At 45.2% G+C, this 144,179-nt stretch overlaps 1 protein-coding gene across 1 annotated transcript; it reads right to left on the reverse strand.

Moving 5' to 3' along the window:
• Window positions 1-29,247: 29,247 nt before the first annotated feature.
• LOC311203346 (metalloprotease TIKI1-like) lies at window positions 29,248-112,273 on the reverse strand (the record flags this gene model as incomplete). The annotated part of the gene is given in 10 exon segments (XM_084278011.1): window positions 29,248-29,428; window positions 32,913-33,164; window positions 38,338-38,428; window positions 53,482-53,656; window positions 55,575-55,721; window positions 103,808-104,368; window positions 111,783-111,959; window positions 111,962-112,011; window positions 112,014-112,203; window positions 112,205-112,273. Coding segments are annotated over 10 exon segments (1,893 nt in total).
• Window positions 112,274-144,179: the final 31,906 nt, after the last annotated feature.

Here is a 144,179-nt window from a genome sequence, read left to right on the forward strand (position 1 = left end):
ACAAGGCTCAGTGCTGGATCCTGCACTTGAGTCACAACAACCCCGTGCAACACTACAGGCTTGGTGAAGAGTGGATGGAAAACTGCCTGGTGGAAAAGGACTGGGGATTTTGGTTGGCAGCCAGCTGAAATTGAGTCAGCAGTGCCCCCAGGTGGCTAAGACCAGAATCATCCTTGACTGAATCGGAAACAATGTGGTCAGCAGGACCAGGGAAGAGATTGTCTCTCCTACTTGGCACTGTTGATGCCACACTGTGAGTACTGCGTTTAGTTTCACGCCTGTGTCATTTTTGGCTCCTCATTACAAGAAGGTGCTGGAGCATGTCCAAAGGAGGGCAACAAAGCTGGAGAAGGGTCTAGAGGTGAAGTCTTATCATGAGCACTGGAGGGAACTGAGGTTGTTCAGCCTGGAGAAAAGGAGGCTGAGAGGAGATATTCTCAGTCTCTACAACTACCTGAAAGGAGATTTTAGGTGGATGTTGGTCTCTTGTCTAAAGTGAGAAGAGATAGGATAAAAGGATTTTGCCTCAAGATATGCCAGGGGAGGTTTTGATTGGGTCTTAGGAAAAACGTCTTCATCAAAAGCATTATCAATCACTGAAACAGGCTTCTACTTTGAAAGGAATTTTATTCACCAGGAAACAATAGAAATCAATGCAACTATTCACAAAGTAATGTATGACTGACCTCAGCAAGCGTACCAAAAGTTGAAGTAAAGAGAATACAACATTTATGGTTCTAAGCTAGAACCTGTAATTCCTGTGCATTCAAATGTTTGGAGTAGTGTACCCAACAACTACGTATACAAATAAAATTGTGCATTTTTTCAGGAGCATCAGAAACAGTGCATGTTAAAGCAAATAGTTATTATATATTAAAAATTTAAAATTACATGTGGTTTAACAACACACTACAAGACTAGAAAAGGACAGACATTCCTGAACTGTCGAATTTCATAGTCAAATGAAACTTCTGTGAGATTGTAGGAAAAGCCTTTCTTTTGTGTCTTCACTCACAGTTTATGGAAGCAGCTTTTATGTCTACAAGAAACCACAGATAAGACGAGTTTTCCAAAATATCCAATTCCCAGGATGACCTTTTTCATCTATTAGGTGCATGCTTAGTCAAGAACTTCATATACCATACAGGGCAAGTCTAGTTAAAAATTAATAATTACAAGTAAATACACATTGTCCTGGTTTTGGTCAGGATGGAGTTAATTTCATTTGTAACAGCAGATGAATGCTGTGTTTGAGAGTACAATGGGAGTAGTGCTGATAACACCCTGATGTTTCTAGTTGCTGTCAGTCAGTCAAGGACTTTCTCAGCTCTTCATGAGAAAGGAGGGGCGAAGCCAGGACAGGTGGCCCAACTGACCAAAGAGTGTATTCCACGCCAATTCCGTCCTGCCCAGGATATCGGGGGGCTGACGGGAGGAAGGCCTGGGGCGGCTCCAGGACGCGTGGTTCTTGGGGGACGGTCGGGTTCTGGGACGACTCTGGGTGGCACGGCCTGAGTTGTGGGTTCGGTGAGAAACTGCATTGTGCATCAACAGCTTCATATATTTTTGCTCTAAAGTCCTGTTGGCATTGTTATATTTTATCTTTCTGCTATTCTAGTAAACAATCCTTATCCCAGCCCACGGGCTTTTGGTTTCTTTGTTTTGGCTTTGTTATTTGCCCCCTTCTTTTCCCTTCCCTTGCCTCACCGTCCGTCCCCCCACCCCCCTTTCTCCCCCTCCTCTTTTCCTTTAAAGAGCAGGAAGCTGCGTGGATCTCAGCTCTCAGCCAAGGTAAAACCATGACACCTGAGCTTTAAAAGTAACTAACATAGAGCAGCTGCTACTAAATGTTAGTTTACTAAAAAAGCATTTATCCCCAGAGGAGAAACTGTCAATGGGGAGATTAAACTCAACTTCTTCACACAGGTAAATGTGCTTTGGTGGGAGAGTAGAAGTGAAAAACCTTCTTAAAGCTTCGGCTGGCCAGTTCACAGGGCGAGAGCGGAGCGAGGCCTTTGGAGCTGGTGCCGTGCTCGGGGACTTGCACTGGGGCTGCAGCGCTTCTGGGCTGAGAACTACCAGCCAGGAAGGCCCCATGTGATATCCCTGAGCGATGGGTTCCAATCTCAGAGAGGGGTGGACCGAGACATCCCCAGTGACGGATTATGATGTCACCTAGCAACTCATTGTGACATCCATGAGCAATGGGCTGTGGCCAGGCATATAAAGCCGGGTGCCGAAGCTGACCAAGCCAGTCCGTACCCACACTCCAGCTGAGCAGTTGGCACAGTTGGATTGTTGATTGAGGACTTTGGTGCTGGTGCTGTGCTCGTGGAGTTGTTTCCTGCATCTCTCCGTGGCCGAACCCAAAACCTAAGAGGACTTTTCCCCAGCCCTGCTAGGATTTGGCGGCCAGGGAACACACAACGTCCACTGAGAGCAGCAGAGGTGAGCGGGGAAGGGGACACCTCTCCCTGGGGAGCTGGGAGAGTTTCCTTCCTGAGGGACCTGGGCATTTCTTGCAGCCCTCCATGGCCCAGCCCACCACAGAACCTGTGCTTCCAGCGGCAGGCTGAGAGCAAGATGGAGAGCCCCTCTGAAAGGCAAGCTCCAGCGCCTTGTATTTGTGTCTCAGCAGGACACAGCGTAGCGTGCTGAAGAAACCATGAGTGAGACCACTGCTGCAAATGATGGCAGCACAAGCCAGTCACCCCAGCCAGGCCCGGCAGAGGCAGAAGCAGTCTCTCAGTGCCCCATCTGCCTGAGAGTGATCAGGAAGGCTGCGTTCGTGGCCTACTGCATGCACTGCTTCTGCTTTGCATGCATCCGGCGCTGGACCAGCAGCAGTGCTACCTGCCCCGTCTGCAGGCAGGAAGTGGAGATCCTGCTGCACTCTGTGCGAGGGGAGGATGACTATGTGGAGTACCTGGTCGGCGTGCCCCCCGCCCTGCACAGGAGAAGACGCAGGCCGAGGACCCGCAGCAGGTCTCCGCACCACGGCTACGACTTGCATAGTCGGCCCAGCAGCAGCCAACCCTCGGCTGGCACAAGTGGGCCTGTGGGGACCAGCCGCCCGGAGAGGCAGAGCGCATCTCCAGGGCGCTCCAGTGCCACCAGCCAGCAGGCTCCCGCAGCCGGCCCTTCTCGGGAGCCAACACCGCCGAGGGCCTCTCGGGAGCCAACACCGCCAAGAACAGGCGAGCTCCCGGCTGACTCCACTCCTGCTCTGGACCCGCGTGACGGCACTCTGTAGCTGTGGACCCTGAGCATTCCCTTCTTCCACTTTCAATAAAACCTCATCATGATTTATTTCCCAGGCAGGTGTGTTTCATGTGCCCAAAGAAACCCCCGGGAACTTTAGGCACAACCGCAGTGGAACCCTCAGCCTGGGGTGGGAAGCTGGGAGGGTGTCCTCCTTGAGGGACCAGAGCATTGCTTCTGGCCCTCCCTTGGCCAGCCAGTGAGCATGGCCTCTATTCTTTGTTTAGCCCAACACTTCGGTTCCAGAAGTGGCTACAGGGAGCTTCCTGTCATTGCCAGCTCCCCACAACACACCACAGAATATGGAGAGCATGGCCATGGAGCTAGAGACATGCTGTCCCATCTGCCTGGACAGCATGGAGGAGGCCAGCGACATGACGCCATGCCTCCACTGCTGCTGCTACCCCTGCTTCCTGCGGTGGGCTGAGAGCAAGCCCAAGTGCCCCCTCTGCAAAATGAGGGTGATCTCCATCTTGCACACGGTGCAGAAGGACGATAACTCTGAGGAGCACATGATCCCAGCACCTGTGGAACCCTCAGTCATCATCCACCTGATGGGAGGAGCTGCCCCACACCTGGCCGCAGTACAGCAGCCTGCAGCCACAAGGCCCCCTGACGTGGTTCCAGTGGGCGGATTCCACACCATCCTGTGGGCTTTCTATGACAGTACAAAAATGCATCATCTTTCTGAGATTTGATCTCATAAAGCAGGAGGGACCAACACCAATTGGAGCCTGATGCAAGAGAACATTATTTTAGGACTTGTGTAAGGGATGAGTCAGAAAAATAATTAAATTCCTTCATTTTCATATATATATATATATCAGCTGTGTTTCTATGGGCAGAATCAAAGTCAATTACTTAAATTACTGTAAATTCTGAGGAAAAACTTGTAATAAATACCCTAAAGCAGCAGAAGTGCTGGATTTTTCAGGTGGATGTGGCTGCAGCAAGTTATGGATAACTTCTCTCTCAGTCATGAGAGAAAAAGAGGCTGGGAGCTGAAGGCCTGTGGGCTTCTCCATGCTGCAGTTATATGAGCACACCCCATATACTGGAGGATGGTGTGGTCTGTCCCAAAATTGTAATGTGAAGACAGAAGGAATATCAGCACAAAAATTAAGATTACAGCTATTGAGACTGGGTTTGTTCAGCCTGGGACTGAGAAGGCAAAGAGGCGATCTTCTCCCTTCAGCTGCCTAATGGGAAAGTGTATATTCTCATTGTAGAGGTGCACAGCAAAACGACAAGAGGCACAACTGAAAAGAAAAAAAAAGTATACTTAGATAATTTTAATGCTTTTTTAGTAAAAAAAAATCCTTCATGGCTATCATGGACAATCATTGCAGCAGTGCACCAGAGGCTGTGAATATCCATCACTCAAAATATTAAAAACTTTGAGAAATCCTGTGGGGGTTTAGCCCTGGCTGGAGGCCAGACGCCCACCAAAGTCTGTCTATCACTCCCCTTCTTAGTTGGACAGGGGAGTGTGATGGAAAGACACTGGACCACAGGTTTTTAAAATAGAATTAATAGTAATTTATTTAAAAAAAAAACAGAATGCAAATTCGTACGTCACTTGCAGGTTATTGTTGGATACAATGGGGAATTCACTATTGCAGTTTGGAAGTATGACCACACTGATTACAATCACAAAGATCCACAAAATACTCTGCTGCCAACACAACACACAATAAAATGATCCGCAGCAGAGTCACAAACCCCACGGTTACACTCCCCGTAGGCAATTCACAAAATACTCTTATTACAACTGCTGTGGCTTCCCTAAAACACACGATCACAGCTCACAAGCACACAAAATATTACCCATATGTTAGTCACTCAGAACGACACACTTAAAACATATCAAATAGTCACTTACCCCGTCTCTCAGGTAAGGGTTCCCAATACGTTACCTCAGCTCCCCATACGAGCTCGAATGCCAGGGTTTTTATTTGGTTCATTTTGCTGATGTGTGTGACAGGATGCAGGGCTGGGCCTGACATCTTTGGCTCTCTCTCTTGCATATTCCCATTGTCTTGGCCCATTGAAACCAAATGGGGACCCTTAGGGCTTGTCAAACAGTTTGAGTAGTGGTTTGATTGGGACTCAGGACATATGTTTGTGGAAGGAAGCCAAGGCTTAGCAAGGCTCCATGCAGGCTTTTTCAGGTTCTGTGAAGTGCCCGCTTCAGTCTGTTTACAACACAAGTCGGAGCCATCTACACAGCTCCCTATGAGGTGTCTCCGCAGATAAAGAGCTTAAAAGCAGCCCAAGACTGAGTTGTATATTACAACTCCCCGTAGGCCCCCTGCTCTGCCTAGGCACTATTGAAACCTGTGTGTGTAGCTCAGCCTTACAGGGAGAAAATATATATTGAGAGGCTTAGGAGTCAAGATAAGGACAGGGAGAGATCATCCTGTAATTAACAACATGGGCAAAACAAACTCAACACAGAGTGAAGAAAAGAAAATTCTCTAATGTATTACACTACCCTACACTACACACACTGTGAAACCAGAGTCAGATAATCAGAAGCACAACCAGATCTTAAAGAAATGCAACCAGATCTTAAAACACCTTCTTCCCACTGCTCCCTTAGCAGACTTTAGTCAGGACTTTTAAAACACCTCTACCTCTCCTCCGCCCCACCCTTCTTAGCAGACTTCACCCCACACTGTGGCACAGGAAGGGGCAGGACTTGGGAAAATGGGGGTTTCAGTCAGTTTCTTACAAGTTGGTTTCCTTCTTGGCTGGGGACTGGAGCATTCATTCCACACCTTCCCCTTGCTGCACCATGGGGTCCCACCCATGGGAGACAGTCCTTCATGAACTTCTGCAACATGAATCCTTTCTCATGGGGCTTCAGCTCTTCACCAGCTGCCCCAGCATCAGTCACCGCTATGGCGGGCAGTCATAAATCACAATGTCTCTCAGTCCCAGTCCTCCACGGGGTCACCAGCCTCCCCCAGCAAACCTGTTCCAGTGCAAATCTCTCTCTTGCTCATCTCTGTGTCTCTGTCTCTCTCCATGGGCTGCAAGTGCTGGCAGGGGCTTGCTCCAATGCAGGTCACAGCATCTTCTCTATGTCTCCACCTGCTCCATCCAGTGTGGGGCCTCTCCAGGGGCTGCAGGTGGGGTCTCAGCCTTTTCCATTGGCTGTGGGGGGACACCCACTCCACCATGGATTTCTCCACAGGCCGAAGGGGGATCATTCTCTCTGGTACCTGGGGTGCATCCTCCCCCTCCTATCTGGCCTTGGTGTCTGCACAGCGCCTTGTATCTTCTCACTCCCTTCTCTGATGGCAAAATGCAGCTACTTGTGGTTTTTTTTCTCCTAACTGTGATTCCCAGAGGCGCTGTGACCATCACTGATTGGATCGGCCTTGGTCAGCAGCAACTTTGGCCTTGAATTGGCCGATGTTTACTCTTTTGGGCCTGCAAAGAGCTTCTAGTTGCTTTTTGCTGTGGCCATCTTTTCAGCCCCCCTTCTCTAACAGCATCTACCTATGCAAAAATGCAACAAATCCCTAAGTACCTTTAAAGTTGTCACTCCTTAGAGTGGGCATTGGACTCCACAGAGTAACTTCCATTACTCATGCCTAAATTATTGTGTGGTACTGACTGTGCTTTAGCAATATCAGTTAACTCAGACGAAAATCTAAGCAACATTATCTTAAAAAGTAACATCTTTTTGGCTCAGTGATGTAATAGCCTTTAAGATTTTTGCGGAGAAAAGACCAAAGATCCCTGTGTTTCAATTTTATGCATATACTAGAACATAATTTAATGCTACTGATTTCATTATACATTGTTGCATAGTATTTCACTCAAGAATCAGTGTATTTAATAAACCTTTTCTATTTGAAGTACTTCCCAATCATCAGCAGAACCCAAAAACATCTGTTTCCATTTCAGCTCTGCACATGCTTTCTCTAATGCATTTCGTTATCTCTTGAATCAAGATACAGTCTTTTGAGGTATGGTCAGAAGAACTGCATGCTCCTGAAAATATCACAGAGGTAAAAAAAAAAATTATTTATTTCATTTTCTTAACTACACTTTTATTTTTATTCACAAATGAAGAAGCACACCAAACTGGAATTTAAGTAGAAATTAACAGAAACAAGTAATTAATGAGAAATCATATAGCAGGTTATTGTGTCTTACTAAAAAATGGAAAAATAGAAACACAATTTTGAAAAATGTAAGAAGTTTTGAGCTGTGACAAAATGTGAAAGGTAATCACATAAGCTAAAGCTCAGAAACATAGTTATTTCACTCTTTGTCTTAGAATATAAGCTAGTTTCTGCCCAGTAGCAACATCATACAACAGAGATGTCCAACTTCCATGTCTCTGTGAACTGTTTTCCAAAATCTTCATAGCAAACACAACAAACTGCAGCTGCAGGGCAGCTTCACTGTCAAATAACAAAATTTCTAGAAAGAACCTTTGAAGGTGATCTCATCCAATCCTTCCCCTCCTCCCCCCTCAGTGAGCAGGGACATCTTCAACTAGATAGGTTGCTCTGCCCACCCTGACCTGAATGTTGCCTGGAATGGGGCATCAACCACTTACTGGGGCAACCTGTGCCAGTGGCTCACCACTCATTGTAAAAAATTTCTTCCCACTATCTAATATAAATCTACCTTCTTTCAGTTTAAAGCCACTACCTTTTGTTCTATCAGTAAACTTCCCGAAAAAGGAGTCCCTCCCCAGCTTTCCTGTAGGGTTTCTTCAGGTACTAGAAGGTTACAATAAGGTCTCCCCAGACCATTCTCTTCTTGAGGCTGAACAAGCTCAAGTATCTCAGGCTGTCTTCAGAGGAGAGGTACTCCAGCCATCTGATCATCCTCATGGCCCTCCTCTGAGGTCCAAGTCCTTCTTGCGTTGAGGGCTCCAGAGTTGGATGCAGTACTCCAGATGGGGTGTCATGAGAGCAGAGGGGCAGAATCATCTCCCTTGACCTGCTGGCCATGATTCTTTTTATGTAGTTCAGGATATGGTTGGCTTTCTGGGCTGCAAGAGCATATTGCCGGGTCATGCCCAGCTTTTTGTCCATCAGTGCCTCCAAGTTCTCTGCTTATCTCAATCCCTTCATCACCCAGACTGTACTGAAACCAGGGACCTGCTCCATCCAGCACGGAGCCTCTCCACGGGCTGCAGGTGGGGTCTCAGCCTTTTCCATAGGCTGTGGGGGGACACCCGCTCCACCATGGGTTTCTCCACCTGCTGCAGGGGCATTCTTCTCTCTGGCACCTGGGGCACTTCCTGCCTCGTCCTCCCTGGCCTTGGTGTCTGCACAGCTCCTTACATCTTCTCAGTCCCTTCTCCAGTGGCAAAATGCAACTGCCAGCAGGTTTTTTTTCTCCTATATGTGATTCACAGAGGCGCTGTGACCAGCTCTGATTGGTCAAAAGCAACTTTGGCCTTGAGTTGCCCGAAGTTTACACTTTGAGACTGGCAGAAAACTGTAACTGCTGCTTAAGAAAACCATCTCAGCAGCACAGCCTTGCAAAAGTACAACAGACCATCAAAACAATTCCCCATTCACTAAACAGTTCACTCATCAAATCCCTGTGAGAAGGATGTTGGTGGGGATTGTGTCAAAAGTCTTACAGGACTCCAGAGAGAGGACATTTCCAGAGACAGGTCATTTCTTTATATAGGTAGGGATTTGTATTACCTCACAAGTGCCCAGCACTGGCACATGACTCATGTTAAAACTTCAGGAATTTCTTGTAGCTGGACAATATGAGCCCATATGCAGGCAAAAAGTCTGACTTACACCGTGCAGTTAGAAACAGAAACACAGTGCTATAGAAATCACACAACCCAAACATGCTCCAAGAAAATCTATGTAAAGCTGGATATCCCAAACACATATGTGTCTAATATGATATTTCTGGGTTTATTAATTACTGTTATTCTTAACAATAACATGTATCCATTATTATTATTAAAATTTGTAATTAATAGTAAAAATAACAGAAATATTAGGGGAAAGAAAATTCCACAATTTTGGTGAAATTTCATCATTTTCTCGATAAAGAAGATTTTTTTCTTAGTATTCTAGCTAGTATTTCTTTTTTGCTAATTAAGCTGATTTCTTTTTATCTTTTCCTGAAAAATGCAGAGAACAGTCTCTTAGCATTTTCTGAATGTGGGAAGGCTGTTGGAAGGAATGTCTATTAGTTTGTGTATCCTGAAGATTACATTGATATTTGCAGAAAAAAAAAAGAATATTCTTTTTTCCCTCTTCATAACAGCATTATTGCAGTAGGTCTTTTTTCTCCAGAAGAAAAAGGAATGGCAGGGTACTGCATGAATTATAATAAAAAAACCTCCTTTTGTGATAATGCATTAGGATGCTCAGAAAAGGAGAGCAAGGAGTTCAAGAGTAGCTATAAAAGCATGAGGAAAGCTGAGCTCAGTTACACTTTTTGCAGTTCTTTTTTATTACTGGAAGTTGTTTTGATTATAAATGTTGGTGAAATGTCAGGTTACACTTTATTCTTTGTTATACAACACTGGTATTCATCCTGCTAAACTTAATTTTATGTTTGTTGCAGTGCTAGTGCTTCACTTAGGCTTGTTTTTCCTTGCAGCCGGTAAACAAGAAAGATCACAAAAAATGGGAGATCATCTCAGTTCCCAAGTTCTGAGCAAGGTAAAGTCATATACAGAAAATTAATACCCATTTCCACACACGCACACCCCCAAACCCCCCCAAAAAACCTGTTATGGGATGTAATTGTTACGTTAGAGAATTTAATGAGAAAATATATCCTATTATGAACAGGTCTGCTATGGCCTTCCATGTGTGAAATCCTGTTTGGATTTCAGCCACTTGGTGACTGATGAGTAGTTACCTAGTGGATTTTTATCATACAATATAAAATGCATGAAGTAAAACCCAACTTTATTATGTAGACAGAGCTCTAAGCAGTTCTAAAGAGAGTAATTCTAGGCACAATTTGTCTTCATGCTGTTTTTGTCCTATTAGCATTAGAACATATGAGCCTGCTTTACCATTTCAGATTAGAAACTAAGTGAAATTTAGTTAATGGTTTATGAAAAATCACTTTCTATATATGTTTTTTCAGCATATTTTTAAGGTGTAAACAGAGAAATAAAAGCCTAGTGCAAGCTAAATGCTGATGACAGAATCACAGAATTGTAGGGGTTAGAAGGGACCTCAGGTATTGAGTCCAACCCCCTGCCAAAGCAGGTTCCCTAGGACAGGTCGCACAGGTAGGCGTCCAGACGGGTCTTGAATATCTCCAGAGAAGGAGACTCCACCACCTCCCTGGGCAGCCTGTCCCAGGGCTCTGTCACCCTCACTGTGAAAACGTTCTTCTGCGTGTTGGTGTGGAACTTCCTGTGCTCCAACTTGAGGCCATTGCCCCTTGTTCCGTCTCCACAGACCACTGAAAAGAGGCTGACTATTTCCCCCTGTGTCCCACACTTAATATATTTACAAATATTAATCAGATCCCCTCATAGTCTTCTTTTCTCAAGGCTGAACAGCCCCAGTTCATTCAGCCTTTCCTCACAGGGGAGATGCTCTAGACCTTATGGCACAATCCCACAGAAGTCAGCATCAAAACTTCCACTTGTTTCTAAGTACTTTCTGTGGAAGAACTTTAAGAGATGGGCATCAGATGTCAGTTAAAGAGTAAGGAAGAAATAAAGAGTAGCTCCATTGCAGACAAAAGAATTGCCTGTGTTTGCTGGTGTGCTCAATCAGATCTAAACCAGCTTCAGATTCTTCCAACACCACAGCAGCAACTTTGTTATGCTTTGCTGCCATCTAGAGACTTGTTTCTCACAAGTGAGTACAAGCGAGTCTTCTTGCTCTTTGGTAACATAACAAAGATTGTCCAGAAAAGACTGTGATGGACAGAACACAAAGAATAAATTGTAGGAATAAAATGGCAGGATGGGCATTGTCAGATTGCCATGGACGTTATCAATAAAATAGCAACTATGTCCCCACCAACCAACAAAAAGGAGACACAAGCTTTCTTAGGCACTATGGGTTTCTGGTGAATGCATAACCCGAACTACAGTCTCATTGTGAGGCCTCTCTACCACGTAACCCCAAAGAAGAAGGGTTTCTAATGGGGCCCTGAGCTGTGACAAGCCTTTGAAGAGATCAAACCGGAGGTAGTCCATGCAGTAGCCCTTGGGCCCATCCAGACAGGGCCAGATATAAAGAATGTGATCTACACTGCAGATGGGGAGAAGAGCTTTACCTGGAGTCTTTGTCAGAAAGCACCAGAGGAGACTCGAGGCCAACCGCTGTGGTTTTGGAGTTGGGGCTATAGAGGATTTGAGGCCCGTTGCACTACAACAGAAAAGGAAATAGTGGCAGCATATGAAGGGATTTGAGCTGCTTCAGAAGTGATTGGGACTGAAGCCCAGCGCCTCCTGGCACCCTGACTGCTGGTGCTGGGCTGAATGTTCAAAGAGAAGGCCCCTTCTACATACCAGGCCATATAGATAGTTACTATTGTGCAATTTATAAAGAACACTGTGTTTATATTTCAATAGTAATGATATCAAAGAGAATCACAGACTCATACAGAATCACAAGGTTGGAAAAGACCTTTAAGATCATCAAGTCCAACCATTCCCATCCTAAGCTAAACCATATCCCTAAGTACCTCATCTACCCTTTTTTTAAACAAATTCAGGGAAGGTGACTCAAACCCCTCCCTGGGCAGCCTGTTCCAAGCCCTGACAACTCTTTCAGTGAATTTTTTTTCCTAACATCTAATCTGACCCAGCCTTGGTGCAGCTTTGTGCCATTTCCCCTTGTCCTATCTCCTGTCACCTGCCTGAAGAGACCATCACCCACCACTCTACAACCTCCTTTCAGGTAGTTGTAGGTGGTGATAAGGTCTCCCCTCAGCCTCCTTTTCTCCAAGCTAAACATCCCCAGCTCCCTCAGCCACTCCTCATAGGATTTGCCCTCCAACCCCTTCACCAGCCTGGTTGCCCCTTCTCTGCACTTGCTCAAGGATCTTGATGTCCTTCTTATGGTAAGGAGCCCAGAGCTGGACACAGTACTCAACATGCAGCCTCACCAATACTGAGTACACTTGAGAAACGCACCCCAGGTGTTCTGAAAGCTCAGTATCAGAGACCCCAACAACAACTGAACTGGAAGTCAACAATTATATTTTTTAAAACATTACCCCACCACTGGAAATTTCAAGAAGTTCAGTGTTTGAAATATGCGGCGTATACATCTTAATGGACGATGTGCAGATTAATAGTTTGTGGCCAGATTAATTAAAGTACAATTTTATGGGCCCCTGTGTTTCTTGAGTCCTAAAAGAGGTATGCATTTCCTCAATTCATAACAAACTTTCTGGTGAATTACCTATGAAGATTGTCATTTTGGCTTTCACTTTATATGGTACTGTATATATTTATAAAAAAAAAAACCCCAAACAACCACACAACAAAAATCTCTCTCAATATATAGTATTTTTATAATATTACCTAAATAAAGAACCAAAATAACATATGAAGAAACTAACTGAACAGTAAAACATACATAAAAATTTATGTCTTTTTTAGCAAGGCAGTTAGATACAGGATGGATACTAGTGCTTACATTTAAGGACTACAGAAAAGAAACACAAATTGAGATGTGTAAATTAGGAATGTGTTTTGAAAAATAACTCACCTCAGATTATTGTATTACACTGTATTGATAATTCAGGGACTGGATCAATCATACAAAGAAAGACAAGGGGTTTTGTTTTCACATGTAACTCAAATAATTTTCTGATGATCAATAATACTAGTTTAAATTACACTTTCTGCATCTTCAAATCCATGAGAGGAAAGAGACTTGGATGATTTCTAAACCTTTGGCTTTAAAATGGGATGGGGTTGTTTAGGGGGTGTTGATGGTCTTATCCTATTTGTTTTTAGTGGTTGTGCATGAAAAATGAACCAAAATACAGAAACTTGTAAGGAAGCACAAGAAACAGAAATCTGGTACAACACACAGGAATGATAGGCAGTATTTTAATTCTTATTAGTAACAGACTATTACTACTCATTTACAAAAATGTATAACAAAGGAAACACTATAAATGGAGGAAACAAAAGGAACTGGAATTTTTACTGTTTAACAATTCCATTATAACCTTTTGTTTTCCGTTAACTTGTAACTTCACCGTTACCCGTGTTTGAGAAAAACCTTCCCTTGTCGAGATCTACGCCGTGGTAGCACTGTATGAGTACCTCTGTGAAAGCAGTTTACAAGTCAGACACTAGCAGCAGCACAAATGAAAAGTCGGAGATGGCACAAACACTTTGGCAGTTAACCTCTGATGTACTGGAGCTGAATTTCTCATGCCACTCCCTTAGACTGTAAGACCGAGTGCAGTACTGTTTCGAAAGTTAATACAGTAGGCTGCTGTCGGAGCATACCTTACTTACATTGTCTCCTTGCCCAAGGTGAAAGCACTTGTGGAAATTTTAATCTGAAAACAGTTCAGCTATTTCCAAGAACAAATGAAGCTAGCAAGAGCCTGGTAAAAAATGAATGAGAGCATGTGGTTCTTCACATAGGAATTGTGGTGTTTTGACCCTGGCTGGAGGTCAGATGTCCACCGAAGTCACTCTATCACTCCTCTTTTCAGCTGCACAGGGAAGAAAATATATATTAGAGAGTCTTCAGAGTCGAGATAAGGGCAGGGAGAGATCATTCAGCAAGTAACATCATGGGCAAAGCAGACTCTGCACAGACTAAAAAGGAAAAAAAAGTCTCATCTAATTTATTACACTTCACCTCACACCCAGTGAAACCAGAGTCAGATAATGAGAGATGTGACCAGATCTTAAAGCACCTTCCCACCACCCCACCCTTCTTAGCAGACTTCACTTTAGCCATGATTTTGCTCCCTTCTTCCCCCTGCCATTGTGGCACAGAGAGGGGCAGGGACTGGGGGAATGGGAGTTTTGGTCAGTTCCTCCCAAGTGATTTTCCTTCTTAGCCAGGGGAGGGCATTCCTCACACCGTTCCCCTGCTGCACTGTGGGGTCCCACTCACGGGAGACAGTCCTCCATAAACTTCTCCAACATGAGCCCTCTCCCATGGGGCTTCAGCTCCTCACCAGCTGCCCCAGTGTGGGTCACCGCTATGGGGTGCAGTCATAAAAATCATAGGATGTCGCTTACTCTCTCAGGCCCAGACTGCTCCAGTGAGGGTCCTCCAGGAGTCACAAATACCCCCAGCAAAACTGCTCCAGTGTGGGCCTCTGTCTTCATGTGCTGAAGGTCTTACCAGGAGCTTGCTCCAATGCAGGTCACAACGTCTTCCACGTTACCCTCCGCTCCGGCGTGGGGTATCTCCTCGGGCTGCAGGTGGTTTCTCTGCACCCCGTCATCTTTCATGGGCTGAGGGGGTACACCTGCTCCACCATGGTCTCTCCTGTGCCTGGAGTGCCACCTCCTTCTCCTCCCTCCTGACTTCTTCGCAGGCCTTGGTGTCTGCACAGTTTCTTACATCTCACTCCCTTCTCTGGTGGCAAAAAGCAGCCCTTCTCCACCAGAACCCAGCCAAGCAAAATCACAGCAGGGACACAGCTGGGACACCTGAACCCAACTGATGAAAGGGATGTCCCATATGACATCATGCTCAGCAATAAAAGATGTGGGAAGGGAAGAGAAAGGGGAGCATTTGGAGTTATGATATTTGTATTCCCAAGTACTCATCCCATGTGATGAAGCCCTGCTTTCCTGCTCCTGGCTAAACATCTGCCTTGGGATAGGAAGTGGTCAATGTATTCCTTGTTTCACTTTACCTGCATGCATGGCTTTTTCTTCCCTATTAAACTGTCTTTATCTCAACCCATGAGTTTTCTCACTTTTACCCTTCCAAGTTTCTTCCTCATCCTGCTGTGGAGGACTGAGCAAGTGGCAGTGTGGCTCAGCTGCCTGCCAGCCCTAACCCGTAGCAATAGTTCAAACAATTTTGCTGTTTAATTTTGCAGCAGTTAAATGTAAAGTCTCCTTTCTTTGCTGTTCAAGCAGAACAAGTCTATGACTGTAGGTTTTTCAGTTCTGCTTCTTCTGACTACAGAGAAGTCACTCACAGCCCAGTCCAGAGGAAGCAGAAGGAACTGGGAGAAACGTCTGCAAAGTCAGACAGTCTGGATTAATAAATCATTGATTTTACCTTCTTAATGACCTCTTTCTGTGGGTGAGATGAATCAAAATATTCAGTGGGTAGTGCTTGAAAGTTAGAGAAAATAGGAGTATCAAAAACTGGAGCAGTGGGAGAAGGGGATGGGGGTAGCCCAAGGGTAGCCCAAGAGTAGCCTGGTATGGCAGCAGCACTTGGAAACTTGAAGCATGGCAGAGCTGGACTGAGCCATCCTCCATGAACATCTGAAGTGAGGATCTGCGTGCAAGGGCTGCTGAAGAATTACAAGTTGGGAACTGCCACAGTAAGGAGAGCAGAATCTGCCCATGCCAGCTGACGACAGAGACTCTGAAGAGCAGAGGGGTTATGGTCATGGCCAGCTCCTCTATCCCTTGTTGACAGGCAGGCCTGCCTTCCCTTGGCAGATGAAGCACAGTGTAACTTTGAAGGCCTAGGACTATACACAGAACTAGTAACTTGCTTGTGGAGACCTACAGGTCCAGTATGTGACAGAATACCACTGTTTACCATGAGAATTAAATTAAGACATTAATCCAACAAAACATAGCTCCATAAAATTACTTGTGGAGGTTATTGTTTAAGAATAGTCTGTATTTTTAGATTTCTGAAAACAAAAAACTTTGTTTTTTCTTTCATTTTGAGAGGCTTCAGCCCAGCTAATGTGGGCCTGTCGGAGGTGTGTTGAAGATGACGCTTGTGTGGCTAAATACTGCAGCTTTGCCTTTTGCTTTGAGGTGGAGGAAAATGTTTAGCTCCATGTCTGGAAGGCAGAACTCCTCTCGGCCCCAGATCTCTGTAACTGGAAGGACCAGGAGAAGGCACACCAATAAAAACAGTATTGGACAGGAAGACAAGCATTGGATTTGTGTATTTTGCCTGTTAATTGCTATCTGTTCAAGCCTTGAGAATTTCTGACAGTCTGTGTAGATATATCACCAGGACAGATGCTGCATGACATACAGAATCAAGATGCAGTGTATGAACCCAGTAGGTGAATAACTGATATAAAAAACAAAAGTGATATAAAACCCAAGAGAAAGAACAGTAAAATCAAATAAACACAGGTTTTACTTTTTGTCAGCATATCAGGAAGAAAGCAATTTATCTTCAAGAAAGGCAGTAGGGCTGGGAGTGGAGCTGGCTTTTTCTCATGAGGGAGAGGCGGGAATAGCCTGGGGTCTCCTGAAGTAGGCTGATGAGTACACAGCCAGCCTGATGCCTCCTTTTCATCAGGATGGAATTCAGACATTGTGTGGTCTGATTTTTTTTCCCGAAAGAGTGTTGATAAAAGCACTTTGAAGGATTTACAGATGGATAGGACTTCACTTCAAGGTATGCCCAAAAGAAGAAAAGCAATGGTCTGTCCAGGATTCAGGTGAATTGGCTTCTAAGGCTACAGATGGGCTATTAATTCCCTAAAATACATGATGTTCTGGAGAGCTGAATATTCGAAGAGAGATTTTCTTTTTTTTATACAGATGATGCCTCTAATGATTTTAGTCTCTTAGTATACTTCTCTCCCACATGTTTTTATCACCCCCACCCGAGCATTTAGATATATGTTTAAGAAAGTAAACACCCCCATGTGGGAAGAAGGCACCCCTAGGTCCCTTCTTAAGAAAAGAGACAGCAAGGCACATGTAGATCAAAACTATTCATCCAAGACAGTTAAAAGATCTTGCCCAAGGAAGGATCTGAACAAAATACTTCAGATTCCCATTTCAGCATAGGAATATGAACAATTTGGGGCTATATACCAAAGTTGTAACTAAACCTTCAAAATATTCTTACAGTTTTCTGTGCCATAAGAATATCTTCAGTGTTATATCTGTTCTCTGTCATTTGTCTTCTTATTATCTCTGGGATAAGAAAATGCAAATGGTTAATGCACTGAAGCAGGAAGTTGAAGTACTGATGACAGCAGGAATTCTGGAGGAAGATGCCTATAGCTGTTCTAAAGCACACGGGCAACATCTAGTGTTAGCCAAAGGATATTGCATATTACTGCATCTTAGTGAATGGCTAAACACATCTCAATCACTCATGATTGATGAGTGTACAAAGTTTCTACGAAAACCAGGTTTTCAAACCTCAGATCAAGATGATGTATCCCAGAAATCAGGCAGGCATTATCACAAAAGGCATACATCACATATTTTCTTGCTTTTTCTCAATATCTGCATTCTGTTAGTAGCAAGTTTCATTCATATCCTATTTAGATTTAGTAATAAATAAATAGCCAGGAGCCTAGTGAAAGAAGGTTAAAGGCACATTATCAACTCAGAAGTGAAGTATTTTAAGTGTAGAAGTTTCTTATCCACATGATTAATGCTACGTTTGACTAAATAAATAAATTGTAAAGGTCCCACCATCATTTAACCAACAAATCCTAGAAAGTCTACATGGAGGCATGCAAAGTTTCTTTCTCCAATATCAGTCTGTGGTGATGGCCACAGTCCAAGGAGGCAGAAATACACTGGTCCTGCCAGACTTCTTGTCTTGCAGAGCAAGGCTGTTACTGAATGAGAATGTATGGGTGGCTTGATTAAGCAGGAGGAACATAAGAAAGAAGGATCTGTACAGAGTGTGCTCAGAGCTTCAAGCAGTAAACAGAGAGATCACAGGGATCATGTGCATGCTCCAGACATGTGCTTTAGGCTGATGAAGGAGGCTGTGTTGCAGCAGATGACGCTACAAAGTCACCTGACACTGGTATGCAGAGGTCAGCATCTAATGAGCATCCCCCTTCTTCCCCCAGCTTTATATATTGAGCATGACATCACATGGAATATGCCTTTGGTCAGTTAGGGTCAGCTGTCCCGGCTGTGTCCCCTCCTAGCTCCTTGTGCACCTACAGCCTAGTCACTGGTGTGGTGGAGTGAGAACCAAAAAAATGCCTTGGCCCTGTATAAGTACTGCTCTGCAGTAACTAGCACATCCCTGTGTTACAAACACTGTTTCCAGCACAAATCCAAACCACAGACCCACACTAGCTGCTATGAAGAAAATTAATTCCGTCCCAACCAAAAGCAGCACAGCAGGAAACTGGATTCTCACATCCTGTATGCTGCTCTTGTGGTGCCTGCAGACCAAACCAGCAATTGCTTGCATGGCAAACTATAGTTGTAGGAGTGTCCAGGTTTGGGTCAGGATGGAGTTAACTTCATTTGTAGCAGCGGATGGAATGCTGTGTTTGGGAGTTAAAATGGGAGTAGTGCTGATAACACCCTGATGTTGTTAATTGCTGTCAGACATCTCAGCTCTTCATGAGAAAGGAGGGGGGAAGCCAGGACAGGTGACCCAACTGACCAAAGAGAGTATTCCACGCCAATTCCGTCCTGCCCAGGATATCGGGGGCTGACGGGAGGAAGGCCTGGGGCGGCTCCGGGACGCGCGGTTCTTGGGGGACGGTCGGGTTCTGGGATGGCTCTGGGTGGCACGGCCTGAGTTGTGTGGTTTGGTGAGAAACTGCATTGTGTATCAACAGCTTCATATATTTTTGCTCTAAAGTCCTGTTAGCATTGTTATATTGTATCTTTCTGTTATCTTAGTAAACTATCCTTATCCCAACCCATGGGCCTCTTATTTCTCGGTTTTGGGGTTATTTGCCCCTTCCTTTTCCCTTCCCTTACCAATCACCGCCCTCCCCCCCCCCTCCCTTTTCCCTGCTCTTTTCCTTTAAGGAGCAGGCAGCTGCGTGGATCTCGGCTCTCAGCCAGGGTGAAACCACAACAAGGAGGCATTGGGGAAAATTACTCATCTTCTTTGACAGGATCAGAACTCATTCGATGTCCCTGGATAGACTTATCCTTGTATCTGCCCTGGGAGCCAGCTAGCAGCCACACTCCCAGCAAGCCATAGATGGTTCATGGGCTATTAGTAGGTACCTACAAATAGAGATCCTGAGATGCTGTCAGCAGCCTCCTGTTTCACGTCACCTTTCTGCAGCCTATTTTGTCTCACTGCAAGGTGTGGTGGCTACAGCTTCATTAGGAGGTCAGATGAACCATCTGGTCTGACTTCAGCTGGGATAAAGTTAATTTCCTATTATCTGGTATAAGTGCTGTCTTTTGGATTTTGAATGAGAATAATGGTGATAACACACTGATGTTTTCAGTTGTTGATAGGCAGTTGTTTTCTCAGTGCTAATTCAGACTTTGCAGTTTCTCATGCCCTGTGAGGTGCACAAGGAGCTGGGAGAGCACAGGCAGGACAGCTGACCCAGACTGGCCAAAGGGATATTCCCTACCATATAATATCATGCTCCAAATATAACTGGGGAAGCTATCCAGAAGGCAGGATCACTGTTTGGAAACAGACGGGCCATCATGGATTTTTTTTCCCCTCCTGCATGTGGTAATTGCATTTGTGTATCACTTGCTATATATATTTCTATTTTTAATTATTTTCCTTTGTCTTTTAAATTGTCTTTATCTCAACCCACAGTTGTTTGTTTTTTTTTTCATTCTCCCCATCTCTTTCCAAGGAGGGGGTTGAGTGAGTGGCTGTGTTGTGCTCGGTTACCCACTGTGGTTAAACCATAATACTCTCTTTACAGCATCACCTGCAGTTTTTCCTTCCATGCTGCATTTCCAAGAATAGGGGTCCTGTTTTCTTTCTTGGATTTAGCATCATGGACCTGGTTTCAACAAAGGAACCTTTAAAATGTGAGTTTGATACATTTTATGCCCTGGACTGTGTTCTTGCTGTGACACAAATACAAGTGGTCAATAAAAATAGTCACTTGTCTTTCTGTCATTTTGCTTACAGAATTTCCTATGCAATAGGTACTGTCAGGATATGTGGAAGCTAAGAGTGTCTGCATCATTAAGGTTATCTGATCAAGGACCTTTTCACTGCACAGGGGATAATAAATAAAAGGGGAAGTGATAAGCATGAACACAAACCTGGTAGACAACAGATAAAAGAGACGATGCCAAGGATTAAAAGTCCCTAGTTACTAATTGATGGATGATTGAAAGAAACTCCCAGGCACAGCATTGGAAATGGCCACCTGGACTTTGTATCTGATAAGAAAGGAGAAAAAAGAGAAATGCAAGGATGTGAGATATTGGAGGAGGATCTGTGGGACTACAGAAAAAATGACAAAGGAATGTTTAGTGGAAGGGGATTGGGGAGGAACAAAGTGGGGGAATAGACAGAAAGTGGTATAAAAGAGGCCAGTTTCATGTAAGACATTGCTGGCCAGCATGCTTGTCTGACCATGCCCTGTGCCTGACCACTGAAGTTGGTCCTATCTTCTTCTTAAACCTTTTCTTAACTACAGGGGATGGGACTCTTGGCCACTGGGATAGGAACCGTGTCTGTCCTGAAAACCAGTAACTCAGAGGAACTGGGAAGAATGAAGGCAGAGAGAGCTCAGCTCCAGCAGCTGGAGTGGCACAAGTCACAGGCGCACATGCTCGGCATCCCTAGTCGTGTGGCGGAAGAGGCTCTGTGTCTTCTGCAAACCTCCTGCACACAGGGACGGGGTGCGGCCATGCTAGTGCAAGGCACAACTGCCTGCGTGCAGGGGGAGCACACACACCCCTCTCTGTGGCAAGGCATGTGACCAGCCATGTCCCCTCTGTGTGTGCGTGTGCGCTCACGCACGCCTGCCTGTGGGATGGAGACATGCTCAGCTTTGCTACTGGCTGAACCTGCAAATGAGAAAGCAACATCAGTCCATCAGTCTGGGACAGAGATCTCCTGGTGCCTGGACCAGGCTCCAGCTGCCAGGCAGGAAGAATCCCCAGGTTCTGGAGCTGCTAGTGGTGGTGGTGGCTACTTACAATACTGCTTTAGTCCATACATTTCAAGCTAAAAAAAACCACAACAGAATTAATGCATCAAGAATTCCAGTTCCCAAATCACAAGCATGAAGATATTTCAAAACAAACCTGAGTTTTAATGAAATTCAAGTGTAGAAAATTCAAAAATTCCAAGTCAGATCTTGAACACATTGCCAGAGAAAGTTGCTAAGAGTAAACAGACAACACATTCAGTAAAGAACTGGGTATTTGAAGTATATTCCATTTGTTACTACCAGCCACCACTGAAATTTCAGAAAGGGTATTTTTGGGTTATTTTAGGCGGCAAACCAAACTCTGTACTGTAGTTCATCACTGACACCTGTCTTCTTGGGAAAAGTAGCATGTGTTTGTTCAGGGGCATGCACCTAAATGTTTCCTGGTTTATCAGTTTCCTTTCCTGCTGTCTAGGTGCTAAACTGTTGAGATGATACAGGTTGTCAGCTCTTCTGTAAACGGCTTTATTTGTCTAATTTCCTTTCTAGCGATTAAGTTCTTGGGTTAAACACAACTGACATTGTCAGAATTCTCAACACAATTGCTTTTCCTCAAATCCGAACCTTATTATGTAAAACAACTCAAGCATTATGGCTTTACCTCCCAAATAGATAACAGACAACTGTACCCACAATAATCAACAAACAATGCAGTGAATTCAGCTAGGCAGAGTACTTTTGTTTAAATTTCCACACATCGAAGCAATTCAAGCATCAAGCCTGAAAACGCCTGAACAAGCTTGAAGAAGCTCTCCTGATCTCCATGATCCTTCAGCAAAATAGGTTTTGGTGATTTCTGGTGGCAAAGATTGCATATTTTCTTCTATCATTGTGAATAGGAAGAAATTTCACCAAAGTGGCACTGGTCCAAAGTTACCTTCTAGAGAACAAGTTCCTTTGCAAAACACTATTTTCATTACTACATTCTGATGCCATAATGCCACAGGCAGCAGCAATTTGCTTGTGGGGAATGTAAACTACATAGCAAGGACACAACACTGCAGAAAAGAAATAGAGCTGTGTGGCATTTACGGAGTTACTATGTCAGCATAAGGCTAAGATGAGGAAAACAGCATGTGAACACACACGTCTCACAAGAGCCAGGGTATCAGTTGTCTACTTATTAATGTAAATGCCGCAGTTCTAGAGAAAGGGCTGGGTCTTTGAATGGTAACAAAGTGCTTGGAAACATTAAAGCTTCAAGACAGATGACTGTTTTAAGTGGCTTGCTAATTACAGATGTGTAACTGCTGTACTTGTTACACATCTTTTCTTTTTTTGTGGCAGTGTAGGAGTCTGGTGTTCAAGATTCTTGTTGCTTGTAGCATTTCTGCTGCAAGTCTTTTAATAGCCTTTGTCTGTCTGATCCACTTAGGTGTGAGTTTTTATCTTCGATGCCACATTGCCAAATATTTACCCAGTGTGTTACAAAAGTCCAGCAAAAAACTTCATGTGCCTTCCACGGGAACTAAGGCCTGGCACCCACCATCAGAAGCTCTCATAAAATTGCCTTGCCTGCTAGTAAACTCTGGGGCAGGCCAGTGAGTTCAAACTTAGTTCTTAACAACATGCTATGTTCAAATCAGACAGAATGAAATGCATTTTCTGGGGTGTTTTCAAAAACTATGTACCAGATGGACAATCACTCAAAATAAGGTGTGAGTGCATGCAGCCACGCATGCATTGCAGTGCAAATTGAGAAGACAGGGGCTACCTCCTTCTATTGCTAATGTCAACGTACCCAAAACACCTGATTTCCACCATTTTTTTAGGAGGGACCACCTCCTTCCAGTGAACTCTGTGCAAATGTTTGTAAGATTAGAGTGAATACTCACTAAATTGATGAGGGACTTAAAAAAAAATCAAAGCTTTGCTTTCTAGAAGGGGAAAGTAAGATGCACACTCTAGGGTTTGTTTAGCCTTGTAGTGTTTATCTGTAGTGTTCAGTGCATTTTGGTTAAGAGCTCTACTTCTTTATGAATCATAGGGTCAGAGCTGTTTATATGAGTACATCTATACCACCTGGTACAGCTCCACAAAGGCAGTACCAGCTCTCAGTCTTCAAGGACTCTGGCTCCACCAGTGGTTATTCCGACCAGCCTCAGCCTGGCCTGCTGTACTGCACTGAGAAGACGTACAGTAGGCAAAGCCATCCTTGGGCAGGGTTGATATCCCCAGTGTACATTTTATCATGTGAATGGTAAAGTATTATGGGTGTGCAAGGTCTGAATCTTCCAGAGGGCCAACCATCAGTGTCCTGTGCATCTTTCAAGATACTTTGCCACCATTTGATAATCTCAAACTTGTTGAGCCCAATGACTATCAAATACGCAGCACAGAAATGGCTTCAGGAAGGCACTTTTCTAGCAGCTGATCACAGTCACCCCTGGCAGAGCTCTTAAACTTTTTATTCATGCTCACCCATTGCTTAAGAAACATTTATATATTCCATGCACCCTAAACAGAGAGGAACTATCTTCCCCCAGTTAATTTCTCAGTGGGTGCTAGTCTACACCTGGAGGACCTGTGGCTTCAAATGCCCTCCAGCAGAAAGAGAACTGTAAACAGGTCTTACCCAGTATTTTAACCTCAGAGCTACTCCATAGCACTAAGGCATTAGCTCTGCTCCTTGTTTTGTGGGGACCCCAAAGGTGGTTCCCACACTGGGTGTCCACAAGTAGAAAGCTAGAGCATGGGGTGTGGAGAGGAGTAGGGAGAACTGAGACAACACACCAATAGCAACATTTGTCAGGAAACAAAGGCAAATAATGATTTCTTGTCTTCAGCTACATAGACTTCTAGTGACTTGAAGGGAGGGTGTTAAATAAACAAAATAAAAGAGATAATGCACAAAAGATCTGTAGTCATTTGTCACAAGCATTAGAAAGCTGTGACAGCAAAGTATTTGTCATCCTGACTATTCAATTATTTATGCATCAACAGACAAATGGCACTAACACATATACAAATGACATTTTAAAATGCAAAGCATTCACTTTTTGCAGTGTAGGAGAGAATAAACTTTCCCTGGTTCTGTGACGTGAATGATTAAGTGACTTGAGATACAAATTGTACTATCAGATGACCAGCTCTCTGGACCCCAACAGGAAATACCATGTTGTTGCCTGAGTGCTGGAAAACCTATCTCTTGGAGAAGAGCACTAAACACTGCTGGAAGTACCCATATGTAAGGCACACACCTCAGAAAGATTCAGGGGACCAAAGGCAAGAGCCTCGATTCTCTGCCAGACCAAAAGTATCTTCCAAGCATCTTTCAGAGTATAAATGCTGGGTGGCCGTTACTATCCTGCAGCACAGGATACACCCAGCAACACCCTGTCCTTCTAACTTTATTCAGTTTAACCCACCCATCCTAGCTGTGGCCTGCTTGCAGGTGAGAGTATTAACATATTATGATAGCAACCATTTCCAATCTTTATTGATATATACAGTCTTCTCAATGAGGACAAACCGGCACCGTAACGGGACTGTGGTCTCAAAAGGTAAATTAAAGCATACCTGACCTGAATAAACCTCATGTGCATTCAGGTGGTTACAGGATAGCAATCTGGATGAAGCAGAGTAGAAGGGTAGAAAATGCTAATCAGGTTCACCATGGATGTAGTAAAACCACCTTTTCTTTTATTAATTTTCATGGCTTAGATCTTATTTTTTGTGATAAAAGGTAATAACATGTTTTGTTCAGATTTTCCAGACAGCAAGCCACTGGAGAAATAAATCTTCTAAAGCACATTCCTTGGTTATCCAAGTTATTATCTGCAGAGTTGGTTATCTGCAGAGTTGCAGGTTTTGGTCAGATTTCTATATATGTGCTGTGTCACCGTGTTTAAAATAGCTGATCAAAAGAGGTCATAACTACCCACGGAACTGTATCCGCTTGTTATCTTATTTATGGAGTAACTACAGCTTCATGTCTACCTGGGAGGGAACAGCCATAAGACTACCCTGATGTTTGAAGAGAGGACTCTGCTCTTTCAGTGCCTTGCTCTTTTTCCCCCCAGATGAAAAGCACTGTATTTACCTCCAAGGCCTTGTTGCAGAGGGTACAAAAAGGAGCACAGAGGCAAAAAGAAAACCAACAAAATGCTTAGATTTCTTAATTTCAATTTATTTACCTCTGCAACTTCTGTATTTTTACATTCTACTCCGTTTTATAAGTATAATTTTCCAATATAAATAGTTAAAATCAGAAAGAAACCCCACCCTCTTTCCAAAGCTTCAAAGTGAAAAGAAAGAAATGTGAAACATTCAGGTTTTTTGCTTCACTCTGTTCTTTTAGGCTACTGCACCTTTAAAGTAACAAAACCATGCAAGGTCCTTAAAGTGTGTCAGAAGTTAGAATGAGGTGACCTGCACAGTTTATGTATCCCCATTTACGCATTATGTTTTAATTACAGCTTAGGAGGGATGTGTACATTTTCAGACCCTATCTACAGAACAAGAATATTTTTTTTTCTTTCAGAAATTTTATTTTTCACAGCGTAATTTGAAAGGGTTTGAAAGTAGAGTAACACTGGATTGCTCTTGCCAAGGGGCATTTACAGTTCACAGAAAAGCTGTGTCACTTATGAGCACATTGCTGTGTACGAAAGCACATCGAGTGAAGTCATACCTCCTCCTACTGTGCTTTGCAAGAAATCCCAGCTGCTAACCAAGTATCATAACCAAGAAATAAAGCTTCACTGCATTAAAAGCAAGCAGCAGCAGAAAGGAAAAGCTGTGAAATTGCAGGAGGTAGCTGTTGGAAGGTCAACAAAGTTCAAAATAAATGGTGTCTAATGCCTAGTCCATTTAATCAGCAAATAGAAATAAAGTGCAAGTGCTGACTATCTCAGGAAATAGGAATTTATGAGCAAACCCGTTTTCTAAGGAGGATGTTTGTCTGCCTTTTTCTCCTAGCTACATACATACAGTTGAAGTTTTATAGTAATTAAAAAGCATGTATCTCACAACACAGTAGTCCATTAGCCAAGCTTAGTCTAGCAACACATATTCACAAGAATTTACAATACATTGCTGAACATCAGTGATGGTTACAACCTATATTCTCCAACATTACAATTCAATCTAGGGGGTGTGTGTAACTACATTATCAAACCAGTACATTTTGAAGTGGGTGGGTTTTTCACTTCCAGAAATAACACTGCAAATATCAGCCTCCCAGCAGAGGAAAAGAAATCTTGACCACAAGGAAGCCATGGCAAGAGTCCCAATCATCTCAAAGCAGGTATGTTCACAGTGAACACTGATTGATGAAAACAATGTCATGCAGAGGAACAGCAAAGTGCACAGGATAATTAATAAGTACAAAGGAAAGAGAACGGAAAAGGGAGACTAGGATGTTTGAATATAACAAAGACTTCTTTGTTATAGCACTTAGTGCATGTGGAGGCACCTAGCTCAGGAGAGAAAAGGAGATTTCAGCCCCTACGCTGAAGAAAGAAGTACCTGCACCTTCACAGTGACTTCTGAACCAAGTCTGCTTCTTGTCACAAGCCTGACTGAATCCCAACTGTGAGGCAACAAAAGTCACCTCAGATGCTTGGGAGGGACAGACAGGGGAACAGTAAGTCTTCCAGATACTTGCTTTCTTGATGTTCTGTGGCCCACAGAAAGCTGGTACCTGAGCTGACCACGGTCATTAGCACGGCTTCTCAGGCTGTTCCAATTCCGAGAAACTTTTCGTGTTCCAAATCTAGGGAGAAACAACTGGACCCAAACCTAGCCCTTCCCTGTGGTCACTGAAAATAGCTCAGTAACGTGTGTGGCTGCACTAAGACTCTGATTTCCATGCTAATCACAGTTTCAAGACTTTGGTGTCCTATGATCAGTCAACAATGACTGGTCTGGAAGAAAAAGTGAAGGGTAGGAACCACTAGTTTAGTTCACAGGTATCAAGCCAAGCCCATGAGATCCTCAAAAATACCCTGAAAGAATCTTAGTAATTTGCTAACGGATTCCCAGGATGCAGCCTCTGTAGGCACACAATCCATCACTATTTAAAGACATCTGTACTCCCCTGACACAGGCAGACACTTGGCAACAGGTTACAAAATGAGTTACACCACTAGAACTGAATTATCCACAGTGCTAGTTCAGGTCTCTGTTATTCCTGAGTGGTTTATAATTACTCTTCCTTCATGATAAACTAAGGAAAATGTTCATGGGCTGTCTCACTCTCAGCTCACTTCAGAGGCAAAACTCAGGAGCAACCATGGAGGAGGGAACAAAGGGAAAAGTCAGCCTGGGGCTATCTTACACAACAGACTTTGTCCTGCAATGCAGAAAAGAAACAGGTGCTTCCAGAGCCCTCTGGACTTGTGCCACACCTCATCCTGCACTTCTGCAGGACAGAAGGAGCGGCAGTATTAATACATAGGCTAGCAAGTGCCAAAACACACTCAACTAACGTGTTGGGTGACCTCCTCAGATGTACTGGTAAAAACACAAGCATGTGGTCAGTTTGTTAGTCCTACAGTGCATCTTTGTAACTAGGATATCCCCCATTTCATCTGATTCTCTCAGGTCTTATTCCGGCCAAAGAAAATAGCTGCGGACTCATCAGGTCTAGGACAGATTACACTAGTGAAGGATGAACTGTCAAGAGACACAGGGGAGAGCGTAACACAAGCCTGGCTGCTGTGTAAAACTAAGGGAGCCAGAACATATTTGGAACCCTGAGGTTCTGCAGCATTTAGTCTCTGTAAGAAGGAATACCCAATGAGATGGCATCATCTTCTCCCCCAGCCCAGGTATATTTTGTTCCCCAAGGTGCTGCTGCAAACTGCAGCATTTAGCCTCTCCTTTCTCTGTTTTCCTCAGCAACTGAAGCTTTATTCAGGTTTGGTCCTTCTGAAGGGGAACTGAAATTTAAGATTGTGAGAGGAAAAGCCTGTTAGGAAAGGTGGAGCCATTTTCGCCTCTTCCCCCAGCATGTACTGGGATGAGAAAAAGAAGCACTTAGATTGGCAATGAAAATAGTAGCAAAGTGAAGGGAAACCTGGGTTTGTTGTCTCACTGGAGCAGGTGTGTGTCCAAGATACCAGGCTCAGCACGTGGGCTCCAGTGAACATGGGTGTCCATTTTAAGTAGACAGCAAAGGATTCAGATGATTCAGAAAGTCTGACAATCAGTAGGAAACTTGCAAGGATTTCCTGGAAAGAAGTCTAACTTTACAGAAAATAAAGACCTTTCTCTAAAAAAGTGAATACAAATATATAAAATCAATATAGTAATGATTTAGAAAGAGGGGAAAAAACTGTATTTTGGAAGCATCCAACAGTATTATTGTGGAAGTCCCAAGACAATTTTCTTTTTTTCTTAAACTTACATTAGTTTGTGCTTGCAAGACTTGTCTGGCCACTGAAGATTTAGGTGTACCCATCTTACAACAGCATCAAACAAATAGCAGAAACATTCTGTTCACAAGTCTTTACTGTTTTATTCTGTTGTAGAAGGTGTTATGATCCTTTATATGTAATCTGGAGCCCTAACAAGCAAGAATTAAAAGCATTACCAGTGGAGACATAAAATACCAACTTCTTTCCCAGCTGTGCTCATACAACCAAAATATTCTAATAAACAAGTTAGTGGTGTGTAAATCTTCCCGCAAGGCACTGAAGGTAAAAATAAAATGTAATTTAGTTGGGCTCATACAGCTAAACAGCTATGTTATAGCGACATTATAATCTCCCCAAAGCATTATGGGATAACATGAAATCATTCTTCTGCAAGAGAAGGATAAATAACACTTTCATTAAAGTATCTTCTCCTGTATTGGGTAGGTCAAACCAGTTAATAGTGTTAATGATCCAGATTCAGGAAAAGGAGGCAGTTTAAGAACACCCCAAAGAACAGGTGTCCCTCTCAGTCTTCTATTTTTCTGTTGGGTTTTTTTTTTTTCACATAGTAAGTTTATTTTCTGTTTTTGAAGGCAAGAGCCCTGCAGCTTGTCTCCCCTGACTTTCAATGCAGCCTTATCATATGCAAAGTCACAGTCAATAGCAGGAGGAAGAGAGGATGGGAAAGCTGATGAGTGCTGCCACTGTCCGCACAAGCGTGATGAGACCGGCCGTGGCCCCGGGGCTGAGGTTCCACTGTGATGTAGCCGTTAATGATGCGGATCCGAGGAGGAGGATCTGTAGCACTGCAAGGCAAGAGGAGAACATCAGTCCAGACCCAGCCCAGAACTGCATGATGCCAACAGAGCAGGAGATGATCGGCCTTTGTGACCCACTGCGAGTCTCCTGGGCTCCTGGGAATGGCCTCTTGTGCTGGTTCCACCAGCACCTCACGTGTCTCCACACTGCCTGGTCCCTCACTCATCGGTGGGAGCTGTTGCCACGCCAGCTCACATGGATGACGGCGCTGTCCAGCTGAACTGTGAAGCGGTCTTGGAAGAACAGGGAAGAGAATGAGGGTCAAGACAGCACTGAAATACTTGGCCTGTACTCAAATCTACCAAGCCAGCCTGCCCCCTGCTCCCATACAGTCAGTCAGCTGGGTAAGATGACCATATTCCCAGTGCCCTCTAGCCAGCCTTTCAGCTCTGCAGAAAGTCTTCAAAAGAACCCAAACAAGCATGGTTGCAGAAGAGTGTCACTGCAGCAACACTTGCTCAGCACAGCATGAGTGAGCCACCTGCCTTCAGATGGATCCATCTTCCCCAGCCATGCTTCTGTATGTGCATCTTAAGAGGGGACCAAACCTGTTTCTATACTGCATGTTCCCTTCTACAAGTCAGGAATTACAAATGGTAAATGACACACTTTAAGGAGTGGAAGAGCCACTTCCAGAACACATCCTAGTCACTGGGGAAAGATCACCATCCCACAGAACCTCCCAGTGCTAGCAAGGACTCTAAGGTGGTGATGAGCAAGAACTGAGCTTGCATAATGCTTGAACTCCAATTATGGCAACACTTGATGAAGGAGAAATTTGTATTCTCCAGACTGCTATGACCACCTGTCCCGAATTAGGGTAGCTCCTACACTGTGGTAGTCAGGTGTTGTAGGTGTTGTTCTCTTTGGCAATGGATTGAAAGCCACGTTTAAACCCACGGCTGCCAGGCTGACACACATCACAGGGCCTCATGCTGCTATGCAGCAAAAATCCGAAGACAAATTTGGGCAAAACTAAAAGCAAGTCTACCCACCAAATACAAAAGCAGAGTCATTTCTCCTGCGCCCACTCCCCAGCTGCTGCGTGCCACTCCCGCCTTATTTTGGCCAGCTAGCTGCGTTACGCAAAAACACTTTGGGGAAACTGCAGGCAATCAGTATTCTTGTTAAAAACACTTACCCTTCCGTACCCAAAGGCCCCCACAGAAGGCTGGAACCGTGACTGGAGAGAAGCCAGCCGGCAGCACAGCAAAGCCACACAGCTGATGCACACCGGAGGACAAACCACAGCCACGCCGCCGAGCCCCCAACCAACCAGCCGGTATTACATCACCTGAGCTGCGCCTCCCGCGTTCCCGGGGTGACAGGAGGAGAGCTGCGAGCGGCCCCGGGGTAGCACCCCCGGCAGCGCTACCTGCGGCCGGGCGCCCCGGGGGCGCGCACAGCCGGGGCTCGGCCTGCCCAGCGGCCTGCCAGTGGGCGCCGCGGGCTGGCGGCTCGGCCGCGCCACCGGGTGGCGCCGTCAGCCCGGGCCAGGCCGCAGGCGCCCGGGGGCGGCGGCGCACTGCGGGCCGGGGCTGCCCCTCGCAAGGGCCGAACCCGGAGCGGGCGCGGGGGCTGTGCGGGAACGGCGGCTGCCCTCCCGACACTCGCGGCCTTCCCGCTGCAGCGAGGGCGCGGCCGTCTCGCCGGTGGCGGCGGGAAGCGCCGCTTCTCTCCCCCAGTCGGCTCACCACACTGCTCCTGAGGTGTAAGCTCTCTGCTGCTAAGGGCTCAGCCCTAAACAGCACCCGGGTAGGCTTCTGGCACAAGGGATCAGTCAGTTAGTAGGGGGAGGAAGGAGACACTACCAAAGAAAAGGAAAGGAGGCATCTGCTGCTCCCACATTTATGCAGCAGTTTCCCAAACTGCCACCGTAAGCCTTGCTTTTACCTCACTACTGCCTCGCTGTGCTTAAAACCTGGTAAGCTGCCTCATGTACCTCCAGCTCAGTCACTGCTCCCTCCCTCCTCCCCTCAGGGCACTAACGCTGCAAGTGTCTGCACACCTCACACCAGGGTGCCCACTGACTTCCCTGAGCTTCTTGGCATCAACTGCATGTGAAAAACTGCACTTGTCAGTGTGCAGGCAGGGTAGAAGCTCCAGGTCATAAAGATTCCGTGTCACTCCTTAGTATTTTACTGAACAGACCGTCAACAGAAATTCCAAAACCCCATTCACAAGCAGTGGACACCAACTACGTTACTAGAAAGTGAATGATGCATTAAAAGACAGTATCAAATGCAATCAATATAAGGATTGATTTTACTGGTGAGTCTTCAACCACATGTAGGTCTATCAGTGGGCATAACAACTTCCATATGCATTTGTCTCCCTCTCCAAACTACTCACACTTGGAAGGAGGAGCAGAGAGAGGGCACAAAACTGCTCTAGAGAAGAGGAAAAGGAATCTTGTCTAAAAGGTCTGACAGTGGCTGTATGCCTGGAGCAGAACAACAGCTGCTGGACCCATTTGCAGCCAGCTTGAGCGTTGTATTACTGAAAGCAGTGGTGCAGATGGGACCCAGGAATGCTACAGGGGAGGCACAGGAAAAGCCTGATATACTCAGTATCTTCAGAGAAAGGGAAAAAAATTGTGGAAGCTTCATTTCAAGTACTGCAGGCTTTTCTCCATCATCCTGACCTGCCTGGTTAGTTACAATACCATGAAATATGAAATTCAACCTGAGTATGGCAGAGATTCAAACTACAAATAAAGTACAAAAGAGAGCAGACTCAGGCCCGTGTGCAATCTGACAGGAGAGCAGCATTAAGGTGCACATTGAGCTACAGGCGAAAGTACAGCTAGTGAGGGAGAAGTTGTCTTTTGTTTTTTTTTCAGGCTGCTGATGTTCTTGTAGGCGGTAAGCTCTTCCAGTTGGAAACTAGGGCTTATTTATGAACCTCTGCCATATAACACACTCCATTTTTTGTATCAACCCCATCATCCACTAGGCTGTCATCTCCCTTTCCAGATCTCCAGTAATGCTATGGGGCTCACATGCATTTTAAGACTGGATAGAGAAACTGGTTGTGCTGCATAAATGCTGTCTGAACACAAGGAGCACATATGCCAGATAGGAGCTCCTTCAAATGCAGTGGGTCTCGGATAAATGTCCAAGGCTCTGATCTGTACCATCCATCACTGGACCCAGTCTTCTGTGGTACAGAGGACTAACAGATGCTCACAATCTCCCAAGTCCCAATGCAAGATGGTCTAGACAAGGCTTCCACTTGTATCATGCCTATTTCTCCACAAGCCTCACCATGTGGAATAAGTTATTTTGCCACTAAAAGCACTAGAAGCAACCTAGAGTAAACGTTTCAGCAATAATCACAGTGAGGGAGAAAGTCAGATCCTGTCCTCAACATGTATCTAGCCCCAGCAGAAGTCTGGTGTACTGAATTAATCAGTCTAAGTTGAAGTCCAGTTTGTGTGACAAACCTCCTCCCTCCCCAGCCATTAGTTACCTTTCTTCAAGGCGAACCCAGAGATCATTAAACTGTCGCAGCCTTTGCTTCTTCTGCTGTTTCTTCTTCTTCTTTTTGTGCTTCCTCTCTACCTTCTCCACCACATCGATGCTATCAGAGAGCAGCAGAACTTCCTCCTCCTCTTCTTCCTCCTGGGTGTGCAATGGCAGTGGGAGCTCCTGGGATGAGATGTAGGGGCTGTGTGCTGGTGATGATGATGAAAAGGCTAACAAACTTTTGGAGGGTTTTCTGCTGGAAGAAGGAGGGAACACATAATATTTTAAAGGGCTTTGAGGCAGAATCCTGGTGCAGATACCATCAAGGCACATATAAAAACAGGTGTTTCTCCCTAACATACTGTCTGGATGCTTCTTTCTCTGCCTTCTATTTCTGTCCCCTCTTCCTTAAATCAACATTCTGACCAAAATAGTTCCCTCTAATGAAAAAAAGCTTTGGAAAAGAGGTAATTTGAAACTGAGGAAAGAAGGCAGTCTTGCTTAAAGGGGAATAACTCTTGGGAAGAACCTAGCACATCTAGAAAGAGACAAAAAAGCAATCACCCTCCAGGTCAGAGAGGGTCAAAGCACACTCCTCTAGTCTGATGTACTGCAGAACATAGACCAGATTATTTCTTTCAGCAGTTCTTGCCCAGAGCCAACTAATCTGGGGGAAGGGGCAGGGACAGGCCAACTAAAGAGGAGCCAGTCCTAAATCAACTACTCACACTGGTGGAGAAGGTAATGAGCTAGTCTACAAAGAGTGGTTGTGGTTGCAGAAATGTGTCTTGCAAATTACAAACTTTGAAGGGAATGGCTCAATATACAATTAAGCAATCCTTTGGCCCATCTAATCTGCAGCAACTGGAAGACTTGCTGTTGTCAGTGCTACGTTCACTGTCGTCTCATTTTCTCTTTCATGAAGCCAGATGGTACAGAGCAGTGATTGCACAGCCTTTATAAAACACCATGTCAGGGGATCTGTCTGACACAAAGAGAACAGAGCTCAACTCATTATTGTGGCATTGACTTCTAGGGTGAGCATTTTCTGTCTCCTTGATGATCCGCAAAAGAGAAAGCACCGCCTTGCCACTCAGATAAACACACCAAGGAGCACGGAACGGTGGTTTTAAAGGGTTGTATCAGGCAACTATGAAGGTCTACATGGAGGGGAGGAAGCAAATCGCAGCTCTCCCACGACACAGAAGTGAGGTTTGCACACATTTATAGCAAGGAATAAAGGAGTAGGAGTCAGACCTTCGGCTCTCTGGCTGTACAGATCCTATCTCAGGCTAGTAGCGTTATCTGAAATTTAGAATCAGCTAGAGCAAGTGAAGTACTGCAGTGAGACAATGTGCATGCACAAACTGTCTCACAAGGCAATCCTGGAAGCCCAAAGGATTGCTCAGTGGAAGCCCTAAGGGCTACGCTTACTCAGCTTCATAGCTCCACTCTGATTACTCAAACTCTGCTCCATTATGCTTAGAGCCAGCAACATCTCCTACTCTATACTCCAAGGCCAGCAGCCCGCAGTCTCCTATCCACTCACGGATCTGCTTGCCCACACTTGTTTGGAATAATGTGATTCCCCCTCTTTATTTGTTCATGAGAATCTTGGACAAACTCACAAACTCAATCTACTCTGTGGATACTCAGAGTGTAACACAAAGATCTGGTAGACCTTTATAGCTGCTGCATAGAGATGCAGCAGTCTTCTGTAACAAGAAAAACTGGAGACTGGCTTGGGCTAAAATTCAGAAAGGTATCAGAAGACACCAGACCACTGTGTAGAAACCTGGCTTCTCTCACTGAAACCTTCCCAGAACTATAGTGTGTTTCCTGTCTGCTTTGCATTGGCATCTAAAGGAGGAGGTCCAGAAGGGGACATGTTTCAGCATGGCTGCAGTTTTCATGATAGCTCAAGACTGTGGGCACAACTCTTCGTTGGAAGAAGAAGAAAATGGGCATCCTGGAGAAGGAGAAATTAGGTTGTGGACTGGAACAACAGGGAGAGAGTGGATGGAAAATTAAAGAGAGTCTGATTTTACTTCCTGCAAGGAAAGTTACAGGGTTATGATATGGTGAACTTCATGAGACAGGGACTGGCACAGAATAGGTCCTTCAAAAGATCTGTTTCAAAATCATCATGATTGTCACACTCTCACTTTATCACCAGTGAAGTATCATGACTCTTCAACTCTCCTCCACATTACCCACCCCTTAGCTCTGGCTTACAGAGAGAACCCTCCCAAATTCTCTCCAGTGACCTCTGTTTATGCTTCCCTTTTCCTCAATTTATCTTCACTGTGTCTGTTCCTTAATTGTGAGAGGCACATAGTGGGCACCAGCTTTCCGCTGTAGATTAAAGAGTGCCTTGCTGCCTGCACCATCCCCTATCCAGCTGATGGCCATACCACACTGGAATTCAGCACTGCTACAGGCAGAGCCAGGATGACCTCCATCCTTCATGACAAACTATTTATTCTAATACCTACAGCCCTAGAAGACCATTAACAACAGGCACTCAAACACATAACCTCCTTTGCACGCTTCCTTCAGGTATTTCTTCCAGGGACCAACTGAGCAATGACATGCCAAGACATACAGATGCAAAAGCACATCCTTCCTTCCCAAGGCCAGTTCCCTCTCCCAGCACAAGCAACTAAGGGAGGAGTCAGGAAGCACCTTAATTACAACTGTGATTACGTGATGAATATTTTACACATATATATGCATCGTAAAATCAGGAACAGCAGTTAAAGCCCAAAATTAGACACTAGGAGCTTGATTGAGCTTGTGGCGCTATTTATAAACTGTCTTTTGTGCTGCTGTGTGGTTGAAGCACCTCTTTTGCCTTTCTTGCTTTTGTGACACCACAAAGGAGAAGCTCTCCTGCCCCCTGATTCCTAAGGGCATTTATCCCCTTTCCCCTGCAGATGGGCAGGACACCTCGGGCAGCCCTGTTGGCAGGTGAAGTTGTGTGACTGCACCCAGCAGTCTGGCTGCTACAGGAAAATACACACAATGATCCCACGTTTTTCTGGGTTCCTAGGTATCTCTAAAAGATACCTCAGAAAGGTATAGGGTTTGGCCTGAGCACAGGAAACAGCAGACTGTGCTGCTACTGCACAATATCACATTGCAGGGAAGGAAGACAATTGCAGACTTCCTCATCTTCTTGTTTCAGGATCACTCAGCTAATATCCCATACCATATCTGACAGTAGAAGAGCTATTTGGATGCTCTGTGGCAGTTCTACCACATGTCAGTTTTTTCCTCTCTCAATTTTGTACTGAGAAATAGTCCACAGGTGCTGACTCAACTGTGTGCAGCACCACTATCCAGGTCACTATCTGGATATGGTTTACCATTTACATGGGCTAGACTGGGTTTGTTGACACAGGTTGCCCTGTTATTTGCTCTTAGCACAAGCCCAGGACAGCAATCAAGTGAAAATCTCCATGCAGCCTCCAGGACTCTGACATAAGTCTTGCCACAGGTCTTTCCCTCACCTCAAATGCTCTTCTCAATTCACAGTTTTCTTGAAACTCATTTCATATTTTTAAATCTGTTTCCAAGTCATCCAGAAATGTTAACACCTTTTTTCAAAGAAAACACTGAAGTGTCATCTCATTTAGCTTCTTCACTCAGCTTTAAAATCTAGACTCCAGGAAATATATCCTGCCCTGTAGTCCTAATGAAAGGTTTGAGATACAGCCAACACCAAACTGAGGGTTTCCAAAGGCACAAGGGTCACCAGGTAGACAACGAACTCCCATGATGTCAGAGAATGGGATGTCTATCTACACTGAGTATCGTTCATACCTACTTTCCTGATGGGTGAAGACCTAGCCCTCATTTCCAGAGTTATTTGCCCTTGATTTCTGTATAGCTACACCTTTACAAAGTACTATTGGATATTGTTTATTCTCAGGTATGTATTAAGCTCTCTTTCTTTAAGCTGCAAGAAGCTGCTATGGATATTTTTGGGAATAACTAAGGTAAGAATGTTTTAAGGGGGTGGGGGAAGAGGGAAGGCAAAACACAAAAATATCAATGCTGGCAGGTTTTGGTTATCTCCATAAATACTGATACACTGGATTGTCTAGCATGACTTAAGTGTGACAGGTTCATTAAGTCTGGTGCTTAAGCATAGGAGGCTTCTCCACATCAGACTAACTGCTATTAGTGGCCACAGGATTAGGGTTTGCATTCATATACTCATGGGGATGAGTCTTAGTTCAGCTGGTTTCAGTACAAGTAGAGTTAATGGTGTATGTCCATGTCAAGAATCATAGCAAAAACATGACCTGCCAAAGTTTGAATCTCATGGTCTGAAAAAAGCAGCAAAGGTAGTGCAAAGAAAAAGGTAAGGCAGCCAGAATATGCTAAAAATATGTTATTACTTTGTACCACATCTGTGGACCCCCTGTCACAGACCAAGATTCTGCACTGTGTCCTCTGTACAGAAGGCTAAGAGCCCTGTATCAGAAATATCAGGGAGGAGCTGCAGAGATATAAGCAGCCTGGGACAGTGTTCCTGGTGCAGAGAATAAAAGGAAATTGGCATCATAACTGGGATCAAGCCTTCTATTCACTGTGGACTTTTAGCTGTGAGTGTTTGGAAGAGTGGGGATATGAGAGACACAGGAGCACATGTTTGGCAAAAGTCTGGAGAAGGGGGAGACAAGTATTGCAGACCCTAAGCTGGTGACAAGAAGTCCGGGAAGAGGTGAGTCAAGAGCACATGTAATTCTCAGCAGAGTGTGGAGGAGGAGATAATTTGGCATTCTGTAGTTACTGAAACCATGGAGATGGATAAAGGCATCCAGTGACAGAGAAAAAGAGCCAGTAAGGGTTTATCCCAAAGGACACCTGCAAAATGGACCAGAACAGTGAGAACCTTGGCATAAAAAAGCAGACAAGAGCGGAGACATGAGAGCAATCAGTCGTGGGGACAGCCTGCAAAAAGAATGGGTAGACTCCGGGCAGTCATATTCCAGGCTGTGAGAGAGTAATCAGAACGAATCCAAAATAGCAGTGTAAGAGAAGGAGAGTGTTAACAGGCAGGACAGTCAGGCACTTACAAGGAAGGGAGGAGGCGCCTGAAGGCCTATGTGGTATGAGACAGCATCCAGCTCTGATGAACCAAGCATGCACACTCTGTGGCTGTTACCTTAAGAGTTAAAAGCTTACAGGAGAGAGGGAACAGCAACAACAAAACCCCCAACAAACCACCAAATAACCAAATCAAACAAATTCCTCTTTCCAAACTGGCTCATGGAACAGAAAAGTAAAAACAATTGGTGGGGGAGGAGAGAGGGAGTGCAGCTCACTGTTAGGTGTACTTCCAGCTGCTACTACCTCTTAGAGATTGTTTACAAACCACCCTCCCAATGGCTGCTCAGCTAGATAAAAGCATGCATTACTTGTTGATGGCTTGTCCAGCTGGAGTGTGTTCTACCTCATACCCTTCGTTTCTCAAAACATCAATCAGTGTGTTGTTGCCCATGAAGTGACCTGCAGTTAAGAGAAAAATGACATAAGAACTCAACAAGAACAAGGAAAAAAAGAAAAGAACAAAGTCCTTCCTCCTCACAGGAGGTGTACCACACTCTGGGCAGATGGTGCTTTATCACGTGCCACCAGCATAAACCAGAAACACAGGATCTCTAACAAATGATTGCTGAGGTTTCCCAGGGTCATTTCAATCACATCTGCATTTTAGAAAGGCAACAGGTTGTTGCATCATCAGACCCCTGGGGATTTCTTGGGGCAATGAGAGGTACCTGTTCAGGAGCAGTCGACAATGTGGTGGTGCAAACCAGGCCAGAATCTGGTTGCAACGTTTTAACATTCTCTACCACCATCAAGTCACTATCTGAGATGTTGGTCAGCATCATTAATATTTTTTCAATTATTAAAAATCATTCATTTGCAGTGAACTAATGATAGCTCTGAAAGCCAGCTAACCCCTTCTATTTCTCCACTATAGCCACTAGGGACAGAAACTCCAGTCATGCTGGCAAAAGTTATGAAAGGACTGAGCTAGATCTAATTCTGTGATTATATCTCTGCTCCATTTTCAGACAGATGTGGTGGCTGGTCAGCCCATAAAGTGGTAAATAAATGGCTACTCAAAGTGTGCAGGACTGTATGTTCTGCACACTGACTTAATCACTCATCAGATAAGGCTTCTAAGAAGCAGATGGACAATGGAAGCCTTGCAGAGTCCTTCATTATGGTAGGTTGACCCTGGTTGGAGGCCAGGTTCCCACCAAAGTCACTCTATCGCCCTCTCCCCTCCTCAGTTGGATAGGGGAGATAAAATTTAGCAAAAGACTCATGGGTCATGATAAGGACAGGGCCAGATTACTTAGATCACTCACCAGTTATGAGCCCAGACTCAACAAGGAATAAAACCGATCTAATTTATTACCATGCAAAACAAGGAAGGATAATGAGAAATAAAACCAACCTCCCCCATCCCTCCTTTCTTCCCACGATCAACCTTAGTCCCAACTTCTCTCCCTCCTCTCCCTGAGCGACATGAGGGTGGGGACAGTAACTGGGGCTAAAGTAGAGTTCATCATACATTGTCTCTGCTGCTCCATTCTCCTCAGGGGGAGGACTCCCCACACTCTTCCTCCACTCTTTCCCTGGAGTCCCTCTCAGAGGACACTGTCTTCCACCAGCTTCTCCAATATAAGTCCTTCCAGTGGGCTTCAGTTCTTCACAAACTGCTGCAGCGTGGGTCTTTTCCATGGGCTGCAGTCCTTCAGGACCTGACAGCTCCAGTGTGGGTGCCTCAGGGGGTCACAAGTCCTGACAGCAAACCTGCTCCAGCATGGGTTCCTCCCTCCGTGGGTCCACAGGACCTTCCAGAAGCTTGCTCCAGGGTGGGTTTCCCAGGGGGTCACAGCCTCCTTCAGCTGTCTCCATGTCCTCCAGTGTGGGGGTCCTCCATGGGCTTCAGGTGGAAGCCTGCTTCACCATGGTCTTCTCCACAGGCAGCAGAGAAACTTTTGCTCTGGTGCCTGGAGTGCCTCCTCCCCCTCCTTCTTCACTGACCTTGGTGTCTGCAGTTTCTTACATCTTCTCACATCTGTCTGGCAGCAAAAAGCTGCTGCAGGTTTGGGGTTTTTGTTGTTTGTTCCTTCTTAACTGTGTTATCCCAGAGGCACTGCTGCCATTGCTGATTGTCTTGGCCTTGGCCAGCAGCTGGTCTGTATTGCAGCCAGCTGGCATTGGCTCTGTTGGGCATCTGTAGCACCCCCACTACCAAAACCTTGTCATGCAAACCCAAGGCACTTCCAGATAGCCTCATTGAAACCATTTGTTCATTTAACAGCCTAAATTAATCAGAGCACTCCTTTGCCTCAGTAGATGTAACCAGTGCTAAAAACGGTAACTTCAGAAAAACATTCTCCCTAAGCACATGGGAATGAACACACCAGGATGATTCCAGGGAACACAAGGAGGTAAAAAGAAAAGTCCAACAAGACTAACACAGGACTAAGCCCAGGGGATTTACTGTTTTTTCCTCCAACAATAATTCAATGATGTGGAGCGTAAAATTCTAGCTTCTCATTCCACAAGAGCAAAGGGCTCATGAACTGCCAGCTTAAGGCATGCCACTTGGATGGTATCACTTGAGGATACACATTATCAAGATGAAGTTTTCCAAGACAAATCTGTTTTAGAAACAGATTTAGCTCAAATAAAGCACCTACCTTCCCCTAGCATATTGGTGTAATTTTTGCCTTCAGAAAGAATAAAGCTTGACCATTTATGTGGTCCTAACCTAATACTGTTGGTTTCTGTTACTTGCCAACAGTTCAGCCCTGGGTGCAGTTAACCAAGAATGTTCTCATGTCAGCAAACAGACCAGATGCAGCAGGGAACGTGAATGACTGTAGTTAAACATTGTTAATTGAGTAAAATTAGACACTGTAAGGCTTACATTAGGTATATAAGGTACCAGACTTCATTGCTGTGTCTCACCTTTAACACAGAGAAGTACATGCAAAGGGAAGGGGAAAGGGAATTCATTTCTCCAACCCTACCTCCAGACAGCAGAGAAATGGATGCTTCCAAAGGTTGACCCACTCCTTGTGACAGTGAGGTAGGACACTTAGACTTCTACAGAAGGAGCGCCTCTTGATTGCTAAGGATAGGGCAGTGTTCAGACTAGATTTTTAATCTCAGGTGGGCAATGTTGGATGAGCTGGGTGCTGTCCTCAGTAGTGAAAAGTAGTGCAGAAGCTCTGAACTTGTACTTTCCTAACCTGAGTCCTTCAGGAGGAAGGTGACAAGACACAGAGATAAGTAATATATAGGCCAATCTTACCATGTTAGAATAATTTTCCTCATGCCAATGTAAGAGCTTATAGTCTCACATATCTCAAAAGTGAGCTACTGAATCACACCATCAAATATGCTAACCCCCTAATCCATCTTCAGTTACCCTTACTCAGAGTAGTGATTTGGACTGGTATGTAGTAAATTTCTGTAGCACATGTATGAATCCCACTTCTACCAGTCATCCTGCCCAAGTGATTTCCTGGAGCTGGGCCTTAATCTTTTGAATTTGATGGAATGATAAGAGTATCTTTTATATCACAGTGACATGTACAGGCCTTCAGCAACATTTGCTTGTTGCTGCCAATGCAATGAGTTATGTCTGCATGTGAAAGGAAAACCATGTGCCAATATTGTGCAAAATACAGATGTGTAAAAGAGACACACACAAATATAGACAGACATGTGATACTAGATTGTTCACAAGATGTGATCAGTCAGGAGCACCTCAGCCTAAGTACACAAAGGAATTAGGAGATGTCAGTGTCTGCTATCCAAAAGATGAGCCACACATGCTCCATGAGACAGAGCTGGTCTCTGGTCTAGGACCCAGAGAACCTACAAGCTCAAACTGTGCTAGGTGCAAAATGAAACAAACAAACAAAACAACCCACCGCCCAGAAAAGACATAAGGGTGATGGTTTGAGGTGCAGGACCCCACCAAGAGCAGCTTCTCTGGAGTCAGCACTTTTGCCTCTTTTCTGGGAACTCCCACAGAAAGTTTGGTGGTGTAAGAGAGACCTGATCACCAAAAACAACTGTAAGAAACAGGAGCATGATTCACTCTCTGAGGTTTAAGATCAAGCGGCTGTGCCGCAAGGGAGACTTAGTCCAAAGTCACATGACAGGGAATAGGCCTCTTTCACCTGTTTTCTATTTGAGCCTAACACACTTGAATACCCCCCAAAAGAAAAGCCCTGGGGCCTGTCCCATCAGAAAGCCTGCTTTTTTCTTTCTGTACACAGCCCTGCATTATCCTCACACCACTAGGTGAAGAGATGCCTCTGAGAGGTCAATTTACTCTGGCAGGGGGTGGGGAGCCATGAATCTCTATTCTTCTGTGTTCAAGCTCAAAGAGAAACTAAGCAGCTGTTGTATGCACCAGCTCAGCCATGCACTCTACTGGAGAGTAAATAAGACCCCAGCCTTTAATCTGCACTGAAAGGAGATGGCATGCAGGGACCGCAACAAGCAATACGCTCGAACAACAACGCTGTTTGACTGCAGACCAGTCCACGCACTCAGACATGCACTGAGCACTCCTGACCTTCCCCAGGAGCAGTACCTGGTCTTGAAGAACATGGGCTACTATTGCCATGAAATCCATGTCTCCTGCTTGCAGCTTTCGCTGCCAGTGCACACAAAGGTCTTTGCATCTAGGTAAGTGTGTGAGGACTGTGGATTTCAGTAGATGTTCCTGAACCCAAATTTGAGACATGGGAAGGCTGAAAGTTTTGTTCATCAAGGAAATACTGCAGAACAGAACAGTTTCTGCTCCTGAATTTTGTTTTTCTTATAAAGCAAGATTGTCAGACTGAAGAAAAACTGTGTTCCTCTCTGAATTTCAACAAAATCCATGACTGCAAGCTGATACACAAATTTCCTTGACCTTCTCTTAAAGTCACGTAAAAGGAAACATCTAAGCCCAGACAGCTCTTTGTCTGCTGTGTTTTCCTCAGTAGAAAGATGACACTCCCTATCTGACCTAGAAACACGCCAGGACCTCACCATCTACAAATATCCCAAGACAATGAATCACTGGATGTACATGTAAAGAAACGAAGCTGTTTGTTAGGAAATTTGATCTGGACTGCTGAGCTCCAAGAAGTGGTGGGAACAGCTACAGCACATGATGAGAATAGTGCAACCACAAAATGGCACAAACTATTCCAGCCACTGGGGACATCATAAAGCAGGATGTTTATCTTTGACTGGGCTGGGAGTGCTCAGATGGATTTCTGGTGCCAGAGAACCTATGGGTCATTGGAACAAGTTTTTTCAAGAACATTTTAGAGCTACAGATCTTACAGTTCTTTACAAACTTCCTGGAAATGCCCATGGAAACAATCATCTATTATCACTCTTAAGACTGCTCACAAGAACTACATAAATAAATTCATACAACGTGGCCTAGAAGGGTGAACAGGACACCTGTCAAGAGCAGCCTGTGAGCCAATAAACCATGGAGAAGGTTTCAAAACTGCCAGTGCTCTCTGAAAAGATGCAAACAACAGCAACGGGGAATTTCTGGTGGCCCGGGGAGCAGGGACATGCATATCCCACAGGCATTTACAGTGAAGAGCTGGAAGTTCAGCATGTGGCAGATCCAGCCAGTGACCTAGAGAATGCACAGTACTGTCTTAAATCATTTAATTGGATGGAAGCCAAGCTGCAAACCGAACATCCTACTCCTCCTCATCAGCCCATGAGGTGGACAAAGTGATCCTTATTGACATCAAGTACCTGAGGAAGCTAAAATGAATTCCCAGAAGACACAGTTCGTAGGACACAATGGCTAAGAATGGAGACACAGAAAATACTTGAGTAGTACCCCCACTCACAGTGTCCCCAGAAGCAAAAACCCTTACAGAGGAATTTTCCTGATCCCACTTCATGGTCTTTTATTCCCTGAAAGGAACTGAAATGAGTTAAACAGAAGAAAACATGTAGAAATAAAAGCATGCTCCTCCCTGTCCTCAAATCTCTACTTAGTTTAACCTTTTGGCACAAGAGCAAGGAGCAGCTCATGGCAAAATCCATTTTTCACACATAAAACAAAAAATGACCTCCTCCTGCTCCCATATAGTTCTGAGCACAGAAAGAGACCCTAACCACATCTTATTAGCAGAGCTTGGCAATTCATATTGGAGGCAGTCATACCATAACAAGAGCAGAGAGAGCCCTCAGCTTAAATATTTGACCTGAGTCTCTTAAATGTACAACCTGAGTATTTTTGGTCCCATCTTTACCTTTGGGCAAAGCCAAACCTCCTGATAGCTACACAAACTGAAGCTAGAAAAAGGTTTTCCCTTGATAAGGCCAAATTGATAGCTAAGTTAACATGAGGGAAAAAGTTTACAACCTCCTATTTCTTACTTTGTAAAAACGAGAGTTAAACCAAACTGCTTCAGCTCATCCACTGGGGCTCCATCCACACTGGCATTTACTGAGAGTTTTCTACTGTTAAAGCTCCAGGCTCATTAGGAAGAGACCTTCAGGGAGGTGACTATGTTAGTACCCAGTGTATTGTTACCAGTAAGGGTTAGAAATATCAGTGCTGTGTCTGAGCTGCACTACTCCCAGCTACCTTCTGCCGTCGGACCTGCTCCCATTCTACACCACTACTTCCTTTCCAGAAAAAAAAAATCAACCCCAAACTATTAAGGACTTGAAATCCCACTACTGTAAACATACGTTACAGGATTAAACTTTTCCTACTGCAGCTGCCCATAAAGGTAGGAATGGGTAAACCTCAGCATGGGTTGATAAGAAGCTGATGGTTACCAGACTGTCAGTACCTGATCAGGAACACCCCACAGTTGTTCAACCTGGCTGATTTTGGCAGTTGTGCTAATTATGCTGGAACAGAGCTTTCTGCCTCAAATGCAGAAATGCAAAGCTTTCTTTATTTTATGTGTCAGAGACGTCAGGACTGCCCCTCATGTGAGTCCTGAGGCTTTGGATATGGGTCCTTACCTCCATGCATTATCTATCCCCTTCAGGGGTTATTCTTCTAATAAACCCTGTCATTAGCGTTCTGCAAGCTCAAAGAAGCTACTAAGAAAAACAGTCTCAAAGCTGCTGGGTTGTATCTAGCATTCTAAGATTACTGAGGTACAGGCACACTTTCAGGGACTCGGACTTTCCTCCCACCCAAAGAGACTAACATGATGCTGTATTCCAGAAGGAGAAGCAGCAAGCGGGCAATCAGCAAGCCCATTGTGCCCAGGGAGAAGTGAGGTGGGCCCACAAGAAAAATTTAATCTGTTTTATCACTGTTAACTTCATCCCTGCTCCCCCTTGTCCCCTTCCAGAAATCTGCCAAGGTTCATCTTCTTGTAGATTTTTTGTTAACTTTATGTTAACACATTTAAAATCCTTTACATAAGCATAGATAAATTTATATTCCCTGAGCACACCCACATTTCCAGTCCCAAATCTGCTGATGACAGGCTCCAAGTTTCCACGTTGGGCTCTAAACTCCAGCTCAATTTCAAGGACAAACTGACATCCCCTTTACCTTAGCAACTTTCACAGACCCATGGCAGGTATTACTTTGGTTTTCTTTTACAGGTACAAGATGGGCAGAGAGATCCTGGCCTTAGTGCTGTTAACTTACTACAAACACAGGTGACAGGTCCTTCCTCTGATCTTTTCCAGAAGACATGAGTCTTGTTCCTCTCGCCTAATTTCTCACCCAAAAATCCCAGTTGGAACAGCAAATATTAAGAAGTAAAAGCAAACAGCTCTACATGAAAACAATACCGCCTAACACACTGTTCAAGTCAGAGACTCAGCAGAATTCATAGAATCACAGAATGGTTTGGGTTGGAAGAGACCTCAAAGACCATGTAGTTCCAACCCCCCTGCCATGGGCAGGGACACCCACCACTAGACCAGGTTACCCAAAGCCCCAGCCAGCCAGCCCTTCAACACTCCCAGGGAGAGGCATCCACAGATTCTCTAGGCAACCTGTTCCAGTGTCTCACCATGCTAATACTGAAGAATTTTTTTCCTAATATGTAATACAAATCTAACACAAATCTTCCAGTTTAAACCCATTACCCCTTGTCCTATCACTACAGTCCCTCTCCAGTTTTGCTCTAGACCCCCTTTAGGTACTGGAAGGTTGTCATAAGATCTCTGGAGCCTTCTCTTCTCCTGGCTGAACAAGCCCAAGTCTCCCAACCTTGTCTTCAAAAGAGAGGTGCTCCAGAGCCTCTGACTATCTTTGTGGCCCTCCTCTGGACTCACTCCAACAGTTTGCTCAGGAAATCTGCTTGTTCTACTTTTTCTGACATAAAGGACAAGGAAAAAGCCATTAGACATCTTGATAAATCCAATCCACTTAGCGCCTAAAGCTGACACAGAATTGACTTGCTCCCCACATCCCAAGAACCGCCTCAAAACAGACAGAAGGTGGAAGAAGCCATTTGGTGGACAATGACACTGTGGGATAACCACAGGTGGTTACATATTCTTTGCTTTCCTTGTCCAGGTGGCTAAGACAACAGGTTTCACATCCATCTTCAACTCAAATGGGGTCAGTTATGTTTCTACAATGATGTCCAAATCCTTCTTCTGAGTTAATTTTAGTTAAGCAAGTATCAGTTGACTCAGAAGCTGGGAGGAAGAGAACTAAGATTAGAAGCTCTTAGGTGAATTGTTAATTCAGGTATTGGTTCATCAGTCTGCTCATAATTCTTTTTCCTGGGAGGTCTTGTGGGAAGAGTAAAAACTCAAAAAAATGCCTGCCATTCCCTAGAGGTCTGAATCCATACAGTCTGAGTAATGCCAAAGAAATGTGTTAATAATTTCCTTTAGCAATCAGAAAAAGAGAGCTGAGGAAGTTTTCACCATCATCTTTTCTTAGTGTTGATGGTGGCTTGCCAGCATCCACTATATTTTAAAGCCCCAGAATGATGCCTTTTTCAGGAGCAGCAAAGAAGAAAGAGCTCAGAGAAAAAGGAATTTGCCAGTGTTTACAGGATTAAAAGGACAAACTTCTGAAGTTGTCACGTCAGCCAGCATCTCTCAGTGAAGTCAGTCATTTCATCCACAGGGATATAAGGCATCTTAGATCCCTTTGTACTTCTTATTCATGAGCTGGCACTTCTGGAGTTTTTCAGCTGTTCAAAGAGGCAGGAGAGACTGAAGGGAATTTAAACTTGGCTTCCAGAAAGTCTGGCTTCACCTGAGGCCTTGACTGTCATAATAAAGTCAGGATCTCATGCCACTAAGTATGCATCCTCCCGCATTAAAACAGAACAAAACCAAAACCACCACTCTACTTCCCCACCCCCCCCCTCTTTTATTCTTCAGCCTTTTCAACATAAACCTTAAGTAAGCTAAAGCAAACAAGCTATGCTCATCCTGGAATAAAAGTGACCATGCAGAAGGAAAGCCCATCTAGAGTAGAATCTGGTGAGAAACATTAAGAGAAACAAGGAATGCTTCTACTGGAAACTGCACAGTAAACCATAGACTAGATAAATGTCACCCCGGTGCTGAAGAGAGCAAGAGACCTGTTGACAATAATATGGAAAAAGCCAATGTACTCAGTGCCATTATCACCTTCTTTACTGGTAAAACCACCTTCAGGAATCTTAGGTTCCTATGACTAGAGGAAAAGTCCAGGGCGAAGAAAGTTCAACCTGGGTGGAGAAAGATCAGGTTAAGGCACATTCAAATCACATAAATTCTGATAGGGTACACCCAGAGGAGCTGTGGAAATTCGCCAATGTCACTGTGAGGCCACTCTCCATCACTTTTAGAAAGTTATTGCAACTGGGAAAGGTCCCTGAGCACTGAAGGAAAACAAGTATCACTCCTGTCTTCAAGGGCAAGAAGAAGCACCTAGGGAACTACAAATTGGTCAGCCACATCTCTGTTCCCGGGGAAGGTGATGCAGCAAATTATCCTGCAAACCATTTTCTAATTAGAACATCTGTTGTACAAGGAAAGGCTGAGAGAACTGGAACTGCTCAGCCTGGAGAAGACTTGAGAGGGTGTAATTGATGTGTAAATACTTGATAGGAGGCTGTAAAATAGATGGAGCAGAACTTTTCTCAGTGGTACCCCATGAAAGGACAAGAGGCAGTGAACATGAATTGATATAAAGGAAGTCCCACTTAAACAGGGGAAAACACTTCTGTACAGTGAGAGTTTTTAAGCACTGGAATAAATTGACCATAGAGGTGCTGGAGTCTCCGTCCTTGCAGATACTCAGAACCCAACTAGCCTCAGTCCTATGAAAACTGCTCTATATGGTCCTGCTCTGAGCAGGGAGCCAGACAAGACTATATCCAGTGGTCCTTGTCAGCCTCAGCTATCCTGTGATCCTGTGAAGCTTCAGCCTGCAGGCAACACCCTTGTAAGACCTGTACAAGTGGTAAAACTCTCCACAGCACAGTAGGACAACACAGCTCTCTATATATCAATGTGCTCCTCTTAGATCTATCTGCTGTCTATGGAATTACATGTGCCATCACTTACTTTGGCTTAGCATTCAGATCCCAAAGGCTCCACTTATACAGAGAAATTAAAGATGCATATAAAAGGAAGACTGCTTGTGAAAGATTATAGCTGGCTTTGCTTTACAAGTTCTTCCACTAGACACCGGAAAGTAGGTTTGTCGTGTAGAGCGGCCACACAAAAAGGGCTATCCACAATAAAGATAAAATCCTTACTGAACCTAGAAGAATGCCACTGTCATTACCATCTCTCTCTTCCCATACTTTCCCCTAATTCCCCCAAACTGCTTTATTTTGGCTTGAAATGTTCAATATTTGAACTTTAGCCAAAAGCAAAGATTTTTGGATAGTTTCAGCAATATCTAGGGTTTTTTTCTCTCCACTTTTGTGCAAGCTTAAATTACTTTCAATAAAAATAGTTCCAGAAATGAGCTCTGAATGAGAAATGTTTTCAACAGAACATAGGGGGAGTTTGTCTCATCTGTTGAAATGTAGTAAAACCATAAAATACACCAGATATAATGATCAGATCTAGTACAGTCCAAATTGCCACGTGTAATTCCATGTAAGAAATAAACATCTACAGCCATGCATCTCTATTAAGACCTGGAAAGAGACAGGACCTGCTTTTGCACAATATATGACATACTTCTAAACCACATCAATCCACTTGGAATCATTAATCTTTTCTGATTTTTGTCCATATACAAAGAGTAATTCAAATAACAAGAGAGGATATTTGTAATGCTACAGTCACCCACAAACCATGACCTTGTTTGGATATAATTGATAATAAAAGTGGGTTTTCAGTGTTTTTTGCTTAATGGAAAAAACTTGAACTTCCTTTACAAAAATCCTAGCTATTCTAAAAATAAAAAAAGCCACAGTGGAAAATAATATGGAAAGAAACAACTAAAAGTCTTTTTCCCCTTCCAACCTGGAGACCCTTTGACATTCCACTACCATCTTAATACAATCTTGTCCTGCAGTTTGTTAGCACTGTTGGGAGAAACTCTTTTCACCAGCACCCAGAAGAAAGAAAACCACAATGCAGTGATGATTTAGTTCCATTCCTTTCAGTTCTCCTGTAGCTCGTTCCAACCTGACCTGTGTGAGCACTTTCCTAGAACCGCTTTTCAGTAAGTACAACAGTACAGTACTCAAGCCATGCTCAAAACCAAGACATCTGTTCACCTTCACTTGCATAGAAGTAAATCTTCTGTGTAATTATCTATCACATATGGCAACCTGAATAAGCAAGAGTCAAAATTAGCTTGATGGAAAACAATACAATTTTTTGCAATCATATTTGTAATGTGCTCTCAGAAAACCTTAGAAATCTTTAGAAATGCAACTGTTTTCTTGCATTACATCCTGTGATGTTACTTCTCATTTAGACAATTAATATGAAACAAAAATAAAAGGAAAAAAAAGGGAAAAAAAAGAAAGCTCCCTGCAGTCAAACAAGAGGATAATCAGGAACTGTGCTTCTAAAATCAGGATACTGGCACTGTCTAGAGCCATTTGGAACAATGCATTGCAGAGGCTGCACTGGTATTATAACTAGACAGTAATTAAAGACAATTTCAAAATCAATCTGGGGTCCCCAGAGAAGACAAAGCACCTGTCTAGATCCAAAAATATGATTGAAAAGCTTGAGAATTGCATGCCTAGTGCTTGGAGGTCAAGCTGTGTACGCATAGCCCAAAGATCAAGGGTGTTCACATAAGTCCATGTCACCAGGTAGGGCTGCACTACATCAGTTTTACAGAATCACAAGGCTGGAAAAGACCTTTGAAGATCATCAAGTCCAACCATTCCCATCCTATGCTAAACCATATCCCTAAGTACCTCATCTACCCTTTTTTTTGAACACATCCAGGGAAGGTGACTCAAACACATCCCTGGGCAGCCTGTTCCAGGCCCTGACAACTCTTTCAGTAAAATTTTTTTCTAGGTGAATCCTAACTCTGGTCTACTGGAAGATGCAATCAGGGGACAAAGGTGGCAGCAACTGGGAAAAGTAAGTAAGGGGAAGGAGAAAAGGAACAATCCAGAAAGCCTGTGAAGGGTTCTAGGACTGTCATGATGGTAGAGAACATGAGAAATTGGCAAGTCCAGGAAAATCTGTCCTTCTTCAGTGCTTCTGAGCACTGAAGGGCAGTGCTGTACACACTAGTGTCCATGATGACCATATGGGGCAGAAGTTGATGGGAAGGGAAACAAATGACATCAAAACATTTTAAAGACATGTAATTTATCCAGTGTTGCTGCTGGGATGCAGTGGGGGGTGTACAAGGAGAGGAAAAGGCTCTCTTCTCTCAAAAGATCCTGCTCCGGGGACAGGGCAGACTCACAGTGCAACTCGGATCCACACCCATCCGTTTGCATGAGCTGTTGTGGTTTAACCTGGACAAAAACAACCACACAGCAGGACAAGGGAGAGATCAAAAAGAAAAAAACCAAAAAGTATAACTTGTGGGTTGAGATAAAGACAGTTGAACAGGACAGAAAAAGAAGATGATGACAACAGAATATATATTTTAAAAAAAAGTGATGAACAATTTTTCACCGTGCAGCGCCGATGTCCAGCTAGCTCCTGAGCCACAATCCCACCCTTGGCTAGCTTCCCCAGTTATATATGGAGCATGATGTTATATGGTATGATGCAGTCAGTCAGTTGGGATCAGCTGTCCCAGCTGCGTCCCTTCCTCACTTCTCATGCACCCCTAGCTACTTGCTGGTGAGGTGGTGCTGACAGAAGCAGAAAGGGCCTTGGGGCTGTGAGTCCTGCTCAGCAGTATCAGCAACATCTGTATTATTGCAACGCTGTTTTCAGTGCATTTCAACAACACAGGTACACAGTGGCTGCTATGAAGAAAACTACCTCTATCCCAGATAAAGCCAGCACAGTAGGTCATCACTGAGTTGCAACTCGGGTACTAGCACCCCAACATCTGTGGCCAGCCTCCTGACAGAAGACTAGCTACCGGCAACTGACAGCTGGTACAGGAACATCAGTCCTGCATGATCAAAACAACATCAGCAGTGGACTACAGGAAAGCCCTGGTCCTAGCTTACAAGCAGGCATGACCAAAATTTACATAGCCTGTGCCCAGGTCACTGTCCCTCATGACAGGGAGTTGCACAGAGCAGTGCTACTGCAGGAAGATAGCACATCACAATCTTCACGCATGCCTGAACAGACATTATCAGCCTCCTCCTGCTACCTCCCTGACCTCACGTACAGGACCCTTGTTATTCTAAGTCTGTAACCACAACTCCCTGCTGCAAGGGAAAAGACTGTTAGAGACATCAAATACCAATGCTTTTACAGTGTTTAGGTAAATATTTTCTTTGTCTTGCTGTCATGGTTTAGTCCCAGCCAACAGCTGAGCACCACACGCTGATCACTCACTCCCCTCCATGGGGGGGAAGAAAAAACCAAAAGAGAATAGACAAAGGGAAACCTCATGGGTTGGGATAAGTTTACTGGGACAGCAACAAGAGGGGAAATAACGCCAGGACTTGCAGAAAAATATACAAAACTGGTGATACACAAAGCTTTTCACCAAGCCACACAACTCAGACCATACAGTTCAGAGCTGTCTCAAAAACTGATCGCAGCCAAAGCACATATCTTAGAGCACTGCGCTCCTCCCCAACCTGCCTCCTATATGTTGAGCATGATGCCATGGGTATGGACTACTCTCTTTGCCCAGTTTGGGTCACCTGTCCTGGATGTGTGTCATGTGCATGTGTGTTTCTGTCTTGTCTGTCCGTTCCTGTCCCCCATCCATGTCCACCCCCACCCCCTGCCTTCTCCTTAGCAGGGCAGTGTGAAAAGCAGAAAAGTCCCTGACTGCTTGGCAACAACTAACACCATCAGTGTGTTATCAACATTGCTCTCATCCTAAATCCCACACACAGCACTACACCAGCTGCTAGAAAGAAAATTAACGCTATCCTAGCTGAACCCAGATCTTCCTTTGTCACTAAAGCAATAGCCACTGAGACCAGAATAACATCACATGGATCCAGAAACCAGTTTCAGTTCTTCCCCCTTTCCCAAGGCTTAAATGGCTCATGGTGGAGGGGACTGGATACTTCTCTGGGAATTAGCACCTGTATTTTCAAACAGTTTTTGTAACATTTTTCCCTTCCCTGTAGCTAGAACAAAACACAGAAGTGGTAGAAAAGCAATCATGTTTGCACTCTCCACCCAGCTCTAGTCTGAAGTGCCAGTGTTAGCCTCACTGTGCTGGATATTCTGCTGGATGTGCCTAGATTCCTGCTGAGCGATAAGATTAAGAAAACTGAGTAGGTTTTCCACAGCTGAGCCCAACACTCTGATGCAAAATAGCAGCAGGCAAAATGTCTTTGTATTTGTGGAAAAGCAGTGGACGAGGTAAGGAGCTGCAGCAGGAAAAGAAAGATGAAATTGTGACTTACCTCTCCACTTGCATTTATCGAGTCCCTTAGATTCACACAATTTGGCATGCTATTCTTTTGGATGTGTTCTTGAAATGTGTATTCAAGTGCTGGTGCTATTTTTTAATTGCTACCTCAGCTCCCTATTTCTTGTACCCTTCTGCCTTGGCTGGCCAGAGCATACACACGCACGTCTAAGAGCTGCTCCTTTAGTGCGCACCCTGTAGTTGTTTCAGAATTCACAGAAGTTTTGGAGAATTTAGGGGCTGGAAGGGACCTCCAGAGATCCACTCCAACCCCCAAATCTTTGGCTATGCATATAACAAATAACTCTGTAATTAATATTGCAGTCAATGCATACACTGTGAGCTCTTTGCATACTGAAGCAAAACAGTCTCTTGTACTGAAAAATGTTTTCCAAACAGGGTAGAAATGCTGGGGCAAAGCTGTGTTTTATGTCCACCATGCTACAGTACTGACCTTTCTTTAAATTGAAGCAAGAACTTGCAACGAGGCAAGAATCTGTAAAAAGCTCGTAACAAATATGGGAAGAATGTGTTCAGGCTGAAGAACACCTCAGTCACATACCAGCTCCAAATGCAAAGAAGAAACTCTTGTCTGGATACTCTTCCAGCAGGTCCTTCACCCTCCTGCCCATTCGCTCATTTCGTTTGTAGATGAGCTCCTGACGGAAGTAGCTGTCTATCTCTTGGGCAATAATGCGTTCATGGGCTGGAAGTGTAGCATTAATGAAATTTGGGACCTAAGGTAGGGGGAAAAAACAAAAGGCTTTGTGAAAGGGGCATTTATTTCACAGACAGCCATCATGCACAGGCACTTTGCTCCACCATTGAATGCGGCAATCACCTTGTCCCTCAAGGCATATCCAGTAGGACAAAACCCAGAGTAAGCTAAAAATTACCCCTAATAATGCATAGTGCCTCATTTCTCTCAACATATCATTTCATATGCCAGCCATCTGATATAGTTGGGGGGGGGGGGGGTTATGCAAAGTCAACAAATACCCTGTTTGCCTCACCTTAGATCCCAAATCCTGACTGCTCAGCTGAATTAAGTAAATATTTGCCCTTGGCTATCTTCAGCTAAATAACCTCTTCCTTAAATCGCCATAGGTATGACATAACTATAATGATAATTACACTCTTCTAAGAGAGTTTGACTGGCATCAGAGCCCTCAGGCTGTCGAAGAATAACTAGTTCAAATTGCACAGTTAACAAAAACATCCCCAAACTTTCCAAAATAAAGAGGGCCAGATTTTGACAGGAAAGAAAGCATTACCACCTCCAGTTGCCCTGTCTTTAAGGGATCTTTTAAAATACTGGCTCCCTCCCCTGGGGCTCCCAGGACAGCTGTGGCTGCACAGTATGGTGACCTCTTGTTAGTGAAGAGAAACATGGGTCTGGAGCTGCAGCTCTCCTTGCTTCTTGACAAGTAGCTTTGGGCATTACAGCTATGAGGCCTGCTAAGGAAAGGGCCTGCAAGCTGTGGTTTTCTGGGGAGCAGGGCTGCTAAGCCAGGTGCTTTCTCTTGCAAGGCTGCAGCGCAGTGGCTGTTGTTTTCCAGGACTTCTAGGCAACACCAGCTGTCTGCAGTGGGTAACACCTTAGCAGAATAGTGATGCAGCATCTGTATCTACAGTGCTTGCCTCCTTTGAGAAGACCTTTGAAATCAATGAATAAAGTGCACTGTGTAAGAGCTATGTAGTGTTAATGACTGAAGGGTGTGCAGGACAGGAAGGGAACAACATGGGGGCAAAGCTTAGTGCCAGAGAAGCAAGGATTAGTATGGCAGTATTTCCAGCTCTGCAGCACTGCACCGTGTACATCACAAGGCCATATGAAAATGGTTATTCAGCAGGGAAAGCCCAGGTACCAACACTCACTTATTTAGAGCCTATGTTTTCATTGATGTGCATGCATTGCCAGGCAGTACCTCATGGACAAGAATAGAGAGGTCTGATGTCTCAGACTGAGGTTAGCTAATCTAAGAGCCCAAACAGGCCAAATTGGTCCCTGCTGGGCATTTTCTCGTGGTTTAAAGATCAGAGCATTGCATTCCACTGTGCTGCTTAGGAAACCGTCTCCATAAACCAAGACTGTGAGGCCTCAGAAGGTTTTCTTTTCCTTAACATTCAGTTTGAATCTATCTTTCTTTGTTTCACTCCATTTCTCTTTTTTGGGCCTTGCCCATGGTACACAATCATACTGATAGGGGACATTAAAAAGCTTGCAACTTGCCCAGCCTTACACAAGCGTCCAAATCATGAGTGCATTTCTCTGTTGCTGTTTGCACAAAAGAGCCTGCTGCTGCTCTCTGTTGGCTATAAGTTCACTCATACCTAAGCTAGCATAATTCCACAAGATCCTTAAGAAAATAAAGGATTAACTCATAGAGCTTTGACGCTAAAGCAAACACGGCACTCATCCAAAAGGGAAAGCCAGGTGTGCCTTTGCTGTTTGCAAGCAGCAAGACAAGGGTGAGGTGGTGCAGACTCCTAGGACAGGAGGCACAGGAAAGCAGACGTGGCGGGGAGCCAGCATTGTGTCCTTGGCCCTTGCCTACAAAGGACCTGTATGAGGAGAGATGAGCATGAGTGAGATAGGGGGTCAGCACTAGGGGGATACGTGTGCAGTATAAGGCCTGCGGTGGCAAGACTCACTTGAGAAGTTTCATGGTTGAAGATGATGGAGCTGAGGTCCCCACAGTTGTAATGCTTGATAAGGTCTTCAGTCGTATAGGGGATCTGGAAACTGCCTGCTCGGAGGCTCTCCTGCTGCAAGAGAGTCTGATTCAAAGCAAAGACCACCTGAGGGAGGGGGAGAGGGAGGAAAAGACAGAGTTCCTGGTGAGTTCTTGTCCAGTCCTCTTAGAAGGTCGCAGACATACAGCTGCCTGTCAAGGGGTCTCTGAAGCTGCTCCCGATCCGAGCTCAACAGTCCACACACCGCTGACCCATGCCTCCTCCAAGTCTGTGGATACTCACACCTCAGGTCCTATGGGCCTGCTCACAGTGAACTGATAAGTCACTCGAGGAGGTTTCTCCTATAGCCAGATCAAACAGAAGATACAAAGGGGGAGACTGAAATAGGGGCAATATCGCTCCCCTGGACAACAGTTTGCTTGACCACCACAGAGCCCTTGGGCCTGATGTTCTTCTACCCCCACAGCTCCTCAGCCACCTACCTAAATTAAACATGGATTCTTCTTGTTTGCCCTTTCTTCCTTGTCCACAAGGAAAATTAACGCTGCCTGTTCCTGCTTTGCCTCTCCTTCTCCCACGTACCCCATTTATTCCCAAGCAGGAATGGCTCTGTGGGGCCGGGGAGGACAGGGGGGGTGTGCGGGGCAGGGCCGGGAGGTGGTGCCAGTGAAGCAGGCTGATGACTCAGGCAGCCACCCTTCCCTGCCGAAGGCGAAACCTGAGGGCAGCAGCCCCACACTCTCTCAGGCTGAACTGGCCATGCTCCATCCTCCTAAGATTTCACCTGGGAACGCAAACACTCCCAATTCCTTTTGCTTCAAGCTGAACCATTGTGGCTGCCACGCAGCTCCTACCCCGAAGCAGCCTCTCCCTTAACAGGAAAAGGAGATCAGCAGAGGTCTTCTCCAGGTGTTGCTGCTTCCTCACCTCCAGCACAGCAGGGCAGTGGCCTCTGGGCCTGACCCAGTGAGGCCTGCCACTCCAGCTGCCTCCCACCTGGGGCAATGCACACCCCATCCACTGATGACCGCCACTTAAAAGGCACAAGAGAACAGGTAGGAGCAACACTTTGGAGCCAAAGAGATGATGCAGCACCTCTGTACCTCTCCCTCGCTGCTCCAGCCACTGCAGCAGACAGCCACTGAGCCCTGGAAATGCAGGGAGCCAGGGAAGGACTTGGGAGAGAAAGCATGAGATGCCAACGGGTACAATGGTGGGGTGCAAAACTGGTACTGCCCATGCAGACAGCAGCTCTCTGACAGCATAGGGCATGTAAAATACTGGCATGTCTCCTGATTACAACACTTACTCAAGTACCACTGGTTTGCACACCAAGACTAGACAACTGTATCAAGCCTGCTTACTACCTACTGGCTTATTTTGTTTACTTCTAAAGGAAGTAAGCTGAGATATTGCTGAGGTCTTGAAACACATTTTACAAGTTACTCTTCGGAGGGTTATTTTCCAAGCTCTGACGACTCTTTGCAGCCCGATAAGGGCTCTGTGTAATTAACTCCTCCTGGATGTTTGCCTTGAGCACCATCATAAACATTCTGGAACTGAAGCATTTGCCACCACCATGAAACTCTCCCGTAAGTATACATATTCTTAGTGTACTGAGATTATGTAAATCAAATTTTGAGATTACAGGACAGGGCAGATGTGAGAAAAAACAGATGCAATTTGCTCTCCCCAAGTATAACAGTCTGTCTCCTACAGAAAGGTGCAGGTCCTACTAAACTTGAAATCATACTGTCCCCACTGCCGCTGGAGATGCTCATCTGGATCCAGAACACTGTGTATTTAACCAAAAACGATACCACATATCTTAGTTCTGTTCATGAACAGCAACATTCACTCTTATCATGTTTTTAAAAAGAGCAAGACTTCACTTCATTAGTACAAGCTGTGCCTGATTAAAAGAATACCTGCAGACAGACACTCAGGAAAGTAACATTAAACTAACCAGTGGCCATTTTGCAAAGGATCTCTGTTTAATTTGGAAGTGAATTAAACAAAAACTAATTGAAAACTCTCTATGTCTGAACAAAAGCTTGCATGCAGGCTGGAGTTTACTGCACTCTGAAACCACCGTTTTTCATTTGTTTGGCTTCACTTCCCACAGAGAGAAGCCCTAATGGATGTTAATGACCAGTCGAGATTCACTGACACAAGCCACATTGATGCTGAAAATGCAGGGTTTCTACAGCCAGGACCTGCTAGGTCATGCCAGGAAAATCTCATACGTAACAGTCAGTCCAGCCAAAAACACTTCCATGGGAATGGCTTATTTTGTAAGTTATTTGACTAACACAGTGGCTCCCACTTGGACAATTTACCATTAAAGCAATGTGGCCTTTTCTAGACTTTGCAGCCTTTGAAACAATGACCAGACAGTCCCTGTCCGCAGAGCAGGAGTACAACCTGTGATGTTCTCCTGAGCTGGTCAGGTAGCTCTCCCTCAATACAAAGTAAGCACATCAAAGAGGCTTTGCAGTCTTTACTGTTTGATTTTCATCCAAACAGAAACCAGTGGAGGGTAACCAGCCTCTGTGGAAAAAACATCATCCTGCTGGGTGAGTCATGAGAACAAAGCAAATCTTACTCTCTCTGCTGTACTCCCACAGCTTGCACTCCTGCTGCTGCTTGCTCTGCACACACACATCTCTTCACTCCTCCCTTGCAGTGTGCTTCAGGTGAAACAGATTCAGTCTCTTCTCCAAATACACCTGTCCTGGTCAGTAGCAGCAAGGTCCTGCCACACAGGCATCTTTCTTCCTCATGCCTACTCACTTGTCATAAGAAAATAGCACACAGTAAACTGTAAACAGGTAATAATCTGTCTCAAAAGCACTGTTTAAAATCACAATGACTACCTGCATTTATGGAGGATTACTGCACATGTTTACACAGGAGTAGAGGCAACTCACCCCCATCCCCCTTCACATCTCTAATTGCTGTCATGACACAAAGCTGTTCTGGTGAGGCAGCTTTGGCAGCTCTTTGGTCTTTGCTAAGAGTACATCTTTCTGGTGTGGAGATGGGATAATTGACACTGGACACATGGAAAAATCTCAGGATGGCAACTTGCCTGCCCAGCTGAGGACAAAAGACCTTTCACAATGAGGTACTTCACGGTGCAGCTCAAAGAACAAAGAAAGTGTCTAAGCTCACTGCCAAGACTCCTACCTGACCATGGCTGCCTGTGGATGGAGCATCCAGCAGACTGCCATGGACCCCACAGCCCGGTTGGTGGCCTGCCAGACTTCCTCATAAGCACAGCTTTTCCCCATTTGGATCCAGTCTTCTATCCTATCACTGTGCATAACACCTGAGAAGTCATACAAGAACCACCTGAAGCCCACCCAGAGAGGAGACTTCCACTTTGTCTTTATGATGGACAGACATGTCTCAGCTTCTCTGATGACAGCAGCAGCACCCCAAGTCCCTCTGCACCATTCTCAACTACAGTGTAACCACCAGGAGCAAGAAAAGTCAAGGTACAACAAATGGGCAGAAATCAAAAGAACATCAATGTCTCCTTAGTAATTTACAGTTAACTCATGCCAACAGACTTGGCGCAGCTGGAAATGCTATTGCCAAAAATAGTCTCCACATCAGCTGGTCTGAACAGAATGGTGGGATGTGCTGGAGGGGGATCACAGCATCCCTACTGAACAACTACACAGGATTACAGTTTGGCATCAGTATGTGTGTAGAGCCTTTCAAAGGAATGTGATAGCTTCTCTACATTTCTGTATCACTTGTACATTCTTGGGGGAATTTTAACTGCCCAACAGAATGGGGAGGCGGGGGGTGGGAGTAAAGAAGGAAGAGCTGTTTACAGTACCAGGTGTTGCTTAAAGCTGTGGCCTGGTGAGAAGGTTATCTTCAGTAAACAGGAATAGGTAAACAGTGTCAGGATCAGTGATCCTTCACAGAGAAGGAAGATTCCTGAACCTACTGTTCATAAAGGATTTGATTTGCTGAGGTGGGTCTCGATCAGAGGTTGATAACTCCTATCTGTCATTATTTCTCTAAGAAAACATTAGATTAGGTGCAAAGTGATACTTAAGGAAGACAAAGCCATCAAACTCTGTGAATTAAATCTCAATCTTGTTTACCAGATATGAAAAACTGAAGAAAGTTGACAGAGCATGAAAAGCACGGACCAGATCTGCAGTTGATGTGCAACTGTTGTATTCTCTTAGCACAAATCCGCTTGCTTTCCTAGCTCCCCATTCAATCCTGAAGTCCTTTCATTCCTAATAAAACCAACGAGTTAAGACAACAACAGAAAAGAAAGAAAGGTTGAAGAGAAATTTTCGATTTTGTTTAGAAATCAAACCCAAGAATTTGTGCTGAGCTGAGCTTCTCCAACAGGTGGTACAGAAATTATGTTTCTGTCTTCCAGGTATATCTTGTCATTGCAGTCTTCCAAAGTCTTGGAATTCACAGAAATCACTCCACATTCATTCTCCTTGCACAACAATTCTTCCATACTTCACACCTCCCCCTCCAGCAACTCTACCCTACTCTGCTCCATTAAGTGTATTCATACTAGCATCAAAGCATCTCCTGAAAAGATGTATTCGGAGAACAAAAGTAACAAGTTTATTAGAAAGGGATTTTTTTTCCTCCCACCTCTCATTTCCACTGTGATCTCTGTCTTCCCCCAACCTTCCCCCTTTTTGTACTGTGGAAAAAATCGATTAAGCTCTCTGGTATACATATTGCTGCAAGCCTCATTCTCCTCCTGGAGATTTCTTCAGCTGTCAGGAGACACTTGTCCCCTTTGCCAGCATTGTTGGACTGGCCTGCTAGGCTAAGGGGGTGGGGAAAAGGGGGTTAGAGCCCGGCAGATGCCTTTTTTGTCAAAGACAAAAGACCCCTGCCATCCACTCCACTTTTCAGCACTTTCATCCACACTGGATCAAAGTGCTACTCTGCATATGAAAGGAACCTGGCATTATGCGCCTCAAATTAGCCTATCGCCATCCCGCTAGCCTCCAAGTCTTCCCAACAAAAGCGCTCACATCTGTTCCATCATTTGCCTCATCTTCTGGTTTTTTTTTTCCTCTGCTCTCAGTTTTTGAGGGCCATTCAGTCCCTTGAATTATAGTCTGGGGGAGCATCTTCCTTGCTCTGGGATCGCTCAGCCGGACAATTTGCTTTTAATTGTCTTAAGGAATCACGGGTTGCTTTTGGGCCCTTCCCAGAGACTAACTGCATCCATTAGGGCTTCCATTCAGGCTCTTCAACCAATTCTTATCCTCTTCCTCCTTCTCACAAGTGTGTTTCTCTCCTCGCTCTTCACCTGGAGGAGGCCATTGCTTCTCTGGACCAACAAACACTACTGCCCCAAATCAAAGCAAGCCTCAAATCAAAAGCATGGTGACTATGAAAGTCAATAATCCTCCTTTGTCATGGTAATGTCCAGCAGGCCAAGTGCTGAGAAGAAAGCAGGATTCCTCGCTCCAGTGCAATGCAGCTCCTTAGATCTGTCTGGTGCCTGCACCAAAAGTTGGGACTAGCATTCTCAGAGCCTGGAAACCCACACCCACCTGCTATGAGGGAAGTCGTACAAACACCACCCTGCATCCACAGGCAGGAGAAGTCTGAGTTTGGATGGGACTGAGGATACCAATAGGAGATTTAACCCGCCATCTGCAGCCTTCAGAGGAGTCTAAATCACTTTAAGGGGTGTTGCACCAGATTAAATGCTTCCTATAGCCCCTCCAACAAGCTTTTCTAAAGAAGAGAGAAAAATGAAGCAACCTCCCAAATGTGGACCACTTTTTAAAGATTAGATTCAGGTGACTAGCAGAGACAAATTAATCAAGGGAGTCACCCAGAGGACATGAGACAAAGAATACAAGTCACTTAAAATGAAATGGAAGCCATTCTAGGTTACCTACGAAGTACACGTTTTCCCAAGGGCTTGAATTTATTTATGGCTTTTGTTCTCAAAAGCCAGCACAGCAAGCAAAAGGAGCACCTCTTTAATACAATGATCCAAGGCACTTAGATGATAAACCATTTGCCTCAATTCAGACAGACAGATGTGGGTAGAGGTAATGGCAGTGAAGAAATTGGTCTTTGGTCTGCTGACAACAAATTCACCCTGGCACATCTGGTGCCAGATTCTTGCAGTGTGTCCAGAACTGAAAAAAAAGACACTCTGAAGTTTTTGGCTGTTATCTGAGATTTATATGGGAATATACAAGGCAACTGTTCTCCAACTAGAAGCTATAAAAACAAAGGACTTCAAATACTTTATCAGCCATTTCTGAAGCAGTGAAAGAATTTATCAGCCTCCTCTTGATGAAGGAGGATTGTATATAATGCTGAATCAGACGAACACAGCTTACAGCACTGCTAGAAGTCCAACACATTTACTTGAAACAGTCTGTATTAATACATAGCCTTTTGTCTGAGTAATTTAATTTACAAGCATGCATGTTTCCTCTGACAGCAGGAGAAATAAACACTCCACTATGCGCTTAACCGTGGAATAAGACCGGCAGTGGAATATACTGATCTTCCATTTCACAGGTCAGCTTGCAGTTCACAGCTGGACCCCTCCATGACCTTGCTGGAACTTGCTCCTGTCTCCCTGCAGGGATAAAAATGTGGCTATGAACCTGCCGCTGCACCTGGTCCCTGAGAGATCTCCATCTAAGTGCTCACTGGAGTTCTTCCTCATGCTTCTGGAATGCCTCAAGCTTTCATGAGGTTCATCCCTGTGCAGAAAATCTTTGTTCTGTGCTGGAAATAAACTAAGTAATAATGCACATCGGCACATTACTAGAAGAAGATCTTTTCTTTTTTCATTCCATCTTTGTTAAAGATTTTGCAAACATGTTAGCAAAGTTTGTTTTTAAAACTTTCACAAGATAAACCTTTATCAGATACTTTTTTACCTCATCAATCAGAATTAGCGATTAGCCCTTTGTGTAATTTTCAAGTTTCTACAGTCCTGAACCAAAGTTCAAAGCAAAGATACAGACCTTCAACACGCTACATGTAGAACTCCTGCCTATCTCCTACTCAGCATTTCTTCATTTAGCAATGTCAGCTTGGTTTGGATTAGCATTGCCACACAGTTCCTAAACTCAGGTCAAGATCAGACTTAGGAACAATTACTCAAACGAAAAAATAAATTACTAACAATCCAGATTTCTCTTAGGGTATGCCCACTTTACAATTTACAGGACTGTCTAACCGATATGCCAGTTGTAAGCATTTTTTTATTATTTAATATATTTATTAACACAGATATCTCAAATCATATTGCAAAGAACATTACTGTTGAAAAGTGAAAAATTTGAAACTAGGGCTCCTTGGGTTGAGATTGGTGATATTTTTAAAATTCAACAATCTACAATTAATGTTTTGTTTTGCTTTAAAAAAGCAAACAAAAAAACCAAACAAAACCAACCAAAAACCACAACAAAAAAAAAAAGCCCAACAAAGCTTCTACTAAAATAGGACATATTTTAGTCCACCTCCTCTTCCTTCTTTTCCACCAGATACTCTAAAATTTAGTGAAAACAAAACTAAAATACTGAGGTTAAAGCAAGTATTTAAAAAAACCCAACCAACTTTTAAACAACTTTGCAGAAAAATTCCCAAAGAAAGGAACAATTTGGCTTTTGAAACTGTGTATTTTTTTAATGTAGAAATGATGATGGTATCACTGTCTGACATTGTGAAGAGTAAGCTAATAACAGCCAAAGCCCAGCCTCTCTCCACATTTTCAAGGATAACATTTAGCAGTATTTTTTATCTTCCTAAAATGCCATCAATGAAACTAAACAAACTTCGTATTGATGGCCTGGGATTTGGCCACCTTTTCTTTCACTCAACCACAGATGCGCTTTGGAGTGCTGCTAGATGAAATAAAAGGTCTTGCAGGTCCTCTCCTAGCTGCACTGATTTTTTTTTTTTACTTGTTCTCTCTAGCACAGGCCATGCATAGTTTAGGACTAAACTTGGCAGCAGTTTAGAAAATTGCTACAAGTAGCATGTCTTAGAAATGCAGAATTCTGAAATTTGAAACAACTCTCACCAGTTCTGTGCACCTTTTGCACAAGAAAATAAAATTCACATTGGCTTGAGTACTTCCTCCTTTTTCTGTAAAACTGATGTACATTACTTGCACAATTCATGTAAGCATGAGCAAATCAATACTATAAAGTTAATAAACAATTTAGTCTTGCAATGTAGTGAACAAGCTCAGACACCTTCTGGTAACCATGCAACAAGATACTTTGGGTTTTCTTGAAGTTCTGCCAGCTGGGAAAGCATGTTCCATATAAAACACTCAGCATTGATAAAACATTTTTCCACTCAACAGATCAATTAGGCCAGGACTCTGGCTCCAGATCAAAACAGAACAACTTTGAACCGGTGTTTATGTCAAAAGAACATGGAGCTTCTAAAAGAGAAGCTTCTAGCTTCCAAATGGATCACAGGAGAGCAAGATGACCTTTTCAAGGTGCAGGGGTTAAGAGGAAAGTTTATATTAGTGGTAGCCTAGCCAAGAAAAACCTCAAACAAGAACTGCTGAAATGATCCCTAGCTAGTTTCAGGCAGATCAGAGGCTGGAAGTTCTCAGTGCAAAAGCTTTCCAAGAGGAATAGCTGACAAAATTTTCACAGTGAAACACAGTGAACACTGTGCTATTTATACCAACTGTGAGCTCAGCCATATAGTAAAATTAGTTTACCACAAGGTAGCATGGGAATTTACAAGCCACCAGCTGTGCTGTGTGACTGCTGGGAAAGGACCTTCTTGGAATGAGCCAGCTGTCTCCACTGCCAGGCAGCACCTTCCCTCAACTCCCTGGCTGTCCACATCAGTACAGGACTAGTGGTCCTACTTAACCAAAGACACCAAGATGTGGGAAAATCTAAAATATTGCTTTTCAGACCCATGAAAATGCACCTGCTGCCAGCGCAACCAGGGAACTGCTGGGCATTTTGCACTTCTGAAAACCAGCCTGTTTATTGTAAGAAAGTATCTGAGTTTTTTTTTGGTTTTCTTTCAGTTTTGTTCCTGAAAGGGATTCCTTCGGGAATTTTAAGTGACTGTCTAAGTTTAATTGATTTGCAAGAAATCTCACAGATCAGGTTGTACCTCACCAATCTGGTGACTGACCTTCTATGGTGGAGTGACAGCATTGGTGGATAAAAGGAAGGCGACCAACGTCAACTACCTGGACTTTCACAAGGCCTTTGACATGGTCTATCACCACATCCTTATCTCTAAATTGGAGAGATGTGGATTTCATGGGTGGACCATCCAGTGGATAAAAAACTGGTTGAAAGGACACAAACAAAGGGTGGTGGTCAATGGGTCTATGTCCAGGTAGAGGCCAGTGACATGCAGTGTTCCCCAGGGATCTGTCCTGGGACAGGTACTCTTTAATATCTCTATCAATGACATTGATGATGGAATTGAGTGCACCCTCAGCAAGTTTGCGGATGACCCCAAGCTGAGTGGTGTGGTTGACACAACAGAAGGAAAGGAAGCCATCCAGAGGGATCTTGACAGGCTGGAAAGATGGGCCCGGGGGAACCTAATGAGGTTCAACACTGCCAAGTGTCAGGTCTTGCACTTGGGCTGGGGGAATCCCAGACATAGATACAGACTGGGAGAAGAGCTCCTTGACAGAAGCCCTGCTGAGAACGACCTGAGGGTTCTGATGGATGAGAAACATGAACCAGCAGTGTGCTCTTGCAGCTTGGAAGGACAATGGTATCCTGGGCTCCATCAGAAGAGGGGTGGCCAACAGGGACAGGGAGGTGATTATCCCTCTCTACTCTGCCCTTGTGAGGCCCCATCTGGAGTCCTGTGTCCAGATCTGGGGCCCCCCAATACAAGAAAGATGTAGAACTGTTAGAGACGGTTCAGAGGAGGCCACAAAGATGATGACAGGGCTGGAGCACCTCCCCTACAAAGAGAGGCTGGGGGAGCTGGGCTTGTTCAGTCCAGAGAAGAGAAGGCTGTAGAGGAACCTCATTGCAGCCTTCCAGTACCTGAAGGGAGCAAACAAACAGGGGGCGGATCAACTTTTTAAAAGGGTAAACAATGGCAGGAAATAAATGGGAATGGACTAAAGCTAAAGGAGGGAAGGTTTAGATATTAGAAGTTTTTTACAGAGAGAATGGTGAGGTGCTGGAACGGGCTGCCCAGAGAGGAGGTGACGCCCCATCCCTGGAGGTGTTCAAGGCCAGGTTGGATGTGGCCCTGGTAACCTTGTATAGATCCAGGCCTGAAGGTTGGTGGCCCTGCCTGTGGCAGGGGATTGGAACTGTATGCTATTTGGGGTCCATTCCAATCCAGACCAATCTATGATTCTACGATCAGGCAAGCTATTGCTCTCAAATTATGGAAGATTTTAGCTTCTGGGTTTCTGTGCCAGTTTCACTGCACTCAGAGCCAGAAAAATGATTCTTACTTCCCCTGCTAACCCCAAGACTTATCTGCTGTACAATAGGCCTTTATTATTTTACTTCCCCTGCTGACTACGTTTTTAAAAAGATGTTAAATCACCAAAAAGTAACTGCAGTCCATCAAAGTACCAAGTCAGAAAAATGTTACCCTAAATTGGATTGCAGTAGCTTTGTAATAGGCATCTACCCACACTTGGACTTGGAAGGGATTGGAACAAAAAGCATCACAAAGAGATTTTGTGGAGATTTTGTCCGGAAAGTCAATTATGGAGCAACTCTGAACTCATACCCCTCAGACTAACAGAGACTTCTTAATCACCTCAGTGAGCAGGGCATACAGCAGTCCCAACAATGGGCTAACTCAGTCTTCTTTTGCTCATTTGAGCCCTAAATAGTCAAATAATTTTGCTAAAGGCCACGCCTGGTCACCTTCCCATCAGCAGTTCCAGCACATGGTCACACACTCACTGTCAGGGAAGCGTCCTGGATAAACGTTTGGTCAAGGACCCCTGAGAAAAGCAGATACATCTACCAAGAGCTCACCAGTTTCACAACGTCTTCAAGATTACAAAAGTCTGACTGTTAAGAATAAAATGGCCTAAGATAAGCATGAAGGCTCTGGGTCTGATGAAATGTGGTGGTAAAACACGAACAAAGCATGGCAAAATTTACCTCATGGGCATGTTATACCTCGGCCTTGGAAAGGAACACCTGGGGAGTTTTCCTGCGCCAGGTAGGGCAATGTTTCTCAGATGTTTTGTGGAAAAGCTGCAGTGTAACTGTAGCAACTCAACCAGCAAACCCTAGTATACAGAAATGCAAGAATATATTGGCTTATAGTCTGTGATTTTCAGCACCAAAGCAAAAATCTCTGGTGCACTCAGAATTGTGCAAAAGATTTTGAAGGCCTAATAGTACGTGAATCCTCATTCTCCAAATCCAGTTTTGGAAATAACATAAAAACAACAGCAGTTGCATGGTGAATACCTACTAAAACTGTGACAGAAACAAAATAAGCAGGTAATCAGAGCCACAACATTCAAGTGGCTGACATGTTTATCTTACCCAAGCTGGGTAAATTTTGGCAAGCTGCACTTTTAGAGTAACATGATTCTTCCCAGGGACTCCCAAGTAATTTTTATTTTTTTTTAAACAACAAACCCTTGAGAATGCTTGTGCAGTACAGACATGGCTTGCACTTCAAAAAGGTTCGTCTGAAAAACTTAAATTTGAATGAGAACACACCATATACAAAATCTTGGATTAAGCTTCATTACTCCTATACACCCCAAATATCTACAGAATGATGCCTCTCTTACATCATTACACATTTGTACATGTGCATCTTCTCTAAGTCAAGCAACATCTACTGAAGATCCTTACACTCATGCTCTTCAGACCACCTGAGATGCAGGTCCACAAGCCATGTGTCTATACAGTGACACTGGACTAGGGATAAAAGAGTTCAGAGATTACTTAACTCTGGATTGTGTAACAGAATAGGTAAGAAACACAAGCTGTCCATGCTTTCAAATACTGTACGCATTCCCCTCGAAAAGCTCCTACAGCTGTTTTTTTTTAAATAATCACATACATGAAAGGATTAAAATGCTACCCCCAAACTCACACACATGAAAAATGAAGTTGGCATTAAAAAAACATGTCAAAATCCAACAGACAGAAGAAACAATCTCCTAGAATTCACAAACTCCTATAAATTTTATCATTTTGGAAAAAGCTCTGCCCTGTTGGTATTTCCGATCAGTCTTCATCTTTAACCTTTCCAACTAGAAATTATTTGTGAGCCCAAGTTGCCTCCTTGGAATAGGACATCTGGCATTTGCTAACCTGCAATGTGTGGTCCCCAGATAGGGAAGCAACACTCTTTTACCACAGTCATTAACAGTGAGGGACCTCACTGGAGTAATTTGTGTCACAGCTCAATGGCAGCTTGACCCAGACCTTCTCAAAGACAACACACACAACAATACACAATGCACCCTTCCGTTGGTGTTGTTTTTCACCACACCTTATCAGGATTATGTTTCCAAACTGGTGCTCATTTGCCCTTCAAAGCAAAACCAGTTCCAATCTCTCCCTGTAGCACTTTCCAGTAGCTACAAGCTTCACAGGGGCATTAGCTTGCTTTTTCACTCAAGCTCATCATTTAGAGGTTTTTTTGCCTCCTTACACAAGCAGGACAGGGAACTTCCTGAAGACAGAAAAATGTCAATATTACCTCTTCCCTAATTTTTTCAGAAACAGCAATACTTCAGCTTAGAAGGAAAGCTCAATCTTTCCACACATTCCCCTAAGAAAGCTCATCCAAAACCACTCATCAACCAATACAAGACATGAAATGCTCTTAACAATGCTGCTTTTCCAGGCAGCTTTTTCCACCATTCATGGTTAAATACAACTAAACACAAACATACTGGGACAACAGAGATTTCCTACAGCAAACATCATACTTACTATGTTGTTAAACACATTTGGTATTGAAAAATAAATTCTCACCAAACAAACATTTTGTCATGAAACCTTACATAGAACATCTGTTTCTTACAGATAAAACAACCACCATCCCTCAGAACAGCATTTTAAACTCCCATATAAATCAAAAAAACCTGAAATGGGGTCAAACCTCTAGCACCTGATGAGCAATTTGGACTTGATACAAAAATACGAAATTTAAGTTTCCCAAAAGGTTTCAGAAGTCTCTGGAAGTTTTGCAGATCAACCCCACTGTGATTTTCTAGGCCAATATCCATCATCTTTGCTAAGTCCTGGGAAACAGGAGAGGTGCCTGAGGACTGGAGGAAAGCAAACTTTACTCCAGTCTTCAAAAAGGGCAAGAAGGACCCAGGTAACTACAGACCCATCAGCCTCACTTCCATCCCTGGAAAGGTGATGGAACGACTTCTGCCTGGTGCTGTCTAGGCACATCAACGATAAGAGTGTTAGGAGCAGTCAACATGGTTCTACCAAGGATAAGTCCGGTTTGACTAATCTAATAGCCTTTAACCAGGTGGATAGATGATGGTAGGGCAGTAGATGTGGTCTACCTTGACCTCATTAAAGCATTTGACACCATCTCCCACAGCATCCTCGGAGCTAAACTGAGGAAGCATGGTTTGGAAGATTGAGCAGTGAGGTGGACTAGTGCTGATTGAAGGGAAGAAGCCAGTGAGTTTTGATCAATGGGAGAGTCTGGCTGGAGGCCTGAATCTAGCGGAGCCCCTCAGGGGTTGGCACTGGGACCTATACTGTTCAGTGTATTTATTGATGACCTGGATGAGGGAATAGAGTGTACAGTCAGCAGGTTTGCTGCTGACACAAAACTGGGAGGGGTGGCTGACACACCAGAGGGCTGTTGTGGCGGTTTAGCCCTGGCTGAAGGCCAAATGCCCACCAAAGTCAGTCTATTACTCCCCTTCTTAGTTGGACAGGGGAGGCCTCAGGAGTCAAAATAAGGACAGGGAGAGATCATCCTGTTATCAAATGACATTGGCAAAACAGACTCAACACAGAGTGAAGGAAAGAAAACTACCTAATTTATTACACTACGCTATAAAGAACAGTGAAAACCAGAGTTGAGAGTGTGACCAGATCTTAAACCAAACTCAAGCAGATCTTCAAACATTTTCTCCCCCCCCACTCCCTTCTTAGCAGACTTTAGTCAGAATTTTGCTCCCTTCTTCCCCCAGCTTGCAGTACAGGGGGTCAGGGACTGGAGAAAATGGAGTTCTCTGTTACGTCTTCATGAGCTGTTTCCCTTTTCCAGATCTTAAAACACCTCTACCTTACCCCCCAGGCTCCCTTCTTAGCAGACTTCACTCTAGTCATGATTTCACTCCCTTCTTCCCCCTGATCACAGCACAGGGGGACAGGGACTGGGAGATGGGGGCTTTGGTCAGTCCCTTGCAAGTTTTCCTTCTCGGCTGGGGGGGGTGGGGGGAGGGGGCATTCATTCCACACCCTCCCCCTGCTGCACCGTGGGGTCTCACCCACAGGAGACAGTCCTCCATGAACTTCTCCAACGTGAGTCCTTTCCCACAGGGCTTTATCTCTTTATCACAGTGTCTCTCAGTCCCAGTCCTCCACAGGGTTATAAGTCTCCCCCAACAAACCTGTTCTGATGCAAATCTCTCTCTCGCTCATCTCTGTGTCTCTGATTCTCCTCATGGCTGCAAGTGCTGGCAGAGGCTTGTTCCAACATAGGGTCACAGCATCTTCTCTATGTCTCCACCTGCTCCATCCAGCGTGGAGCCCCTCCACGGGCTGCAGGTGGGGTCTCGGCCTTTTCCATGGGTTTCTCCACAGGCTTCAGGGGCAGCTTTCTCCCTCCTCCCCCACCCTTCTCCGGCCTTGGTGTCTGCACAGCTCGTTACATCTTCTCACTCCCTGCTCCGCTGGCAAAATGCAGCTGCTTCTAGGTTTTTTTTTCTCCTATATGTGATTCTGACAGGCGCTTGACTATCTCTTGGCCTTGAATTGTTTACACTTTGGTGCTGTGGAGGATTCCAGCAGCTCCTCACAGCAGCCATTTTCTGCACCCCTGTTCTCTCCCAGCACCCAACCATGCAAAACTGCGACAGCTGTGCTGCCATTCAGCAAGACTTAACACAGATTGGAGAGCCGGGCAGGGAGAAGTTTCATGAGATTTAACAAGGGCAAGTGTAGGGTCTTGCATCTAGGGAAGAACAACCCCAGGCAGCAGTATAGGTTGGGGACTGGCCTGTTGGGAGAGCAGCGTGAAAGGGACCTGGGGGTCCTTATGAACAGCAGAATGTCCATGAGCCAGCAATGTGCCCTTGTGGCTAAGGAGGTCAATGGCATCCTGGGGTGTATTAGCAGGGGTGTGGTTAGTAGGTCAAGAGAAGGTCCTTCTACCCCTCTACTCTGCCCTGGTGAGACCTCACCTGGAGTATTGTGTCCAGCTCTGGGCCCTTCATTTCAAGAAGGACATAGAACCCCTTGAAAGAGTCCAGTGTATGACCACCAAGATGTTTAAGGGAGTGGAGCACCTTCCTTATGGGGAGAGGCTGAGGGAGCTGGGTGTCTTTAGCCTGGAGGAGACTGAGGGGTGACTTCATTAATGTCTATAAATATGTAAAGGGTGAGAGTCAGGAGGATGGAGCCAGGGTTCTCCCAGTGATGGCCAGCAATAGAACAAGGGGCAACAGGTGCAAGCTGGAGGATAGGAAGTTCCATTTGAATGAGGAACTTTTTCACTGAGGGTGATGGAACACCGGAACAGGCTGCCCAGTTGTGGGGTTGTAGAGTATCCTTCTCTCAAGACATTCAAAACCCACCTGGATGTGTTCCTGTGTGATTTAGTCTAGGTGATCCTGCTCTGGTAAGGGGGTTGGACTAGATCTTTTGAGGTCCCTTCCAACTCCTAACATTCTGTAATTCTGTGTGATTCCAGAGTCTCTGTGAGCCCAGGGGAGAACTATAAACTACTGTAGGTACACGTGAATTCCAAGAACAGAGGATATTGAAGACTTTTGTCATGTGCACGCACACCTCTGTCCAAAAAAAAAAACATCAGTCTTAATCAGCTACAATCTTCTAGCTCAGCAGTACTGCAAGTTAAGTATAACACTTTTGCTAGTATCTCACTTCCTCATTTTTACCCTCCTTCATGCACTCAAAAGGATTTCATGCTATGAGTACATTGAGAAGGTTCTGATACACTGGCTGAAGCTCCTCTTCCTACTGCACAATCTGAGCTCTATATAAATTCCTTTACAGTTCCAAGCCCCCTCTTCCAAACTTAATTATTCTCTTCTTGTTTGTGCATGACCTGCTGGCTTGAAACTTGATTGCGTGACCACCCAAGTAAGTCCCAGAGTCAGTGAAAGTGCTTTTGGTGGGTTGGAGATCTGACAAGCTCAGCCAGAACACAATGTAACGCTCCAAATTTTATGCTCCTCCAGAGGTGGGGAGGGAAATGGTAGGGTCCAATCCTGACAGTCCCATGCTCAGTGCTTCACCTCATATTCCAACTGCCATTAAATTTGCTTTTTATCATCAGGCTGTCCACACATCCCAGACTCAAATGCAATAGGCATCCATGTTTCAGTATCAAATTCAAGCTGCAATGATGATGTATCAGATTCTCCTAACATGACAGTATTGATGCTCTCTGCCAAGTGACAAGAAGCACTGAGGAAGGAAGTGCTTCCACACCTGTCCTTAAGTGGTGAGAGTGAGATGCAAGGGAGACAACTCATTCTCATGGTATGTCCGCTGGTCAGCATCAAAGCTTAGTACCAAACCCGGAACCCAAATCCTCTGCAGCCTCTACTGCAACTCCCTTGCACAATCACTTCCAGGAGACCTTTCAGATAAAGCAGACAGCACTGCTACCTGCTTGTCTCATGTGCACACCAGAAAAGTGTGAGTGTACAAACATAAAAACAGCAGCACCACTGGTTAAGAGGTGCAAAACTGCATCATACACCAGTCTCACAGCTAGTATGTCCAATTGCATACACGTTCCTAAACATTTCAAATCAAGTAAAACAAAACTTGAAGGGTGTACAACCTGGCAAATGATTCTCTCATTCCTATCCTTTGCTATGGAAATGAACAAGCCATCCCAGCTCTGAGACATGGGACTTCTAGTTCTCTTTCTGCAAGAAAGTTAATCAAATAAATACAAATCCAAATTATAACTCCCTTCTAAATCTGTCTGCAAGAGATATGCAGACTCTGGTGGGACTGCATAGTCACTCTGCAGAGGCCTTTAAAATATTATTAGCACCTTTTATTTTGCATCCAGGAAGGAACATAACAACAACTATGCTTACAGTCTAGTTAATCCAGTTACTCTATCATCACGTAATTCTGCTCCAGAGGCCATCAAAGTTTGGTCAGCACAACCTCTTATTTTGAATGACCTCATGACACACAAAATCCACTGAGTCAAGCCTCAGACCATTGTGTCAAGGATGTATCTAGTGCAGCTCAGTGTTTATTTAAATTGTGATCAGACCCATCATCCAAGGACATCAGATGATGGTCCATTAAATGACTGTACATCTTAAAAGCCATTACCACATAAACAGACCTAAGCAATCATGAAATAAAAATAATTAACATTTTAAGACTAGTGTATTTTTCCCCTGCTGATAGGATCATTGCAATAGCACTGCACAAGATGGCCTGCAATTCTCCACCACCGGAAAGGGCTAACATAATTTCAGTTTAGAATAGCTGAGAAACAGTTTAATATAAATACTGTCATCTTTGACCTTTTGTTACATTTCAAAATGGGTTTTAATTCAAACTTTCTGCTTAACAATTTTCAAGGACACACTTCTATCTTGTTAAAGCTGTTACTACATATGCCTAATCCGGTTTTGTTGGATCTCACTTGTTCTCCACAAATGTTCAAAAAGGCTGGCTTAGTACTTCATGGTATCCTGTGCTAGTTCCTTTAGAAGCCTTGACTGTGTGTCACCTGGTCCAAATGGTTTTGAAATTGTTAGTTTTACCAGGTATTCTCTCACCCTCCCCTCATCAATAACTGACTGGCTAAATCAATATCAGTTCTATTTTTTTCCTGATGGTCCATAAAAGCACTGTTTTTTAACTAAAAATATTGGTTGCTTCAGCTTTTCCACCATCCTCAGATATTCTAAGCAAACGCTGTTCTTTCAAGTATTTCTCTTTTTTAATTTTCCTTTCCTACCTCCACAGCTTTTGCTCCTCTGCTGCAAATGCTGCAGTGAATACTTCTCCATAACAAGGAACTTTGCACCAGTCACCTGCTGGGAGAGAGTTCTTAAAAAGTCTGGACACCAGAACATTCATTCTGAACCACTTGTTGCGCCTTCTGCCCACTGCATTTTCTATCATGCTCATTAGGGAGCATGGCTTTATCTACCCCAAAAGAAGATTCTTTTTTTAACAAGTCAATTAAAAAGTGCTGGATTTAAATGAGCACAAATCTGTACAGTCAATTTTCTTCATTTGGAAATAAACATAAAAAACAAAGCATCAGCTGCAGCAGTAACTGTTTCAGATGAACCCAGGAAGTCCTCTGAAGCTCTTCCATGGTTTTAAGTGGCAGCTAGACATTTACTGGCTACTCAAGGTGGGTGGGGAAGAGGGGAAAGTAGAAAGGAAGCCCCCAACTCTGCTTCTCTGAAGTCTTTTTAGTCTTTTAAATTCCTAACTGCTGACACAAGAAAATACCTTTTCTTATGTCAAGACAGCCTTCATCCTTAGTCTATTCTTAAACCCATAATGCAGAATGGGGCTCTTTCAAAGGTGTTGGCAAGTACTACAGGTAACACACAAAAGAAGCCTTTGCAGAAAGCACACACCCTGGGGGGGGGGGTGGGGGGTGGGGAGAGGAAGGGAGTGGGGACGGACACAACGACAGGACCCAAACGCTACCATCAGGTTCCCCTTTTACAAAGGGTGATCAGATAGATGCACTAAGCCTGCTGCAACACTGAGAACTACCAGAAACTTGGGCTGGTAGGTCTGGCTGCTGGTAATTAACACTTCTAACTGCAAAGGTCTCCTCCTCTGCATATTTGAAACATCATCTCTGACACACTACTACAGCGGTTTAGGATAAAGCTTCCAGCACATCTGCTGCTCTTCTTTCCATATAGCAACTCATGCCAAACATGGACTTTAGCTACAGCACATGTACCAACCATGCTGTGCTACCAAACTGTGCTACAGTCTCCACCACTGGATTTAAGGCGCCATTAGCCTCAATTTCCAGGCATCATCTTGGTACACTTCTCCTGCCTTGGGACACATAGAAAAATTAGGTTTCCACAGCTCCATCAAGTCTTCTTAGCTGTCATAACAAAATGCTCACATGCTACAAGCAACTGTTTCTTCAGGTAAGGAAACAGTAACTGGAGACAGAAACACACTGCTGCTAAGGAGAGGCTGATGCTTTCAGCAGCACCTGGATGTAGAGCACACCTGATCTTCCTGACACCAAGCTCCTACCACACCTTGTAACTCCCTGAGAGCCATTCAGATAGTTTCCCTGATAGTCTGGCTGTCTTTTGTCTTTAAGACCCAGGGCACAGGGGATGCCTTGACATGGCCTGCTAATGTTTTCCCACCATAGCTTTCTGTGTTGCAACACACACAATAGTTCTTCAGCATTTGTCACCTAAACTGTCATCTGATTACCATCCTCTTCAGCCTGTACTCCTAGGAAAAGGGGACTCAAACTTTTGACAATAACCTAAGCATAATACTAGGTACTACCCATGTTTAGCCAATCAAAGGCAAAAAGGAAGCAAGTTCCATTTTCACAGACTGAAATCAGAAGTCATGGACACAAAGAAGCAAGGTAGCTCAAACTGGCATTTCCTATTACAGTTGTATAAACTGAACTGTTTGAGTCCATCTCCATTTTGAACTGACAAAATATGAAAGGATTTTATCTTTTTAAGCAGCTTGTTGCCTTAGTTACCTCTAGTTACTTTGCTGGAGCTTTCATGTTTCAAGTGATACCAGAATATTGGATCTTTCTGTCACTGGAAAGCTCTGCATGGGAATGAAGTCAACAGTTGTGCTGACAGGTTGCTCCAATCTCTAGTCTTTTTCGTCTATTTGCATCTCCCTATTAAAAAGTTCCAGGTGCTGCTGTAATATGAAACTGAAATTAGCTAACAAACAGAATATCATACACAAAATAATGAAGAGCCATCTAGTGTGGAGAAAATAAATGTACGCAGAGTGAAAGCCAGTGTCCAAAATAATGAAGTAATCTTCCCAAAGATTAATTTCCAAGAAGACAGAATATGGAAAAGTATACTTTCCCTGGTAAATTCATTAAACTTGGTATGCTCACAAGATCTGAAATGTTTCTTTTTGCCACATGACAGAATAATTTAACTTTGGAGATTTGTTCCGTAATGGTGGTTAGTATTTTCTCTGGACCAAGACACCTGATAACAATAAACACATCCACATCATATGAGCTCAGTACTCCACAGAAGCTATCTGAAAACCACATCAATCAGGAATTTTAGTAACTGCCAATGGCAGGCATATAATTGGTCCTTTGATTTCAATTCTATTAATTTAATTAAATAAATCAGTTTATTTATAAGCCTACTTAACATACCGAGTATTGTTAAATTATCTGTTGATTTAGTTACTGAACAGAAACCATTCATGCATATCCACAGAGCTCAGAGGCCACTGAACTCATTTCTACAGCACAGGCACGCTCAAAACTTATTTCCAGCAACCAGAAAAGATTGCTGAAAACGTGACTGCAGCCAAGGGACTGAATCAGTCTCCAGCACGCATGGGTCCCAAACACAAGTATTTGTGGCAAATAAAAAAAAAAAAAAAAAGCAAACAAAACAAACCCAAAGGAACAAGTTTCACACAAAAAGTAGTGATTTTCCAGTTCTCCAACCCCTCCTGATAAAACATCTCCCTGTTAAACCCTGCCCCTCAACTCCGTGTCTCTCTCAGATCCTCTTCACTCACCTGGGCTCTCATCATACTGCTGCTTCACCACAGCATGCATGCACACATCTGCTCCACTGGCATGCAACCATGTACTGAGGAGGGAAGTCTGAAGGCAGTGTCAGGGTGGCCTTACAGAGCAGCGGAGGCTGATCCGCAGCACAGGAGAGCTCTGACAGATGGATGACAGGCAAACACCTGAGGCTGCATCCCTAGTGCAGGCTGCCTGAGGTTTCTACTTGGACACCTAATGAGCACACAATGAGAATGTGTGCCACACACAAGCGCCTCGACGCCAGTGCTGCCACGCTCCACGGAACCTGGGCAGCAGGCTGAACAGCAGAAGCGGTAACGGTGACCAGCAGTTCGGCTGCAGTTTGCCATGCTGCCATAAAGCCAGGTCCCTCAATGCAACGAGTTTGGTGGCAAGAAGCTTGACGCTGCCAGAAGCAGTTAGCAGGCTGCAGAAGGAAAGGCTCCTGCTGGCGAGGTCTGGCAGGAGAGGTTGCAGAGCAGAAGCAAAACCCAAGTTTAAATCTTGGTAGCAGATGGGATTTGCTGCCAAGGTGTTGCAGCATGCCTAGTCTTCTCACATGTGCATGTTTCCCTTGACTGGAATGGCACCAGCCATTCTTACCTTCCCCTGAATCAAAGTTCACATAATTATGGAAGAGAAAGACAGAAAAGGATTCTCTGTCATAGTATTCAGACCTCACATTCTCCTCAAATTCCTTGCAACTTCCAAATTATCTTATTTCATTGTAGATGACAAACCTCAGTACTGGCTTTCAGAGCAAATCACTGGGAAACACTTCTAGTCTTTCCCTACTACCTCACATAACCAATGACTTAAAAGCCCAGAAGCAAAATGCTCACAACATTTGGATCTTTTAATGTTCACCATGCTAGCAAGCAAGCAGGTGCTCTAGAAAATGCTGGGCAGAATGAAATCAAAAGATATTAGCATCACAGCACAAGACCAGAAATCTTTCCCTACAGCTTTCTGAATGTCAGAGTGAGGTTTTTCAAAACTGCATTTCAAAAACCCTGTGCCTCTTTCATCCCAATTAACATCCGTGAAAGCCAGCACCTCTAAAAGCAAACTTTAACTTTTATGAACAAATAGAATGGGATAACAACTTAAAAATAAGTCATTTTGAAGCCTACAAAAGGATTTTCAGCTAATCCAAAGTCCTTCTAGTTCTCATTCTCAAAAACTTGATCTTACAGCCATACACTGCATTTCAAAACAGAAAGATATTTCAAGAGCATGGAAAACTTTAATGGAAAAAGCAACCCTTTCCCACCCACTTTTCCTTGTAATATTAAAAGTCATAACTGAGAAAATATGGTATCTTTGCCTGGGGCTAAGAACAATCCAGTGGGGAGAAACAATAAGCATAAATACCAAGACTGTGCTGAAGGACCATTTAAACTACAGAATGCAAGGTCTTAACGTGTCTTCTCCAATCCAGGCTCCCTCCCATTTTATTTCCTGTAATGGCAACACTACATCATAACAGAAAGTGTGAACTGTATGGGCAATAGGTTCAAATTTTTCTTGATCTGAGTTAAACAAAACCAAAGTTTTCGAAAAGAAAAGGGAAACAAAACAAAAAACCCTGGACACCATGGTTCACAGGAATATGTCTGCTTGCACCTGTCTTTGTCTAATCTTATGTCTCTGCTGTAAGCCTAATACATGGAAAAAGATACTCAACAAAGCACTTGGAAAGCAAGCCATGACCTTCCCCTCTGCTCTAGGCCAGAAAGCATGCTGACATTCTTGCTTTGCATCCTTGTTATGTAGCAACACAGCTGAGAACAAAGCCAAACAACAAGCAAAAAGTCTTCTCGCCTCCAGAAATCCAAGCAGATATATTGCATTTTCATAACAACTGGAAAAATCACTTTTTCACAGCTTCTTCTGCAGCACCACTGATGATGAGCCTGTCATAACACAGGCAAAAGTAACCACAAGGAGATTCAGACCTAGTGTTAGCATCTTACAGATGTTACTGAAAAGAACAGGGCACTTTAAAAAGCTCCTTCAGAATCCAGCATTATACATATTTTGGTCTATCCCAGACAGCCTTAATGAGTAAAGATTTTCAGATGCAGACAGAGGACCTAAGAGTACAAATCCTGTTGAGACTATCAGGACCTGTTCTTCTAACCCACTCAGCACTTTCCAAAATCTACTTCAGCCACCACCTATTGTATACCTGGCAAACATCACATCCAGAAAAAAAGGGTGTGTTCTGCCTTCACACTTCAAGAAGCCTACAGGAACATGTACAGAAATTTCAGAAGCAATTTCAAGTTACTTCTCAGATGACTTGTGGACTGATTTGCCAAGCTGGTATTCAGCACGCATTGCTAGATACTCTGCTCTTCGGCTTTGCCTCTGCCACAACTCTAGCAGTCACTGGGCATCACTCCCTGCACTAAGCACAAACCCAACAACATGGCCCATACGCTTGAAGTAAAAGCCACCATGACCCAGTGTCACTCATTTAACCGTGGGGGACAAAGCACTCAGGAACACTAGGAAGGGCTCTCGTAGATGCTACTGTATGGCCTGAACTTCACCTGAAGGGTCGTACCCTCCTACTATTTTTCAACACGCCCACTGGTGACAGAAACATGAAATACTGTTTTGTTCTCCAAAAATTCAATTTATGTTGATCAGAACCCTGAAAATGGAGAAATCCTGATATAACACCTACCTCTTCCCCTGCAGAAGTATGTAGAGGGTCACTTTGGTGCAGCATTACGCTCTAAAGTAATTATGTTTTAGAAGATAATCTCCTCAAACATGACACACTAATTCCTGCTGGAGGAACAGAGACTATTAAGAGGCAAAATACAATCATACACGCTACAGCTGGGTCACTGTCAGTCCTCATAAAATCTGTGCTAAAATGAAATCAACAGAAATTAACAATCTACCTTCACGAAGTCCTTTAACGTGAAAACACTTTTTTAAAAGATAGAAAACAACACAAACAGCAGCAGCATCACAGAGGTTAAGAGAAACATTAACAGAACAGTAGAGAGAGTAAGGAAGTATTCTGGTATTTCCTTTTCTCCTAGGCAATTATTTGGTTGTTGCTTACAGAACAGATTTTGTACTCATTCATCAACACACAGCTGTTGCAATTCTGATGCACATATTCCACTTTTAAGCATTCTAGAAAGACATTCTGTGGTCCTGGAAGAAAACATTTTAAATCTATTTTATTCACATGGCTTCACTGCACGGGAAAAAGCTCGACTTATTGGTGGGGAAGGATAAATACACCTTCATTCAAAGCAATCCAACTACCATCCAACTATCACCCCACTTCCATCCCTCTAAAAGGCTACTGAAATGACTTGCTACTACTCAGGTGCCACTTACCCCTAGTGGGATGTGGGACAGAACTGGAATTGTAAAAATAAGAAAACTTGTGGGTTGAGACAAAAACAGTTAAATTAGTAAAGGCAAAGCCACACATGCAAGTAAAGCAAGACAAGGAATTCATTCACCACTTCCCGTGGCAGGCAGGCGTACAGCCTTTGCCAGAAAAGCAAGGCTTCATCACACAATTTTTTTTTTTTGGAAGACAAACACCATCTCTCCAGAAGTCCTTCTCCCAGCTTGATATGCTGAACATGGTGTGGCATAGCTGGCTCTTTGGTCAGCTGGCGTCAGCTCTCCCAGCTGTGTGCCCTCCCAACTCCTTCTGCACTTCCAGCTACTCGCCGGTGGTATGGTGTGAGAAGCAAAAAGGGCCTTGGCTCCGCATAAGCACTGCTCAGCAGTAACTAAAACATCCCTGTGTTACCAGCACTTTCCAAAGCACAGCCTCATAGTAGCTACTATGAAAAAAATTATGCCAGCCAAAACCTGCACATCAGGAAAACAGATTCTCAAGCTAGGAAAGGATCAGCTTCTAAGGAGTCCTTAAAACACTAAACCTGCAGCGTGCCCAGAGCATGTGGACAGGCTTTACCATTACCCACCATGGAAAGCAAACAGCAGAAGCAGCGTGCTACCACCTGCTTTGCTCCTGTGAACTCTTTTGCTACTGCTATTTCAAAGTACTAGAAGAGTGCATTCATTGCAACATCTTCATAATAGCTCTGTGCAGTACTGTTAATCCTGACAATACGCAAAAGAAGCACCAATGCGGCAGCAAAGCTGTGGCAGGGCTGGGAATGAAAGCCAGCTCTTCCTATTGTAAGCTCCTTCCCAAGGGGACTTCAGTACTTCATGAACTGCCCACCATGGGTCCCTTCCACGAGGTGCAGACCTTTGGACCAGACTGCTCCAGCATGGTTTCCTACAGGGTCACAAGTCCCCTGGCGAACCTGCTTCAGCGTGGGCTCCTCCCTTCATGGGCTGCAGGTCCTGCCAGGAACTTGTTCCAGCATAGGCTTCCCACTGGGTCACAGCCTCCTTCAGGCATCTCCACCAGCTCCACTGTGGGGTCCTCCACAGGCTGCAGGGAAATCTCTCCTGGGTCTATAGTGCCTCCTCTCCTTCTTCACTGACCTGGGTGTTTGCAAAGTTTCTTCTATCTTCACTCTTCTCTCTGGCTGAAAAAGCTGCCTCTTAGGGTTTTTTTGGGGGGGTTTGTTGGGTTTTTTTTTCCTTTCCTTCTTAACTCTTTTACCTCAGAGGTGCTACCACCATTGCTGATGGGCTTGGCCTTGGCCAGAAGCAGGTCCATCTTGGAACCAGCTGGTATTGGCTCTGTCAGACATGGGGAAATCTTCTTGCAGCTTCTTTCAGAAGCCACTACTGCAGCCCCAATCCTCAGTTACCAAAACCTTGCTATGCCAACCCAAAACTACAATGTCTTTCAAGGAAGGTTGCATTTTGCATAGCCAGGGCAGATGCAAACATGCTACACCACAGTGTGGGGCTCAGGTCAGCCCAGATTATATATGAATAGTGAAGATCGACATGTCAGCACGCTGTTCCTTTCAACCTACTACAGTGAACTACTTATCCATCAGTAATTTTTACACTCCAATTCATTCCTTTACAGCACTGCATCTCCTTCAACTTCCCGGGACAAGATGCAAGCCTGGCTTCAGATGGATGCGCCAGCTGTGCTGCCAGCTGGCCTGTTGCTGGGAGTTCAAAGCCTCCTTGCGGCACTTGTGTCACCACATTGTGTCCCAGCTGCCTAGTGAAATACTACATTGCTTGCCCGCAGCGGACACAGTAAAAGCTGGAACACAGTGACCTTGGAGAACACTAAACTTGGAAGACATTTAAAGAGAGGCCAACGCTTAACTCAGCTGACTGCATTCACATGCTTTGACCTGCCTGAACATGTAATGCTGCTTATCAGCAGGTCCACATCAGCAGCAACAAAAAACACTTTTCAAGGAAGATGACGGAATGGAAATTCTTTCTCTTGCAGACACGCTCCCAAACCAGCTGCTTTTCCTGGGCTGGCTTCTCATTTCTAATAAAGTTTTCCACTTCCGTTTTGAAAGATTAATGGAGACAACCAGTGTAGGGCTGAGTCTGCTACACACCTTGTTCTCCTGTAGAAGATGTGATTTATTCTAACAGTACACCACTGACAAAAGTACATTTGGCTTTTCCTCTCATCCCTTCTTCCGCAAAGCATCTGACGCTCTCCTCCACGATATCCTTGTCTCTAAATTGGAGAGACACGGATTCAAAGGATGGACCACTTGGTGAGTAAGATATTGGGTGGATGGTTGCACTCGAAGAGCTGCAGTCAACAGCTCAGTATCCAAGTGCAGAACAGTGACAAGTGACATTCCTCGGCAGTTGGTACTGGCACTGTTCAACATCCTCATCAATGACACAGACAGTGGGATTCAGTGCACCCTCGGCAAGTTTGCTGACGAGACCAAGCTGAGTGATGTGGTCAACACACTGGGGAGAAGGGATGCCATCCAGAGTGACCTTGACATGCAAATCTCATGAAATTCAGCAAGGCCAAGCCCACATGCAGGACCTTGTGATGAGGCAATCCCGAGCATAACCACTGGCTGGGCAGGGAATGGATTGACAGTAGCCCTGAGGGGAAAGGCATGGGAGTGCAGACCAATAAAAAAAACCCTCAACATGAGTCAGCACTACACACTTGCAGCCCAGAAAACCAACCATACCATGGGCTTCATCAAAACCAGCATCACCAACAAGACAAGGGGGATGAGTCTCTCCCTCTAATCTGCTGTGGTGAGATCTCACCTGGAGTCGTGCATCCAGCTCTGGGATCCCCAGTACAAGAAAGAGACAGACCTGTTGGAGCAGGTCCATAGGAGGGACACAAATGTGACCAAAGGACTGGAGCACCTCTCCTCTAAAGACAGACCGAGAGAGCTGGGCTTGTTCAGCCGGGAGAAGAGAAGGTTCCAGAGAGACTTTATTGCAACTCTGTAGTACCTAAATGGATCCTATAGGAAAGATGGAGAGAGACTGTTTATCAGGGAGTATGGTGATAAGGCCTAACAGGTTAGAACTGAATGAGGCCAGATTTCTATTAGATACTAGGAAAAAACACTTCCCTGTGGGGGTGATGAGGCACTGGCACAGGCTGCCCAGAGAAGCTGTGGCTGCTCTCTCCCTGGCAGTGTTCAAGGCCAGGTGGGATGGGACTTCTGGCAACCTGGTCTAGGGGAGGTTGTCCCTGCCCATGGAGGAAGTGTGTGTGTATGTGGGGGGAGGGGGTTAGCATGAAACTACATGGTCTTTGAGTTTCCTTCAAACCAAAACCATTCTGTGATTCTATGACTGTATTTTCCTGCATCAATTTTTCATCATGCTGCCTCTGTCACCACTGGACCCTTCTCTGGTTTATAAGCCACTCAGTTGTGGCTCTTTATAAAAGCAGCAGCAGGGCTGGACTGGATAGTTAAAAGATTTTCTGAATACTCCAATCCCCAAATTTGGGAATGACAACCCAGCAAGGACTTCAAAGCTGTAACTGCTAGACCACCCTGCAACTCTGTAGTAGAGTGCATCTCACAGCTGTCTATTGTGCACACATACTATCTTCTGCTTATGACCTCCTCTGAGGAGTTCTCTGGCTAAAAAATCCAATACATGTTTTGCACCTCCAAGCCCAGAGTGTTTATTATATGCAGAGCTGGAAAGGTTATCTGTTCCCACCTTGCTAGCTTCCTCTCTTCTTACAAGTCAGGGAAAGGAAACAATCTCAGCCTGCCTGGTCAGCATCTTCTCAGTGCTAGCCAGGTTCAGCAGAATAGTTGTAACACATTCACCATACCTCAGCAACAGTGCACCTCTAGCTCAGGATGCCACATTGCCACTGATAAACCAGAAGCTGGGAGACCATGCAGGGTGAAGGAAATTCAAGCATTGTTTCTTATATTCATTCCCCAAGTACCCAGGGGGTGAAGTCTAGCTGGAACCATGACTCCTAACTTTTTTTGTTAAATAGTGAATACGGAGCTGTCATTAGTAATAAGTGTCAGGCTGAGCTAGGACAGTGGGAACTGCTACATTCACTCTCTGTCCAGGAACTTCATGTTTCCCTGCTCACTGGAAAGAACGTAAGTGAGTAAAATTTGTCTTGTTGCACAATTTGCAGTTGTAAACACTCCCAGCCCAGGAGAGGGGAACTGATCTGCAGTGCAGAACAAGAGCATCCCTTGCCACATCTGATTAGATGGAGCACAGAACTGAACACTAAATTAAACAAAGCCTACAGAGTAGTATGGTGCGAATCAGGGACATCTGGGCAAGTTATTTCTGCACAAAGCAAGAGACTGACAAGGTGAGAAATACTTTTGCCAACTACACAGTCAGAGGACACTCCGCTGTCATAAGCCAAACTGCTAATAATTGTTGATGCAATGCTAGACAATCTTTCACACACTTCTCCAGTTAGCTTACTGTACAACATAAGCTTGCACTCAAGTACTAAACATAATGTGCCACCCTTGCCTGATTCTGATGTATGCCCCACCTCTGTCTCTCAACAGCCCAACCCAACTGCTTCTTCCCAATGCACTCCTCTCTTATTGCACTGAAACTACAAAGCACTGCCAAGCTACAGATTAGCACAGGGAGCCATCAGAAGCAAAGCCATGTGCTCACTGTCTGACCAGGACAAATTGTGGGGACCCTCAGAAGACCCAGACATCTGAAACCTTAAGTAATATATGAAGAGTGATAAAGAACATTGAGCACCTATCTCATAAGCTGTACCTTCTGTCTTTAATTGTACAGTATAAGCATCGCTTTCTCTAGTTGCCACTCCATTTGCCAGATGATGTACAGCTCAACAAGTGACACACCTCTACAACATTTCAGTGGCAGACCCTGGTGTCAGCCAAGACCAGACACCTTGAAAAGCCGCAGAACTAAATTCTGTGAGGTTACACATCACCAGATAAAAACAGAATGAGCAGATATGCATGAAGTGTAAACACTCAGGAGCAACCAGACCTCTATGGGACATGCTGAGTGACTGACACTGGCACAGTCTGGAGAAGCAGAGGATAAAATCACGCCAGAATGAGAAGCTTGTCTCTTGTGCAGTTTTCCCTGCACACTCTTCCACTTACTTGATGACTGTGCAATACCTCTGAGGCTTAGTAGCTTCTGTCCTTAAGAAATTTTACTTCGGCCTTCTCCAGTCCTGCACCAACCCTTTCACAGCCCATCTTCCCATGGCTGCTCATGCTGTGCACTTTTGAACCCAGCAGTCCCTTTGTTGTTTGACTCATGCTGGGACAGAGCCATTTCCTACCAGTTCCGCTACTCCTAAGCAAATAAGATGGCATGTGACTGAAAGTAAGATCATCCTCCTGGCAGGAGCTAGTGCTGAGAAATGGATTGGCTTTAGGCACTGCTATCTGAGACTTAGAGACTTTACCTGATTTTCATTCCTGTAAGTCTTAGCAACAAGATAGCACCTTAACTTCCCCCTGCCACTCTTATTAGAAATCATGGCAGAGATAAGGGACAACTGCTTCAAATCAGAGTGAGGCAAGTACAGTTTCTGCCCGTTAAAAGTGCAGCACAGCTTTCAAAAAGATGCTCTCCCAAAAGCATTAACTCTCAGCTATGAAAGTCCATCAATAAAATCCTCTGCTGGAACCTTCTGTGGCCAAGATAAAGTTCTTATCAGCTAACTAATCTGCAATTACTCTCCTCTGGGGACTGAAGTGGATAGAGGAAAACATCTTGACCAGGGCAAATGCAATTAAGAGTTATCTACAGGATGTTTGAAAGCCCCACACAGTACTTACAATACCTAAGGTGAAGAATTCATCCATTGGTGGGTCTCCAGATTTCCATTACATGACCAGTGGCTTGACTCTGGACGATAAATTAACTAGTTTCTATGGGAGCCAGGCTGGATCAAGAATCAGTGGGAATAGAAAACAAAATGGAGTTCAAGCAGACCAGCAGTGCCAAAGCACGGACTCAGTGCTCTGCCAGCGTAGATGCAGGCATTTGAAAGCAGAGATGTTGAGACTGCAGAGGATCTTGCTCAGTCAGGTGTGAGATCCCAGCTTGAAAGCAGATGCTTTTCCTAGTTCAGGAATGCTATACCTCTAGCTGGCATGGGAGGTATGGAGGAAAGGAGAGTATTCTTTATCAAAAACCTACAGGCTAGAGAGGCACTGCATTATCCCCTGGTACAAAAAGCAGTGTAGGCAACCTTTGCCTCACTGCATAAGTTCTTGAGAAAGGTAGGTTAGCACAGAAACCTGATCTGGGTAGGAAACATAGAGGAAAAGCAGCAGAACCAGAGCAACTGCCTTGCTCCCAGTCTTCCAAGTTACATTTTCGCTGCCTACCAGATTGAAGTTGATAGGTCTGTGTGCAGCTCCCAGCACTGCAGAACCTGGGAAGCTCTTTAACCCTCTGTGGGATGGTACTCCCACATGCTACAGTGGACCCATTTCACCTGCTCATGCTCTGCCCTCTGTTTCCAGCTGGAGCAAAGAGAATTCCTTTTTCTTTCACAAGGGGCCATCAGTTAGTGGAAACCTAAGCCTTACCTTACCCCTCCCTGCATCCTCTTGATGACTCCCTGCAGCTCTAACCGTCCAACCAGCAGAGCATGCAGATACATGAAGCAGGCCAGGAACAGAGCACTGCCCAGAAGTGTATGCTGTGTATGACAAGGTCATGGGAGACAGGCAGTTGGACTGGTAGGAATCTAGGCTTGGTCATCTCCCAGCAGACCACCACTGCCTGGTGCACGTGTGCTGCTGGGGAGACCTGCTGCCCTCAGTCCTGCACTCACCTGCCAGGACATCACAGGTGCTGACACACGATGCTGGAGGAAGAAACCTCCAAAAGAAACTGAGGCCCAGGAGGCCTGTGGTGCTCCAGCATGGACCTGAAGCATATTGCCATGAGCACTGATGCTCATGTAGAGCTAATGCTGGTAACCCTCTGGTCCAATAAGGTTTGTTTTACAGCTGTCTTTCTTTTTAAGCATGAACCCTGGTGGAGGCCAAAGTGGGTTCACTTCAGATTTTTCAAACTGTCTTGGGAATAAGTGTGCATCTGTATGCTGGGAAAAAAGAAAGAAAAATAGAAAAAAAAAAAAAAAAGAAAAAATTCAGGCCCACTGTTGATACTAAACAGGAAAAAGGAGCCAGGCAGGAATGCGGTTTAAACTCAGTTCTAGCTCTGCCCCCTTGTGCTTATTCAAAAAAAGGGCTTGAGCCCAATATGGGGGGGGAGAGGGGGTAGGGAGGGGGCAGGGAGAGGGAGAAAAAAGAAGGAAAAAAGGGAAAAAATAAAGAAAAAAAAAGGAAAGACTGCTCACCCTGAAGGGTAACAGGACTAAATTTCTTAATGTCTGTGGAGTTCAGAGACAGAAAGGGAAGTGACAGGTGCAGGATCATACATAGCGCCAGAGTACCAGGGTGCCAGGCAAGCCAGACCTGATCGAAAGTTTCTAGAAAACCAAGACCCGGATGTGGGATGAAGCGCAGAATGACAGCTAGAGGCAGAGTCTGGGAGTAACTCAAATCCCCATCCCTTTATCTCTCCCCTTCTCCTGTCATGCACACACCTTCGTGGCTGGTGCTGTGCCCGCCAGTGCTAAGTAACATTTCATCTCACTCCTGCACCAGTAGCAAAGTCTGCCCTAGACTGCATTTACACCAAGATATGGAGAGAGGAAGGAGGAGACACAAGCCAAGAGAAAGTAGAACTGAGTGCAGAGCACTTCTCTTAATGCAATGTCTAAGGCTCTTAACCACACAAACAGGAGGAGTGAAGTTTTTGGGGCAGCAGAGAAGAGCTGATTGACCTGTAACTGCAGCATGAGAGGAGGGTCACTTGAAACAGTTTCCTAATGAGCTGTGATCATGTGATCTGCTTTTAGCCTGTGCACTGCTAACCCATTCAGTCCTCTCTGAGCTGTATTCATGTCAGGTATGAAACACACGTATATTTTTAATAACACCAGTGGTGGTTTACTACCACTCAGAATTTGAACAAGTAAGCAGTTTTCAGGATGCAAGTCAGTGCCACTTCAGCATGTGACTACTGAACTAGGACTCTGCCTTGTTAACTAGAGAAATGTGCGTAACATGCTTGAGACAGGGATCTGGTGTTTTCCCTGGGTAGGACCCATCTTGGGAAAGCCGTGTGCAGGAGGGTATGAAAACTGAAGATCAGCCCCAGCACTTGCACAGAGGAGCAGCTGTAAACTCAGTGTACACCAGCTGTGTTTTCCAGAGAGAGGTACTCCCTGAGATCCCATGTTTGCATAAAGAGATCTAACAAAAATTTCCTAGGACTCTTCTCATTTCCTCCAAAGGGACTGAAGCAGAAATCCACTGAAGTCTGCAGATCTAGTCCTGACTTACACGGGTTTTGCATTAAGACACAGCAGCTGACTCCTCACACAATCCATTAAGAGAAGACTATCGGTACCTTTCCGGTTTCCGTGGTCTACCTGCTTCCCTCAGCCAACCTGGTCTGCTTGCAGAGGAAGCTCTTTGCCAGGCTCTGAGCTTCACCAAGGCTCGTTATGGAGGACGAAAAGGAAAATGGCACCACAGGCTAAAAAAGCTTCCATGAAATGTTCAGAATAGAGGTCACTTCTCTCTGGCTATGCAGGACCCTCCAAAGACTGCCTGAGAGCTGCAGGACTCCTTTTTCAGTCTTTCCTAAGCCAAGCCTATTATGACTTGGGGACACAGTGGAGATCCACCACTGTGGCTTTACGTCCCCTGGCAAACCCCCTTATTCAGGGACATCTAGCACCGTGCAGCAACTTGATCACTGCCTGCAGATATGGACAAAGGGCCTCTCAAGAGCCCTCAAGCACCCATCTTAAAAGTGTGAACAGAGAAGTACAGCATGTAGGATCACAGCTGTGTAGACTGGGCAGATAGAACTGAGTCACTACCATCCCTCCACTGCATTGCCTGGAAACCTGCTTTATGCCCACATACAGGCCAGCACAACCCCCTTCCAAACCACAGCCACCAGCATTGAGCTCAGCAGAACCTTTAGGGTGGCTCCTTCCAAAGAGACAGCACTGGCAGAAGGATATACAGAAGCACTGACAATGGAGCAACACTCATCTCCTAAAGACAATCATGTGTGGAAACACTTCTTTCTCTCCTGTCTCACAGTCACAGGTTCTGATAACACTTAGCTTCCTGAGCTGTCAAAGGATGCAATTCCTTTTAGATGTCTGTGTGGCTACTGCATGTGCACAACCACACACAATAGCACTGGAAAAAGAAAACTCTTTTCTCTCAGACACTGCCCCCAGTAAGCCCACAACTTCTGGAAGCTGCAAAAACATTACACCCCAGCAGCCAGACTGCTACACAGGTAACCCAGCTTCCCTATCCCACCAGGACAGGGAACACATATGTCCAACACAGGTCTTCAAAACAACATAATGGCCTTGGAATGCTACCAACCTGAACATTGCCTAAGCAAGCCCAGGTTCACAGTCCTCAATGACCATGGGAAGGACAGAAGAGACATCTCCACCTATCCATGACACTATGAGCAACAGTGACATCTTGGAAATAGTTTTACAATAGCAGTAGTGATCTCCAATTCTTGCTCAGGCCAGCTGGCCAGCATTCAGTACAAACTGAAGAATCCAGACTGGAAATTTTAGGTCTTAATGTCAAACTGGACTGGCCTAAATTTACAACCAAATTTTAGGCAAAGTAAACTGGATTATTCCCAGAGAATTCATTACAGTGCTACTGTGCAGACATTCTGTAGCCTTCCCAGACAGTATGAGCATGAGGAGCTCATTGTGCTGCTTACCAGCATCACTGATGCCACAGTTTCCCACCCACACTCATTACAGGTGCCATAGGGCGTTGAGTGCCCCACCTGCCACATATCCCCACAGCAGCCACAGCCTGGGGACCATGCCCTGCCCTGCCACAAGCAGGGACAGCGGTCCCTGCCCTTCAGAGTCTCCATGTACATCCATTTACAGATGCCATCCATTTACAGATGTAAACCATGGAGGTTAAGGCAGGCACGTGAGATGAAGGAGGCACTGAACTCTAACCACTCATTCCTAACCAGCCTGAGCAGGTATCCAGCCTCCAGGCATTATGGCTTTATGGTCCCACTTCAGTCCTTGTTCAGCATGAAAAGAGAGCCCAGAAAGCATCTGCTCCTTTGGGATCTTCCTCTGCAGGTATTGCAGCACTGCAGCCCTCCACAGCTTCTGATCCCTCTCACAGGCTGGTCAATGCCTGTGGGCACTTGGAAGTGGCTAGCAAAGGCCGCCAGTGCCTTAAATGTAAGACAGACCTTTCCACTTGGTAGTGTTGTTTCAAGTGCTCTTAAAAGCTCAGCTGATGTGCAGAGGAAGTACAGCAGAACACACAAAGCTTTAACTTGCAGCAGCCCCACAACTCCTGCCCACCCCTGTGCTAAAGTCACAGTACCTCTGCTTTAGAAGAATTTCTTGTCCCATATTCCATTGCCAAAAAAAAAAAAAAAAAGACAAAAGTTTCAGAGCACCATAAAGCCAGTCACATGGGCACTGACAACACACTTAAGGTTCAACCTGATCCACAGAAAAGATCTAGAAAAGCAAAAGAATCTGGAAGCTGCTTGTAACTGTTTGCTAGAGACCAAATCAGTATTTTATGACAGGACAAAACGTACTTTGATTCCATGCATGAACCAGCAGCCCTTGAACAATACCTAGCAATCTTTACTGTTTCAGAGAGCTATTTGGTGGCAATTTAAAGCCTCAATGATGGCAATTCCATCAGGTCCTCGAGAAACTTGTACATCTGTTCTTTTCTACCTTCATCAGAAACCAATTATAACGATTCTGATGGCAGCTAGGCCACTGTGCTTGGGCATGTTGGATACATGCTCTATCTTCCTCAGGTAGATCCTTGAAGATACTCATGAATTGATTTGTCAGTTGCTCTACTAACAACTTTGCAGATCACGTTTCCTTACTCTCCTGTTACACAGGCAGGCTTTTCAGGTCCACAATTAATTGTGTAGTTCTTTTTCTGACCTTGTTCCAATTCTTCAATGCTCTTTGAAGTGCTGACACCAGGACTAAGCAATATGCCTATACAGCCTTGTGTTTAACAGCACTAGGCAAGCCCAGCTTTCCAGCCAACTCAGCTCTGCTCTTACAATTGACCGTTTTTAATCTCCCCTCCATCTGCAGGATCCCCACGCGTGTGAAAACAATTTTTTGTTATTTAAATCACTGACAAAGCCACTGGGTAATGCAGGAACGGATACCTTCAGTAATTCTTTACAAGGGTCTTCTAACTTCCTTGCTCTCTGGCGGCAGATGACTCTCCATCTACAATCATTTTATCACAATGATCACTTCCCCTGGGGCTGTTTATAACAGATCACCTCTATTTTGTCTATTGTATGCTCTTGTACTAGCATATCACCAGGAGCAAAGTCAGGAGGTTTCAAATCTACACATAATTACGTCAACATGATGAATTTATCACTAAACTGCTCTTACTGAGAAGTGGAATCACATTTGTCTAACAAGGCCAGTTTCCCATTCAAGGCAAATTGGCTAGCATCATCCTGCCCTGTCTCAGCTCTTTACCAGCTGCAAAGCCTATCAGCTTCTCCATGCTCTGAGACGAAGTTTGGGTAGCCTAACAAGCTACCCGCTCACTGTCCCGGGATAATGCTGATACAGTGGATTTTCTTCTACTCCCCTGAATTTTATCAAGAGCCTACATTAGTGATTCAGAGAGGTCCTTGGCTTAGTCTTTAGATATTCTGGACCATAACTTAAGCACTGATAATGTATATTTAATACAACTGACACTTAGCATTTTTCCTAAATACTAGAAGTAATTTCTTACTGGAGCAGAAATATTCTCTTATGATCAAGCTATTAATACAGAGTCTTTTCCTTTCAAAACACCATGAATTAGTTACAAGTTCTTTCTGCCTTTTCTATTTCATAAGTAAGAGTTCTATAACACCGTTCAGTATGGAGCCACTGTCCTTGCTAGGATTGCATGAATCCCTGGAACATTTAAAGAATTCCTTCTTACTGTTCCAAATCCACTGCCAGAGGCTCTTCAGTGGTATCCTTCAGTTCTTTCACCAGCCGTATGCATTTCCTTGCAGATTACTTACCCACGTTGCCTTCACAATTTTTTCCATTTGTTGTATTTTGGAATTTTTATTGCTGCTTCCATCTCATCTATTAACCAAAACAGCTTTTTTTGTTGTTGTTAAACTAAAGAATTCATCTTTGCAAATGCAGAATTGTGGTTTCTCGGGGACCTACAACGGAATTCTTGAACAACTCTCAATTTTCATTCATATTTTTATGCTTAAGCTTTCCTTCCCACATTATTTGGCCCGTAATTATTTTCAGTTTGGGGAAATTGGGCCTCCTTAGAGCACTAGTGTCCTGGTTTCGGTCAGGATGGAGTTAACTTCATTTGTAGCAGCAGATGGAATGCTGTGTTTGGGTGTTAAAATGGAAGCAGTGCTGATAACACCCTGATGTTTTTAGTTGTGGTCAAGCAGTCAAGGACTTTCTCAGCTCTTCATATTTCTCTATTAATGAGAAAGGAGGGGACAAAGCCAGGACAGGTGACCCAAACTGGCCAAAGAGAGTATTCCATGCCAATTACGTCATGCTCAGTATAAAGGGGGGCTGACGGGAGGAAGAGCAGAGGGGTGGCTCCGGGACACGTGGTTCTTGGGGGACGGTCAGGTTCTGGGACAGATCACACAGGTAGGCAAGTAATTTGTTTTTATTAACCTGGATAAGTTCTGATACTGTATTACTCCAAACCAGCTGTGATACCTTCTAGACAATTTTACCTACCTATGTTTTAGGTGAATGGGTGTCGTGGAAAGAAAGTTGGCTCTATCCTAGCCAAACCCAGGGCATTAGCTTTCTTCTAACACTGCAAAAACATAACTGAAATACATAAATGGAAGTCTAATTTTTCTTTCTTCTCCTCTGGCAGGTTTGCAAGGAGCTGTTCACCAGGGCATTGTGCAATACCAGTACACAGTAATTCTGCTCCCCGGGCTGTTGATTGGCTACCACTTTGAGCTGTCCATGTCTTCTCTTTTGATTTACTGCTTGAGTACAGAAAGCCCTTAAAATGCCCAGAGACCATTTTACCAAACATATCAAGAGTGACAGGACTTCAGTTCGTCTGTCAAAGAGCTACAAAGGAATCTGGCACGTTTGCACTTTGGGGGATGCCCTGAAATGCCATAGGCAGGAATTTCCACAGGCATATATGGAAGTCAGGGGGAGTTCTTGAATCATTATATGTATGGGATATCACAAAGCTGAGGTTAATCAATACACACAGGTGGCCAAACTGCCACACATTCCCAGCAGAATGGGTTGCTTTGGCCAAAATAAGGTAAGAGCTTCAAAGCTGTGCTCAGAACATCAGCAGCAAACCTCTGCCTGTCTACATTAAGAGCATGTCTTCTTTGCTGACACAGCACTGACCGAGTACGCCAGCAACCACAGCATCCAGCCTTTCTGAAACTGCACAGAACTGAGATATCTAGAGGAAGACCTGGGAGAATGAGTCTTGTGCAACTGCAGAAAGCCGAGTTGCTTTAGCCTTCTTTACCACTGGATTCAGACATAACTTATCTGTCCTTCTGGCTGCACAGCAAAGGATTAAAACTGACAAGATACCAGGGGATTTTGAGCACCCAAGTTATTTAGCCAGCTTGTCCCACAAAACAAGTAGAAGAGACACCCAAAGCAGGAAGCCTGCTTTCGCCCTGTTTCTTCAGGTGTACCAGGGGGTCGAGACCCAACGGTCTGACAAAAGGTCTGCAGGTAGAGAGGCAAGGAAATGTTTAAGACAATGTCCAGATGCAATTTTCTCAGCTGCTAAAATCCTTTAGCAGTTAGTCCAGCATCCACTGCAAAGGTAAAGCTTTTCTTGAAACAAACAAAAATTGCTTCTACATTGAATCAAGGAATCTAGTGCCAGCAGCAGAGTCCTCTAGTAACGCCTGGTGCTGGAATGCATCCAGCAGCACATCACTGTGGGACCGCAGGTCTCCTGCTAGTTCAGAGCTTTTGGTGTTACTTATGCACCTAGTTCCCACACAAAGTCCATACACTTCCTCCAAACTTAACAGGAAGCTCTTCAAAATGCCCCAAGTTACCAGTCAGAAAAGCAAAGCCAGGGAGATGCAGCAATGTAGTCCCATGCTGCCTTGCCTCAAGCTTGAATGACAATAGGCTTCAGCCATACTCAGACCTGGCTCCTTACTCAGCCAAGAAGAGCACACCATGAAACCTGTCTCCTTGGAAGGGGTAGGATGGCTTGTCCTGCATGACATCCCAGTAAGCCAGTTCTGAAGGTGGACAGGGATTAACCATTCATGGGACACTCAAGCCAGAGACAAAGGACACAGGACACACTTCCCATGAACCACACATGTACACTATGGTGTGAGGAAACTTCATCACCAGACATACTCAGCAAAAGGCAGCCAGCACCTCAGCTTTTGCCTTTGGGAGAGAACATCCATAATGATGATGCTTGCTATGTGGATCAAATAGCACCTAGTAGCACCAGTTATTTACAGCAAACTCTGCCAGATTTGATGCACAGCTGCAAATCTGAACTTTGACAGACTGATGGTCCATAAAGACGAATAAATATTTTTCCCACATGGCACTTTTTGAGGGACACACTGATGAATTGTAAGCCAGCCACACGGAAATTAGGGATTTAAAAAACAAAGATGAAAATCAGAGGCTAACACAGAGTCCACCAATGATGCAGCCTCTATGTAAAAAAAAACTGTGATCAGAAGCAAAATAAGTCAGAAAAACATATAAAAGCTGACATTTAAAAAAAAAATTAAAAATTTGCTAGTATGCTCTTGCAATCCCTTTACCAGAGGCTTCAGGTAAGTCAAGTCTGAAGAAGCATTATCTTTTGTACCAGAGGTTAATTTGAGTTCTGGCCAAAGATAATCTGCTAATCTTGCTGGAGCAAAGAGACTGAGACATGCACAAGGCCAGCTACATAGGTCTTCCAGCGGTATCCCAATCAACTGCAGACTAAACAACTGTTACACACTTGGGTTTAACTGGAAGTACTGTTCTTAAGTTGCATGGATGGATCCCTCATTTCGGTCCATGCAACCAACTGCTGCCCACATACTTGTCTGTTTACATTTGGCCTCTGCATGCTCAGGAAAAGATAAGCCTCATGAAAAGGAAGGCAATGTGGATGTCTGTGTGCTCTTGCAAGGACACCGTTGCAAAGACTATCAAGGACATCTGATCGGTTCCTTATCAGATTCCAAGCCCACCTCCTGTTCCCAGCAATGCAGCAGAGCTTGAAAGCTGTTGTGTCTGAGCACCAACCCTTACCACCTCTTGTCTCAGTCTGAGCCTCTAAGAATGCCCCTGCACAGACCAGATGCTCCAGGAGACTGGTCAGAGGCACCGTGACCCAGAACACAATCTGGACTGCGTGTCCTGCGTGCAGGGCTGTTGCGTGTGCCAGGGTCAGCCTTTGGAAGAAAAAAGGTCTGCTGCACTTCTGGGAGCACTTCCTCACCTAGCACCCCAGCAGGAAGGACTGCTGCAAAGCACATGCATGGCTGATGGCAACACTACCCCAGAAGCCCAGCCTGCCCTAAAATCCCTCTCTCAAAAGCAAGAGGGACAGCCAGGAGGAAGGCGAGTGGACAGCTAGCTACTGGTGCTCTCAGCAGAGCCTGGCACCAGGCGAGTCTCACAGACACGCTCTGTCCCCACTGGCACCATCACATAGCTCTGTATCTCCAGAGACCAGTCATACCCTTTGTTTTAGCTGCTCACTTCAGACACTTCTGTGAAATGCAGCCTCAGTTACAGTTTGGGAACAACCGTCCCACACCTGCCCAATGGGGCAGAAGCCCATCACCCTATTTCCAGCAGTGGCAGAGCACCCAGAGAGCGGCTCTTCCCCTAGTGCCTGCCCTCAATTCAAGTTATCAGGGGCTAAGGGATGCCATGAGCCAGAGATGGCACCTGGGACATGTACCAGACTCCCTGGTGTAACTATCCTTTATTTATCTGTCTAATCTCTTTGCCATAGTTCACACATCTTTGTGAACATCTGAGTATTCTTCATCCAGGCATGCTGGAAGTGAATGGTATCTTATGTGGACGTACATCTACCTGCTAAGCCAGCTGCCTGACAATAATGTTATCAAGGGCCCTGATCTTTCCTCCATTATCAAAAACAATTAATAATAGTTCCCGCTGCTCCCTTTCTACATTAGGCCAAATAAAGCAATATACATCTTAAAATCGTGTTTCAGCCTCCTCATCCTACTTGCAATCAACCTTTCTAATGAGATAATAAAAGCCTTCGTGAAGATCCTAGGAAATAATTATAGGATTTTAGAAAATTGCAAGTCAACAAGGGTAATGGAAACTATACCATTACCAAAAATACAGGTAACCTTTTGGAAGCTTTCAAGTTTACTTGGTAAAGGCAATAGCATCAGTGAATACACTTTTGAATAGCATGTGTGGCAGCAGGAATTTGGAGAAATACAGAACCAACACATCAGGTACTGAAGACATGGGAAAGCGAAATGGTAATTAGTAGACCTGAAAACGTAAGTGCAGCTGAGAAATAACTGTGTAAGCTACCAAAGACCTCTGCAGAGAAAGTTCTTTGCCATGCAGCATTCAACATACCTATCAACCACCCAGAGGGCAAACTAACCCCAAATTCCAACTCTATCATTAATGGATTTTGCAGATAAAACAAAGGTCAAGGGAGCAAAATAATCAGGGGAAGAGAGCAGAGGTGCTGTGTAATTTGGATCTCCTGTTAAAACAAGGTTTTCTGCTGGGTTGCAGACAAGAGCAGACAGGGACCACAACAACAATGTAACACCCTCTTGCAGTGAGAGTAAAAAGGACTTTGAATTCCCCACACTTGGGCTCTGAGAAAACCACTGTACCTGGGCGACCCACAGACAAACTCAAGATGCATAAAAAAGGAAGGATAAGGGTAGTGACAATACCACTGCACCAAGCACATGCATGATTGTCATGACACAGCGCAGGAGGGATGCTGCAGGCCTGGGAAGAGCTGAGGGAACAGTTAACACATTAAAAAAGCACCCTGCACACAAACAAGGTAGATAAAGTTGACAATAGAGGCTCTTCGGTGGAACACAAACCCTTACCTAATCAAGCAGTTGAAAACTGAAGGGGGTCTGTATTCTCAGTCTGAAAGTGTCCAGGTTTTTGAAGAAAACTAAGAATTAGGTTTTGGAACCACTGCTGTGGGACAGAAACCCTGTCACTGGGATGCAGAAGCCAAGTGGGATGGATCCCCATGGACCAGGCAGTCAGGGCCAAAAAGGAACTGTCCTACAACTACTGGACAGGAGGGTGCCAGCAGCACAGTCTTGTTCTTAGATGAAAAAGGAAGTTGGCATCTACAACCACTACAGTCTCTGCAGGCATATGCCTTTACGTTGTCCAGACCACCTTGCTGGTGGCTGCAGTCCCACACAGTGGGTATAGCAATGGGCAATGAGTAGCTGGCCCTCAGGATCAGGTGTCAGATGGCGCCATAGTGTCAGTCCACTGTGACTGATCACTAGAAACCTGCACCAAGACCTGAGAATGTGCAGATCAAAGCTTAGCACAGAGGCACCTGACTGCCTGACAAGCTGAAAGAGTCAAGCCCCTATTCCCTCCCTGCTCTGCACTCCTCACTGGTGGTTGAGTTGCTCCAAAAGGCCAGAGTTTCTGTATGCTCCATCAAGCAGCCTCCAATACCCAGGACCCCCAAAATCAGCAAAAGCAGGTGCAGCATATGAATTAAACTAAGTCTATTGCTGTTAATTATGTCCATTGTTTAGCCCTACACCTGTGTTAATGTTTATCAAAACAATGTATGTAATTGTCAAAAAAGTAGGAGTGGAACTGAAATATTGTTCGTCTGATCAACAAACCTTGAAGAAACACTGAGGATTGCCAAAGAAGGCAGAAATCAGGAGAAAGGTTATTTCAACAGGTGGACATCATGACCACCAACCCATGGACAACCAACCCTAATTACACCACCAGCTCAAGAGAAAGAAGAAATAGGCATACACAGTAACAGGAGGCAAAGGCTTATTAACCAATCATATAATGATAAATAATACATATGCAGTAGAAACATTAATATATAAATGTATAAATATCTACTCATTTGGAGCTTTGGTGTGCTATCTTGGGACAGGGACCCATATCTACACAAGATAAGCGATAAACCACCTCTGCATTATGTATATATTGTTGTACTGCACACTGGGCAAATGAACCCCCAGGTTTAGGACAACACACTGACAGGGCTACGCTCCTCTGAAGCAACAGTGTTCTCATCCAGGGTATCACAGAGTGTGTCTGCCAATGAGTCCTGTGATGACTTGTCAGAGGAGAGTGGGATAACACAGAGTTCTCTAAGTGCTGTATGCAACTCATCACTCCTCTCTCACTAACCAGGAGGGGAAAGCATATTGGCATGCTCACACCATGAGACCAGGAGCCCGCCACAGGCAGGAGGCTATCCGTGGGAGCTGAGGTGAGACAAAGCCACATTCACTGCCTGACGTCTTCTGTTTCTGCTGTGTAATACTCTGAGCAAATGGCATTTTTAATGGGAAAATCCAGCTAGTTGATAGGTGCATGGAGTGCAATTGCAAGGCACTTATAATGCCATATGTGACCAGCACAAACTGCTGCCACAGCAAAACCCGAAGTTTGCGAATTCAAAGCCCTACCATGGAGTCCAGGCTACCTGAAACAGCCTCCACCTTCCTGAATGCAGAGACAACAGCAAGTGAATTCCCCTTTTATTTTGAGCAGGAAGAACCCTGAGGTCCCCAGGTAGTTAATAAGATCTTAATTAAACTCTAATTATGACAATAGAAATGCGAAGCCTTAGCTATTTTGGTTCACACCAGCCTGTCCATTCCCCTACCCCGATGTCTAGACATGGAGGCTGCAGGTGTGTCTCTACAGACAAATGAGAACAAAACCAAATCTGGGTCACAGACTCCAGCAGCCAAGGATGCAAATAGGATCAATTCAGTTGTTTCAGCGCCAGTTCATGTGCAGAAAACCCTGATGTTCCCATCACCTGAGGAGGGAGGGCTGTTCCTGAGCATACATCTTGAAGTTACCCCCTCAGGGCAGAAGATGCAATCAGTTTACCGCAAGTAGTGTCCCGTCCAACTTGTTCTCAGCAATGAGTGCTCTGCTCCTTTCACTTCTTTCATCAAGCTACTGCTCTTCCGATTTGCTCCAAGTTTGGATCTGAACTGCTCCCTGCATAGCTCCCACTGCATGCCCCTCCTTGCTCATCCTTTCCCTCAGGTTGTCTCTTATCACTGTTGTCAAAGTGGTAACCCTGTACTAGTCTCATGAGTGGAAACACTGCCAGATCTGCCCTCATTGCTCCATAAACTAAAGAGAAACATAATCATTGATCGACTCAATATAACACAAAATGCCTTTGCTTGAAACAAGGAGACTAGTACAACTCCCTCCGATTTTGTGTAATCTTTTTTGGACCTAATTTCAAGCAATCACTGCTGTTTCTTTAGCTTCCTTAGAGAAAAAAACAAACCAATCAACTCCCCCCTCCACATGTAACAAGGCAGTGGTGTCTTGGCTTCCTACTTTCCCCACAGATGGGAGCTGCTCCTAAATAATAGTTTTATACCAGGGGCTATCAGGGGTGGCCCTTTCACCCAGGAAGGTAGAGAGATTAGGCAAGAAAACAGATGTTGCTGTTAGATCAGGAGGACTGTATTTGCTAAGGAGGAATCCACAGCTCTGAGTTGTGTTAAGTGGTCCAGTACTTGGAAGAGATGGGAACGTTTTAGAGAAAAGCAGGAATCTCTCAACGCTTTCTTGCAGAGGCTGCTCTGAGTAGAAACATGGACAATTCATGTCCTGGTTAATTCAAAGTTATCAGCCTTAGAAGCTTTTGCTTGATTTTCAATCTGTGACAAACAGGGTAAGAAGCGGCTGAAAGATACAAGACTTTCAAAGTGCTCAGTCCCAGAGCTGGACCCAGGATTTTGGGAGCAGTCTGTCCTTAGTGGCTTCCTGCTTTCTACTGCCACCCAAGAAGCTCTGAAGATACTTCTGAAGATGCAGCCATGTGTTCAGACGCTCAGGTAGGAACAGAGAGCTGTGACAAGGTCTGGACACAGAAAAGCCACATGGCAATAACAATTCTCAAATTAGGAACACCTAACAGGTGTTCAAACTTGGAGAAGCCAAACTAGCCAGGGTCTTGCCTGGGAACTGGTGATGGCTGGATAGTGTTTACATGCTTAAGCCTCAGTCCCATGCAGCAGGTAGACAGAAGTCCAAACTTCTTGTGTTCAAGCATAAATCAGTCTGAGAAACACAGTACAGACACCACCCAAGCCTGTCAAAGCACAGCCTGCATACAAGGGCCTGGCTGGGTACAGGCCAAGGCCTGCTCATTTTCTGTGCCCATACCAAACCAACGTTGGTGACACTACAGCTGGAGCCAACAACAAAGCTGCCCTGGCTTTAAGCTGCAGCACTCACACCTCCAATCCAGCAAACATGTAAGCACATGCATAACTTGAAAGGGAAAGTTGGGAGGCCTGAGACACTGACACACCTAGGAAGTCAGCAGTGGCAGACTGACTATTGCTACAAAGCCTTTTATCTTGTAGAACCTAGATGCTGCTAGGAATGGAATAAGAGCTTCATCCTTATAAGGTATTGCAACAGGACAGGCCCTACCCATGAAAGAAGGTGAAGTGGGGGGAAAAAAACAAAATAACTAGGATAGAAACAGCATGAAACAGGAAAACAAACACCATGGCCCAGGCATGGAGACAGACTAAAATTTCCATACTCCTAAAGCTACATAGATCTTTGAACAAGGGAGGGAGATTGAGGAGGCTCTAAGTATTTCACAGATTGTGAACACATTGTGTACCGTACAGAAATGATACTTCATGGCCTGGCTATGTGGGCAGCTAGCCTGAGTTGAGCAAGACCAGAGACATTTGGCAGGCAAAATGAAAGAGTCATAAAACAAAAGATAAAGAGGAAACTGGAACAAATACAGTCAAAGAAAGAGCCCCATGGCAAGCAGTGTTAGGTGTAATATGTGAGGAGGGAGAGGAAAAAATAAAATACGCAAGAAGCGCCACACAAGTAGATGAAGGATGTCTCTAGCTTTGCCTGCATTTTGCAGTTATTGAGCCTTGTGTAACTCCTTGGAGACAATCAATGATAAACTGTTCCAGACCTTGACCTGTAATAACATGTCCCTACCAATCCCTCTGGTCTGATAGTATGGATTGAAAAAGAAATCTAGTGAGTAACAACATATTGCTTGTAAATTTACGTAGAGCCCTCCTCACTCAGTAGTACAATCAGGTTGTAAGTGGAAGAAAGAGCAAACCCTATGTACAAACAAATTCAGAGCACTAAACTTGCTTCTCTGCCAAGTATATCATCTCTGCTACAACAGAAGTGGCATTTCTTGCACAGGATTAGACCATTTCTTAGTGCTGTGTCCTCATTTTCTCCAGCAGAACTCTTAAGTCATCCCCGTGTGTTTGCTCACTTGAAAGGCAGACACAGAAGTGGTGATGTTTGGGCTTCCCAGACAGCAGCACAGTGCCAAAGAAAGTAATTCCGAAGAGCCTGTTTCAAAGTTTGTGATTTATATTAAACACATTAACTCAAGTGCCTGAACAAACTGAGGAAAAGCTCTGAAATCTACAGAATTCCCAACAATGAGAACTTGCAAGTCAGGTTCTGAAACAATCATGAAATTGGCTTAGAAACATAAAAGCCATCTGCCTCCAGTTCTCCTTTCCCTTGAGCTGCCTGTCCTGGAAGCCTAGTAGTCAGCAGAAGCGAGGGTGTGAATTTGTGGTGCAGTAGCTGCTCCAGACCTGCTCCCACCAGGAGAAGCATGCTCCTTCCCTCAGAAATAAACAGGTGTGGGAGGAGCAGCAGCTCACCTGATTGTACATCACCCACCATGGGGTAATCACAGGCTGTGATTTTCCCAACTAGAACACTGTTGTTTACTCTGACCCCCTCAACCAGTCTCTCACAAGAAATGCCACCAGGATGGGCAACTCTGGACATTGCAGCTATGTGTACCCACACCAGACAGCTTCCCAGTTCATACTATTTATTCCATCTCAAAATGGCACAGCAACACCTGCTCTTCAAAGAAAACTGTGTGTAGGCCTAAAGTGTCAACAGTTGCACAATCTTAATGGGGACATGACTTGCAATCTGTATTATTCAACCTCCCTATCACTTTCTTACCAGGCAGCAGAGAAAGCACATGCCCCTCTGCCCCATCCCTTTCTGTCCTGCCAGAGGGGCAGTGCCAGCAAAAGAAAAATACAGGTAATGATGTTGCTAAAGCCCCAACCAGGTAAGAGTCAGAGTAGATGGGATTTCCCAGCCCATTCCTATGGCGGCTGTGACCAAAGAACAACAGCACTAGGATTCAAAGCACTGTTAAGAGAAGACTAGAGATATGCATGAGGCTGCCCAGCTCCAAACAAGGGAAGAGTACAGATGCCCTAATTGCAGTTAAAGACTGCACACGTGATGTACCCTGGGCTGCCATGCTATTTCTGGCATTGTGGCCCCTGGCCAGTACTGGCCAGCGTAGCAGCACCTCTGACAACTGCCCCAAAATGCTGTGGGCTTCATCTCCCCTTCTGCTCCTTCCTTTCCAGCATGGGAAACTCTGTATGACTGATGGGACAGATGAAGTCTGTAATGCAGGGGACAGGGTCAGACACCAGCCAAAATTCCACAGTCTCATAATCAAAGGTCCTCAGGCTACCAGGGTATGGTACAACAGCAGTTCTCACCTGTCCCTATGCAAACTCCACTTCCTCTCCCCAGACTAGCACCTCCCTACAGTAAAGGTACCCCAGGTCAGAAAGCAGCCTTATGCTTGCCTGCAATCCTACCAGGCAAGCAGAGACAGCAACAGACACTGCTCCCTGGTGTATTTAGTTCAGAGAGGAAAGCCCACAACTGCTCCATTAAACACATGGACAACACAGAGGTTGTTCTGCTTGCCTGGTGGGACAGCATGTGCTAAACTTACTGTGGTCTGCAAACACAAAGACACTTGGAGCCTGCACAAGCCTGTAGGGCTCCCTTGCAGGAAGGTCTCCTATGCTGACCCTCCCTTAGTCTCAAAGAAAGGCAGGGGGCAGGGAACAAACAAACCAAAACAAAAACACACTTTTCCCAATGCAGAGAATTGGCCCCTACTTCAGGGGACACGGAGGGCCACTGGGATATTTTTCCAACCAGTGGTTACTTCTCAGCTTTACTCACTGCACCTTTGCTTCTCCCAAGTGATCACACCTTTCTTAACCAGCTATTACAAAAACAAGTTTAGACACCAAGCCCCGGCTTGCCCCAGGCTCCTGCAGGGCAGCCCAGTGAGGGTCAGAGAGCAGTCATCCAAAGGTCCAGTGGCTGTTAGGGCTAAGCTGGCCCAAGGAGAGAGAGGTGTCCCCAGGCCAGGTCTAAATTAATTTAGGACACCGCTTAACTCCTACAGCTACTAAACTCTCTGAAGGGCAGAGGCATGAGCTGCAGGGAGCAAATGCAAGTCTCTGGGTAGAGAGTGTTTACCCTACATTCCAGCCCATGCTCCAGCTGCCGGGATATCCACCCAAGCAGACCGCCTAGCACCACGTACACCTCTCAGTCTCACCTGGGAGAAGTTCAGCCCATTGAGCGGGTGGCATTGCTCCTCCACTTTCTCCACTGCACCTGTTTGCTTCCTCAGCCGCTCTGCCTCCTGGGCCAGGTACAGATCCAGGACAGGCACACCTCGTGACTTGATGTCTACCTCTGTCAGAGAGTTCACCATTAGCATCACCCACACCGGCCTCTTCCGCTCCCAGTTGCCAGCAATGGCATTGAAGAGGTAGTCTGCATATAGCCCTTTGCCACGCTGGTCTGGCGTCATCCAGGAAGGCATCATGAGCTTGACATACTCCAGGTGCCGCTTGAGACGGCGGTAGATGTCACGGGGAAGCACGTCCTGGAGGTTCTCCCCCTGTGGCAGCAGTTGGCAGCTGGTGAGAGCTGAGATAGTGTAGGGGTCAGTGAGGTCCAGCTCAAAGTACACGATGTGGCTCTGCTGGAAGGCCTTCTTGGAGTTCTGAGGGATGAAATCCCAAACACGCGTGTATGGGACATGGATGGTGCCAAAGAAGTAAGATGGGGGATCTCTCTTGATGGTCCACAGGAAGGAATTCAGCTCGCTTTGCTGGGGAAGAGGGAGACACAGCTGAGTAAATACAGACCACTTAATCACTTACTATACTGGGCTACTGCAGCACAGGGCTTAAGGAAAGCATGGTGCAAAGCCAGAAGGTCACCTGGCTCAGCCACTTGCCAGGGCGGACTTTTCCTAAAGCAGTTTTTCTTACACGGAGCCCTCTTTGACCATCCTTTTCCTTGGGTATTGAGCTCATAATTCAATTTTTATTAATTAAAAACCCAAGATGACTGGCCCTGGCCTTTTCTTCCTGAAAAGCAACACTGGGTGTACTCAACAGTAGTATCACTGCATCTCATCGCCCGGGTTATCAGCCAAAGCCAGCAGCAGAACACAGCCCAAGCAGGCTATGCTCCAGGCAAAAAGCTTATCCAGCTTCCACCTTCTGTGGAAGTGAAAAGCTGGCATCACTTTGCTGAAGCAGAACAGGACAGCAGGGTTTCAATCACCTTCACCTTGACACCTCTCACTTAAACATACAGCAAGGCACCTTTCATCAAATGAGTAAGACAAAACACAGCTGACAGGCAGGCTTGCTGGAGCTGGTAGAAATACAGTTTTACAGGGATGAAGCACATGATCATGTGTCTGTCTGCCAACACCCCTCATAGCCCAGTTCTCCCCTTTCTGAAGGGGGAGAGAAGCATATCCAACACCTTGGAAAATAAACGGTAAGAAATTCTGCAGGACAAACTCAGCCTGTGGTTCCAGGACATAACTATTTTAAACACAGAGGAGGAAAAAGTTTCTATTTGGCCAATTTTTAAAGCCTCTGAAAAACTGCAGCCATCGGGAAGTCAGAGACTTAACTCCACTGCAAGATGTGCCTCGCAGCACTCACAGGAACACCAGGCTGTGCTCAAGCCCTAAGCAATCCCGCAGGAGACAAGAGAAGATGGGGCAAAACAGATCCTGCTTGGATCCTGCCAAGTCACTACACCAGCATCAGGCAAGACCTCCATCACCTAGAGCACACACGCGGCTGCTGCAGCTGTCCTTGCTGCAGTAATGAACACAAAGCAGTTCCTATCTGTCTGTGCAGACAGAAAGAGGTAGCCTTTGCATGTGTAACAGGACGGGCTTCCAGATGCACTCAAACATCTGGTCAGCCTTTAGCCAGCAGATGACTCTAACATCAACTCTAAGGCTGATCTAAGAAGCCTGCCTGCCAAATGTAGAACAGGCTGCTTGGAGGAATTTATTGGAAGTACACTGCCTATAAATTTCTGACACTGGAGACCCAGGGTCAGCAAGGTTAACCTTAAAGAGTGCTCTGCAGTGGCTCATCTGAACAAGCTTCCCCAACAGCTCTCTGCATCAAACCCAGGCCATAGATCAGGCAGCACTTCAGCAAAGTGCTACCATCAATCTAGGTTACCAGCATGAAGGAACAAACCAAGTACACTCCAAAGAGCTCTTCAGACACTTCTGAAGCACATTCAAAGTTTGAAGGATGCCTCAGACCTTGGTAACACCAGACTACAACTCCAGATCCTACAGACAATCCTGGAAACCACTGCTGAATGACAGAACATAAAAATTCTTATGAAGACCATGAGAAGAAGGGAGAACAAACAGATGATGCAGCACTGAGAGGTAAATAAGATACAGGGCAACCACTGGGTATGAATCTAGCATGAATCCAGGAAGAATATAGGAAAATTAATATGCAGCATGAAAGAAGAAGGAAAAAAGAGACAGTGTTGCCTCCTGTCAATAGTCAAGAGGAAAAAATGGAAGGACATAATACTGTGGTGAGAAACAAACTAAAAGTAGTTGTCAGCCAGCAAGGAGGAAGGACAAGAAGTGCTGTTTTCTGTCTACAAGCAAGCAAAAAAGACAGAAGAGGCACCTGGGACAGGCAGAGGTCGGGAGGTCAACAGTCCTTCACGCACAAGTCTGATCATGTATGTGGTAGTGCACAAGAAGAGCCACAACTGCAAGAAAAAAGCGGTTTACCAGCCAGCTTGAAACTCCAACTCAGCCCCTGAATAAACCCAGACAGAAGGCTCAAGCTCAGAGCAATGGTACCTAGCTTCGATGCAAATCATCAGTGCTGCTCTGGACAGCTGCACACAGTTCACCTAAAAAGTGTGTGTCATTGCACCCTCACTCCCCAGCTTTCATAATCAGATAGCGAAAGCAGAGTAATACTGCCAGTGGTACCACTGAGGAGATCACACAGGCCATTGGGCACAGAGTAAAGAAAGTCTTCCTTTAAAGAGCCTCCAGTGCAGGCAGAAGGATACATGTCAAGAAGGAGCAGAATTGCTCACAACAGTCCTAGAAAGTGATACATTACACAGGGAAGTGGCTGGGCACTCTTCCTGGCATTTCCATTCCAACCAGAACAGCCACAAACATGGCAACCCAACCCAAGTGCCAGTCAGATATCTCTTCTCAGAACCACTAGGAACCAGCACAAACATCTGGAAAACAGGCCTCAGCTTCTGAGAGGAAATCTCCCAGACCCTGAAAAGCCAGTTTCTGAGCACCACCAGTTAGGTATCATCATCAGGTGATGCTGGAACAGGAGTTCACAATGCTCACTTTCCCCCCAAAAGGCACCATGAGAGTTGCTCAGGACATATCAAGTCCTCATTTTCCTTTGGCATCTTCTTTTCCTTCAGGATGTGGGAACTGGAGTCCCAGTACTGCTCTGCCTCCATACCAGACCCCTGCAAACATCCTGGCACAGCTTTGCATGAGAGGAGGTGGGGCAGAGGCTTTAGTGTGCCTGAAACAGCCCCATGCCGGCTTGTTCAGCTTCATCATATACGCTGTTGCTGGCAGAGCCTGTCTCACCTCACTTCCCTGACAGCATGCAGTAGATGAAGGGCTACAACCCAATTTTCCTTTGCAGTAGGATCCTTCTACACAGCTGTTCCATCAGAAAGGGGTGCTTTAAGACCAGTATAAATTACAAAGTGGTGTCTTCAGAAAGCCAGGTTGTGTAGCTCCAGGAGTTTCACTTTCAGCACTGTTAAGAACAGAAAGTTAGGTTCATGCATGCATCAATACGCATGTTTCTGCCTCCACTGTCCAATTGACTGGTGGTGCTCAATGCTTTACTTGTGACAGGAAAAACTAGGAGCAAGGGGGAAAGAATGGAGGGGCAGCCTCAAGTAAAACAGAGGCAATCTTGCATGAAAACACAGGTATTGTAATTTGCTGCTGCACCAAGACCTGGCGCAGTGCCACACCAGCCATACCACACTTCTGTGCCTCAAGTTTAACTTTCTACTACACAGTCCCAGATCAAGGTACATCTGAATGCCTAGTGCTGCAGCACAGTGCCTTCTCTACACCTCACCTCCCCAGGTGAGCGACAGCTGGTCGTGAACCAATTCAGTATGAGCCATGCCAAAAAAACTGGAACAAAAAAAGAAGAGAGAAGGGTTTTTCCCCAGCGAGCAGAGGACTGAAGGGTCAAGTAAAGGAGCTGTACAAGCTGACACCACCACAGAGCCAATGCACTGGGACCTATAACATCCACTCCCTGACACAAGGCTGTGAAAACCTCCTTTACAAATCAGGGCTACACAGGCCACAAACTCCACTGCCTGAGGTCAGATGCAATGGAGGCACAGAGGACCAGACAACACTTTGCCAAAATGAGGTGACAAAGGCATGACGCATCACAGAAAGCCTGGGAAAGCATCAAGGGGTTTTCCTTAGGAGCTGAGGGAGTGTATAGGCAAAAACAAAGACCTGAAGAAAGTAAAGCAATGTATTACAGGTCAGTAACTGAAACCAGAGCACCCTAGTCCCACATTTCAACATCTGTCCCCAGTCACATAGCCAGTTGTCCACATGTGGCACCGGACACTCCCATGATCTTCTCCTGCCTTCCTTCTATCTCCTTCAGCAGAACACAGGCTCTGATTGAGAGGTATTTTCTATATCTTTCCAATAGGTTTCTTCTTCTTTTTGTTTTAAGATCTCAAAAAACCCAAGCCTCAGATTCATTTTAAGTATCCTGCTTTTCCAGCAGTATTTCTAAGCCCACCACAGAATGTAACCTGTGGTCTTCAAATCCACAAATACTGCATTTGTCAGACATCACACATCATTTCAGGTGAGGGAACAATGATTCTGCTGGCAAAGTGGTGCCAAAGAGCTTCTGACAAAGTGTCATCTTCTGAGAAACTAGCTCAAATTAGGCTGACTGTCAAGAGTAAAATTATGGGAAACATCCAGAAAATAATGAAAAAAACCCAGGGAGGAACAGAGAATGCATCTAGTGGCAGCACTATGAATGCCTAGAAGAGCATATGAGTTTAAAAAAAAAAAAAGAAATTCCTAGAGGGAAGGTCAGGCTGGTTTGGGGAATGGAGGCTCAGAAGGGAAGGAAAACTGTTATCCACAGACTGAGGAACTGGATGTGAACTCTAAACATAGGAAATCTACACCTGGTCTGCTTCCTTCTACATCACTTCTGCTTTGCTCCACCTTCTGTCTGACTCATTCATGTAGACATACATTTTCAAGCATAAAGCGTAACTTGGTGTGCAGGTATGTGCAGGCACATCCTCCAAATCTCAGACCAGGATTGCACTGTTTCTCAATCCACAATATTATTTTCCTTTTTTTTTTCCTTGCTACAGAAGCCAGAGCATGTGGCATGCAATATTTCACCCAGGCAGGCAACCCTATAGCTCTCCCTATACGGCTTTCTTCCTCCCCCTTATCTACCCTCCTGTCGTATCTGGTCATGTTCATTTATAACTAACTGAGGCAAAGATTACGCCTTTACTCACAAAGTGCCCTGCACAACTACAGTAATGCTCACAGACAGACATGCTAGGCACACTGCTAATAGCCATTCCCTTGAGCTTTTGCCCACCTGCATCACTGACCCTCTCAAAGTCAGCTTAAGACTGTAAGCAGAACTCGCCTGGGGATGAACAGCGCTCTGGCTGCAAGTATAAAAGAATACACATTCAGTCTCCATTTGCCAAAAATGAAAAAAAAAAACCAAACCCCAGCACAATCAAATTCTTAACTAAAAAGCCAGGGTTTGGAGCAGCCAGATCACTTGCTCTGATGAAGTGCATCTATGGGGAAAGGTAGCCATTTCAATTCATTGGCCCTTTATGAGGAACCACACATCATAAAATAGTAACCAGCTATAGCCACGAGCATTCTGCTGTTAATCTCTGGATTCTGGCTTTAAATTCACCAATACACTTCAATGTTAAGCCAAAAGAAAGCACCACCAGACCACATTAGTTAGTAACTAGATTATTACCCAAAAGATTCCAGAGCACCTTATTTTAGATTAATTATTTTCAAACCCTTTTCTTCCCTATTAAAAAACCAAAAAAAAAGATGGGACACATCTTTGGTTGCAGCTTTAACTACAATTTGGAATGATAATGAGAAAGCCCTCTGAAGTATTGTATGTTCACTTCTTAAAATAGCAGCTTCTCTCTTTTCAGGCACTGATTCACCTATTTCCTTCAATGACAGAAGCTTTAAGCAACCTGATGGAAAGAGAAAAGGTGTACCTGTAATCTAGTGAAGTAAGAAAAGAGATGTCGTAAAGAACTAAGACAAAAACAAACAAACAAAAAAGCTTTCCCTGATAATGCAGGAACAAGGAGGAATATTTTTTCAAGGAGTTGGTGTAAATATTCGTAAACTCGACAGTTTTGCAAGTAGGGCAGACGCCCTGGACATCATGGTTACCACCACTGTCCTAATGACCCCAAGAAACAGCCTGCCAATACCAGAACTACAGGTGGTCTCACATTTTAATGACAGAGTCATCAGCAGATAATGAGATAACATTAACACATTTCACCTCCAGTTTTGCCGGTAACTAGCAGAAGTCCAGTTAATGGCTCCTGAGTGAAACTCCCTAGTGTCTGTCTCACCGCATCAGTGAATCGCTCATTTCCACGAGTACCACTCCCGCTGCTCAAGCCTCTCAGGGCTATCCCCCCTCCTCCTACTTTGCTCTCACTATTGCTCCCTGCCTTAGATTCACGGCAGCCCGCAGCTTTCGCACCTCATGCCCTCAAGGGGAAAGGGACACCCGCTCCAGAAGCTTGACCTGGCTTTACGGCAGTGTCAGGGCTGGCCACCTATAAATCCAGCTGACAAACTGGTTGCAGGCACAAGCAAAGCGGCAACGCACTATCTCCCAAGGTAGGGTTAAATTTTACCTAACCCACGCTCAGGCCGACACCTCTCGTGAGGAACACATAGGATCGAGTACGGTTTAACTGGTAGTGCATTAAATCACAGGAGGAGACACCTCAGCCGTTACAGCTGCAGGGGATGGTATGCTCAGCTAGTAAGGCTCCCACACCAAGGGCTACGTCTAGATACTTCAGAGAGATTGAGAAGAAAGGTCACAGAAAAGGCCTTCTTCATAGTTACACAGAGCCTTCTCACCCCTTTGCACATCTAGCGCGCGGTGAACCTCCTCAGTGCACCAGACCCGCACTTACTTCTAAGGGTCTCCAGAGCCATTAAGAGCTGCGCCGGAGGAGGTATCCCTGCCTGTGGCAGGAGACCAACATCAATGGTGACACACATCCCCGCCAGGCCTCAGGTGCCCAGCACCTCTGGTCAGCCTGCTTCCAGGCCCAAGCAGATGCCAGAAGACAGCACAGATGGTCTGTTATCACTAACCGATGCATTAACACAAACTAAGTTGAGGAAGGCCTTTCCGTTGTGATTTCTTGTAGTTTTATCTCAGAAACTGCAGGGAGAACTGTTTTTTCTGTGTCCAGTTCTTAATGGAAATGACACCCTGCGCAGAGTTTCCACACTGACCAGAGCATCACCCCTACTTCGCAGGGGAGAAACTCAGCTGTGCTTACTACGCATCGGGGCCCGATCAGCCCACGCTGCTCCTCGTCACTGCTGTCAGGCTGACGAGGTTGGAGGTCTCGCCAAACTTAACACAACTTAAAACTGCGTTTCCACTTTAGCGGCTCGGCCATTTGCCTGCCCGAACCTGCTCCTCCGCGCTGGGCTTGCCGCGGTTAAAGGAGGGATGCTGGCAGCAAGTCACCCCCGGGAGAGCCTGTCCTGTTGGCGAGCGGCGCAGGCACAACGTCCTTCTGGGGCGTACCGCGGGGTCTTCCTCCTCTGCCAGCACCCCGCGGGGGTCGTCCCACCTGGCGCACCGCTCCGAGAAACCACTCCCCGCTCCCACGCCTCGCTCCCCCCAGCTCCGCATCCCGGGCCCGCCGCACCCCCTGAGGGAAGTCGCGGCCGGCGCACCCCACTCTCTCGCCACCGCCCCCGAGAGAGGGAGACAGACCGCCGCACCGCGCCCAGACCCCTTTCTCCCCCCGCGTAACTGCCGCGGGGTCGCAGCAGCCCCCGCACTGCTGGCCCCGGCGGGCGGTGCGGTGCGGCGAAACTCCCCCAGGCCGGCGCTTACCTTTCCGCGGAGGGGGCAGGCGGCGGGGCCGCGGCTCTGCCGCGCTCTGGCCAGCAGGAGGAGAGAGCCCTGCAGCAGGCAGAGCCAGCCGGGGTGCACCATCTCTGCGCGCTCCCAGGCTTGGCACAAGTTAGGGACGGCTTCCCTTTTCTGTTTTTCCTTCCCCCGCTCTTCTCCTACTTCCACATCTCTCCCCTTTTTCCTTTCAAATTCCCCCTCTTTTGCCTCCCTCCCCCCCTCTATTTTTTTTTCTGCCCCGTCGCTCCAATCCCAGAGCCCCCGCAGGAGCGGCCCCGTCCCCTGGCCAAGCGCTCAAGCCGCTGCCCCCTCCTCTTAAAGGGTCCCGTGCCGGGCGGGGGGAGGAAGGGGAGGGCGCGGAGCCCGCCGTACCGGGGGCGGGCGATGGGGCGGCAGTCGGGGGCGGGGGGGGGGGGGTCCCCTCGGGCCCCTCCGCCGCCTCCTGGCTGAGGCAGACGGCGGGCGCCACGCATAGTATCGAGACCCCGGCCCGGCCTTTGGGGGGCTGGGGCGGCTGCGTCCGCCCGCCCCCGCCGCGCCCGGGGTCCGCAGGGAAGGCAGCACCTCCGGCCCTGGCCGTTCCCTGCCCTGCCCCGCTTGCCCTCTGCCTCGCCGGGCGCTGCCCTTCCCAGCCTGGCCCGGCCCTGCCTGCCCCTGCTTCCCCGTTCTGTCTGCCCCCTGCCCAGCCTGCGGTTCTCTGCCCAGCCTGGAGCTCTCCTGAAGTGAATGCAATAGTGAACATCCCGAGTCTTTCCAAGTCTCTTTATTGTCTGACAAATTCAGATCGACGGACTATTAACTTTTGACTCATTCTTCTTCTCTTGTTTCAGGATGGCTGTGCCAAAATCGTGCGTCCCGTGTGCTTTGCACAAGCAGTGTGACCTGTTAGAGATCACAACGTGTGCTGAAGAATGCATCACCATCTTCAGTTGTAAACTTCAGCCGTGTTTGCTGAGGAGACTGGTGTTTAAAACCTCACAAAAGCAAATACTGCTATTAATCACAGTCTTACATATGTTGAGCAAAGCCAGAAATATGGTGTCAATTGAAATAATGAACTTCCATAGCTCTCCAAATATTCATAATAGCATCTTCCTGATAATTTTAACATGGCATGTGTAATTCACATACAGCAAAACTGTTAGTTCTTCTAGGGCTTAAGCTAAGAGAACCTTTAAAGTTAGAATACTAATTACCTGTTGCCCACCATGGTGTATACTGATATTGTATGGTACATTCCTTCCTGCATCTATCCCAGTTTTTTTTTAGCAAAGGACTTCCAAACACAGAAGAAGCCAAAATCTACCGAAGCTGTAAATATAAAGACAACAGAGATAAAGTGGAAAAAGCTATGCCACTCTCTGAACCAGTGTCTGCTTATTTAAGAAGCTGCTCTTAATGCAGACTTTTCTCCACAATGCATTTAGCTATCTTTTCTCAGAGTTCGCTAGTAGTATTTTTACTGTCACTGCTCTAATAGTTAATGTTATGCTCAGTGTCCTATGAGGATGAATGGGGATGCTTCTGCCTTTTTTTTTAATGGCCAGTGGACCAGACCCACCCTTGGGTGACATACACTGGATGCATAAAGATGCTCTTAAAATAGTAGCATAATTTCTTATGATGTTGACCATTACTTCTGAAGCTGTGTGAAAATACCATCCACAAAGCATCAGGCAAGCTGCAAACCAATTATTTTAGGCTCTTCACAGACTCAGATAGTCATTGTTTCTTTAGCTTTGCCCTGTTCTTACTTTTAAGCTGATCTTTTTCAATCACAGAGATCCAAGTCTCTGCCCCTAAGGTTACATTCCGGTTTAGTCAGTGACAAACGTTCCACTATTCTTCAGTTTTGCTAGGAGACCCTGGTTTTGTGGTGCAAAGTGACTGCCTCCAGAAGAAGGTAGACAGAGCCAGAAACCTTCATTGCATGGCTTTCTGTTATGTGCACTCCTGTTTCTGAATACTGTGGATTTCAATGGGGAGAATGATACTGGTAATATATGAAATGCATCATCTGTTGGCATGTCATGACAATTGTTTAGAACAAAAAGCATTATCTGGCAAAGAATATGGCATTTATTCAATATGTAGGAGTTACAATCCCTAACTATTTTAATAGTTTTTTTTACATCAGAGGAAAATGTTACCTGCAATTTGCCAGCACTCCAGATATTCATATACTTATCAGATCAAGAATTGAGGATGGGAGATCTTTCTTCATCTTCCTCTCAAAAAAAAAAAAATAATATCCCTGATTAGACACTGGGGGATCAAATAGTGATTTTGCCCACCAGTGAGCTAAGTGGCTTTTCCAAAACTAACATCACTCTTAGCAGCCAGGTATAAAATACAGCAACAATGTTCTTCTGCCCTGGGATGCAGTAAGCCAGACAGAACCACATTTTGTCATATGTAGTTCTGGGCATGGGAGCCAGATAGATAGCATTCATACCACACCAAGATGAAGTTACAGAGAATAAGACTAAATGTTTCATGGCATGGAGATGTGTTGCCAGACTGATAGGCACCTTCTGGGTGACAATTTTTGGTTCTAAAGTAGCAAACTATGTCACAACGCTTTTGAAAACGAGCAACATACAGGCAATACAGGTTAAGAAGCTGCTTGGCTTTGTTTTTTAATTGGTAGGAAAAGCATTCTTTGTGGTGAATTGCTAGTGGAAAACTGGAAACAAGGACAAAGGGAATTTTTGATACTTTCTAAGTAATTTATACCTTCACTGCAACATTTTCTTAGCCACATCCTAGACCTATTAACAGAAACCTAAGAGATAAGCCCAAAAGTTCCTTCTGTAGAGTGGCTGGGGTTTGTTTATCCCAGTCCCTTGCAGAATTATTTCAATAGGACTTCAGCATGTGCTTAGGGCTAAGTGTTTTCTTATGTACATTGCACAGAAAGGGTAAACTGAAACACACTCTGTGAATCAGGGCCCTGGACCATGGAGGGTCTGTGACCTGAGTTGTCTGGTTGGTAGTTAATTCAAGGTATCTGAAGGGACAGGCTCCACCACCCATGTCATACCAACAGCAGGCTTTAAGCAACTAGTTTAAGCAGCTGTCCTGCACAGGTAGCTGTTCACACTCACATCCCACAATTTTAGGCATGTCAACAGGTGGGGCCAAGTAGTGACCTGCCTTGTGTGTAAAAAATAAGCTACTTCTTTTCTTTTGTTGTTGTTGTTGTTGTTGTCAGCTGCTACTTAACTTGAGTCAGTTTCACAGGCCATAGGAGCAGTTCTATAGAAATGGCTGAAAGGCAGTCAGAGGCATGTGTCTCCTCAAGTGGGTGTTAGTGCTGACAGCTCTGCAGAGGATCGCAGTCTAAAACTTCGGCACATGCGAATTTGGATGGCGTGCTTCCACGTCCACATACCACGCAGCGCACATACAGCGTGCGCGCTCCTGACGGACCTCCAGCTTGTCCATGTGCTTTTGCTACCTAAGATTAACCCACGATGGGAAAAAAGGTCACCTCGAACAGCCAAACACAGTGAGCCTTGAGTGAAAGAATCTGCCACAAAAGAGATTTGCAGAGAGTTTGGGACAGAATATATTCACAGTCTGTTCACAGGGAGGTCAACTGTTCTGAATTCAACATAGATTTTTAAACACCATTGAAATTAAGTATGAGGATTTCTCACCATTTAAAATTATGAAACAGATATCATAAAGCAGATAATAAAGGAGGCAAAGGAGCTTTCTTCATCAAGTTGTGAAAAAGTACTCTACTTAATCTGCATTTGAAAGGAAGTTTGCTTAGAAGGATTGATGTAGACTTCAGAGATTCAGGAACACAGAGCCCCAATTATGCCTCTAGATAAAAAGGGTTAGTGAACTTTGTAGTATGTTACTGTATGAAAGTGTTAGGTCAGCTGGAAGGGAAATATGGGGAATATATTACAAAGTGAAGTGGTTACATGTAATTATCAAGTATAGTCAGCCAGAAGCCAAAAATAAAGAGTGAAGAGTGGAATTCTGTTCTCTAAACATATCTTAATAATAGTAATCTCAATTTGAATGGAGAGAGAAAGCTAAACAAAAATAAATCTCTTAGGCATTGAAAGGAAGTGAAGAGAAAGTACATGACCAGAACAGGGAGCTCTGAATTGCACTAGGCCCCAGCACTTTAGAAATAAAGGAGAGGATCATTTGAAGCCAGGCTGGAAGGAGTTAAAGGACAGCTTACAAATCCCCTTCCCTGAACCTGAGCACAATATTCATAACAGTGCAATCAAAACCCAAACTCTTTAATAGGTGAGAATAAAGTGCTAGCAAAATAGTAAAAATAGTGTGAGTTACAGTCAGGTGAAGTCCCTAGTGACTGGCAAAAGGGAAACATTGCACCGGTTTTTAAAAGTACAAAGGGAGGACACTGGGAACTGCCAACCTGTCAGCCTCACCTCTGTGCCTGGTAAAGTCTTGGAACCTATGCTAAGGCACATGAAGGACAGGGAAGTGTTTCAAGATAGCTGGCATGGCTTCACCAAGGGCAAGTCTTGCCTGACAAACCTATTGCCTTCTATGATGCAGCGACTACATCAGTGGACTAGGGAAGAGCTATGGATGTCATCTGTCTGGACTTCTGTAAGACCTCTGACATAGTCCTCCACAGCATCCTTCTCTCTAAATTGAAGGGATAGGAATTTGATGACCATCCAGTGAATGAGGAATTGCATGGATGGTCTCATCCAGAGAGTCATGGTCAGTGGCGTAGTGTCAAGATGGAGGTTGGTGGCAAGTGGTGTCCTTTGGAAGTCCGTCTTGGGACTAGTGCTGTTTAATTTCTTCAGTGACAGTTGTATCAAGTGCTCCCTCTGTGAGTTTGAAGATGACACCAAGCTGAATGGTGCAGTTGACACACACAAGAGATGGGATGCCATTCAGAGGGACCTGGACAAGCTTGAGATGTGGGCTTATGTGAACCTCATAAGGTTCAACAAGGCCGAGTGCAAGGTCTTGAACCTTGGCCAGTAAAAACCCTGATACTAATACAATCTGGGGGGTGAAAGGATTGAGAACACCAGAGGAGGACTTGAGGGTACTGAGTTACTGATGGACAAAAAGCTGGACATGGCCTGGCAATTTTGTACTCACAGGTCAGAAAGCCAACTATATCCTGGAATGCATTAAAAGAAGCAGGTCAAGGGAGGTGATTCTTCTGCCCCCCTACTTTGCTCTTGTGAAATGCCACCCGGAGTACTGCATCCAGCATCCAGCTCTGGAGATCACAGCACAGGAAAGACACAGACCTGTTGGAGTGGGTCTAGAAGAGGACCATAAAAGTGACCAGAGGGCTAGATCACCTCACCTGTCAGGACAGGCTGAGAGAGTTGGGCTTGCTCAGCCTGGAGAAGAAGAGAAGGTGCTGGAGAGACGTTATTGCAGCCTTCAAGTACCTAAAAGGGACCTACAGGAAAGCTGGTATCACTTATCAGGGAATGTAGTGATAGGACAAAGAGTAGTGGGTTTAAACTGAAAGGCGGTAGATTTATATTAGATACAGGAACAAATTCTTCACTGTGAGGTTGTCCAGAGAGGTTATAGGCGTCCCATTCCTGGAAACATTTAAGGTCAGATTGGACAGGACTCTGAGCAAATTGATGTAGTTTAAGATATTCTTACTCATCGCAGGGAGGTTGTGCTAGATGATCTTTAACCTTCCAATCCAAACTATTCTATCATACTATTCCGCTATTAATTCATAGTGTTAGGAGGATAAATGCAAAAGTACTCAAAATAAATACAATTGCGGAATTATTTTATTAAATTCGACAAATAGGGCCCCATATCTCATGCTGATAGAAAGTACTGTATCTCTTAAAAAGTTTTAAAAGGGTGGCTGAGTTGCAGTGTTGTCACAGTGCAGCTGGAGAGGCAGAAACAGGCCACAGCTAAAGCTCAGGTACTGATTTCACTGAATCTGTGAAATATTGATTTTCGCCACCAAAAGGGATGTTCTATCCTGATGAGATAGGACATTGCTCACTCTCTCACCTGATGCTTTGGTGCTACTGTGTGTTGAGCAAGGCTGCATCATTAAATTATATGCTGGACAGTAAGCATTATGGCCAAATCTGCTTTGCAGGGTTGGAAGGGAAATACAGGTCCCTGAAGGCTAGTCAGTCTCTCTCTCTCTCTGGAAGCTCTAGCTCCATCACTAACCTGTGCACAGCCCTCAGCCCCTCTGGGTGAAAAACAGCTGCTTAGGCACTGGAAAGGAGGGATGAAACAATCTCTCATTTCTTTCCACCTCCTTCTCAGAGAAAAAACGCAGGAGCAACCAGTCATGGAAACCCAGGTGAATCCTGGTCCTGTGCACATAGGCATCCATCTGGGAAGCAGCTGGAAAGTCTGAGCCCTCGAGGAGGGATCTACAATGTGTAAAATCTTGAGTTTACATGGCTAGATTTCTAATGTATTCCAGGGAACATCAGGGGAACTTTGCTGTGGAACTGCAGAAAATGTAAAATGCGTGGAAATACATTGAATTAAGCTTACCTATTAAATTAGCATGATTTTTTTTTCAAAGATGTCTTTGAGAGAGAAAAGATATCCTGATTTTTTTTTTTAGCAGCTGTAGTTAAAGTAGTCCACAAAGAGGGAAGGAGTTTTCCAAGAGAAAACACTTATTTTGTCCTGGTTTTCTAACTGGATCTTAAAAATACAAGCAAAACTGTCAGGATTAAGACAGTGTAAACAACACTAACTTGATAGAAAATGTTGTCTTAGCAGTGTGTAAGGTGTCTTTTGTTTTGTAAAAACAGACAAACACGTGGTGAGTTTGCTGCAGTTACTAAGGTAGAAATAGACCCGCTAAATGCATCACAGAGACGGAGCTCCAGCACAAGGGAAACCACGTACTTTTGATACCAGCTTCAGTGGGGTGGGATTTTTCCCCAGAGTGGTGATGGCTTGGGTCAGGCATTCATGGCACCACAGAATTGCATGCATGAGACAACCCATTCAGACCTGACTTCTGAGCAGCTCTTGAACGTGTCCTTGCACGGCGGCAAGGCACTGGTGATCCTGCTGTGTCATGTGCTGTACAGACCTGCACAGCAAATGACCCTCTCTGCTTCAAGGCTTTTAAAACTCAGATCCTGTGAAGATTTACATAGACAGTCTGCTTCATGCACTGCAAAGCATCCCACGAAAATTAAAGATACAGAATACTGAAAATGTTTCATACAATTTTGGACTAGCCTTGAGCTCTCTCAAGAGACCACCTAGACCATATGAGCCTGTCAGTGATTATCATTTACTCAACTGTAGAAATTCTTCTTTCTTGTCAGCCCATCAGTGCAGCAGAGCTGAAATTAAGTTTCTATTCTAGCTCCATTTTCATTGGTAATTTTCTTTTAGTCAGTACTTGCTTTGCTTTCGTTCGACTGGGAATTTTATTTCTCCCCACTAAATATTAAGGAAAATTACTTCAGTTTCTCATCATGATTAAAAAAAAGGAGGGGCAATAAAAGAAGCCTCTACTTGTTCCAAGAAATGGCACAATCCAAGCTTGATATACACTGCAATTTTTAATTCTGAATTTATTTGCTGAAGCAGTGTTTTGGGGTGGGGAAAGGGGCTAATAACGACCCCTTTAGTCATGGCTATTGCACCTAGCATTGCAAAACAGGTAATCTTGAGGAGATGGATAGATGTACCACTTTTATTGAGTAGGGTTAATATTTCTGCTGGGGTGGTGTGTGACTTTCTCAGCCTGGATCTGATTTTCACTCTCTCCAGTGAGAGCTCTATCCAGGACTTCAGTGACCACAGGATCTCTCCCTAAATCCTGTGTTAAAGATGTGCTAGAGATAGAGGCCCAGTTACCTCATCTGCACCCACTGTGGTGACATAACCTGATTTTTTTCATCATTGTGGTGTCTTTCATGTAAATGAGCTACCAGGCAGCAGGAGCATGTTCAAGATTCAGACCAGAAAGGTTCTTGAATGCATGCTTAACTTAAAGCAGATGGACAGTACCACAGCTGAATCAGATCTCTACTTTTGAGGCTGAGATTTAGTCAAGCATCCTGTTGTGCAAAAACTAAACCCAAAACAGGACAATCAAAGAAAGCTGCACCCACATTGGTCTGTGCAGTTAATACTGAATACACGTGAAACCATTTAGGAGGGAAGTTCCTAGGGAGACAGTTCTTCCCTAAAGATATCTCACCATCATGCCAAGGTGAAAGACCTGGTACTGAGCCATCTGTACCACACCATTAGCAAGACAGGAACTGCTACCAAGCCATTGGTAAGCCATCCTGTTTTTCTCTGCACTCCAGGTCCACACACTAAAGGTACTCCACCCTGTGTCCTTGCCTTGCAGTGGTGGACAGGACTCCTACTGAGTTACCATGACTGTCTGCAACTACTTTAAACCAAAGGCCTCAATTTTTAAACCTCAGAGGCATTTTCTAGGATGAACTATGAGCTTGCACACTTCACGGTGAGCTTCCAGATGGAAAAGCCTCATCCTAACATATCAATTCAAAGCAGGAGGAGCTGTGGACCTCATCTAGCCACCCTTCAGCAAGACAGGGACACTCGTAGCTGGAAGCTGCAGGAATAGCCAAAGCAGGATTCCATGAATCTCCTAGGCTTCTTCACTTCCACAGATGAGAAGCAGTTGAGCTAGCTGCGGCTCCCTTATTCTCCCCAGGCCATGGCATTAGCTTTTAATAGGGACAGAAGTCCCCCCACAGGATTATTTCATCTGCTTTCCTGAAACTGTACCCAAAGGGTCAGAGTTACTTTCCTGTCTCAGACCGCACAGGATTGCAGTGAAAGCACGTAGCCTTGCTCAGGCAAGATCTGCACAAGACATCTATGGGGGATTTTAAGAAGCACTCAACGTTGACTCCAGTCTTCTTTCTCTGCACATATAGGGATTTGGGATGTATTGTTCTTTGCCCCTATTCCTCTTCTGATCCATAAAGACACTCTGACCAGAAGATGGCATCATGACTTCTGTAGGTGCACCCTGAAGTGTAGGTCCATATTTTTTCCTAGGCTGGTCTCTTCCTCCTTATACATCTTCATGAGATTCAGGACACTATAGAAGGCTATGGGCCTCACTACGTGCCCCAGTATCTGCTAGACATTATGAACCATCTGACCATGGGTCCTCTTGCTCAATAGGTGCCAGCATCATAGAACAACAGCAGTGGAACACGTAGACTCCATGCAGAGCACTCAGTCTGGTACCAAGCATTCAGTTCTATGTTGAGCCACTTCTCAGCTCTGCACAGAAGGAAGGAGGGCCAAACACTCAAATCAGCTGGGTTCAGCACAAGAAGCAATCTTGCCCAGTTCTACTAGGAGGAGTAAGAGAGGTACCAGTTTTTTATAGAGCCTTACTGGTCGTATATGACTCATTTATAAATGCCAAGCAGTTCAGTATAGAGCATTAAGAAAGTTGCAGTTAGAGAATGGTTTTGGTTTTTTTTACCCCTCTGACTTCTTGATTGTGGCTCTTTCCATTGTCAAGCAATATGACAACAAAGCAAGAATGATCAGTGTCTAGATGTGTCAGGCTGTCTCTGCACAGGTACAGCAACGAGATGGAGTGACATTCATGCAACTGAAGGGGATAGGAAATGTTTTAATATCAACAATACAGAGACCATGCTCTAAAGATAGCAAGAGCTTTTAAGAAATAGCATCAAATACAATAGCATTTCATAACTGTCTAAAAATTTAATAAAATCTTTTCAGCTGAATACTAAGTCTTTGTGCGATATATGCTGGCTATTGTCAAGTCAGAAGATGGGGAAGTGAGGGCAGGAAGAGGTTGCATCATTTCTTCAAATATCTGACTGTGAATAACTCATTAAAACTGAACAACATTTTCATTACCTATCCTGCAAACTTGGGCCTCTCAATGCCAAGCACAGGCTGGAACAGGGAACCAGACGACATGGTTCTTTTCCTTTAGACTATATGGCTTCTGCCATACATACTGGTGGGTTCCAATCAAGCAAACACATCATAGCAGAGTTTAATTTCCGAATGAGGAAAGAGGAAAGAGCCCAATATACCCATCCTGCATTTTGGGTCTAGGGTGCAAGAGATTTTCTGTATGTCACAAAACTTGTGGTGCCAGCACATGTCTGTGTTCATCATTTCTTGTGTCCCCTGACTCCTGTGTTCACTGGTTGAGCAGTCTTGCAGCATCTGCCGTGCCTCCAGTCTTTGCATTGCCTTGTTATCTTTCACATAACCCACCTGATTGCTTTCCTGGACCTAGATGTCAAAGGAGAAGTTTTCTGCCTGTTTGCACTTAGCACACCCCCAAGACACTCTCCTAATAAAAGCTTCTTTCTATCAACCTCCTGCTCTTTCATCCTGCCTGGCAACACTGCGAGAATGCCAACTCAGGCCTGGCAGGCCTCCTTAATTTGGGCTCAGTGCCTTGCACACACAGCAAAATCACTACTAGTTTCAGACTGGCCTTGTGGGGCCCCCTACACACTGGTAGGGTTTAGCTGCAGACTGACTAAATCTTTGTGGATACTGGCGCATCAGTTATGCATGGAAAGGGTTTTCCTTTCCATATGCTTACATCAAGTCAAGCTTTCCATCGAAGATAATCGCTTTTAAAAAACAACATCAGTTAAAGGTTAGACTTCTGATGACAGATGGCAGGTAGGGCACAGAGGAGAGCAGAGCAGATGCCACCACTCAGATTTTGATGGTGAATCCTAGGTCTGTTAGAATAGGAAAAGGTGATTGTGTGTCCCCTTATACTCCATGATGAATTCATCTTCAAGGTGGTGATGTTAGTACCACAAGGGCTAACTCAGCAGTAACAATTACAGTGCTGTGCTAAAAATCATCCTGCAAGGCAGGAGCAGCTAGTATGCCTGTAGTGGAGACCACAGCAAGGCTCCATTTTGCCAGGACATGTTATTCCTGTTGGCACAGGACACTCTCCTGACTGGTTCTAAAAATGGCCTGCAAGCTGTAACCCTAAACGCAGGGAGGAGATCGGACTTCCTCATGAAGTGTGTCCCCAGGGCACCAATAAATTACAGAGAGACCCTCAGTGAAGGCTGGAGGGCTAGCTATTTGTTTTTCCTTCGGAGCCAGGGCTGGTGTTGATTCATGACACTTGTTTGGAAGTGATCTTTCGGCATGTTTGCGTGAGACAGCAGCAGCATGTGGGCCCTCACAGATATTAAAAGCACCACGGGACCTCTCCTAAGCAAACAGGGTGTTAATCCTTGGCCAGACCCCAGCAGAGGAAATGGGATAATTTACACCCGGCTTCCTGGGATTCTCCCCATCACTCCCGGGGATACAATTATACCTTGTCACTTCCTGCCTGTGGATCAAGTCCTCCTGGCTTTAAAGCATCCTTCTCACTCCCCAGCACCTACCCAGAGGTCAGTTTCTTGCTGGACTACAGCATATTTCCATGGGCCAGCTCACTTGTATTCCCTCAAGAAAATCTGCAATATAGGGGTGGAGACTTCTGTGGGTTTGCCCCTTCTCTGATAATAGTAAGGCAGTGCCTGTACACCCCAGAGCAGGCTCTGGTCTACAGAGGTATCTTCATAATTACTTAGCCCCACTGTCTGTTCTCATACACCTGTTCTGGCTTCTGAAGGCACATCTTGCTGCAGACAGTGGGAAGCTGAGGCAATGAGTGTTTGCAAACTACCTGATGTGTCTCAACAGTCTGACCAGCTTTTGGGATTGGTCACCTTGCACTAACCAACAGACTGCACCTTGTGAGAGAAATAGGATCATATTTTTACGTGTTTTCTGAAAAGTTGAGGGACATAGCTCAACACACTGGTGTTCAAGTTGCCTTGAAAGCTACAGGAGTTTAGGGTTCTTGATACAGTGGGATGAAATTGCCATTATATGTAGTGTTGATCTGAGATAACAAAGTTAGTTCAAAGGCTGGTAGGGCTGAAAAGCTCAATACAGGGATCATGTTGTGTGTTGTGTCCATATGGCACGGTGATGCAGCAGCTTCTGGAACTGTCTCTGTGATTCATGCTGTGCCATGGAGCCATGCTGAGTGAGGATGAAAAGTGCCTACAAGGTAAAGCATTGCAGTCAGGCATGTTGATCCATCCATGGCAGCCAGTACGGTCACATACATTGTTATTCAGTGCTGGCAAAATCAGAATCAAGAGCGGAGGACTAAGACTTTCATATGGGAGGTTCCTTACAGACCTAACAGAGACAAGATGCCCTCGAAACTGGGCACCCTGACAGAAAGGATTGGAATTGCTTCCTTGGAGCTTTACTATTGGATCCAAGATGTGTCTCTGTTTATATGATAACTTACCATTTCTATGGAAAACTCACTAAAATATTAGCGAAAAAGAATGTTCTGGTTACAGACAATAGTAGGAAATATGCAGAAACTCTCTGTACTAGCTTCCTCTCGTCTTATAGTAAACAAGAAATGTTTAGTCAGCTACCTAGCTCAAAAGCCTATGCACCTGAACATTTGCCTTTGACCCGAGCTCCATCACCAGATGTTACAGAAGAGATTACCTCTCCCTGCAGATACTGCACTTGAAATCAACATTGCTGAATTGCTGCCAGATCCATCTATGTTGAGGACTTTCTCACAAACAGCAGAATCTGACTGGAGGCCTGTTACTAGCGGTGTTCCCCAGGGCTCGGTGTTGGGTCCGGTCCTGTTTAATATCTTCATTGACGACCTTGATAAGGGAATAGCATCCACCCTTAGCAAGTACCTGATGATACAAAGCTGGGAGGAGTGGCTGACATGCAGGAACACTGCGCTGCCATCCAGCGAGACCTGGACAGGCTGGAGAGCTGGGCAGGGAGAAACCAGATGAGATTCAACAAAAGCAAGTGTGGAGTCTTGCACCAGGGAAGGAATAACCGCTTGTATCAGTACAGGCTGGGGGATGACCTGCTGGAGAAGAGCTCTGTGGAGAAGGAACTGGTGGTCCTGGTTGATGACAGGTTGGCCATGAGCCAGCAGTGTGCCCTGGTGGCCAAGAGAGCCAATGGGATCCTGGGGTGCATCAGGAGGAGTGTGGCCAGCAGGTCGAAGGAGGTGATCCTCCCCTTCTACTCTGCCTTGGTCAGGCCCCACCTGGAGTATTGTGTCCAGTTCTGGGGTCGTTGGTATAAAAAGGACAGGGATCTCCTGGAAAGAGTCCAGAGAAGGGCTACAAAGATGATGCAGGTCCTGGAGCATCTCCCCTATGAGGAAAGGCTGGGTGAGCTGGGACTGTTCAGCCTTGAGAAAAGAAGACTAAGGGGGGACCTAATTAAAGTTTATAATTATCTTAAGTATGGGATGCAGGGGGAATCAGCCAGCCCCTTTTCAGTGCTCTGTGGGGACAGGACAAGGGGCAATGGCTGCAAGTTGGAGCACAGGAAGTTCCGCCCCAACATGCAGAAGAACTTTTTCACAGTGAGGGTGACAGAGCCCTGGGACAGGCTGCCCAGGGAGGTGGTGGAGTCTTCTTCTCTGGAGATATTCCAGACCTGTCTGGACGCCTCTCTGTGCAATATGTCCTAGGGAGCTGCTTTGGCAGGGGGGTTGGACCCGATGATCTCTCGAGGTCCCTTCCAACCCCTACAATTCTATGATTCTATGATTCTTTCCGGGTGGTTTTTCAATTCAGTTGAGACACTGTGCAGAGCTGCTTGCAGCTTGCCTGCTTACTTTCTCTGAAGGACAGAGCCTGGGTCCTATTCAGCAAAGTTAGACTTTTTTTTTTTTCCTGAGACATCATGAAACTTCCTTTCCACCAACATGAGAAAACTTTCTGCCCTAATCTGAGCAGCTTTTTGAGCAAACCTAGCCAGGAAGAGACTGCAGGCCCGTTGGAGCTCACATAGTTTTCATTAGAAATAGTAATGCCCATTTCATTTAGCAAGGACAGGGACTGAGCAGAAATTCCTTTGGTTTCAGGAATAAATCTTTGGCTGAGAGAAATCAACTTATGGTACTTTATCTCTCTGTGCTGTGTACAAAGAAGCTCAGAAGCTCACAGCACCTCATACAAGGAGGTTGACTTCCAGTTAGTATAAGCTAGGTAAGACAAACTCTCTGTCTTATGTCACAATGCACTCCAGTTTCTTCCCAGAATTCCCCCAAGGGCACTGACATTTTTTAAAAGCAGAATAGCTGGTGATAACCATAGTACCAAAGTTTCCCACCTCACAAAAACTATGGCTGCACCTCGACAAGCATGAGTAGCACAGGTGAGAGCAGCAGAGGTCAGTCACCACAGAAAGCTCTGGAGACATGGGACGTCCAAGCTGTAGTGGTCAGCTTAGCGATAAGAGGGCTTTTCTTCAGCCAAAGACACCACACTGTTCCATGTCTGTATTTGCATATCTCCGACCCACAAAGCCTCTGATGACTCTTGGGCATGGTTATCATGGTACCAACAGAGATACCATAGGTATCTCAGGGAATGTCTTGCTATGCAACAGTTTATGCATATACTCTACACACCAGTTGCCCAAATTAGCTCTGCAGTAGTAGCCGAAGGGATAACATCCCTCCAAAATGTCATTTGTATCTCATGTAACTTGTGCTCTAAGGCCAAATTGACTTTTGGATCAGCATGTTTTCAAAAGCTGTGCGCTGTCCTTTCCAGTGCCTGTGCTCTTCCTCAAGCGCAGATTGGCGCTGCCGGAGCTAAGAGCTTTCACAGACCCAAGGTTGATTTCCACAGGCAGTAAACTGTCTCAGCAGTAATGTTACTGTTCTTAATTTCCAGTGCTGTATGTCCAAAACAGTGAGTAGGATTTAGACCAGACAGGCACTGTCTATCTGTACATTTAGAGAATGAATCTCTAGGGGCTGATTTTGGGTCTGCCTTCCAAAAACTCACCTCAAATGAAGCAAAGCGAAAGCCATCTCTGAATGACAGTTTTCCCATTTGTTATTTACACATAGCCAATTGCTAGATATTTTATCACAACTTATTTGTTAGATCAGTTTGAGACGGCATTTCAAAACCCATCCAGTCCATCACACTGCTATATGTTACCAACAGACTGCAAGTATCTGGAGCACATTTCCCTCACATACTGGAAGAGAAACATTCTTGCTGTCTTTTCATTTTGTTTATACCACAGAATTACTTCGTTCTGAAACAAAACTGACCAAATCTTTACTTGTGTTTCAAGTCAGGTTGTCACTATTGCTGATTATTTGGGGTCATTTCCAGTTCTCTTCCTCTTTTATTTTTATGTGATTTATTAGATCTGAGCCAGGCACGCTTTCAGCAGTCTCGCCTTTGTCAGGTGCAAGTCAAATTGTCCCCAGGCATAAAGGGCAGAAGCAAACAGAAGATGTCAAAGACTTTTGCTAGGAGAAAATGCTGGAATGCATCACTGCTTTGTTCTCAAGGACAGCATTGCAAAACCACCTCATGCACGAAGTGGTATTGGCTAGCACATTGGCCTATGAAGCTGTCTTAGATGTAAATGCCTCCATATCAACTTCCTGGTGCCTCATTTTTCCTAAGTTGTTAAATGTGAGTAGTTGTTAATGTGTTTCCATGTCTCCAACAGAGAGGGGCTGCACAAGAGTAAGCACCACTACTAACACAGTGTGGTGGCCAAGGCATTTCACTGCCACATGCTACATGACTGTGCTCCAAGTACCTGGGCGGACAGCATGCTCACATCAGACTGGTCTTAAGAGATTCTCTCACTCACTGTCACAGAATCACAGACCAGCTCAGGTTGGAAGGACCTCTGGAGGTCATCTGTTCCAATACCCCTGGCCGTGCAGAGACACTTGCCCAGGATGATACCCAAATGTCTTTTGAATATCTCCAAGGATGGAGATCCACCTCCTCTCTGGCCACTATGTGCCAGTGGTCTATCACCCTCACAATGGAAAAGTGCTTCCTCATGTTCAGAGCGAGCTTCCCGTGCCTTGTGTCTACTGTCTCTGGTCCTGTCACTCAGCACCATTGAAGAGAGACCAGCTTCAACTTATTTGCATGCTTCCCTTACGTATTTATATACACTGACAAGACCCATGGTTTCCTGCCCACTTGTGTTTTTCTGGGTTTTTCTGGGTTTTTTTGTGGGGGGTTTTTTTGGGTTTTTTTTTTTTGAGGGGGGTGGGTGGCACAGAAAGACCTTTCCTCCAAAGTAGCTTTCTTCCTTCAGCTTACATGATACAAAAAGCCACAGCTGATGCACACTTACCTGAGCCACAGTCTTTGATGAGAAGATTTCCTTTCCCATGTAGACATCTGTAATCTCATACAGGGGATGCCTACAGAAGAGGCGATTCATCTAGTAGGCCAGACAGCTGCTGAATGACTGCTCTGCTCCCACCAGGATTAAAAGGCAGTCTGCAAAGCACTTACCCAGACATCACAGTTATACTGAGAAGTTTGAACTACTGTGCTAACAAGCTATCCTCAAGTTGCAGAGGGAAGATCATTAAAGGGGTGATGGCTCTGATTTTAAACTGTGTGGCAGATCCCTTCTCTAAAATACAGTAGCCACAGAGTCCCATAAGGCCATTAAAGCAAACCTTCATCTCTCTCTGTCTCAGAAATCTTGGGGTTTTACCAATACTGCCTGTACAGAAAGAATCCATTCCCATTGCTCTCGGAGCATCATAAAGAACTAGAGCATGACACAATCTCAGCAGCTTCTTTGGCCCCTGACTGTCCAGATGAGGCACATCAACAGTAGCTAGAGTCAGAAAGATGTCTGTATAAAGCCCTCACCTTTTAACTTACTACCTGCCACCTCTATTGTGTCCGGGCGATCACATCTGCCTGGAGATACACTGCTATCGCTTCTCACAGTGATGCAGAAGCAATGTAGAGGTAAGTGAGTGAGACAGATTTTATTTTGTCCTCTCAGGCATTGTCAGGAGACAAGCTATTGAAGTGAGAATGGTGGAATCCTTCACTACTTGCTGGAAGGGCAGAGATAAGCCCCAGGTTCAGGCTGACTTTGCAGTACTGAAAGTTATGGTGGATACTATGACAAATATATGGAGTCATAAGCCAGACCGCATCGCCTTACACATCACATTAAAAAAATAACATTAAGAGTCTTCATCATCATCATCATCATCATGCATGTCTGTACTTTCAGAGGTCACTAAAGTAGCAGCCAGAAGAGCAAGGGCATTTATAATGTCTTTATAAGTCTGTAACAATGGCATATGCATGTGACCTGGGGAAGTGAGAAGTAGGAAGCAATGAGGAGTGGGGATGACCAGCAAGACAGAAAGTACGACTTCAGCTTGAAACAGTGAACTCTAGTATCACAACTGTGATTTAACGTGATTTAAAAGCCAAAGGAGAAGACACCCAAAAGTGTTCAACTCTCTGTTACAGAAATGCACCCAAACCACTCCCTAACAATCCTGCTGAGATCCCAAAGCAGTTTCTGGAAAATTTCATTACATGTTTCATTTATGCTTTTGGTGATGGTAATCACAAATACAGTTATTTTTGGCAGGGACAGCTGTATTCCCGCCTTTTTGAAATGTGGGCTTTCACTCTCCTATCCATATTCAACACCGTAACTGCACCATGTAAGAAAAACAACTGCATAAACGGGAACAGAAGAACAAAAATGTATAGCAAAAAGAAGGAGGGGTGAGGGGGAACAACTCTCACTGTGCTATGTTGTTTCTTTTTTCCTACTGGTTGGTTACCCAGCCCTATCAAGTGCAAGTCAATCAACTGACATCTGATGTGTTTTGCAGACAGATCATCAACGATGCATATCTGATGCACAGATGCTTCAACTTGGATTTGCTAGCTATCCAGCATCAGACAGAATCCTAATGCTGATCATTCGCAGATGTTGCAGAAAGAAATAAATTTCTCGATCCATTGCAAATAAATTTATACTTTTTACTCTTGGTCAGCCACAGCAGCTGTCCCCTATGGAAAGCAAAGTGTGACTCTCAGTTGGGATGATGGAGCTTTGCAGTTGGCTGCATTGTAGATGTTGTTCCTTTGAAAGTAAAATCCCTGAAAACATTTCTGAAGGATTGGCAACTTTGTTCAAAAGACACCTTCAACTATCACCAGCACTGAGGGCTGTATTTTAAATGTAAGTCACAGCTGCTAAACTGGCTTCTTCATTCAGTGGGGAGATTCAAACAACTCACTGGAGAGCATATCCAATGGGCTTGGTAGTCAAGGGACAGCTACACTAAAGGTTACAGCTGGGGTGGCATAACCCACCAGCCTGGCAGCGGCACTACAAGCACTGAACTCTTTAGCTTGGCGTTGCCAGTATCTGCACTGCCAGTTCTGCTTCCTGAAAAAACATGAAACAGGCCTGAAAATATCTGATAGAAATAGAGGTGGAATTTGTTTTGCTATTTTTGAGGACTTGATGAATCAATTTTTCACATTCTTCTTTGTGATCACAGCTGCTAACAGTGCCTGCTTTATGAAAATTGTGGTTGTCACCAAGGACTATGTGACTGGGCTAAGAAAGACAATGTGTGGATTAAGTATGCAAAATTCTATTTAATTATAAAATCCTGGACCAAAGACTTCTGAATGCAGGAAATCATCGTCAAAACTATTTGCCTGTGTCAGGGAACAGTGATACTCACTAGCTGCAAGGTTGGTGACTTTCTCAGGAGCCTCGAACAACATGCCTCCTACATCATTTACTTTCTTCAAGTGGAAAGCTGCTGGCCTTCCTACTCCCATGACATTCACATAGCAGACTCAGAAAGCGGTAAATTCAATTCTTGCCCTTCCTGGCTTGCAAAGGTTGAAGTCAGGCAGCACTGGTCCTCACTGAAATGGCCGATGTGTTGTTCAGAGAAGTGATCCATCTTCCCGTTTCTCCTTTTACCATGCAGAACATCCATTTCAGACAGATACCTCTCAATGACTGCCTTTCCTGACACAACTGAGCATAGTCAAGTGCCATCAGCTGAAATGAAGCAAATGCTCACCCCTGAACAAACCTGCATTCATGCTACCATGTAAAAATCAAACCATTTCAGAGAACTGATGGATAATATCCTTTTGACAAGGACCAAGTCATCTGATTTCTTTTTCCTAGACTTCTCAATAAGCATTTGAACACTTCTTGACCATCAGATTTCACCTGTTCATCACAGATGTGTCTCAGAGGAGAAGCTAAAGCACTCAAGCTCCTTTCTTAATGCATGGTGATAAGCCACCAGATCTCCACCACTTGGTCCTTCACATGCAATTCCTGGTTAGTGATTTCCAGTTAGAGGCCCCTTTTAAAGTGTGGCCCGTGACAATGTACCCACAGAGATAAAGATCACAGCCTGTGATGCTTCCCTCTGCAGAAGTCACATAGTAGGGTTTAGTGTCTGAGAGAGTGTTACCTCGACAGTAGGAGTTAAACCAGATCCATTTCCAAATTGTTGTACACGGTAGCAGACAGGTTGATGGCACACATCAGTCTGCAAGCATGGAGCTGCCAGTTCAGAAGGGAAATGGGCACTCTTTAACTCTCAGATCTGAAAAGCCCTTTGACTTAACTCTGCTTTGGCCTTTGTTCGCTGCAATCCTTAGATGTGCAGAGTAGCCAGTAAGAGTTTTCATGTGCTGAAAAGCTAGACACAGGTGCTTGCTGAGGCAGGGTTAGGGACCTGACCCCATGATACTGAAGTCTCACATCACCGGGCTCCTCAGGACTCCTATAACCAACCAGGACGGTGAAGGAACGAGGGAAAGCAGGTGTTTTCCCTTGTGCACAGGGAAACTCACAGAAAATGGAGGAGCTGCATGCAGTGTCGGCTGCAGAAAGGAAGTGTGGGGTGTATCAGGGGCCCAGGGCCTTCATGGTGCCCTCAGCAGACTAGCAACAGTTGGGTGTGGAGTGGCAGGCAGTGCTACCCTCACTACCAAAGAAGGATAGGAAAAATCCTTGAAGTCATTTTGTAGTTATGACAGGGAGTTACTGCATCTTTACAGCTGTGTTTAGCTTTCCTTTGCCCCCAGCAACACTGGAGGGCATGAAGGACCACCAGCTGACCTGAAGATGAGAGAGGTGCCAGAGACATTGGTCCATGGAGAGACCTACAGGGAGACAGGACTAAACACTCAGTGGAAGAAGAGAGATAGAATTTCAGATGAAGGTGGAATTTTATAGCCAGGCATCTTCACAGCTGAAGCTGTGATACCATAAGCCACTGCATTTGAAACAAAGCTTATTTACCGCTTGAATAGAATACTTACGAATCGGTCCTATAATGTTGCTAACCCGAATTTCAATTTACAAGGCACCCATCTCGCCCAGTTCTGCCAGAAATCACATCCAACAGTCTCCAGGGTGCTCTGAGCATGGGCAGCTGGGGAATGGGCAGGACTGCATGGGGTCCACCAAAAGATGTCCTCTGGAGAATATGGGGCAGGGAAGGGTTCAGGCTAGGATCTTACCACTTATCTTTAAATTATGCGAATATTTACTGTGCAGAGGTACCAGAAGGCACAGCATAATTTACAGGTGCTGCAAGGAAGTGTTGCTAGTATGACACAGCTTCATGTAGGCTTGCTGAGTGGTGTTTCTAATTCCAAGAAAGTGTACTTGGGGAAGGAGAGCAGCTTGGTGTCACCAGCCTCCCTTCCCCTCTGTTGTACCATATCCAGTATGCAATTACTCATCAGCCCAAGGGGGAACATTTCCGAGGTGTATATTGTATTACTGTCAGCCTGCTTCTCCTTTGATCATGCAATTCCTGCGTGTCTTTTTCTGTACAACTCAAATATAGTGTTTGTGTTGTAGCACTCTCTCTTCCCCAAAGTGGTGTCAGCAGTGAGCCGTTTTGAGAGCAGCCCTGTCTGTCAGAGAGGGCACAGGTGCTACCCAAAGTCAGCCACAGGAGGGACTGTGTGCAGCCTGCGCTGTCATTTGCCATGACAAAGCATGTTGTTGAAACAGGGTTGTGCACTCACCTAGCTCTCCACTTGATAGTCCTTGTGTCACCAGATGAGGAGGCTCCTGTGACAAAATGCCTGGCCTGTGTATGTGTGAGTAGCTCCTGGTGACCCCCACGCAGGGCAGAGCAGAGCTCATTCCAATAAGGCCACCTTCAGCAAAAACCCTACATGAAAGCAGCAAAAGCCACATCTAGGGCAGGGTCAGGAGAGCTGAGGGTGGTCCTGGGGGCAGGCAGCACTAGCCAGCAAAGGCATATGGTCCCCATGGCCTGGGGAGACACAGTTAATCACTCATTGAGTTAGGGCATAAAGGCTGTATCAGCACATGCTTGTAACCAGGCTGCTGCTGCTGCCTCCACACTGGCAGGGCTTCAACACACATGCAAAATTCAGCTTATACTGGGCTGAATTGGGTCATTGGCCCAAAAGCACTTGAAACAAGTACAAATCTCTCCCTTGCTCCTGATACACTATACCATGTTTTTCAGAGCCGTTCCACCCCTCTCCAGCAACATTAATAAAAGCTGTTCCTCACAAAGGCGGAGGATGAGGAAATACCCCCCTCAGCCTCTAGCAAATCGTCCAGGGATACATAGGAACAAACCAGTGTCAGCAGGTAAGCATTACCACTGCCTTGTAAAGCAACTCAGACAAGTCCAGATCTATTCTCTGTGGATCACAAAAAGAGGAGAAAAAAATCTCAGCTGCTTATTCCATCTGGTGCTAGAGGAGACTTTGACTTCTCCCCTCCCAAAGCACTGTTTCAAGGGCTATTTGTAAAGAAAGCTCCATGGTTATAAATCTCTCTGGAGCCACTTGCATGCACAGCCTTCATGTTAATGTACCATGACAATCTTTTCCCTTTCCTTTTAGCAAACGAAGGGTGAAGATGTATAAACTGGCATTTCTGAGGTCACTGGCATACAGGGCAAGTGAAGTGACATATGCTTTACATTGCTTTAAGCTCCAACTCTGACACCTGTGGAGACATTTTGCTTTGGCACTGGGCTTCCTCCTGCTCCTCCTTCTAAGTCTTCATAGTCTCATTTGGGTGGGATGCTAGACACTGGTGCAAATCAGGAACAACTTTGTTAGAGACACTGAAAGTATACGCTGAAAGTATGTAAATGAGAATAGCATCAGGTCTAAACAGTTCTAATTTAAACCACTTCTAGCAGAAAAAAATAAGAGGGTTTTTTTTGTAGTTTTTTTTTTTTTCTGAGACTACTTATCCTCTTGAAAGAAAGCACACAAATTATTCAGACATGTTTTCACTTAAAGTTCTATCAAAAGAGGCTTTGTGACACAGACTGACATCATGGTTAAGCAGGAAATAATTCTAAATGTCACGTCCCCACTTCCCCGACTTCTCTCGCCCTTAACTGCTTCTCTCCCCTGTCCTCTCTTCCTCTCACACCTGATTTTCAGAAGAGCAGTATATTTCTGCTTTATATGACTGGAAGAATTAAATTTCTTCTCCAAATCAAGAATTTTTTTCCTTTTAAGGGGGCACTTAAACCCTCTCAAAGGCAAGGATTAAGAACATGAAAAACATGTAAGGGTGTTTATGCACACAGCAGTATGTGTTTGGACTTTGCTAAGAAGGGGGGCTAGAAGTCTCAGTAGTTTTGAGGAAAACCAGTCTTATGTATATAACAGTCTAAGGTATAAAAATTCCTAAAGCTCTCTGAATGGCCTGTCAGCATGGGAATTCCCATTAAGCAGCCATTCACATCAATCTGTTGCAAAAAAAAGGCAATTTTCCTACAGATGCTTTAGGCTTCTTCCAGAAACAGTAGTATTTTGGACTGGGATTTTGAGGTAAGAAATTTTGAAAGGGCTTTTCTCCTTTATATTAAAAAGTCATAATACTGAAAGATTTACAAATGAGGAGGCTGTTTTTTTCATCTGGACCATTTAATATGTGACAGTTGTCTCAGAGAGAATAAAGAAGACCTCTTGGAGTAAAAAAAAAAAAAAAGTGGTTTTTAGTTTTCTTCTTCCTGCCTGAGCACAAAACAGTCTCTCTGACAGTAGGGAACTATTTCATGCACATGTAAGAGCAGCAAGGATGGACAGCTGGATTAAAACCAAAACCAAACCAGCATAACAAACCCTGCACAACAGAGAGCAGAAGAATAAAAGATGGGTTTTGATACAGAGCAAAACAGAGGGCAGAAGCTCCAATACAGCAAATAGTTTATGTAAAATCACTTATGGAGAGAGCATTTCAAAATGTTAGGAATTAATTTATTTCTATTTGCTAGACAAAAATCATTAGCAATACATGGAGGCAGGGAGCGAGGCTCCAAACATTACAAAAAGAAAAAGTTACAGTTCAGACGACAGGGCTCATTTAAACTAGTGAGGAAGGGGGAAGGGGATACCATGAAGGCTGCTGGGGTCAGGCAAGCGTTTCGGGAGACACGACAAGAGTTGATGGCGGAAGAAGGTAAATGCCAACGGCACAGGGACAGACTTGGGGATGTTGTTCCACGTGATAGTAGGGAAAATACTGTGGATTGCCCTGAGGACTCCTCAGTGGAGCCACCAATGCCCATCCCCTGTTGGAAATCTCCCTGTGACCTGTTGAGGATACCTGCATCTGCTACCCCCCTAAAGTGCCTTTATACAAATGCACGTAGCATGGGGAACAAACAAGAAGAATTAGAGATCTTTGTGCGGTCGCAGGGCCACGATCTCACTGCAATCACAGAGACGTGGTGGGACAGCCTGGACGACTGGCACACTGTCATGGATGGCTGTGTGCTTTTTAGAAAAGACAGGCTAGGGAGGCGAGGTGGAGGAGTTGCTCTTTATGTGAGAGAGTAGCTAGAATGTATTGAGCTCCACCTGGGGAAGGGTGATCCATCAGTTGAGTGCTTGTGGATAAGAATCACGGGGCAGGCAAGTGTGAGTCACACTGTTGTGGGTGTGTACTACAGGCCCTCTGATCAGGAGGAGTGAATTGATAGTGCATTCTACAAGCAGCTAGAAGTAGCCTGGAGATCCCAGGCACTGGTCCTTATGGGGGACTTCAACTATCCAGATATTTGCTGGGCAAGCAACAGGGCCAGTCGTATGCAGTCCAGACAATTTCTGCAGTATGTTGAAGACAATTTCCTGCTACAGATGGTGCAGGAACCTACAAGGGTAGGGCGGGGATTGGACCTTGTTTTTACCAACAAGGAGAGACTCATTGGGGAAGTGAAGGTTGGGAGCAGCTTGGGACAAAGTGACCATGAAATGGTTGACTTCAAGATCCTGAGTGGAAGAAGCAAGCCAAAAAGTAGGACAGCTACCCAGAATTTTAGCAGAGCAAACTTTGATCTCTTCTGCAACCTAACAGGAGCTGTCCCATGGGCTACGCTGTTACAAGGTAAGGGAGCCAGTGAGAGCTGGGTAGCATTCAAACAGCGCTTCTTCCAAACCCAGGACCGGTGCATCCCTTCGAGCAAGAAATGGGGAAAGAGAGGCAGAAGACCTGAGTGGATGAGCAGGGAGCTAATGAGTAAACTCAAAGGGAAGCAGAAGGTCTATGAACTGTGGAAAAAGGGTCTGAGCACCTGGGAAGAATATAGGAATGTTGTCAGGGCCTGTAGGGATGCAACTAGGAAGGCTAAAGCCCTCTTGGAATTGAAACTGGCAAGGGACATAAAGGATAATAAAAAGGGTTTTTTCAGATATGTGAATAGTAAGAGGATGACCAGGGATAATGTGGGTCCCTTGCTGAATGAGGCTGGTGTCCTGCTAACAGGGGATGCTGAGAAGGTGGAGATACTGAATGCTGCCTTTGCTTCAGTCTTCACTTCAAAGGCCCCTCAGGACCCACAGACACTGGAAGAAAATATTAGAGTTTGGGAAATGAAGAGCTTCCCTCTGGTTGAGGTGGGAGTGGTCCAGGAGCGTCTCAAAGGGATTAACACATACAAATCCATGGGCCCGGATGGGATGCATCCACGTGTGCTGAGGGAGCTGTCAGAGGTGATTGCTGAGCCGCTCTCTATCATCTTCAACAGGTCTTGGAGGACAGGAGAAGTGCCTGAGGACTGGAGGATAGCCAATGTCATTCTGGTCTTTAAAAAAGGCAAGAAGGAGGATCCCAGCAACTACAGGCCAGTCAGCCTCACTTCTGTCCCTGGAAAGGTGATGGAACAGCTTGTTCTGGATGCCATCTCCAAGCAATTGGAAGAGAAGAAGGTCATGAGGAGCAGTCAGCATGGATTCACCAAGGGGAGATTGTGCTCGACCAATCTCATAGCCTTCTATGATCTCATCACTGGCTGGGTAGATGGAGGGAGAGCAGTGGATGTCATCTACCTTGACTTCAGCAAGGCCTTTGATACTGTCTCCCATGACATCCTGATAGCAAAGCTGAGAGAGCACGGGATAGATGAGTGGACAGTGAGGTGGGTTGAGAATTGGCTGTTGGACTGAGCTCAGAGAGTGGTGATCAGTGGAGCAGAATCTGACTGGAGACCTGTGACTAGTGGTGTTCCCCAAGACTCAGTGTTGGGTCCAGTCCTGTTTAATATCTTCATTGATGACCTTGATGAGGGAATAGCATCCACCCTCAGCGATTACCCAATGATACAAAGCTGGGAGGAGTGGCTGACACGCAGGAACACTGCGCTGCCATCCAGTGAGACCTGGACAGGCTGGAGAGCTGGGCAGGGAGAAACCAGATGAGGTTCAACAAAAGCAAGTGTAGAGTCTTGCACCTGGGAAGGAACAACCATTTGTATCAGTACAGGCTGGGGGATGACCTGCTGGAGAAGAGCTCTGTGGAGAAGGACCTGGGGGTTCTGGTGGGTGACAGGTTGACCATGAGCCAGCAGTGTGCCCTGGTGGGCAAGAGAGCCAATGGGATCGTGGGGTGCATCAGGAGGAGTGTGGCCAGCAGGTCACAGGGGGTGATCCTCCCCTTCTACTCTGCCCTGGTCAGGCCCCACCTGGAGTATTATGTCCAGTTCTGGGCTCCCTGGTATAAAACAGACAGGGATCTCCTGGAGAGAGTCCAGAGAAGGGCTACAAAGATGATGTAGGTCCTGGAGCATCTCCCCTATGAGGAAAGGCTGGGTGAGCTGGGACTGTTCAGCCTAGACAAAAGAAGACTAAAGGGGGACCTAATCAATGTTTATAAATATCTTAAGTATGGGATGCAGGGGGAAATGTCCAGCCCCTTTTCAGTGTCTGTGGAGACAGGACAAGAGGCAATGGCTGCAAGTTGGAGCACAGGAAGTTCCACACCAACATGTGGAAGAACTTTTATACAGTGAGGGTGACAGAGCCCTGGGACAGTCTGCCCAGGGAGGTGGTGGAGTCTCCTTCTCTGGAGATATTCAAGACCCGTCTGGACGCCTTTCTGTGCAATATGAGCTGGGGAGCTGCTTTGGCAGGGGGGTTGGACCCAATGATCTCTCAAGGTCCCTTCCAACCCCTATGATTCTATGATTCATCATAATTCTCCCACAGGAATCAGACATTAAACTCCCACTGAATTAAATAGGGACAGACTTAGGCCAGCAACAAATGGTTTGCTGAAGTTTCTATCCACCTAGGGATCTGACAAAATGCTAGTGTGCTGCAGCAAAGCTTGACTCAGTGTTTGGCTATGTGTATTATGATCAAGAAAACATATATCTCATTGAACAGCAAAGAGAAACTGCTGCTCAGAAGGACAGTGGAGGTGCTGAAAATCTGAACCAATCTATTTCATAACCATAACTATGGCCATATCCAACAAGCCAGGCTTTTGGATGGGGGGGCACCAAGAGGTCTATCCCCAGGCTCCAGAACTCCCTTTGGATGCGTTAGGCTCTGAGGCAGAGGTTAGTGACAAAATCAGACTGTTTTATAAGGGTGTCCTGTGAAGCCTTTTGGAAAACACCTTGAGTAAAAACACATCCGAGAATCTCTCCAAAAGCCCTTTTACAAACTCAGTGCATCTGTCTTTCACAGCTGCAGGGCATTTATTCTCTTCCACAGTGGGATGGATATTTTCTCCCCCCAGGTTGAAAAGCCAGAAGCAGTTCTTTCTGGCCTTTTCATGTGCTTTTGCATCAGTAATTTCTGATGGGCAGATGCCTCACCAAAGCCCCACAGACATTTCTCTGCAGACAGTCTGACTTCAGATTCTGACTTTTTTTGCCTCCTGCCGGTGAACATCCTGCTGCAAAGATGCCAGATAAAGTCTGGAGGGAGTCTGAGTGATGGCACTAGATTAGATTCCATGGTCTTGTCTGTGAATCAAAGAGAAGTAAAAATCGTGATTCCCAGTAGATGGCACCACCTGTTCCACTGATTTTTTCTGTGGAAGTGTAGCAGCTCACCGGCAACTGAGCCTGCAGAGCAAGAGCTTAGTGGTCCTAGAAGGCATCGGCACTGGTCTTTACTGGAGACTGGTGTGAGAGCACAGTAAACCAGAATCAACACAGGCATACCACACCTTCACAAGAATGAAGATGCACCACCTTTTAAATCTGATTAGCCACAGAGAAGAATCTGTTTAGCTGTACTCTGTGTACCACAGGAATGGATGTGTGAGCAGGGCTCTGTCCTGTGCTCTTCAAACCCACCCTTGCAGATCAGTTTCTGGCCTGGGGACACCATGGGCTATATTGCCCTTGCCCATGTGAGAATGAGATAATAGCACTGGGCAGTGCAGGACAGCATGCTCTATAACCATATTTCCTCACTTGCAAGGTGTTTAAGAAATCTGTGATGCCACAAGGCACCAGCCACCCTGTCTGTCACCACGTGGAAGTCCAGTACCTCTTCAGGGCTAACAGCTCCCATATGGAGAGGTTGGAGAGGACTTGAGTTAATAGGGACACACACATACACACACAAAAACTGTAATGGTTATTCTCCATAAGGATTTATAAATTCATCATAGTCATTGTATCAATTTGTTCAGGAGACTGACAGTTGTCTAAACACACAGCAGGCTGAGAAAGATGTTTTTCCCCTCAGGGAATAAATTATTTCCTGCTAATTAATTACAAGGAAAATGGTAACATGCACTAGTGTTTAAACAGAGAAGAGCCGGGGCAAGGGTAGCTGAAAGGCTGGTATTGTGAAGATGTGGTGTCCCAGTGGACTAGGACACCGTTTCCAGCTCAGATACATGTCCTGTGTGACCCTGGGTAATGTACACAGCCTCTCTGACACTTGTGTCAGTGCCATTTTACACCACAGGGGTCAGAGGTGGGGGTACATGACATGTCACAGCCTGTGCTGATTTGCACAGGCTCTGTCTAGTACCTCCCAAACAATTGCACCAGCCTGGCCTCAGCTCCCCCTTTCCAAACTAGGCCTGAAACTGTGAATGGCTGCAGCTCATCTCCTTAACAGTACTGGTCAAAACAAGCATACATTGACTCTTTTCTTGCCAAAAATGGCAGTTCAGGGTCTCTATCCCCATATTTAAAATGCTGCTCATGAATATTTTTAAAAGTCTTACAAGCCTACTTCACCAGCAAGTTTGATCTATGTTGGAGAAAATATAGTTGTAACTTCTCAGTAGTGGTAATTTGCGACTGAGAAATGATGTGGCATGGAGGCCAAGAAGGCCCATCTACGATAAGGGGTTAAACTGGCTGGAAGCAGGAATGCCAAAGACAGAAGGACTCCTTCTGAGGAAGTGAACTTCCCCTCGGTGATAAGAATCAGCCTCAGCATTGTCTTGTTGCCACCCTGCAATGGGAGGGCTCCCTGAGCTCAGGCCCAGACTCTGGGGCCACCCTTGGGCAACAGAGCTGGGCCAGGGGATCAGAGCTGGGCAATAGACCCACAGCTGGGCTAAGGTGTCCCATGGTCTTGGGATTGGTGCTGGTGCAAGTGGATGTAAGGAACCTGCTTGTGACCCATGCTGCAAATTCCTTGCAGAACTGCTCATTACCATAGGACTCTGCCTGGTGCTTTGTTCAATAATATCTTCTTTCATATTTATGAGCAAACATATGTTTAATTTGCCTCAAAGGGTACCATAAAAATTCCCCAATAACCACCATGGTAATTAATCTTCCACTGAGTTATCTGATCCTGGTTTATCAGAAACAGGAGGAAAAACTCATGAGTCTGATGCTCAGTTCTGGTCATATGCACAAAACATACTACCAACAAATTACCTTCACTGACTGGAAAGGAAGAAAGTTATTTGCTGTTTCCCAAGTGGAAAGGGTTCATGTCCCCTGCGATGGTGTGGAGGACCGTTGATAACCTCCAAAAGTACAAACAAGGGTTTTACCAAGTCCAACTCTCATCTGACTTTCTCTCCTGCACATGGAAACTTTATTCTAAGGAAGTTTTAATGAAACTTTAAGAAAGATTTAATAAGAGAATGTGACTGGCATATGACATGAATTAATTCCATTTCCTACCTTTGCTCATCACCAGGCCTCCAAGCACATCATCAAGACTTGTTAATATGACACTGGGCAGCAACGATGATGTATTTGCTCTATTTCCTTGCCTGTTAAACACACAGAAAAAAATCATCCAGCAATAGCATTTACCTTAGAGTCTAGATTATAGCTGATTTTTAAAAAGAACTGTCTAATCTCATTTTAAAGCACTCAAGTGCTGGTGAGTCCCAAACCTGCCTTGCTGCACTATTCAATTACCCTCACAGTCAGGTGCCTGCTGAGACCAGTGCCGGCTCCCTGTGTGCTGAAGGAAGGCTCCTGACTGGAGGTGGACTTCAGGAAGAAAATTTCATTTCCAGGGGACAACAAATCAATAACGTGCTCTAGAAAAATAACCTGGCTTCAGCTGCATCATTTTTGCCAATGTCTCTGGAACAGTTACTGGGGTCCCACGCTTTGTTTCTGATGATGGAAACAGTGCTTGCACCGACAGCGTGGATTTGTTTTTATTGAATGTAGGATGTCTCATTTTACTCTGAATCTCTATGACCGATTCAGCAGTTAAATCTTTAATTTCATTACTTGCATGGAGGCAGCTGAATGTTTGCTGGAGCTCAGTCTGCAAACTTTCTAGATTTGGATTTAACTCCATGCAGGGACTGATATCTTTTTCATCTATTATAGCATCTGCCCACTACCATAGTTACTCATAAACCTTTTTAGGTCTGTCCTTCAACTGGCAAGGCCGACACCATTGCCCGCAGTGGAAGCCCACCCACCCCATCCATCTACCAGACCATGATCAAAACCATCATTCAGATGAACAATAGTAGGCCTGAACCCATCTGTCCTCTAGAGGAACACAATAACATCTATCAGCCCCAAGATCCTCCTTGATCTTAGGGCACATTCTGTAAGCATGATAGTTCTTATTGCTGAACCCTGATGAGAAAACATAAGAGGCAGCGGTCTCAGGCACTCATCCTGATGGGGGACTTTAACCACACAGATATCTACTGAGAAAACCACATGGCAAGATGCAAGAGATCCAGGAGACTCCAGGAGTCCATAGATGACAACTTTCTGGTTCAAGTATTGGACAGACCGACCAGAGGCGATTTGTTGCTGGACCTGGTGCTCACTGACATGGGGGAGATCATTAAAGGTGTTAAGATTGGAGACAGCCTGGGCTGCAGCAACCATGCTCTGGTTGAGTTTGTGATCCCAGAACCTTGCATCCCTAAACCTCTAGGTGGGAACTGGGGGAGTAATTTCTCCCCCACTGAAAGTGCAGAGCAAGTCCGAGACCACCTCATGAGACTGAATGTCTACAAGTCTGTGGGGCTGGATGACATGCATCCCAGGGTCCTGAAGGAGCTGCTGATGTGGTTGCCGAGCCGCTCTCCATCATATTTGAAAAGTCGTGGCTGTCAGGAGAGGTCTCTGGGGACTGGAAAAAAGGTCACATCACTCCCATTTATAAGAAAGGGAACAAAGAATGACAGGCCAGTGAACCTCACCTCTGTGCCTGGGAAGATCATGGAACAGATCCTCCTGGATGACATGTTGGAGCACATGAGGGAAGAGCATGTGATCCGGGACAGCCAGCACAGCTTCACCAAGGGAAGGTTGTGCCTCACCAATCTGGTGACCTTCTGTGATGGAGTGACAGCACCGGTAGATAAAGGGAAGGCAACTGATGTCATCTACCTGGACTTGTGCAAGGCCTTTGACACAGTGCCCCACCACATCCTTATCTCTAAACTGGAGAGATGTGGATTTGATGGGTGGAACAACCAGTGGATAAGAAACTGGTTGAAAGAATGTAGACAGGGATGGTGGTCGGTGGAGGATGGTGACAAGCAGTGTCCCCCAGGGGTCTGTCTTGGGACCGGTGCTCTTTAACATCTTTATCAATAACATCGATGATGGAATTGAGTGCACCCTCAGCAAGTTTGCGGATGACACCAAGCTGAGTGGTGTCTTGACTTGAAAGATGGGCCCGGGGGAACATAATGAGGTTCAACACTGCCAAGTGTAAGGTCTTGCATTTGGGCCAGAAGAATCCCAGACATAGGTACAGACTGGGAGAAGAGCTCCTTGAGAGTAGCCCTGCTGAGAAGGACCTGGGTGTCATGGTAGATGAGAAACTTAACATGAGCCAGCAATGTGCTCTTGCAGCTCGCCAGGCCAATGGTATCCTGGGCTCCATCAGAAGAGGGGTGGCCAGCAGGGACAGGGAGGTGACTGTCCCTCTCTACTCTGCCCTCGCGAGGCCCCATCTGGAGTTCCTTGTCCAGATCTGGGGGCCTTAATACAAGAAAGATGTGGAACTTTTCAAGAGGGTTCAGAGGAGGGCCACAAAGATGATTAGAGGGCTGGAGCACCTGCCCTATGAAGAGAGGCTGGGGGAGCTGGGCTTGTTCAGCCTGGAGAAGAGAAGGCTGTGGGGTGATCTCATTGCAGCCTTCCAGTACCTGAAGGGAGCTTATAAACAGGAGGGGAATCAACTTTTTAAAAGGGTAGACAATGGCAGGACACGGGGGAATGGATTTAAGCTAAAGGAAGGAAGGTTTAGATTAGATATTAGGGGTAAGTTTTTTACAGAGAGAGTGGTGATGTGCAGGAATGGGCTGCCCAGAGAGGTGGTGGCTGCCCCGTCCCTGGAGGTGTTCAAGGCCAGGTTGGATGTGGCCCTGGGCAACCTTGTGTAGATCCAGGCCTGGAGGTTGGTGGCCCTGCCTGTGGCAGGGGGGTTGGAACTCTATGATCCTTGGAATCCCTTCCAACCCATGCCGTTCTGTGATTCTATGATTTTATGACAGTAAGAAGCCTTTGGTAAAAGCTGTGGACAAATAGCTTTACTCACAGCATCTCCTGCCTTCTAAGTTTGTATATCCTTTCTGCGGCAGCGAGCAGAGTCAGAGTTTTCCCAGACCTGTGTATCTCATAAGGCAATTATAACCACCTTCCACATTATCAGAAGTCTGCAGTGGCTTATAATTTCCATCCTATCACAGCTCTGCTCCTTCATGTCACAACTGTGTCAAACTCATCTGTGCATACAATTTGCAAGCTCCCTTTCACTGTAACCT

Source organism: Gallinula chloropus, assembly GCF_964237585.1.
Source record: "Gallinula chloropus genome assembly, chromosome: Z".
Classification (NCBI taxonomy): domain Eukaryota; kingdom Metazoa; phylum Chordata; class Aves; order Gruiformes; family Rallidae; genus Gallinula; species Gallinula chloropus.